At 36.2% G+C, this 121,896-nt stretch overlaps 7 protein-coding genes across 14 annotated transcripts in view; 4 read left to right on the top strand and 3 right to left on the bottom strand.

Moving 5' to 3' along the window:
* The window catches only part of LOC128226570 (5-hydroxytryptamine receptor 1D-like), a 19,275-nt gene extending 9,784 nt beyond the window's left edge, over nt 1-9,491 (top strand). For 2 of the 5 annotated variants that reach the window (XM_052936517.1, XM_052936516.1), the window contains exon 2: nt 7,959-9,491. In XM_052936517.1, coding sequence (XP_052792477.1) covers nt 7,972-9,249 — 1,278 coding nt within the window. In that variant the 5' untranslated portion in view covers nt 7,959-7,971 and the 3' untranslated portion in view covers nt 9,250-9,491. Of the gene's footprint in view, nt 1-203; nt 408-1,818; nt 1,904-7,092; nt 7,114-7,958 lie in introns of those variants that run through there. The other 3 variants (XM_052936515.1, XM_052936518.1, XR_008259696.1) reach the window with 3 other exon arrangements.
* An 11,072-nt stretch (nt 9,492-20,563) lies between these two features.
* On the bottom strand, nt 20,564-31,853 carry LOC128226179 (neuronal acetylcholine receptor subunit alpha-10-like). The gene is made up of 8 exons (XM_052936071.1): nt 31,653-31,853; nt 31,273-31,317; nt 27,019-27,128; nt 26,435-26,570; nt 25,928-26,111; nt 25,522-25,651; nt 23,776-23,861; nt 20,564-21,258 (listed from the first exon to the last, which is right to left on the bottom strand). Exons 1-8 carry the CDS (start codon nt 31,851-31,853, stop codon nt 20,564-20,566), a joined length of 1,587 nt encoding a protein of 528 aa, XP_052792031.1.
* A 6,926-nt stretch (nt 31,854-38,779) lies between these two features.
* On the bottom strand, nt 38,780-51,447 carry LOC128228727 (neuronal acetylcholine receptor subunit alpha-2-like). 2 transcript variants are annotated; one of them, XM_052940201.1, is made up of 9 exons: nt 50,853-51,447; nt 50,472-50,623; nt 50,112-50,156; nt 45,655-45,764; nt 44,761-44,896; nt 44,240-44,423; nt 43,499-43,628; nt 43,143-43,228; nt 38,780-40,711 (listed from the first exon to the last, which is right to left on the bottom strand). In XM_052940201.1, exons 2-9 carry the CDS (start codon nt 50,583-50,585, stop codon nt 40,017-40,019), a joined length of 1,500 nt encoding a protein of 499 aa, XP_052796161.1. In that variant the 5' UTR covers nt 50,586-50,623; nt 50,853-51,447; the 3' UTR covers nt 38,780-40,016. The 2 variants fall into 2 exon arrangements, with proteins under 2 accessions (XP_052796161.1, XP_052796160.1); XM_052940200.1 differs by having other exon boundaries at nt 50,472-51,447.
* A 7,757-nt stretch (nt 51,448-59,204) lies between these two features.
* LOC128226181 (uncharacterized) lies at nt 59,205-68,134 on the bottom strand. The gene is made up of 5 exons (XM_052936072.1): nt 65,647-68,134; nt 65,291-65,526; nt 64,807-65,023; nt 64,193-64,369; nt 59,205-62,755 (listed from the first exon to the last, which is right to left on the bottom strand). The coding sequence occupies exons 1-5, from the start codon at nt 65,825-65,827 to the stop codon at nt 62,445-62,447; spliced, it is 1,122 nt and encodes a 373-aa protein (XP_052792032.1). The 5' UTR covers nt 65,828-68,134; the 3' UTR covers nt 59,205-62,444.
* Nucleotides 68,135-68,794: 660 nt separating this feature from the next.
* On the top strand, nt 68,795-79,843 carry LOC128228927 (uncharacterized). Of its 3 annotated transcripts, none has more exons than XM_052940485.1 (19): nt 68,795-69,021; nt 70,832-71,227; nt 71,402-71,424; nt 71,565-71,705; nt 71,939-72,061; nt 72,358-72,483; nt 72,778-72,852; nt 73,110-73,240; nt 73,468-73,650; nt 73,863-73,982; nt 74,354-74,446; nt 75,054-75,243; nt 75,551-75,691; nt 75,988-76,073; nt 76,270-76,337; nt 76,571-76,644; nt 77,955-78,087; nt 78,410-78,477; nt 79,244-79,843. In XM_052940485.1, exons 2-19 carry the CDS (start codon nt 70,860-70,862, stop codon nt 79,303-79,305), a joined length of 2,205 nt encoding a protein of 734 aa, XP_052796445.1. In that variant the 5' UTR covers nt 68,795-69,021; nt 70,832-70,859; the 3' UTR covers nt 79,306-79,843. The 3 variants fall into 3 exon arrangements, with proteins under 3 accessions (XP_052796445.1, XP_052796446.1, XP_052796447.1); XM_052940486.1 differs by lacking the exon at nt 68,795-69,021 and adding an exon at nt 70,243-70,375; XM_052940487.1 differs by lacking the exon at nt 68,795-69,021 and adding an exon at nt 70,258-70,353.
* Nucleotides 79,844-84,757: 4,914 nt separating this feature from the next.
* Nucleotides 84,758-102,154, top strand: LOC128229227 (flap endonuclease GEN homolog 1-like). Its single transcript, XM_052940989.1, has 12 exons — nt 84,758-85,239; nt 86,900-87,071; nt 87,362-87,451; nt 90,398-90,484; nt 91,506-91,696; nt 95,574-95,674; nt 95,947-96,134; nt 97,384-97,583; nt 98,004-98,065; nt 98,370-98,513; nt 98,911-99,123; nt 99,241-102,154. Exons 1-12 carry the CDS (start codon nt 85,082-85,084, stop codon nt 99,438-99,440), a joined length of 1,806 nt encoding a protein of 601 aa, XP_052796949.1. The 5' UTR covers nt 84,758-85,081; the 3' UTR covers nt 99,441-102,154.
* Nucleotides 102,155-102,466: 312 nt separating this feature from the next.
* LOC128228740 (speckle targeted PIP5K1A-regulated poly(A) polymerase-like) lies at nt 102,467-121,472 on the top strand. The gene is made up of 22 exons (XM_052940225.1): nt 102,467-102,543; nt 104,513-104,576; nt 105,045-105,235; nt 105,587-105,700; nt 105,944-106,028; nt 106,300-106,538; nt 106,733-106,847; nt 107,033-107,145; nt 108,621-108,859; nt 109,570-109,663; nt 110,831-110,966; nt 111,231-111,323; nt 111,417-111,562; nt 111,961-112,122; nt 113,240-113,371; nt 116,735-116,860; nt 117,295-117,407; nt 117,652-117,933; nt 118,340-118,402; nt 118,634-118,874; nt 119,181-119,345; nt 119,911-121,472. The coding sequence occupies exons 2-22, from the start codon at nt 104,522-104,524 to the stop codon at nt 120,031-120,033; spliced, it is 3,027 nt and encodes a 1,008-aa protein (XP_052796185.1). The 5' UTR covers nt 102,467-102,543; nt 104,513-104,521; the 3' UTR covers nt 120,034-121,472.
* The last annotated feature ends 424 nt before the right edge of the window (nt 121,473-121,896 follow it).

A 121,896-nucleotide genomic window follows, 5' to 3' on the forward strand; every position in this document is an offset into this window, starting at 1 on the left:
CAAAATATGACCGAAACAAAAATGTGAATGCACGGCCACTTGGTTTTCCAATTTCAATAAACATGTAATTATTATGTCTGGACTTCAGATAATTAAGCCATAAGCAATAAATAGCATTTGTCGTTCATACTTTGGCAGAAGGGTTTTTTGATACAAGTTTTATACTCAAAACTAATTCTACGTATAGCTTTTTCCGTTTATAGAGAATGGGGCTGTGTAACAAGGGAAGACGGTCAAGGGTTCTCATATACTCCCATCTGGGAGCTATAAAACTAACACTTTTGACATGTAGAGCCATATACACATGTTTGGAATTAAGGCCAAAACGACCACGGATGAAGAACACAACAGGCTAAATTTCGTTACGATAGGGAGCGTGGTATATATGTATCGAATGAGAATTCAACGAATTGAAGCACACTTGCAAATCTGTACCCCCCCCCCCCCCAAGGCCATGGAGGGCGTATAAATTATCCAAACTGTAAACTCGAAAGAAACTTTTCAAAATTGGTAACTACTTGTTTAGTATCCTTTTAAATTTGATTATTGTTCTTTTTACTAGTTTTGTGAAGAAGAATTGATAATTTCCAAATCGGTCTTTCTTTCGCTTATTTAATTGTTATATATAACATAAAAATCAGAACTATATTCTTTGGCATTCTGTTTTAATTGGAACCAATTAGAGCGCTAGGGAATTATTTGCCTTCCTGTAAATGGACTAAAACGTTTAATTTATTAATAGACTTATGATAGCTATGAACCATAGAGATTATGTTATTTTACAATGTTGTTTTGTTCTTTCAATTATCTTGCTGCGTTTAAATTTGGCGTTCGTGTTTTGTTATTGCTGTTTTCATTCCAACCTTCTGTACCCAAGCTAAAAACAAGTTGGAGGCAGACAAGTCATTATTAATAAGTTTATCAGTAATCCGTTGGCATGTTGAATGAAGAGAATACTTCAAAATTCTAGATATTTTAGTTGAGTCCTCTTAATCTTAAGTTGTTTAATATAGAGTAGTAAAAATAACGGTTTATGCATTCAGCATTAACAATGTAGCCTAATTCACATTCCAATAATGCTACAAATGTTAATTTGATCCTTGAAAACAATTACTCTTATAATTATAACCACCCCCACCCCCACACACACTCCTTAGCCATTGTTGACGTTTCATTGCATCTACTACTACTACTACTACTACTACTACTACTACTACTACTACTACTACTACTACTACTACTACTACTACTACTACTACTACTACTTCTACTACTACTACTACTACTACTACTACTACTACTACTACTACTACTACTACTACTACTACTACTACTACTACTACTACTACTACTACTACTACTACTACTACTACTTCTACTACTACTACTACTACTACTTCTTCTTCTTCTACTACGACGACGACGACGACGACGACGGCGACGACCACTACCACTACTTCTACAACTACTACTACTAGTTACCCGCCTGTCACCCAAGAGGTTGTGGGTTTGAACCCCACCAGGGATACCTTCGCATGGCCTTTACGATGTAAACCAATATTGATTCTACAAGCCGTCTTATAGAATCCATTGGAAACACTGAGTTTTATTTTGCTGTCTGACAGAATCCATTGAAAACACTGAGTTTCATAGTTTTAGTAAATATACCAGCTGAAATAAAGCAATTGATACAACTATTCAATACAAAACTATATATCGTATGACACATAGTATTCAACGCTATGTAAGCGTATTCCAATATCGCCTCACCGGTGAAGGGATCTGCTTTATAACAACATAACTAACTACCTACGAGAGCTCCAGTCGGTTAGAACAGCTGAACGGTAAACACTAACATTATAGCGCGTTAGATGTGAAATGGAGTTATAGTTAACTTTCGAAGGTATTTTGTTTGGTTTTGAATTCATCAGTGCATTTCATGATACATGAGCGTTAGAAAAACATATATTGAATGATATTATTTAATATATTAATTTTTTTTTTTAGATATTATGCAATGAAACTTTTATTTCATATTGCTAATATGTTAAAACATATCCTTAGTTTTGTAGGAAAGTCGACTGGGAGTTGCTTTTTTTGGCAACGTCTCTCATACTCTTATTTGCTTTTAAAAATGTATAGACATTTGTGCTTCTTTTATTGCATTCATGTAAATGTAGTCTTTGATATTTTCATCTTCTGGACCAGGATATTGATTTTACATCACTCAAGATTATTGTTCGCTTCTCAGTGTATGTACATATTTCATTATCATTATCAAAGTAGTGAGTATTTTGATTGAAGTGACTGGTAATCTCTTACATCATCATCATAGGATTACATTTGGCATTGAGATTGAAGCAAGATTGAATATGAATTTGCTTAGGCATAAAAAAGAAACAAGCTCTGTAGCCAAAAGTTTAAACATAAACCCCATTTATAGGCAAAGGGTAATCGCCAACGACATAGAACAGAAAAACAATAAGTCACAAACAAGAAACAACAACACAAATCTCCTCAAACAGCACAGTGCATATATACTATATCATAAAACTAGGTATGTTTATCACGGATTGTTAGGTACCGCCTTGGAACGGTTAGTTGAATGTTAATTTACTAGGGGGTTTCAACCAAAAACTCACCCTTAACCCAACAATCCTGAATAAAGAAAACAAAACGTAAAAGGTAAATCTCATCTTCGATTTGATACTCATCATTTGTTACTGTTATAAAAGGTATTAAAAGTAATAAAACAATCAGTCTAGGTATACTTGCACAAACCTTGTTTAACGTTCGACAAGAATTTGTTCTACCACTTCTTGATGCATATTTACATTTCCTTAATATTAAAGATATTGCAGTTTTCTTAAAGGTGTTTTCCACTTATAAGTATTCATATGTCTTGTTAGCGTTGTTTGTACGGGTTTAAGTGTCTCGCCTAGTGTTTGGTAGGTTTTGAGCAAAGTGCCTCTTAACATTCCCATCACAACATGTTGGCTAATTCAATATATAATGAATCCCCTTTAACTGACATTAACTTCGTTTTTTAAGTTGTCCGGCATAAGGTTTCCAATGTTAACCTAGCAGCTTCCATACCAAACATAAAGATTAATGTGTACAGATTTGCTTAAAGCGGCAAAATGTCTCTGAAAATAATAGCTTTTTTGAGAAAGAAACTGATTTAATCCATTTCCATACAAGGAGTTCATCAACAACTCTTCATAGGCAAATAATGGATGCTTTAGATAGTGTTAGATATTTGTCGTTGTAAATGTTAGCTTTGTTCAAAGAGTGGCCACTGTGTACATGAAATGATTGGTGCTATAATATCCTTAACGAACTTGTAATGTGATGTTCAGATTTAAACCTGTTTACCAAAACTACAATAGTTTAGTACCCTTTGTCGGGTTTCACCATAAACTTTAAATGTTGATATAATGCAAAACAATGTAAATGTTCACTTAAATATATTAGCAAAGGCAAGGATCAAAACAATATTTATTTATACATGTTATAAAGACAAAACATTCTTTGACAGTTTACCTTCCGGACGCCTGTAACAACTGTGGAAAGAAAGAAGTAACACGTTTTTACATTTGCATTGTAAATCGCAAAAGGCAATATGCCGATTTGTCAATAAATGTTGGTTGTTATTCAAATGTCCATTTTCAATATAAATTAAAGGGTAAACATATGTTCTTAGAACCATCATATCAATATAACAACGAAATCTGGACAATACGATAAGTCAACCACTTATTGTAATGACTCATACAAACAATATTGTGCCTGACTTATGTCCGTTTAATCAACTTCTTTTTTCACAACAACCGAAACATGTTCCTTGTGTAAAGTATGGGTTTTTTTTTTTTTTAAATTAATGCATTGCACATTCCACTTGCACTTATTGGTACCTAACTTACCATTAATAACCTGAAATCGAAGACAAATATAAGTAAAATCTCAAACTTTCAGGTTATTTTTGGTTTTAATTATTAAATGAATTTAACCTTTGGTGACATTAGTGGGCAGTTTGCTAGAATGCTTTACCTATGAAGATTATATACTACAAATGCATATAATCTATATTTGTATAGATTAAATGGTTAAAATATATGCATTAATAAAAGTCATTGGCTTACACAATTGCGGTCCTATTGGTTACCATGTTAACGACCATAATAATAATATCTGTCATGTGTTCCCGTTCCGGATAGAAAAATCCGACCCGAGGGCACCTGCGTTGCAAGGTAACGAGGCTTGCCGAGTTACCGGCTACGCTGCGTGCCCGAGGGTCGGATTTTTCTATCCGGAACGGACACACATGATAGATATTTTTCTAGCATACATTAAATTACATTTTTTGTGAACAAAATACATATAAAAAAGCATTTTTGTGCATATCACCAAAACGCGCGTGCGATGTTGTTTACTGACGTCATGACGCGCAGTAATTTGTATTCGCTGCATAAGTCAATAAGTTCCTTTGACATCACGTCTTTTAAGTGTTATTTTGTTTTGTGTTTTAAATTTTATTTTTGTAAAGTTAATGTTAATGGAACTCATCTATTTAAATCTCATAATAATGATTACATAAAGTGTTTTATAAAAGAAATTGAAATTATTACGTCACAGCGCGTGACTCATCTGGCATCCCCCATGCCAGATGGAGTTTTCCAGCACGGCTGAATTCACCGGAAATGCCTATCCGGTGTGCTAGAATACCAACTATGGCACCCTGGCTCAAAGTGAACTGCAGTCAAATATACGCAAAAAACGCTATCGACAGACAAACTCCTTAAAACACCTCTAGTGATTGAACTTTAAGTGAAAATATATATGCTTAGCCTTCTTTGGCGTTGACACTGTGCCATTAAATGGGGTTTATGTTTTAAATTTCGACTACTGTACTTGTTTTTTGTAGATTTTTCATATAAATATTGTTTGTGTTTGATGCCTCATGACCCTCAGATCTTGGCAGATATTCTTTAAGTTTTCTGTTTGTTGAACCAATATGTAATATTTATTTCCGCGTACTCAATGGAGGGTCTACCTTGTACCAACCTTACACTTCAATTTTGTACCGGAAATATCGACAATCTAATGGATAACAGCTATCTGGAATGGAATACTATATTAACCGCAAAATATGACCGAAACAAAAATGTGAATGCACGGCCACTTGGTTTTCCAATTTCAATAAACATGTAATTATTATGTCTGGACTTCAGATAATTAAGCCATAAGCAATAAATAGCATTTGTCGTTCATACTTTGGCAGAAGGGTTTTTTGATACAAGTTTTATACTCAAAACTAATTCTACGTATAGCTTTTTCCGTTTATAGAGAATGGGGCTGTGTAACAAGGGAAGACGGTCAAGGGTTCTCATATACTCCCATCTGGGAGCTATAAAACTAACACTTTTGACATGTAGAGCCATATACACATGTTTGGAATTAAGGCCAAAACGACCACGGATGAAGAACACAACAGGCTAAATTTCGTTACGATAGGGAGCGTGGTATATATGTATCGAATGAGAATTCAACGAATTGAAGCACACTTGCAAATCTGTACCCCCCCCCCCCCCCCCCAAGGCCATGGAGGGCGTATAAATTATCCAAACTGTAAACTCGAAAGAAACTTTTCAAAATTGGTAACTACTTGTTTAGTATCCTTTTAAATTTGATTATTGTTCTTTTTACTAGTTTTGTGAAGAAGAATTGATAATTTCCAAATCGGTCTTTCTTTCGCTTATTTAATTGTTATATATAACATAAAAATCAGAACTATATTCTTTGGCATTCTGTTTTAATTGGAACCAATTAGAGCGCTAGGGAATTATTTGCCTTCCTGTAAATGGACTAAAACGTTTAATTTATTAATAGACTTATGATAGCTATGAACCATAGAGATTATGTTATTTTACAATGTTGTTTTGTTCTTTCAATTATCTTGCTGCGTTTAAATTTGGCGTTCGTGTTTTGTTATTGCTGTTTTCATTCCAACCTTCTGTACCCAAGCTAAAAACAAGTTGGAGGCAGACAAGTCATTATTAATAAGTTTATCAGTAATCCGTTGGCATGTTGAATGAAGAGAATACTTCAAAATTCTAGATATTTTAGTTGAGTCCTCTTAATCTTAAGTTGTTTAATATAGAGTAGTAAAAATAACGGTTTATGCATTCAGCATTAACAATGTAGCCTAATTCACATTCCAATAATGCTACAAATGTTAATTTGATCCTTGAAAACAATTACTCTTATAATTATAACCACCCCCACCCCCACACACACTCCTTAGCCATTGTTGACGTTTCATTGCATCTAAGCGAACAGAACATAATCTCAATAGGGTTCTTATCAGATGGTCTTCTTGGTAAGCATTAGTATGTTTCTATTAAACGTGTGCTCTCTTGATGGGCAGTTCCGAAGTACTAAAGGTTCGCTGAATTTGAAAGAGGTCTAATGAGTTATTGAACTTTTAACGAAATGTGTGGCGTATATATTTCACAAAAATATAGTTGCTCCTGATGCCTGGTTCATATTTATCGATGTAGTTGCATAACAATAATTTGGGGAAGATTGTTTCCGCTGAATAACCTAGGTAACGATTGACGAATAGTGATAAAAACGGTTTGTATAATGGCTGTGTAAAAGCGTACCTTAGGATTGCATTTGGGGTATGTTGGTCAAGGTCACTGTTACTGCCTCCGCTCAATATCAGTTGTTGAAATTGATTGTAGTTATGCAACATTATATGTGGCAATCTGACGTTGATATGTACCTTGCGATTGTAATTTGATGTACGTGGTCAAGTTCACTGTTATTTAAAATAGAAAAAAAGTTTACGCTTGAAAACAAATGGTTTCAACAGTATAAATCCAAATATTTCAATTACAATGTATACACGGTTTGAGCATAACTATTCATCGTGGATATGTGTATATATTAACTTTTAAATCTTTCTTATATCCGTCAATGAAACCCAGCCAATTTCCTTGATTATTCTAGCGAATGAACCTGAACGTGGGAGACCGGTAACAATTCTTGCTGCCTCGTATTGCAGTTCTCCTTTTCTCCTTACGATATGTGGGAAGTCTACCAATTCAGGTTTAAAAACGGATTGAGCGCACTGAAATATTACCAACCACTAGTTTGACTTGCTCTATGTCATTGCCTTCTGATCTACCATGGTAACTGGAAGTGATGCTACAGAAGTAAATTTATTCGAATTAGTTGCCAATTTCCTGTTATGCTATACAACTTTTAAAACATTGCCCTTTTCATCATATATTTCATGAAAGCAATTTGTTACAAAAAATGTCAATATGTTCTGTATTGATATCGCATTGTTAGTAGGAACGCCACTTAAGATATGGAGGTCAAACTGATGTAGTTTCTGCGCACTTAATGATATTCAGTACTTTCTTTGTTTTGATGAATAGTGAATTCAAGTATTTCCACTGATATTTTTTGTAAGAAATAACAACGCTCTTAGAAATGTTAAAGCTGTAAGTGGAGATTACTCAGGAAATAGGAGTTAATGTTTTTTGTTGTTTTGTTTTCGTCAAATTAATTATCTATGACTAATAGTTATGAGGACGACGTCTAAAAGTACGATTACTATTAATTTACTAAATGTGAAAAGCTTGTTATATTGATAATTTCAATTCTAAGAAAAGGAACCATTATTGAATATGATACCTCAGTAATAAAGTGTGTACCTTAAATAAAATGACAAATCATTCCGAGCCATTTACAAAGAAATGTTGCACGTACAAGTACAAGAAAATTAGAAACTCATAACATCCAAGAAATTGCTTATACTTAAAGTGTTCACCGACAAACAATACATAAATGTTTTTTTCCAAACATTAGTTTTTGTAACTTTATAATGACTTTTACATGTGTATTCGTTTATTATACCTTCTGTATTATTGTATTTTTATTTTCAGGCATTTCTCTTGAATGATGAACCTGTCGTTTAATGCCACCTATCTACCGGTAACTATGTTGGGTAACGGATCGCACAAAGTAGCTTACCTTCTAAATGAGTCTTTCAGCAACATTGCCGGTTGGAATTATTCCCAACACGAAAACAATACTGACGACTATAACTACCACACGCCAGACCACTACACGAACAATATTTACTACGATCAGAAAATGCATGAATCATTTTTGAGCAGTATACATAGACATTCTGCCACTTTTATAGGTATTCTTGCATGTTGGACATGCTTTATTAACATTGTGTTAATATGTGCGTGCTTAGCAAGCCAAAGAACAAAGTCAGACGCCTTCTACTTACAAGTTATTAACTTTTCTGTCACAAACATAGTTATTAGTGTATTCGTCCTACCACTTACAGTCTATTATATTCTTCACGTTTGGGAACTAGGTCAGCCACTATGTAGGATTTGGGTTATTGCAGACATTCTTTTGCCATTTGTTGCTTTCTTAATTGTGTTAATCATCAGTTGTGATAGACTCATCCACGCTTCCCACCCGAAACTATATTTGTGGCTGTTCCAGAAATCACTGACCAAAGGCATAATTTGTACTCCATGGGTTATCGGTCTTGTTATAGTCGTTCCTATTTGGACGTCTGGTACAGTTCCATTTAATGAAATGACAAACCAGTGCGTCGTCATAGTGACAATCGAAGCTGCAATTCTGTGCCCAGTGTTGACATACTTTGTCCCTCTCGCGATTCTAGGTTTTTTAACATTCAGAATGTTGTTATTGAGGTTTCAGTATGCGTCGATCCAGGCTAATGTATTCGAAACGGACAGGAACACAATAAACAATAACCACTTCGAATTAGAGGAAACAAACACGACACCTCTGCACATACCAGGAGACATTGAAACTCCGAATTCTAACCGAGTACAAAAGAGAATCGATCGACAGGATACTGACAGCAGTAACGAAAGAGGAGGGGCAGTTGCAAAGCGCAAGTCCTCTAAAATCGTGGCGGTGTGCTTGGTGAACCTGGTGAACACCGTGTTATGGTTTCCCTTCCAGAGCATTAGTCTGCTGCTGTCCGTATGCAGTTTTCAATCTTGTATCCCATCAATGGCGCTTAACCAAGTTTTTACGCTCATGGGCGCCGCCAGTGCTGGAGTCGTTCCACTCTTCTGGTTATTTGATACTGAGATAAGGGAGAACATCACCAAACTGTGTTCAAGAAAGCAAACTACGAATCTGCAGGAAAGTGTTTACAGCGACGAAACGTTTATTTAGTAAAGCAATTTAATTGGTTTTTCGGTTTTGTTATGTGATTTGTTTTCTTTCAGATGTTAGAACCACTGTTTTATATCAATTGTCTTTTTTAAAAATCTATCTCCATCATTCGATAAAAATTATCATTGTATTGTATCAATATAAAAATTCTTACAACTGTCAAGACAATATGTAACTAAAAATACGTTGTATCATGACTAAGTGTTATATTATTGTGTGGACAATAAAAGATAAATATGCTATCAACAATTTATACAACAAAACCAACGGAGTGAGAAAATAATTAACTGTCCAAATTATGCCATCCGATTAATATTTATGCAAAATAATGTTTAGTTACCATTTAAAAACTAACGTTCTTACTTAATGTCCATGTCCATAGAAGCTTGTTAGGCGTCAAATATTAGCCAAGTGTATAACCCCACCCTCCTGTTACGGCAGAGAGACCGTGCCGCTTTACGTAAGTAACCATTAAAGCCACACCCTCTGTTTTGAATGTATTTATTTTTATTATTTTGCCCCTTATAAATCTACATACAATACACATTGCAAATTACGGTAGTCCTTGTTCCATTTCAGCGCAATACGGCAGTATTCCACTCTGCTGAATGCACCAATGCGTGATGTAAAAATGACGTCATAAAAACCAAACAGTGCGTCTTTTGAATGACATTTATTATTAGAACATGTGTTTTTTTAGTGTATAATCAATATAGGGTCAGTTGTACTGCGTACTATCCGGAATGCGTTTTCGACTCCCGTGGATATTTGCAGATTTTGATTCCACTCGGGGTGAATGAATGAATATTCGAATGAATGATTGAATGAGTGAGCGAGCGAGCGAGCGAGCGAGCGAGCGTGCGTGCGTGCGTGCGTGCGTGAGTGAGTGAGTGAGTGAGTGAGTGAGTGAGTGAGTGAGTGAGTGAGTGAGTGAGTGAGTGAGTGAGTGAGTGAGTGAGTGAGTGAGTGAGTGAGTGAGTGAGTGAGTGAGTGAGTGAGTGAGTGAGTGAGTGAGTGAGTGAGTGAGTGAGTGAGTGAGTGAGTGAGTGAGTGAGTGAGTGAGTGAGTGAGTGAGTGAGTGAGTGAGTGAGTGAGTGAGTGAGTGAGTGAGTGAGTGAGTGAGTGAGTGAGTGAGTGAGTGAGTGAGTGAGTGAGTGAGTGAGTGAGTGAGTGAGTGAGTGAGTGAGTGAGTGAGTGAGTGAGTGAGTGAGTGAGTGAGTGGAGTGGAGTGGAGTGGAGTGGAGTGGAGTGGAGTGGAGTGGAGTGGAGTGAGTGAAGTGAAGTGAGTGAATGGAAAGATAGATGAACGGACGGACGGACGGATGAATGAATGAATGAGTGAATGATTGAATGAATGAATAATACTTTATGGGCCAAGTGTGAGGTAATACCCATGTTAACTAGTTTAAGACCCAAGTAGACTTGAATTCCAGTGAACTGTTTTTCACATGCCGATTGTTGTGTTTAATTTTCGACTACTGGGCCTTTCCTGAATTTTCATCGTATTATTTATATGTAACATTGAACTCTTTTAGAAGATTTCTGTCTACTATGGCGAAGTTTAAAAAAAAATCTGACAGCAGACTAAGAGAGGTTCGAATCCTACATAGCTAGGTATCATGTTGTCGTTTCCTATTTCTTTCTTTGAATTAGTTCTACGCCATGTTACTTTCATTTGTTGTTGTTTTAAGCCGCTCAGATAAAAATAATATTTGGTTATCTCAAAACTGCAGCTAATGGCCTTTTCATCTTAAGTTACCATAAAATAAAGGTTAATTGTCTTTTTCAATGTTAGATCGCAATATATTTCACCGTGTGAGCATCAAAAGTTATATTTCACGATCATCATTGTCAATTTTCCCTTAAATTGAGTTGAAAGGAAGAACAGTTCTGGTGTATCAATTTCTTCTAGGAGTGATGCTTGGTAAGAATGGGGTTTCTATTATTTCCAGGAAAAAGAAGACGCGATGCTGTTCCACTAATCACCCTATTTAAATTGGAACTAGAAATTATGGCTAAATATTATAAAAAAGATCGACAGAATATTCGTCGTACGTGATTTAATGACTTCAAAGTTGAATGTTGTTCATATGTTAAAAAAAAAATGAAATGTTGTTTGTCTGACTATTAAGCGCGATGGAATTTTCTTTGAACTCTTAAATATTGAGATCGTACCATAAATCAATCACTTTACTTTTTGTTAATAGAGTCTGATAATATATTAAATACCAGGGGTATCCTGCATTTGCCTTCATCTAATCCCAAATTTACACCGAAATAGTATCTTGTGTTTTTGGTTTAAAGGCAATTATAGCGTATCTCCAGATATATTTCGACAAATCAACTTTTCAACAATTATTGACAATAAGGGTATTTTTTGGTAAAATATTATGTTGTTTGAGAGAACGCAAAACATCTTTAAACCCAAAAGCATGATTGCCTGTCGATGCCAAGGTGGTTTTATCAAGAAAAGCAACTCGAGGAATGTGCGTGCTGTGAAATTGCTTCTTTCACCTATTTACAATGCCACTTTGATCATGGTGGGTGGTTAGTATGCGATATGAATAGTTCTCTTTATTGTCCGAAAAGAGACGAGCTAAAATGCAATATTAATAAATTATTGAAAACAATATCACATTTTAATAATGCAACTTTACCCTTAAAATAGACACTCTGTTGTAAGTATTTTACATTATACACCTTTTGCTACGTAGTTATGTGTGTAAGAGAGTTGAGCAATTGTAACGAGTGAACATTCTATCAGGGTTTTGTTTAAAATCTGTTTGCATCCAAAGGCAACAGTCTTTCGACATCACGAATACAATTTTAAATTTACACTGATATTGTATAGAGGAACAACAGTTCAGACCTTACATCAAATGGCATTATAATTATTTCTTTAATAGATTATTAACTACGCAAAAATAGTCTGAACGTAATACATATCGCAAAATGCATTCGTCCATAATTCACCCAGCCTAAATGCAATACGGCTATATTCCACTCTGCAGACGTCACGTAATAACAACTATCATTGCGCCATTAAAGAAACTATTCCGTTATTAAAATGTAATTCATTGGGTAATGGCGTGTCTTTTAAGGGGATTTCAACTCGTAGGGTGTGGATTTGTTGCGAATTGCTGCTATCTAGTCTAATAATTGACTAAGAAAACCAATGCCTTTAGCTTTTAGCAACTTTTAGTGTTATTCAGATAAACTAGTCTCTCAATTTCGTTGTATATATAAGATAAGAAATACATGAGCCATCTGTATGCAATATAATGTCATATTGAGTACAATTCAGGTCTTTCACTCATTGTTATTCTTTGGGGCGCCTTTCTAGGTAGATTGAGACTTCTTAAATTTTAATCCCCATTCATAACTTTGAAGATTTGCCCCTACAAAACTAAAAGTCCATCATAAAAATAGAAAATTTGCCAGACTTAAACAATTAATCACAACGGAAGAACTAACGCATAATTTTCACAGTAAAAGTTATTGACCCTTCCATGCGTATATAGAATTGTTTTTGTTTAAATGTATTAGACATAAGTATAGACTTGTATTTTAATTTAGAAACGTAAAATAAATTTGGATGCTGCACGCTAATTAACTAGTAAACACCGATGTAGTGATATGTTAGGCTTTTTGCAGCTGGTCTCTTGGACAATGTCTCATTGGTAATGACGTTGTGCCTCTTTGAATACTTGGATTGACCTCATGGTGTCATGGTCATAATAGTTTTCAATGGTTATTTTACACACAAAAATAATTATGATGATACTAATGCTATGCGAAATCCCCAACATATTTTCTTCAAACATAAACAAGCAAATCAAGAATAACTTTTATTACATCATTTTAGAAAATAAGCCCATTATCAATGAAACAAAAAATGCATCTGTAAAATCTCATGAAAGTTTATGTTATATTCAACTTGATCTAAATTAGAGGATAATTTAAAATCGGAAATGTTTATTTACACAAAATACAGATGTAATCTCACAATGCAATAAAAGTTTATATCGCGTATTTGTAATTAAAAATAAATAAATATTGTTTGCAATAAGCATTAATCATTACTTCTCATTTACATTCTGACTGATAGCAAAACAAGTCAACAAAACGGTAACATTGTTTGCAAATCAGCTAACAGCGCTTGTTGATTAATTGTACAAAACATGCTGCAATATGCCTGCAGGAACAGTTTAGCTAAACCCAGAACATGTTGCATTATTATACAAATTTTGAGAAAGAACAACCATATATCTCATCTGCCATGTTTCATAAAAACAAAAAAGGAACTCAGAGGCTGACCCTTGGTAGCATACTGCCTTCTGAAAACAACAATAAAAAATAATAATTAATGTCTGTCATTCATGAGCACAGCAAAATTGCAAGAGTGTTTCTATTTGCCTGCACCACCAATTAATATTCTATAATTAAACTTAAGAAAAGAAATGTGTATTAGGTATTTTTGTAACAATAAAGTTAATTTGTCTCTAGTTTTATGTCGCCTTTGTGTGTGTTATCCGGCGGCGTCGGTGGTGGCGTCATCTAAACCTTGGGAATACAATTACTCAAGTATTTATCATCCAATTATGATGGAACTTGGTGCAAGTGTATGTGGGCATTCACTCGTTGAACTTAAGACACTACGTGCGTGTTTTCCTCGATATGTGTTGGTTAATTGTCTGCCCTCACGGTATGTTTTGAAATTGTAAACCTTACACGGCTTGACTCAGGGTTCAGAATCTTGGCAAATTTGTTTTGTTTAGAAGGGATAGCGGAACCTCGTTTCGAAAAATTCTCCTGCACCGTGTTAAATTAAATTAAAAACAACACTTTGAACAAATACTGTACACTTGTTTTAGAATTAGTTTTACTAATTCGTTCGTGCTAGATGCACCTGAAACAGAATATGTACCTACTTCAGTACACATTTATTGTCATTAAACGTGTCAAAATGGTCTATTTGACACATCGATGGCAATGTTTGTCAGAGATGGTTAAGTTTATTTTGGGGAAATAATTTAATAAAACCTTTTTATGTTCACCATATCTGCAACATACTGTCACCTTTGATAGAACATAGTTCACCGAAGATTCCGTAGTGAACCCTAATTGGTGGCATTTCAATTTCAAACACCTCCTGATAAATTGCGTCATAAATGCAATATTTTGCTTTGAATGAACACTTTAAACAAAGAACTTTAATATTGATTCACCATTTTAAATGATACATAGCAGTCTACGCCGCTTACAGAGCCCCACCTTCGGTCTTTAACCAGAGCTTGATTAAGATTTTAATTTGTTTTAAACACTTCGCCAAACCGTTTCACAAAACTGCCGCCTGATGGAGCACTGTCACAACAATATTTTGGAAACAGGTTTCTTTGAAAAACTAATCACCTAATCAAGTTCTTTTCTGGATTTGACAGCTTCGCGGGAGATCATCAACCTCAAACGAAAAGTGTGACGTTCAGTGATTAACTTCTTTCTTTGAACGAAAAAGGCAGGTTAAATGCTCCCTATAAGAAAGATAAAGCTGAACGTTGAAGCATTTGTACCGTCCGAACACTGCAGTACTAGTAGTGTTTTTTGTTTTTAATACTAATAAATGCAAACATACGAGGGAATATTGGTGGTCCAGGGCCGCACTGTTAGTCCTCATTGAGCTGCCGTCAAAAAGGTATCACAGAGGAGCGTAATGCGTTGTGTCATGACACTTTGATAAGCTTTATGCCATAAATTGAGCTGATTGGAGTATCATACTGAGAAAGTGGACAGCGGCAGTTTACTAACTGACAAGTTTGCGACATGTGCTGAATAAACAAACGAATAGGCGATTTGTTTTTATCGACACGGCTCATGGTTCCTTCTAAGTTGAATTAACAATATAGTTATATTTCTATCTTAAAGATGCACCCTTACTCCCACATAAGATTAACCACAAGTAATACTATTGTTTTACTATTCCAAAAAGGATGAATAAATGTAAAAAAAAACCAATGGTTCTAATAAAGGAAACCCATTTTAATTTGAAAGAAATGTGCATAAAACACAGTATATCTACCATTTGAGATAATAGTAGATAACAGTAAATCTTTTAGCATTCACAAATCATTTAATATTTTTTTGCGTTTTCAGCTATTAAATACACGGATACTAGTTTGATATCAGTAATTAATGTTTTCCATAAATGCATTATTAAGTATGTAGTTAAAGGTTTATCAGTCAAAATATATGTTTGTTATACATGTCTATGTATTGATATTATAAAAGAGTGTCACTTTAACGGTATGATACATTCAACTGTCATCGAAAATTAAAAAAAATAAAAGATCAAACTGCTTCTTTTTTCAAATACTGTTAGTTCTTAATTTCATAATTACACCAAAATTGTCCTTTTGCTCGGCACATTTTGTGGTCATTTTATATTAAGCTTTTAAGCTTGTTTAAGAAGTGACATAATGTGTTTTGGTACAAATAAAACAGCTCTTGACAAGGTGAGAAGCTAAATCGTAAGATTTGTTTACTTTCTGTTGGTTTGTTTTTATACAGAAAATATGGTTTTGTACAAGCTTAACACACATTATTCTATGCATACAATCTTTTTTCATAAATATACGAGAAAATATACTAGGGAGAAGGTTTCTTAGATTGTTTTAAACTTGTCCTTGATTTGATGTAATTTTGATTGAAATGTTTGTTTACATTTTGATTTGGAGTTTTTTTGGTTTCTCAATTTGACTTGTTTCCTAGTCTCTTGTTTAATCTTATAGTCATATGCTAATAAATTACCGAATCAAGCTTTTGAAATTTTAATAAACATTGGTGTACGTTTTCTTTGAACAAAGTTAAAGGTTTGCAGCGTCAACCTTTTTGTTGTGTATTCCTTAACAGTTATTATTATATATAGTTCATACAATTTTATGAACATTTTTTTGTTTCATATCAATCCCTAGACATTTGTACACTAATAACTACCACGAGTTCATACTTAAACCATCCTCTCTGTATAGAATTTTCTATCTTTACAAACTGTTATTGCTGTCATTAGATTCCATAAAAATGAGTACGCTCAGGTATCATACAAGAAATTGTATTTCAGAAACGTCAAGACAAAGTTCTATTGATTTACATTTTTTTTCCGTTAGTTTTTCCTTTAATGTATATCAATATAAGATTATATAATTGCATGGACCAAATATATTTCCTCAATATGTGTTGTAAAAACAATCACGACGAAGTGCTATTGATTTGCGGTTGTATTCTGTTGGTTTCTCCATTCATGTATATTAATATAACATGATATAATTTCATTGTCAAAATATACCTTCTCAATATGTGTTGTCAAAGACAATCATTAGAAATATACTTAAAGGAATGCACAATAACAAAAATAATAATGGAAAAATGTTTTTGATAAACATGAACATCCAAAATAACAGACAGCCGACGACAAGCGTCACCTCTTTCAGTTGATCTACCACTTCCGTTTCCACGTGTTTCGATTCACTTTTCACCACCGACCCTTTTAAAGTTGGATATGTGGGCTGCCTCCAATAGAGAACTCCTGCTTGACACAATAAGATCCCGGACGTCGATGTTCGCCATACTTTCGTTATATATATCGTCGAGTGCGTAAGTTTTACATCCGTCTTCTTTACATCCTGAATGGCGGAGTTTAAGTCGACAATCTCCCTTTTGTTTAGTAATTTTGTCAACTATTCCCTTATTGGTGTATGTGCATTGTATAAGAGTTTATAAAGGTCTGTCCGCGTTCAATGGCTGCTTTATGACTTGACCCGCCAAATGTCATCACCAGTGACTGTATTTAAAAGCAATTAGTGACCTTTGAGTAAGAAGTGAGGTCACATCATAGTCTGGGTTCCAAGGCAGAAAAATGTGAAAAATAAGGACTTGGAACCCGGACTATCAAAATAGAAACAGAATGAGTTACAAATGTATCCAGGTGCGTTACTCTTGTTCTTTAGATATAAAAAAACACCTTCGTCCTTTGACGTGCTCGGTGTAAAGCACCGATACACGGGAGTTTTAACTAGTAACGAGTTTTCAAAAAATCCCAGTACTAACCTGTTATGCTGAGCGCTCAGCAAGGGAGCTACCGGTTCCGTAATGTTCCGTCCTTTGGTATGACGTGGTCGGCGTTAAAACCCGGGATCTTCCGCACCTAAAGCGGTCGCTTTACCACTAGCCAATCGGTTCCCTTAGTTCCGCCTCAGCATCTATCTGGCCTTTGCGGTTCGTTTGCACGGTTCTTCGACGTATTGGTACCGTAAAATATCCTAGGAAAAATGGCATACCCAGTCTGAAATATTCTGCTGGTTCGGGGAATATTGATGGAGCTTAAAAACAACAACAGTCAGTGCCATAGAGACGCTTGCTTCTGTAATCGACACCGTCAATAGGATGCCTGACAGTGAGTTATGAGGAACATAAAATAGCACAGAAATGCTATTCGTGTCATTTATGCACGTTTGGAATTATCTTAATTCTAAAAAACAGCAGATACAAAACAAGATCCGAACCGGCGTCCGTTTGGATGAATAACAGAAAAAAGAATCTTGTTATTGTTCTAGATCCAATGATTCATTTGCGTCGTTCATTTTCTTCTTAGCATTTATATAATATTGAATGCTGAGATTATTTATATAATATTGAATGCTGAGATTATTTATATAATATTGAATGCTGAGATTATTTATATAATATTGAATGCTGAGATTATTTATATACAAAGTATTTTTATCGAATTGCTTCAGAATAAACTCAAATATTTGGCATTCAAATAAAAGATATAGCGGGCTTATCATTCCTTCTGTGCAGTTTAATTAATGCACGTCTGCAGGTTAAAGCGTACAGTGGCATTTGTAAAGACTTAAGAGCAATGTGGAAAGGGATAATGTATTTATCAGCTTTGAGGAGATTTACATACATAGAAATCAGTTTGAAACAGCAGGCAATCGCGAAATACACAGTTTATAAGAGAATTTTGCACACCTTGACGTTTGGTTGATGGTGCACTTTTACCATTTTTCCTAGATAAATGGACACATTCAGAGACCAGAGATGACAAATGCGAGTTTTAAATATCTCCCATCGCAGCAGACAAAGAGGTCGTAGCTTCCGGAAATCATGTTCGGAATGTTTCCTTTGTAAAGTTGAATGTCAATGTGGATTTTGTTATTTAATGAGTCAGCTAACCGGACATGCGATCCTTATTAATGCTCAGTGTTGTCAGCCGAACTTTCTATCTAAATATAATGTAAACGGATGTAATTAAAAGGATAATTAGGGCTTTTGATTGTCGTAGGCAGAAAACAAGCGAATAATGGTACGTGCTTCAAAACCATCCGCAAACCATTTAATTGAGCTAAGCATAATGGTCAGTGTTAAGCTATATGTATTAAACCTAATATAAAATACAACTAACATTTTCAACCATTTTTATAACTTTTGCGGGCGTTTAAAGGTTAACCTACTGCAACTCATCTGACACACACTCCCTATATCAGGTATTGCGTTGACAATGTGTCAGCCAATGAGGTTGTATTCTAGTCAGTTAATTGACCTGAAGTAAAATCTTAATGATTAAGAAGGCCTTTTGGACACGAGAAAACCATTAGACCAAACAATCTTTTCCCCATTAACACATGACCACACTCCACGTAACAACGGGCCGATGAGAGTGATTAATATAATGTCGTAATAACTTGTTTCACAATATTTGTAAAATTAATAATTTTAAATATACTGGACATTTTCTCGTCTTTGACTAAATTTAATAACTACATACTTGGTATCTGATGTTGGTGTGTGTTTTTTTCATTGAAAATAATATATACCATCATATGTATAGTCCGATTATACGCGGTGAGCCGTGAATGCACTTTACCAATAAGTCACGTGAGTCGATTTCTATTATATCCCTCTTTTAAAATCAGTTTTGATTTTTGTCGCTGAAGATCAAAATGAAATCAAATGATACTGAAAAACAAAAATTCCCTTAAAAATGTGTAAATGATTTCTATAGGGTTCTTAAAAGCGTTTGACCCAATCAATTTGTTCATTTGATCGCCGTTTTTTATATAATTTAAAACTAAGTGAGAAAATTCCGTCATTGAAAACCTTAATCTGACACAAGAGACGAATGATATTGGCCTGAGACAGACACGTTTTTAAAGGATGAATGTCTTATATGGTTTTGTTTTATATGTATTGTGATGTGTTTTGTAATAATATACTCACGATGCGGAATCAAACAAATAATGATACATTTCACAAACATTTACCCTCCATTCGAATTGGAAAAAGGTTTAAAAATATGTTGTTCATTTTATTCGCATACAATATTTATGTTGCTGTTCAAGGAACGCGCGATAATGAAAACTTTCATTCGATGCCTTTTTCAGATTAGAACTGAGATGTTTCCGAAGCACAAAAAAGGTGTCTTGGTTTTGACAAAAAAATTGTCGAGAACATTTTACGAATCAGTCATGTTTTTTTTTTAATTTAGCTGATAACTCAATGAAGTGCAAACCCAATATTAACTCAAATTCAAAATTGAAATTGATATTTAATTTCAAAAGCGCGCAATGTTTTGACGAAATAATTGTCAATACATGTTACGAACCAACCTATACTAATACTGGAATCATGAAAAATTTCATCATGGCTATTCATGTTCAATTCCAACTTGAACAACCTTTTTATGAGTCTGTTTCTCCCTTTTTGAAGATATTATATAACATACAGTTTATGTTTTATATGATATATGTATTTATATCTAACATAAGGTAAAGTTATAAATCGTTTACCCTGGTGAGCAATTTAGGGTCATAGCCTTTGTTTTGAAAATATGTTAAAGAAATATAACATTTTTACCACACAACTGACACTTGAATAGTATACGTTTAACATATTGTTATCTGAAACGGGTACATATAAAATATTATGCACACCTAACAACCGATATAAAGCATCTATTCACTGAAATACTGTCTCCTCTGAGAAAGAATGTGTATTTATCGTCCAGCTGGTGTCCTAATAGAGAAACAAGACATCAGTCGGTCGGGATTGATTAGAGAAACAAGCCATTAGACTGTTTGGAAGATATAAGAAAAATAAGCCATTAGTCTGTCGAGAATAAATTCATATATACATAGTCTCCTAACATGTTTACAGTATTCATTTTTTTCTTGAAAGCACACATACTCAATTTGATGATATATATGAATATGCAAATATTGTAACTGCGTAGACAAAACATCCCCCACCCACGTGTTTATCAAAGACCATCATTAGAAATAAATTTAAAGGAAGGCACAATAACAAGAATGATAATGGAAGAAACGATTGTGATAAACATGAACATCCAAAAGAATAGACGGTCGACGACAAGCGCCACCTGTTTCCACTCATCAACGACTTCCGTTTCAGCATCTTCGGCATCACTTTTTACCACCAAAACCTTCAAGTACCTCAGAATCTCGTCCATTGTAGCGAGGGAGCCTTCCCTTTTAAAGTTCGACGTATGGTCTTCCTCGAGTAGAGAGCTCCTGTTTGACACACTGATATCCCGGAAGTCTATTTTTACATTACTTCCATTAATATCAGTTTTCGATGAGTGTGGAAGTCTCCCAATTATTCCCTTTGTTCCATTCTCGAAAGCAAATTTCCTAGTGCTACAGGAGGACGCTCTGGAAGCACGAGTGTTCATTTCATTAAGTAATTTTGTTTGTAAATTTCTTAATTCCTCCGCAGTTTCTTTCTCACGTAACTGTTTTTTGATCTTTGCCCTTCGTTTGCATGGCACTTTGACGCATGCGCACCTGACAATCTTGGCAAGATGGCCGAGGACAAAATGGCGGACCCAGCCCGGAATCTTCTGCTGGTTCGGAGAACAGTGATGGAGCTTTAGAACAACCACAGTCAGTATAACAGACACGCTTGCAACTGCCATCGACACCGTCAAATAGATGCCTGAAAGTGAAATATTAGAAACATATTATATGTCGCTAAGAAAGTAATTTAGTTTAAATTACTTTTCGTGGTTCTAAAATTGAGCTGGAGTTTTACGCTGGCATATTATTTTGTTATTGAAGCAAAGATAACACTTTATAAGGAAGTATTTTTAAAAACAGCCATGGCCTCATTCTTTTATAGTTCATTACATTATGAGAAAATATCAGGGTATTTTTAACTTCTTGTCGAGACAAGGTCACGTATATGAATGCGTTACACAAATTAAAGAATAACGTGATCTCAATGTCATTTTTGATTATTAAGAGTATTGATGTTAGTTTATAAATGATATTGTTCCATTCTATATTTTATATGAGGTGATTTAGAATGACTGTACAATGTGTTAACGTCATATCATTGCCTAATTGGTGAAACAGTTGCACAAGCCTTGAGCAGTTCTTAAATGGTTTTGTTCGATGAACGCGAATTTTCAGTTTTAGTGATAGCTTACCGCTTCTGTGTCGCTATGAATTATATTCGAACCGTTCTATTGCTATGACAACTTAACTAGTAAAGCATTCTGTACGTAATATTAACAAAATCAGATACATTGAGTTGTCTGAAATAGTTCATGTTTTAGTTCAGGTTGTGGTAATTTATCCTGAAACATTTAAAGGTTAGAGATCATGTCCTTGCAATATTGACAGTGTGCAGCTTATGATAACTACGTTTTTGCTAATAGCTATTTAACTGTTTTAAATAAAATTAATTATTTAATAGATTAATAATTTTACAAATCTTTCCTGCAAATTTTTGTGAAATATATAATATTTTTGTAGCGTTTCATAAGTAGAATTGTAATGAAATACTACTATTAAGAAATTCGCACCTCTCTTGAATAGCATTTTGTTCGTGCAAAGTCTAGAAACCTGTTCGAAAGAAGCTTAAGTAACTAACAGGATAAGGCACCTTTCCGTGGTGTATGTTTCCACCGTGTAAAACAAATTATTCTTAATGAAGTTAAACATTGCATCCGTTGCTGGTAGAAAGTCTCAGAGGAAATTGATTTTCTCCAGTGTATTGCCCTAACTTCGGTTCTAGATCACAGAATCTTTTCCTTTAGCATTGCAAATTTGAAACTCTGATTAAATATTAACCTAGGGTTGTTAGCCGAAGATTCCTTAACATCTCAACAAATGCATTCATTCAAAAGGGTATCTCAGACCTTCGATTGTTGAAACAGGAAACAAGCGATGACCAATAATGACCACCACAAACCAAATTACGTTCTTTAGAACTAAACGTGAAGCTCTGGAATAAATATTGTCAGTGTTTTCTTTTGAAAGACTTAAAGGCAAATGTATAAATCCGATCGATATAATATTTCGTTATCATAGGCATATATATTCAACAAATAACAAGGACTGCAAACATATTCGCTAAAACATTAACGGTTAAAGAATCTAAACAACATTACTCTATAAACTAAAAATTAAGTTAAAAAGCCCGGTTTGTTGAATTCAAACGCATCTAAGCTCTCTTTGTTCAGTATGAACACACACTATGAATTGTCCATATTCTTACGTATGGCAATTCTATTCTCATGATGACGGTGAAGGAAAATACGGCAGTATTTCCTTGTGTATATGCCATAGAGAAAGCTCAAATGTCAGTATATAGGTTTTTAATATGTGCACATGTTTCCATACAGGATAAGAAGGTATCACGCAAAATATGTCCTGTGTTTTGCGTACGACTCAACATGGCATGGCGAAAATCGAAATATGTCCTGGGTTTTGCGGACGAGTGAACAACGCATGATTAATACGTGATATATAGTCAGTTTTGCGGACGAGTGAACATGGCATGATAAAAATCTGCCAAATATCGTGAGTTCAGCGGACGAGTGAACATGGCATGGTTAATATCCGTCATAAGTCGTAAATTCTGCGGACGAGCGAACATGACATGGTTAGTATGCGTTATATGTCGTGAGATTTCGGAAAAGTAAACATGGCATGGTATATATGCACAGTATGTTGTGAGTTTTACGGACAAATGAACATGGAATGGTACAAATGCGCAATATGTCGTAATTTGTTTTGGAAAAGTGATTATGGCATGGTACATACGTACATGTCGTGGGTTTTGGGACGAGTGAACATGGCATGGTTAACACGTACGTTTTAATTATTGGTAACATTATTATAAACATGATTATAAGGACAAATGCACAAAGTCTAGGTATTCTTGAAAGAGGGTTTCACATGAGTACAGTATTTATCAATAGCATTGTCATACGCATTTACTTCATTTAATAAACGAGACTTGTATTGTGGCTTGTTGCAAAAATGTGCAATTTCATCAAAGGGAACTAAATGTTGGAAGATAATTCAAGACGTATCTAACGGATTTCTTGCTGCTTTCATCGACAGATTACAGTTGATATTATGCCCTAACAGTGTGGTTCAAGCATACATCGAACCACATAGTTATTGCAATAGAAACTATAGGGACAGGCCCAGTAAGCCTCACCTATAAGTGGGACAAACTCGGACGTTGGCGGCATGGACTCGGCTACCAGAAGCATGAACACGGAATAGGACAACAGTACTGTGATGCTGGAACGGGAAAATACATGTCATGTAAACTCGTGATTCTTTGACGAAACCTTTGAAATGGTTAAGTTTGAAATGAATTGTGAAAAATGAAGTCATCATCGGTCGTTGTCGTAAAGTAAGTATGATATATTGTGTTGGCAATGAACATGTAGATAAACCAATTTACATTCTAATAAACTCTATCTTTTTATGTAGATAGATGTAATATGTAGATAACCATTTTTTTTTAATTGATAAGAAATAAGTTCTGTACATTGCGCTAACTTCATTCAGTTTGATATTCCTTTTTTTCTTTTTAATCTCCTTTTTTACATATATAAAAATGACTGAATAACAGACAATATCAATCACAGTATAAATCAAAACATATCTATGTTGTTTTATATTTTAAAATAAAACGCACGCACGCACGCACGCACGCACGCACGCACGCATACTATCAGTACATTCCATTTGAGAGTGTGGGAATCATATCTGTCGTTCTGTCGTGCAATATGTCCTTCATTTTTTGTCTAGTTTAGTTTAGTATTGTAAATAGACATTGAATGATGGGATATTGTGTCGGAATTTCTTTGAGGATATATAGATTTTCAATAATAAAATAAGAAAATTACATGTATGTTTGTTTAAATTATAGATACCGAAAAAAGCTATTTCTGTTGTTATAACGTTATTTATGGATAGTTGTTAAATAAAATCATTTAAGGCATTCCATAGAGGTTGTACTTTCTGAACGTCCCAAAAAGGGTTATCTATTGTTTCGATATTTGTGTAACATAAGTTTTTATTTTCCTTTTGTGCAAATATGTATTTCTGGTTATCAATCTAAGTGAGAACTTGTATTGAAAGCTTCGTAGCGATGTATTTTTGAGCTTCTGTAAATTGTATTAATAGAAGTTTGTTTGTCTGCTTCGATTTTTTTAATTTTATCTGTAATTTTTGGGGCCTGGTTTGATTGGAATTCTCAGATTTAATCTTCGTTTTCAGATGAATTTGGATTCAATTAACTAGTGTCTGATATTTTAAGAAATCGTTTTTATTCATGTCGTATAAGCGTTTTATTTCTTCAAAACTGTTAAACACATTTACCCTGTAGTCGAATATGGGTTGAAATAATTGTATGCATTTTTGATGCCATTCTTTAAAATGCAGTGTGTGGCCGTTTTGTTTAATCGCTTTATTATTCCGAATTCTTGTTTTACTTACGCTTGTTTTCGACTTGTCTTCAAAATATGTGGTTTTTATTTTAAACAAAATATTGAGTACATAATTTAGGAAAGTTCCTTTTGGTGCAGATAATTTTCAACTGTTTGATCAATCTCCATTTGACGGATCTTTATATCTTTTTATCCACGATGCTTTAATAAAATTTAAAAATGATTTTATATCTGTTAGCTAAAGTCCCCCGTATTCGTAGTTTTGGTAAAAGATATTTCTTTTTATATATTCCGGTTTTCCATCCCACATAAAATCAAAAAAGTATTTGTTTAAATCATCAATCATTTGTTAATTTGGATTAGCTTGTACAGTAAATGGAAATTTGATATTCCTACTGCTCAGTTATTGTTAAAAAACACAGATCAAATTCACATTCTAAATTTACTGGTATCAACGTCGTTCAAAGCATATTTGTGCATATTTAATTGATGCTAAGAAGTACCTGAGAGTGATTTTCTCCCCTGCGTCCGGGGGCAGACAGAATGTGAGGACGCTGAGGATGTTGAGCCAGAAACATGGGAACAGGATATTCAAAACGTAATAGAGGATTCGCCGCTGTATCGTCAAAATTACTGAAATGTTCAGATGAAAGCATTTGTTAACTTCGTTAGTCTGGCATGACATTGAATTTATGAAGATATATTTGTATAAAAACATTTATGGACGCATTTATAGACATTCTGCTTGATTGAGCATGTAAAATTCATGCAAACAATTTCCTTAAATAAACTTTTCTGTTGCTATGTTACTGCGGAATTTTGTTTTAAGGATTTACGCACCTGTAATAGTTTTTTAGATGGCACGAAAGAGTATACCATACATAATTAAACTTCTGTTAACTTGTTTACCGGTGACGTCTGGGTATATGGCGGGGCTGATGGGGTAGACAACCTCGTTACGGACGATGCGGTAACGAGAGAGCATCCACTCGCCGTTCGTGACATACGCAGACACCTCCACATCTCCAGTTTTGTTCACCATATCCACCTGGGCCTTGTCGTACGTCCAGCTGCCAAACTTCAACTTGCACACCTGCACGGTGAAAATAAATTTTGTAGCATCGGCATTTATGTTTGTAGTTATTTTCAAGACATGTGATAAGCAGCCAGTACACTGGCGCCACGTATGTTTATATGGATGATTAGTTCCTTGGTTTTGTTCTTTTCAAATAAATAACGTTTTATTCTGCTTTGTTTTTTGTATTTGTTTTATGATGTATCCATTTACCATTATATTGCTATTACTGTTAATATTCGCTTGCAATTTATTAGGTGTTTACAAATCTATCTGTTTTGAAGATTGCTGACCTTATACGGTATACATTCATATACCCGTCCTGATGTCAAATCACTTACCTGATGGTCAAATGGGAAGTAGGTGATATCCACCTTGCAAGAGCTCTTCAGACGGACAGGTGGCGACCAGAATACCGTGCCGTCGTGATGGACCATAGCATTGATCGGCATGAAACCAGACGTATAGTCGTCCGCACTGAGATTGATAAATGGTAGGTGATGCCTTGCTAAGTACTTTATAAGTTAACATAATATTTTGAACAATGGGAAGGCGGTTTTAAAATTTTCCAGTTCATTTATTTCAGTAAATCAGCAGAAGGCCGTGTTTGATTTTAATCAGGTAAAGCGGTAAATAATATTCAGAGGGTGGCCGAGTTAGTGTGTAGTTCAAAAAATGTAATTTAGCCCAGTACAACTTTTTCATATTGTTAGTATGTACTTAGTCAAATTAAATGGGGGTGGGGCATTTATTTTGTGTAATTAAGTGGTCAAAACCATTGATTTATCAAGTTAAATCTTAGGACAGAATAACTGCGCGCAAAAAATATACTGCCATCCCAAAAGCTATAATTACTCAATCTTTTTATAAAGTCAATTTATTGGTACAGATTCAAGCGTGTTTTTGGTCGTTTTATGCTACTAACTTGTTATACAGGACAATGTCTGGTAACCACAATAGCCGAGCGGGCAGTCGTACAACCTCCAGGCCGTTGTAGTCCTCTTTCCGCCAGGATATGCGTTCGTCATGCCATATCTGTAGAAATACCATAACTACAAGTATGTGGCCATGCCTTTGTCTCCGTTTAGCTGTGCAAATTATTTAAGCAATTTTAAGTAAACCATTTAGATTGTATATGAAAGGTTTCACATGCAGGTTTGTATTGTGTTGGATACTCAATTGTAATTCTCTGTGCTGTCTATGCATATGTCGACAAAAGCTCTTTTGTTCTCAATTTTAATTAATTTAGACGCATTTTTCTTTATTTACCCTAATATAAGTGTGCATTAAAAGCTTCGATTCATCCATTAAATGAAAGGCATTGGTTAAATGCGTCAGAAAGACATTTCTTGGAAATCAATATAACCTTGACAAAACTGGGAAAGCGATCACTTTGAGGGATGACATGTTCGTGTTTTGTGAGTAAAAGCCTTTGCCAAATCGTTGAAAACTATATTAAGTAATCTCTTGTGATTTTGGGGAAGAATTTTACAACTTTATTGACCTTCCTTAGGAAAACATAATTATTCGGCGCTACTGCTCAGGCAGCCCCTATTCCATTACTATACAATTTTCACTTAAATTTTTAAAAAGAAAGGTTTATAATATCACTTGTAATTTAAATTAATCAATTCAATTCTTTTAAGAATCTCAGCATTTAAAAAACAGAAAATTAACAAAATGTTCATGCTTCTTTCTGATTCATGGCGACCAAGCATGCAAGTTTGTTTCAGATAAAGCAGATGCCGTCACATGATGGGGCGATCTGCAGCGTAAATCGGAAGGGGCTTGGGACTTAAATTGACAGCTGACCAGTAAAGCTTATTTATCGCTTCATTTACATTTATTTTTGCATAAGATAGTCTCAAATGCTCTACTGTCCAAATAGAACATTGCTTAAAAGTTCTCATCTTATACCTACACAAGCAAAAGGTAAAGGCAGAACTACTTGCACCGCCAAATCCTTTTCTAGACTAATTAATACATAAATAATGCAGATACTTTTTTATAGAAGATCTACGAAAATTATAAAAGATAACTGGAAAGCATCTAAGGCTGAGAATGCTGTTGATTAGAGTTTGTACTCCTCCTTTGTCATTCACCATATACGTCTATGGTACAACATTTAATATCATTCATTGTGTTGCCATTATAAGATAACATTATAAGATAACATTTTGCCATAATTTCTGTTTGTTCAACGCCGGTGGAGGACTTTCAAAATATTTCATGTGCAGTTCGGCTGCATGGAAATGAAAAATGCATGATAGAAACTATTTTCACCACTAAAATATTCTTTAAAAGGGCATTATAGGACGCATATGCATTTAATCATTAAATAATAAGCCGTAATCCGGTGATTGAGGAGTCATAACATAATATATTCCGTAATGCGGTGCTTGAGCGGTCATGAAAATGGAATTTGACAGGATTGTATTAGAATTGCCAATGAAAAATCTACTAAAGATATATATTCACTTTGTATTTGTTCTTTAGTACTCGGTTTCAATGGAAATTATTGGACTTACCGAGGCAGATAAGTTTCTGATGTGACAACCGTTGAAATATGTTGCCAGCCTTTCGCCACTAAGCATTTTGAAAGTCATTTAAATACTTCATCAATGGTCGTCTATTTAAAGTTAATGTTTATAAACACTTTTTACATTCAGAAAAAGTGAAACAAGTTTATGGCTAATAACATACGTGCTTGAAAGTTCTAAGCACAATGAATTTTAAGGCAATAAATGAAAAGAAAAAAATCAAAACGTATCATAGGTAATTCTTTATTAATTTTACTCTCTTTGTGTCAAACATGCAACTGTAAATGACGTAGAGACATTCAAGCAAAGTAAAAGAGAAATGAATATCCTTCTATTGTAAGAACGACATGTATGCCATATATCATGCTCTGGGAATTAATTACTTTGATTTATACTACCCTCCAGACACTTCCTGGTTCTGCATTGGTGTGATTGACACGAACACATCACGTTGCCTAAACAGCAATCGTTCGTTGCTTTCTCAAATCTACATGCTAAGAAACACCACGCTCGTGAATGTTTATATATTTATATGGGAGTATATGTCTTATATATGTAATTCGATGGTCATTGCTGGTATGTGAAATTGTATGTGACCTGATTGTTTTACTATACATTTATTTTATCGAAAAAAAACAACTTGTTGCTCAAACTGAGGAACAGATGATCAAATCATTGCAGTTTATAGATAGTAGCATGGTGTAAAAACTTATGTCGAAAAATAAATGCATTGACATTATTTTGATTAACATAATAGTTCTATTTTCAGAGAAATCTTTATTATACTGTAATGGTGTCATGTATAAAAGAAATCCATTAACAACTCGCACGATTTCATGTGCTCAGTTGTTCCATAGTATAACTAATTTGATTCGTAAATACAATAAATACAAGCTAATAAAAAAAATAAGCACACTATTATATACTTTTGTCCGAAACTATAAGTGTATGTTCGCATATTACAGTCACAATGTATGTTTGCCTTTGTATGAATGAACACATCTGGACTCATCAGCAAATTAGATTGTCCCAAACTAAACGGGTGTTTGGGCATATAACAGTGACTATAGGTGTGCTTGCATTTGTAAACATTAACATATGTAGACACTTCATAAAAAAACGTTTGTACAAAACTATAAGGGTTTGTGGGTATATTAATGTCACAAAACGTGTTTGTCTTTTAAGTTCTTTCTCAGGAGTTTTTATTGGTTTCAGTTTTAAACTGCAAAATAACAACAACAGCAAACATGGGTAACGCTTTTATTACTATCAATTTCTCTAATCGACTAGATTGTATAGACTATAAGTCATAGATAGTTCAAAGACCCCCCTTATCATTTCAGTTACCCTTATTCAGTGTAAAAATAACTATGATGAGCGGCATCGGTAATATAACATTGGGGTCGACCCCCATATCAGCAATGGCCATTAAACCCTACATACTAGACATACAATCGGACTTATACATATTCATAACCGGGTTGTTTCCGAACAATTCAATTAGAGGGCTAAACGAATATTTATGGCTTAGGAAAACTGATGTGTTCCAGCGCATGCGATTAGTGTCAATCATTCCACTACAGATACAGTAAGTGCTTCCCGAGCGACATATATCAAGTTCATTATTTCCTTGTAAAATATGACAAATATGTCGTCTTCGCATTGCGCGGGTATTTGTTTTGTTTGCTTAAGCCAGTACAAAACAATTCTGTTTATTGAGATTGCTCACATGATTCACAGAACAATAAAACTGTTTGCTGTTTTACTGGTATTTCCAAATAAGAGAACATAATATCAGAGATGATTCTTGTGTTTTCCAAAGCAGCGTGTGCTTTTCCGTTCTTTTTCTAGCCCTATAATACACAACGTATTGGCAACCGTTGCTTTTATATGATACGTATTTTAATCACTGTCCCTGACCGTTACTGCTACTAATGTTTTGGACAGCATAAAATATGTATAATTGTTTTATTTTCGACTTTTTTTTCCTAATGACTATGCACGACCTTAACATTATTTCGTGATTTACCCATTTTTCCATAAATGATAAGGATTATTGTCTTGATTTTTCATATTTACAATGTGTTAGGTAATTGTCACAAGGTACAATCCTTCTATATTTTAACGTCTCGCTTTAACCAAACGATTGCATGCAGTAATTTGTATAGCTTTGTAAAAACAGCATTATCCGTTTTGTAAAAGTCTGTTCACAAACGTCTTGAGTCTAAATTTGAGACTTAAACCCAAAAAGGCAAACCTTAATTTTGTTGTTAAAATGTTATTACAGGAGCAAATATGGTAATTATTGTTGGGATTGTCAATTACCCGTTCTATAATCTGGCACACATTTGTAAACACTGTTTACATTATAGGTATTTTGAGATATTTTAGAATACCCTTGTCTCAGTTTGTGTCTGAAACTTAGACTCAAGACGTAAGTGAATACGGACCCAGAAGTTATTCAATGTCTGAACATTTTAAGAACATGATCTCTTTAACTCCCTTTTGTAGTATGAACAATTTGATACATAGGAAGTGCCGTATTTCACTGACTTTCGTCGGTTAAACATTGTTGTTATTGTGGACATCAAATAATCTTAAAAGTTTAGCACAAACTTATAAAAATGCTCGAAATTTACCATTTCCAGCCAGGCGTTTAGGATCACCAGCTGATTTTTCTCGTCCTGCAGATAGATCAATATCAATAAATAAAATAATATACAAACGTTTACATTAAATACAGACATCAATTTTCTTAAATATGAATAGAGTATTGTTATCTTTTTTTCAATATGTTTGTTTTATTTTATTTACCTTTTGATGTTAGGCCCTTACTTTTACCGAACTCAGCATACGAAAAAAATGATATTTAAATGTAACTTTAAATATTGAATCTTAGATTAAACTCTTTCCATTTATATTTTATTTTATTTAGACATAAATTCATCAACATTTGTAATAAGTAGTTTCTCTATAAATATTTTGCTGAAAATGAAGATATTAAAAACATAATGCTTACCATGTCCATTATCTGTATGAGAGTGAAGCCAAACTGAACCTCCACGTTCTTGGACGAGTTGAAGACGGGCCTCACGCTGTTGTCATATTGCTGCTCGTTAAAGAGGCGGTGCATGAGGGCCTGCTCGTCCGGAAGGCGACCACTAGACAGCACTGACCGCGCAACCAACAGACACACAAACAAATGGGTGAAACGCTTCATAAGTCAACACAATGACATTCAAGATCTTGTCGGCGCTTAGTGTTATCTCCAAAGAATTTTCACACAATACTATTAATATTTTTAATAGTTTATTTGATAAACCAGCAGGAAATGTTAAAATATAAACCGTCAATTACTTGTCCTCAAATTCTGCTTGATTTTGAACCTGTTAACAAAACACGTACCTTCCTGTATTGGTAAATGGATAAAATTTGTTGGAAAATTTGTTTCAAATCACGAGGATGTCTGTGAGGCATTTTGTGATGACAATGCTTTATTTTGTTTCAAAAAGCTAAGGAAGTCTGGCAAGTTAACGTGCTGATAGGCTACATTTGATATTACCATGCAAGTAACGTCCTAAGAAACAATGATACATATATTCCAGTAATTGCCAATTACGTCTATTTATATCCTAAAAATAATTAGAAAAACTTGGAAAATATTTTTAAAACTTCGTTGTTTACTGATAACCATTCCATGTATGTGTATTCAAAACACGCACCTTAGAAACAATAGTCTGACAAATTCATTAAAAAATCCCAAACACAAAAAAAAACTTGTTTTAATATCAAACTTTCCTCTCAACAGTCCCCAAGGACGTCAGCATTCTTTTCCGATGACAATAAACTCGATAAAATTGCCTAATTTGCATTGATGTAGATGGCTCATAAAAAACATTTCAGTTTCTCCACTTTATAATTCGAAGATATAAGAACTTCAATGTTGGCTTCAACACATCAATGATTGAATTTGGAATGTTTGATCGGGTATACAATGATGAATCTGTTTTCATAAGCCGTCACAGAGTTGTTAAATGCAAGGTTTGATCAAATAGAATTAAAAATGTCTTTCAAAGGTAATTTGCATTCTGTTTTCATCTTTCATCCAATAGGACTTTTCTCAAGACACTCCCTATCCATTATGAATTGCTGCACCGTAATTATCCGCCTTAGCTTTGACAGTGTATGCAAAATATGCGTTACACAAACTCAGCTTAGACGTGTATAAGCTAGTTACATCTACATTTGTATGCGAATTAAGATCATTTTTAAATTAATGAATTTAATGAATGAAGAACTGCAATGAGTAAATGAAGTAATCACCCAAATTTAATTCTTATGAGAACAGCTTTTGCAAATCTATTTTATATAAATTTATATGTTAATATGTATTGCTTTTTTTCACAAAAACTGTTATAATTGGTGACATTTATTTCTCGAAATATAATTCTGCAAATGACATTTCCAGTCCATTTGAAATAGAATTCGTCCGTAATACTGGCTAAATTATTCATAGTGTCAATTATTTGGTGATCCATCTGTATATCAGTTATCAGTTATTCAAAATATTTCTGAAAGTGGTTCGTTTGACAAATACCAATCTCGCTATAGGAACAGAGTAACATTTCAAAACACATGTTCTTCCTAAAGGTTTAATCTTATCATTTAAATCTGAGAAGGTCAACGACAGAATGCAATATTTCCACTAATTACTTACATTGCATGAATCACATCTTCTTAAGATTATTTCAGTTTTCTCCAGAGCGGATACAAACAACAGCCATCGAGCAGAAAACATCCTGATAACAAAGGCCTTTGACATCCCAAACACCGAACCATTATCCCCAGTAACGATTGCTAAGTCATGTTCCAATATTTCTAGCTGTCAGACCGCCGTGCCAGATAAGTATTCAATTTAAATGTTGATCAGTTTCGCATACGATCAATCAAGTGGAAGCCGGAGAGTTTGGATGATGACAAAAATATAGAGAGGAAAACCTCCAAAATGAAACGGTCACACTTACTAGACAAGCAAACGACTGTATGCTTAATGCAAGTCGCAAGTCTTGGATATTGTGTCAGATAAATGTCTGTCTAGACGCTGATCTACAGAAGATTGATTAATCTGTACAAAATAGTCGCCCCATCTTACTACTTTGTGGGTAAAATACATCCTGTATTAGGATCCCAAGATTTTTTATCTCTGAAGACAATAAATGAGTCTATGTGACAGTTGCAACCAATTTGGCAGTTTTAATGACAAATGTTTTGTTTTGGTAGATACTTTCCACCGCTTGAGACAATACAACTACTAAGTATATTAGCATATACCCTGTAAGCTGGTTCTTTGAGCATAATCCATTGCAGTTTATTTTTTCCTAACTAAATGGAATTAACTATGAATTTTCTGCATGAAAGGTCGAGCAAATTCTCACATAATACACATATCCTATGCCGAACACATATCACGAAACTTAGACCAAACATTATATCGATACGCGCGACAGAAGATGTCAACACGTGAAGAGCCATAATTCTGGCGTATAACATCAAGTGCCAAATATGAAAGCGAACAATTTGCTTCAGTTACTGTATAATATAAATGAAATGTTTTAATGACTTCGTCAAGTGTGTGATTTTAACAGGAGGGCTTAACTTGTTATCGCATGAAGACGGGTGTGTGCTTTTTGACTTTATTCAAACTGACATGTAAAGGATTGTGTCGCACGTATAGGAAAAGGTATTTTACCTAGCGTCATGAAACTTTAAATAATTGTTTATCGTCGGTCGTTGTGCACTTGTCAGTTTACTTGACCTGCCATCAAGTGATTGAAACGTAGTGGCCATGGCTTAAACATACACTGCAAAAGCTTGTGTCTTCTGTTTATCCATACGTTTTCGTCGAGAACCTAAATTCTATTACTTTTTTATACTTTTTTTCTTAATTTGCATTTTCTTAATAAATTGGAATCGACAATCGCTAGAACCTCGGAAAGTCAATACATCTAGTCGGAAAACATGTATTCAAAACTTAATTTTATAAAAAAAAAACTTTTCCTTTCCAGAGCATTTAATTATCTTTAAATAATACTCTACTATATGCATTTGTTTTGGGGTTTTTTAATGAAAAATCATTCAAAATAAGATTCAAACTAAAATTTGACGGCCGGCATGATCCAAATACAATGTCAAAATAGCGCCGTGTGCACACATTTGCGAATATACCTAATGATGGCACATTGCCGTTTGACGTATATTAATATCTCTGGAAATTTAAACAAACTGTCAATACTTTTAAATAGCAATCATGCAATATGGATGTTTGAAGAGATTTAATTATGCTTGCTACTCTCTCGTTGAAATTTTGGAATACTGTTTGGAGAAGACAGAATCACTCAAAAAGGGATCGGGTACCATTCGGTATTTAGGTACAGTCCGAATTTAGGTACTCGACCAGTAAAGGAAATATGTACACCGTTAGAAAATGATCCTTATATATAGTAATTGTCAAAATATGTCAGGAATTATAGTAAAGCACATAGCGAAGAAATAAAGCTGGAATGTTAGTGGGTCTCCTAAAGCACTTTTATTAATCTAGATAATGAACCTAAGGGTTTGCTTATTTATGCTTTAGGACAAAGGTTACTCATGCGTCTTGACTTGCTAAAACATGACTTTCAAATTATGGTCTGGTATAACTTACTTAAACATGTGCGTTCTTCTGACAAAAATGTGGTAGCACCCAATGCCATTTGAAAACATTTCCCTTGTTTAATACATTTCATTCTGTATTAAATTTATATTGATTTGGTTAAAGAAAATTAGGATTTCACTAAACAGTAAATTCTCAAGAAAATATAACCGATGATCGGTGATTGATTAAGAAACAGTTACTAGGTTCTGTTTCTCAAATCAGCCTTTGTGATTTTGCCAGATTATTCCATTTTCTCAAATACATTAGTTTGGGTCTAGCTCCGCTCTGTCAAGGAAGAAGTTGGCATTAAACAACAAAAGTGTCTCTGTATGCATAGTTATCTTCCATTAAATAGTGTCTAGCTCCTCTCTGTCAACGAAGTAATTACATAAGAAATTGGCATTAAATAACAAAATTGTCTTTGTACGCAAAGTTATTTTCCGCTAAATCGTGTTTTATAAAGATACTTTTAACTGTTTTTAAAGTCTAAGACACTGAATCTCCTTTGGACTGTTCATAAAACCATGTGTCATCCTTTTCAGAATATCTGTGCCAGAGCACTTTATTCTAGCAAACATATTTGGAAGCACCACTTTAAACTGTCCTGTTTGAATTCAAAAACATTTTTGATTATTCGTTTTGACTGTAACTCAGTTATATATAATTATGCTTTCATAACAATTTAAGGCTTCATATCCTAGCTTGCCTACCTGTATACACCGAAGTGAGAAACCAGTATCCGCCGACGACAATCCTAAAAGCCCGGCTACACTCTGCGTGTGCCATATCCGACAATAGCGTCTGTTCAAACCCAAGAGAACGTCTAAACACTCTATATCGATAAACCCCACCAAACTGTCTTACACACTCACAGCATTATCTCTTCTTTCTGCTCGTATTGTATCCCCCATGATTCATTTCTTTCAAATAAGCTCAATGGAGGTTTCTGCCATCCCTGAATGTTTACTAAGCTACAGGTCTCTGATAAATGTGAGGAATACAACATGGTTCTTATTTTAATAATATTTAAATTCTAATATAACATTAAAGCAATGCATTACAGTTATATTTCCGAGTGGGGTGTATATAATAGCAGCAGTTTATGACAGGAATGGTAGTAAATATCAGGTAGAAAGTAAAAAATAAGTTTATTTAAGGCACAACTTGCGTCAATATATGATATGCAAAAACAATACAACTAGATAATTTAAAAAAATATTTAAGAGTAAGTCTAAAGGTGTACCTGTGACAATATATTTAATAAATGTTTAAGGACTTTTCCATAATTCAATGCCAAATAAAGATGTCCAAGCCGATAAAGAAAGCAACAACTACTGACCCAATGATTGCCCTACTATTTAAATTTTACACAAGACTATAACAGACCAGGACTGTAAGGAAATTCGGCAGCAATAAATCCGGGTTTCTCAATAATATCCGTGTATGAGTACTTTATGAAAAGATACTTGTTATAATGAATCCAACTATTTTGTTATTGACTATCGTGGTATGCAACAATAACAAATATCGATAATTTGTATACTTATTGATACCAGCGGATTTTAACGGTCAATGTCAACAAAACAACACATTTAACTAAGGTATTTAGAAAGAGTTGACGTGTAATCGGAAATAATGATTTTCTAACACTTTCGATATTGTATTTTTTAGTAGCGGATCTTCCATGCAGGTGGCTGATACACCATAAGGCAATGCACTTCGCTTTATGAACTCAATTAAACTCACTTTATTATCAATTATGTAAGTACACATATTTACAATTATATGTTAATAATATAACACGATACATGTGGATAACTTTCTGTTCTTTTGATATGTAATTGGTACAGTTATATGCCTTGATGCGATGTAAAATCAGCGAAATTACTTAGAGTATTGTTAATGACCCTATATCCACTGTCATTATGGTTTCAAGTCCAATGTGGATTTAGACGGCTTTTTGTTGACGGTTTAGACGGCTAAAAGTCGGCTGACGGTTTACAGTGTGTGTATACCACGTGATAAATTACGTCATATATGCTACGTCGGAAGGCAAAACTTTGCTTAAAATGAAGACTTAAATCAAAGATAACTTTTCATTTACAACACTATTTTAAATGAAACAAAGGGCAGTCTATGCCGCTTAAAGAGCCCCGCATTTGCATCATTTCCGAAATTTGATGAGGTCATAGTTTCATCAAACACTTTGACAAACCTGTTTTCAAAATAATGTTTTGACAGTGCTCCGTCAGACGGCCGTATTCTGAAAAAGTTTGTCGAAGTGTTTTAAGAAACTAAACTCGCAATAAAATTCTGGTAAAGGTGGGGCTCCGTAAGCAGCGTAGACTGCGCTATGTTTCATTTAAAATGGTGAAGAAATAGTGAAGTTATCTTTGTTTAAAGTCTTTTTTCAAATCAAAATATTGCCTTCCGACGTAGCATTTATGACGCAATTTATCACCAGGTATACACACACTGGTTTAGTGTGTCGGTTAAGACGGGCCACATTCAGCTGTCGGTTAAAACGACTGTCTGCTTAAGGTTGACGACCCGGTGAAGAAAATAACCCGTTTCTTTAAAGTTTTAAATAAATAACATATACAAAAAGGTAAAAATAAAATACATTAAACTGTGTGTACATCTGTTTATATTAAACTTAATTCATTTCACACAAAGTGAATATAAGAACCAACGATTTATCAAGTAAAACAAAAATATCCTATTCATGTTTATAGCAATGGAAAATAAAGAAAAAAGGGCTAGTGGCATAAATTTTAACCAAACTAATTGGTTGGAGTTTGTCACGGTCGATTGAAACTAACACGGATAGCCATCTGAAATTCCTAAACAGGTTTAAAACTCAGCAGTTATCCATCAACTATATTCTTATACATCTTCTCTGACAACGCTAAGTCAATCTTGATGAAACGTATCAGTAATCATGTTTGGGTGGGCCTGCTTAAGCTACAACAAAGTTATTCAGTGCATAACACAGGTTGTTGTAGCAACGGACAGGATTGTTTTCACGCTTCTCCGATAGCCAAAATGTTTGCAGAAATGACCATTGAGTATCTCTTAATGAAAGCTGCTAAAACATAATAATTATATGCAATGGAAACTACAAGGACAGACCCGACGGCAGCAATTTAACAAAGACCCAGTTTAGAGGCACATTATCGAATGCTAGGACGAACAGACACTTCAGACGGGGCACACACAATCTAACATAAACACACCACAAATGCATCAACATATCTTTATTAATAAATGTTGGAGTTGTCACATTGTTACAGTCGGCGAAAAAGAAGGTCAGTGGAGTTTTAACAAGTTTATCAAGATCATAACAGTATTGTTGATTAATAATTGCAGAATTAATACCATGCATAAACTAAAATGATTAATATACACGCATCAACTCCCATCTCGACTAAACGACATGATACACCGGCAAAACAAATGAATTCAGCCAGATCAACAGTGCCAAACAGACCTGATCTGCCGAGAAGCTATAAGCCCAAATGCGTTGCCTTTCCCCTATCTGACTATACAGACAACTTCCTCTGAAACCAATTGTCAGAATTGTAATACGCATTATTGTAGCTTCATTGAAATGCATGAAAATTTATATCATGTATTGCAGGGTGTGTACAATTTCGCAAATAAAATTTTAAGTAATTCTAGACTATAGAATATATTGATCTTTATTTTTTTTTCGAAGTTTCATCAATCAACAGCCATATGAACAATTTCGCAAACACATTGACCTATTGACCTACTTTCTTAATTTGGAAACTACAACAATGAAATATGTATTTCTGTACACAGTTTTTCAAACGTATTTCGATTGTGGCCTTTATACTCACTTTCTTATTTATATTATTATATTATTTAAATTGCATAGTACTTTTGCAAACAAATTCATAATTGTCTCTTGGTTAATGTTAGCCACATCTTTTTGGATATCCTCTTATTGTGAAGATGCTTGATTGAGCACCCCGTCAATTAAGCGGACGTAACCTGATAAACCAAAAACATCCTCAAAGCAGACACGGCTTCGTGTACAAGATGTATATAACAAAATTCAGATTTTTTTCCAAAAGGTATTAACCATTTTCACTGGTGATCGATTGAGGACCATGGTAACCCTCTTTGTTAATTCTCCCTTTTGTAAACGGTTTCTTCAGAAAAGAAGTGAAGGTATCATAAAATGTTCATCACCCAAGTGGCACCTATTGTTAGTGTTCCTAATGTAAGTGTTGTTGGTTTTTATTCCAGTGGGGGTATCCCAAGTAATAATACTTATGTGAAAACTACAGAAACAAGCCAAGTCATAAATATATTTTAAACATGTTTTCAATCTGAAACGGATACAGGTTTGCACAACTATTAATATATATATATATATATAGTATTTATTCTCTGTAGAAGAAGGAGTATTTATCGACCAGGAAGACAAGTCATCAGTCTGTCAGGAAAGAAAATATATTTATGAAAAAATTCAACATGCATACTTGATCTATACGACATGTGTATGACATGTGTATGTATGTAAAAGGTCTCCGAATCGGGGACTATTGCATTTTACATTATGCATTTTCTATGTTAACGCTCACATACTTTATTTATTGATAAGTGTGAGTATGTAAATATTGTTATTGCGTAGACAAACATTCATCACACATATGTTAATCAAAGACCATCATCGGAAATAAATTTAAAGGAAGGCACAATAACAAGAATGATAATGGAAGAAACGATTGTGATAAACATGAACATCCAAAAGAATAGTCGGTCGACGACAAGCGCCACCTGTTTCCACTCATCAACGACTTCCGTTTCAGCATCTTCGGCGTCGCTTTTCACCACCAAAACCTTCAAGCATCTCAGAATCTCTTCCATTGTAGCGAGGGAGCCTTCCCTTTTCAAGTTCGAAGTGAGGTCTTCCTCAAGAAGAGAGCTCCTGTTTGACACACTGATATCCCGGGAGTTCATGTTCACTTTACTTCCGTTGAGATCAGTTTTCGATGAGTGTGGAAGTCTCCCAATTCTTGTCTTTGTTCCATTCTCGATGGCAAATTTACTACTGCTACATGAGGAACCTCTCGAAGCCTGGGTATCCATTTGGTTAAGTAGTTTTGTTTGTAATTCCCTTAATTCCTCCTCATTTTCTTTTTCACGAATCTGTTTTTTTATAGTTGCCCTTCGTTTGCATGGCACTTTGACGCATGCGCACCTGACGATCTTGGCAAGATGGCCGAGGACAAAATGGCGAACCCAGCCCGGAATCTTCTGCTGGTTCGGAGAACAGTGATGGAGCTTTAGAACAACCACAGTCAGTATAACAGAGACGCTTGCTACTGCCATCGACACCGTCAAGTAGATACCTGAAAGTGAAATATTAGAAATATATTATGTGTCGCTAAGAAAGTAATTCCGTTTAAATTACTGTTCGTGTTTCTAAAATTAAGCTGGTGGTCTACGCTGGTATTTGATTTGGTTTCAGAAGCAAAAGTGATATTTTTAAAAACATTATTATTCAATTAAGAAAAGCCATTAACATACATCTCTTTATTTAATGAGAACACAGTATTTTACTCCTGGGTGAGACTTCAGTGCCAAGACGTTGAAGCATTATGACTGAACAATGTGTTAGGTGTCCTGGTCTAGGTTGTAACATTTACAAAAAGCCAGTTCCAAAAAGCCTTGAGCAGTTTTAAAAAGCTTTTCTGTTGAACGTTGATCAACACGCGATTTTTCAGGTTGTCTGCTTTCTGACTTCATTTTTTGCTTAGAACTAAACGCGAAACCCTGGAACGTATAGTGTCAGGGCTTCCTTTTGGCAGACTTAATAAATGACAAAACAATTCATCCGATCGATAAAATATTTATTTAGCAGAGGCACATAAAATCAACAAATAACTCACGGACTGCAAAACATATTCGACATAAAATTCACAGTGTATGACTCTAAATAGCATTAAGCTATAACCTTTTATTTACGTAAGTTTGGTCTGTTGTATTTAAACGCTACTATGTTTTGTTAAGTATAAACACACTCTATGAATTGTCTTTATTCTGACGTCTGACAATTATATTCCAACGTTGACAGTGATGGAAAATACGGCACTATTTCCTTGTGTATATGCCACAGATAACGCCCATGTGTCATAATATTAGTCATTAATGTGTGCAAAAAGGAGAAAATGGAATTATGCGCATTATGTCGTGGACGAGTGAAAATGTCATGGTGTATATGCGCAATATATCGTGAGGTTTGCGGACGAGTGAACATTGCATGGTTAATATGTGCAGTATGTCGTGAGTTTCACGAACGAGTAAACACGACATGGTTAAAATGCGAAATATGTCGTAAGTTTTGCAGACGAGTGAACATGACTTGGTCAATATGCGCAATATGGTCTGAGTTTGGGGGAAGAGTGAACATGGCATGGTCAATATGCGCAATATGGTCTGAGTTTGGGGGACGAGTGAACATGGCATGGTCAATATGTGCAGTATGTCGTGAGTTTTGCGGACGAGTGAACATTGCATGGTTGATATGTTCAATATGGTCTGAGTTTGGGGGGGCGAGTGAACATGGCATGGTTAATATGTGCAATATGGTCTGAGTTCGGGGGAAGAGTGAACATGGCATGGTCAATATGCGCAATATGGTCTGAGTTTGGGGGACGAGTGAACATGGCATGGTCAATATGCGCAATATGGTCTGAGTTTGGGGGACGACTGAACATGGCATGGTCAATATGCGCAATATGGTCTGAGTTTGGGGGACGACTGAACATGGCATGGTTAATATGCGCAATATGGTTTGAGATTGGGGGACGAGTGAGCATGACATGGTCAATATGCGCAATATGGTCTGAGTTTGGGGGGAGAGTGAACATGGCATGGTCAATATGCGCAATCTGGTATGAGTTTGGGGACGAGTGAAGATGGCATGGTTAATATGTGCAGTATGTCGTGAGTTTCGCGGACGAGTAAACATGACATGGTTAATATGCGCAATATGGTCTGAGTTTGGGGGACGAGTGAATATGACATGGTTAATATGCGCAATATGGTTTGAGATTGGGGGACGAGTGAGCATGACATGGTCAATATGCGCAATATGGTATGAGTTTGGGGGAAGAGTGAGCATGGCATGGTCAATATGCGCAATATGGTCTGAGTTTGGGGGACGAGTGAATATGGCATGGTTAATATGTGCAGTATGTCGTTAGTTTCGCGGACGAGTAAACACGACATGGTCAATATGCGCAATATGGTCTGAGTTTTGGGGACGAGTGAACATGACATGCTGAATATTCGCAATGTAACGTCAGTTTATTGGACGAATGAACATGACATTGTTAATATGCGCAATGTGTCGTCAGTTTATTGGACGAATAAACATGACGTCTTGAGTTTTGCGGTCGAGTGACCATGACATGGTTAACACGTATGTCAAAACTATTAGTCACATAATCAAGAACCTAATTATAAGGCCAAATCACCTTCATTTAGATATTCCGTAGGAAGCGTTTCAAAGTTGAACAAAACAGTCTCTGTCAATCGCATTGACATACGCATTTTACTTGTTCTATTAAACAACGATTGTGTTGTGGCTTGGTGCAAAGATATGCAACTTCATTGAAGGGAACTAAATGTTGGAATATAATTCAAGACGTACAAATTCTTGCTGCTTGCATCGACAGATAACGATTTATATTATACCCTAACAGTGTGGTTCAAGCATACATCGTATCACATAGTTGTAGCAATAGAAATTACAGGGACAGGCCCAGTAAGCCTCACCTATGAGTGGGACAAACTCGGACGTTGGCGGCATGGACTCGGCTACCAGCAGCATGAACACGGAGTAGGACAACAGAACCGTGATGCTGGAACGGGAAAACATGTCATGTAAAGTCGTTATTCTTTGACGAAACATTTGAAATTATTAAGTATAAAATGAACTGCGAATTAGGAAGTCATCATCGGTCGTTATCGTAAAGTTAGTAATCTGTATTGTGGTGGGAAATTACATGTCGATAAACCAATTTTACATTTAATAAACAAATCTTGATCATCATCTTCATGTAGATAGATGTTACATGTAGGTAACTACTTTTTGACAAGATATGTGCACACATTTAATTGATTATAAGTACCTGAGGGTGATTTTCTCCCCTGCGTCCGGAGGCAGACAGAATGTGAGGACACTGAGGATATTTAGCCAGAAACATGGGAACAGGATATTCAAAACGTAATAGAGGATTCGCCGCTGTATCGTCAAAATTACTGAAATGTTCAGGTAAAGGTATTTATTACATTCATTAAACTGGCTGGACACAATTAGGGACCATCTGCTTTTTTAAAGTATTATAATATATATGCGAACAATTTTCCCTTAATAATTTCCCTCGATTGCACCGAGTGAAAAACCAGTAAATGCAAAAACAGTACTTTTCAGGAGAAACAAAAAAACTAAATAGTGAAAATTCCGATTCCGCACTTTTTTGCACTAAGTTGGCGGTTAGTGCAAAACTGGTGTAATTCAAACAGTTTAAGAATGAATTGAAACTGTTCTATACTTAGTTCGAAAATAGAAGGATTTAATTCATCCAATGCATTTACCGTCGTTTATCACATGGTGAAGTTTTTACTTTCTGATAGGCCATCAAATAGTTGTTTTCTTTAAAGAAGGGCGAAAATAAGTATATTCAAAGAAGTTAAAAAATATTTTTGTGATAAAAATGCATAATATTTTTGTTTTCATTTGTTGCTTTCGCTATGCTATTTCTGTGTTACTCCAGAATTATGTTTTATGGATTTACGCACCAGTTATAGTTGCTTAGACAGTACCACAAATAGTATACCCTATATAATAAAACTTCTGATATATTGTTTACCGGTGACGTCTGGGTAGATGGCGGGGCTGATGGGGTAGACAACCTCGTTACGGACGATGCGGTAACGGGAAAGCATCCACTCGCCGTTCGTGACATACGCAGACACTTCCACATCTCCAGTTTTGTTCACCATATCCACCTGAGCCTTGTCGTAGGTCCAGCTGCCAAACTTCAACTTACACACCTGCATGATGAAAATAAATGTTGTTTTGTAGGTATTTGTATATCGGTAGCTAGTTAAATACATGTGATAAGCAGTATTAAAAACTGTCGTAACATATATTGTAAAGAGCCTTTAATTGTTCCTTTGATTGGTTGTTTTCAAATAAATCATGTTTTAGCCCTGCTTGGTTTGTATTTATGTCCGAGGATGATTTATGTTATTGTTTATCCATTCACCATCATGAACAGTTAAGCTAAGAGTGCAATTGATTAATTGTTTATAACACGTTTTGCTAGGAAGATTGCTGACATTGAAACCGAATACACTCAAATCTTTATCTTTATGCCAAATAACTTACCTGATGGTCAAATGGGAAGTAGGTGATATCCACCTTGCAGGAGCTTTTCAGCCGGACAGGTGGCGCCCAGGAGACCGTACCGTCGTAATGGACCATGGCATTGATCGGCATGAAACCAGACGTGTAGTCGTCCGCACTTAGAATGATAGATATAAGGAAATTTATTGGTAAATACCGTTGTTGTAATCATTATATTTTGTCCGATTACAATGCAGTATTTCTCGGGGGTTTCAATTCATTTATTAAAAAAAAACTCAACAGTCAGCCCGTAAAGGGTTTAATCAGGTGAAGCGGTAGATGTGACTAAAGAGTGGCTGGCCCAGTTTGTGGGTTGTTTACAAACATATGTAGAACACTAAAAAAAATAAAAATACATTGTACAAACTATAATGTTGACACAATATTTACATAAATGGTTTTGTAATGAAAAACAGAATTATATTATTTTATGTATTTGGGTTTTATTGATATTGATAGAATATAACTGGTGTAGACGTTTTGGATATACTGTTAAAATAAATCGAATAAAACAATATTCAACACGTTTTTTTCAACGATATGTATAGTCAACAATTAATAAATACGTTGTTTGACCTTACAGAATTAAGCGGAATGGTCATTAAGCATTACTTTCGTAGTTTGCAGGACGTACTCGTACGTAACGATCTATGCCAGTACCTGTCAGTTTAACCAAGTCACTCATCAAGACACGCCTTGTTCATGCGCATTGCGATTAAAACATGTTCCTGTATAACAGTTAATGTTTATAAAGGCAAACTAATTATGTTGTACTGAACTAACTGTACAAAAATAAATCCACTGCTATATCATACATTTCTATAATGTCATACTATTGGTACAAATCCCAGCATTTTAGCCGTGTTTGCTACCCACTTGTTATACAGGACAATGTCTGGTAACCATAATAGTCGAGCGGGCAGACGTACAACCTCCAGGCCGTTGTAGTCCTCTTTCCGCCAGGATATGCGTTCGTCATGCCATATCTGTAATTATAACACAACTCTCAGTATTTAGCCGTGTCTTTGTTTATGTCTAGTTATATATTGCTTTGTCTGTATCTAGTGTATATGTAGGTGACTTAAGCTGTTCTATGTACCTTACATAAATGTGTCCCTTCTTCGTATATAAATTTAGTCGATCATGTTTAAACTAACTGCTTGGTTTAAAGGGTTACATTTTTAGGCAAACAATATTGCATTTCAATATTTTTTACAAAGTATCCTTATTAAATGCATTTATCTCCTCCGTTGTATCAAAATATGCATTTCCTGGTGACCTCATTTTTCTTGTTGGCCGCGAGTACACTGCCATTAAATTGTTTAAAGTGAAAGCATGTGGACCGAATCAATGTATGGAGATTTGTGTTGTATTCTTCAGGAAACATGAACATTTATTTTTCAAACTAGACGAACGTTCAGGTGAGAAATCTGGTTGTTATTGTGTTATTGGAGTGTTGTCTGCCTGTAGTGCTAATATGTTTTTGTTTTTACTTGGACCAATAATACATTTATCCTTCTTACAGGTTTGGGTAATTTTCTTGGATTTTTTTGATTTTTCGTCAACGGCGGAGTTGTTTAACTTTTATGGTATTCAGACCTTTCGAGATTTCCTGACATTGTTTATCTGCAGATATTTATAGATAGTTGATGCTAGATCATTGTTAGTGTCCACTTTGATATATTTGAAGATAGAATAAATCATCTTGAAGTAAAATGTCACTTATTTTTTACAGGTTATATGACTCCTAAACAGGGTTTTCCCTTCAAATGACTGATTCCTTAATAAAAACAAGCACATGCATTCAGTCTTGCTTCTAGTGTATTGAAAAGCTCAAACGCAACTTTTGTTAAACATAGTGCAAATACTTTTCTTAAAGTTGAAAGCTCTGATATCAATATTTGTAAAATATGTAAACAATGTTTTAATTGTTTAATGCCATGAGCAATAATTTTCATGTTTAACTTATTTTTCAAATGTTTTAAGTTTTATTACATGTACTTGAGTTGATATTTTTTTCAAATAAGTTTCTCAAACCGCTTAAGAAGTGGTTTTATACATTACATACGCATGTATTAGCTGTAAATATATCACGAATGAATAAACGTGAGACTTCAATAAATAGTATGTATGTCTGTCTGTCGGTCTGCCGTAATTCGCTGTGAATTCTATGCATTTATCGTCACATAATCTTTTGTCCTCATTTTTAATGAATTTTGAACCAATTCCCTTCACTTGTCTAAATTTATGTGTGCCTTCCATTCGATTCATCTACTGAATGTAAAGCATTGTTGAAATGCTTCGGGAAGACAGTTCTTGGAAATTCACTAAAAGCTTGACAAAATTGTGAAGTCAAATATTTGAAAGGCTCGTGTTTGTTTCGTCAAGCCTTCGCCAAATCGATGAAAACTTTAAGTAATCTCCTGTGGTTTGGGTGAACAGTTTTACAGCTAAAGTGAACTTCCTGTGGAAAAGATAATCATTCTGAGCTACTTAAGGAAGCCCCCATTCCCTATATACGATATTCACTTTACTTTTAAATATCTTAAAATCCATTTAAAATATCAGCTGACTTTAAATTGCTCAATAATTTTAGAAACCACAGCAATACCACATAGTTACATCGTGGTTCTTTCTGATTTATGGGGACCAAGCATGCAAGTTTGTTTCAGATTCACGCAGATGCCGTCACGTGATGGGACGATCTGCAACGTTAATCGGAAGGGGCTTGGGACTTAAATTGACAGCTAAACAGTAAATCTTATTTATTGCTTCATCTATTTCTTTACATCAGATATTCTCTAGTGTTCTTCTGTCCAAAAAAACATTGCTTAAAAGCATCCATCTTATACGTAAATAGGCCAAAAACAAAGGCAGAACTACTGGAACAAGCGTATCCTTTTCTAGACTAATTGGTACCTAAGTTATGCAAACGCAAAATGCACTCCTACTCCCCAATAAGATATACAACAATTAATACAATTGTTTAAAATACCAAAAAGGATGAATAAATGTCAAAACAATGGTTCTTATAAAAATTACGAGTTTTATTTGAAAGGAAGGTGCAGAAAACACGTTTTTTTCTGCCTTACGAGAAGATAGTAGATCACAGTAAATATATAAGCACTCACTAATCGTTTAATATTTTTGCGTTTTCAGTTAATAAATTTACGGTTCCAATCTTGTTATTAGTAATTCATATTTCCATAAATGCGTTATTTAGTAAGTAGTTAAAGGTTTATCACTCAAAATATATATTTGTTATACATGTGTTTGTATTGATTTTGAATAATACTGTCACTTTAAAGGACATTCAACCATACCAAAATACGTCAATGTAAACTTTGCACTTCTAACATTTGATGCGTTACCGTTAGAAACATACATCGGTCAAAAAAGCTGCTCATGTTCGGCCAATTATGTCGTTTGTAGGAGGAATACTTAGCGAAAGTTATTTTTATTCATCGTCGTGTTCGCCTTTCAGTCGGAGAACAACAGCGCCTTGGCTTTATACAAGATATTGTGAGAATCTTAAACATGTACGGTCCGCGTAATGTTTTAGATCAATTTCTAGCTATTGAGACATTTCCTTCGAAGTTGACCTGGAAATGTATATAAGAGAAACGTGCTAATATCTGTGAAAACATCATTGTTAAACACTCTGGTGACTGATAATGAATTGCTTTATCCAAATATCATTGTGGATGGCCTCTGTTCAAAACTCTGGACAGTTGCGAGGAACGAAAATAAAAGAAAGATAATGTGCACTTCATTTCTTAAAGCTGCTTGACAGTTAATTTCAAAACACTTTGTTATGCGCTTTAGGCGATGCGGTTTGCTTACGGGGGATGCTAAAAAGAGGCTAGAAGAAAGCTAGTTTGGGGTGCGTTATGTGATCAGGGAGGTCTTTGTTTTGATTAAGCCCAACCTTCTTCACCATTTGTTTCATCGTGGAATTCAGTTTGTTGACACCTACATGATTTCTCTTTGTGAAACATTGTTTCTAATGTCTGTTTACATTTTTGACAGCGCGTATGAATACATTTTTCTGTGATGTGGTTACCTAATTTGCACAGTTATTACACTAGTTATATATGAAAAATATTGCATGGGGTTATATTACTCCTGGGCAGTAAGTTATGTTATAAATCACCATATACGTTTGTCCCAAACTTTAAAATATCCGTGTGTCTGTTACAGACACAATAGGGTTGTCAATCTTTGCCAGTTTTTTCTTAGGTGATTCCATTAGTTTCATTTTAAAACTACAACCACAACTAATTCATGCCTTTTTTATCGTGAACAAAAAACTTTGATGAGCAGCATCGATAATAAAACATTGATGTCCCCGGCATATCAGCAATGCTCATTAAACTACACAAACAAGACATACAATCATAACCACGATGCTTCCGAACAATTCTATGAGAGAGGGAAACGCATTATTTCGGTTAAGGCAAACTGATGTGTTCCAGTGAATGTGATTAGTGTCAATCATTCCTCTACTGAAACATTTAGTGTTACCAGAGCGACATATATCAAGTTCATTATTTCCTTGTAATATGGCAAACATGTTGTCTTTGGATTGCGCGGATATATTGGGCTGTTTTTTCCTCGAGCTCAGTAAAAGAGAACGTTTTTCGTTGAGGTTTTTTTATGTCATTCGCAGCACATTAAAATGTTTGATGTTTTATTGACATTTCCATATACGAGAACAATACAATATCAGGAAAAACTTCGGACGAATTGAATTGGAGCGTATGTTAGACCGTCCCTTTCATAGTCATATAACGCACAAGGTATCGGTTGTGTTAATATGAAATGGGTTTATCTATAATCGAAATCCTTGACCACTACTGTTACCTATGTTTCTGACAGCATAAAACATAACATTTACCGTACGATTGTTTCAGTATCGTCTTACTGTTGATCTTAATAACTATGCACGACCAAAGCATTCTGCAACGATTGACAAAAAGTAAATCCAATATCCATACATGATAAGCCAGAAATTACAAAACCAACTATATTTTACCGCCTGGCAATAACCCCACGAGTACATACAGTCCATTTGGATAGCTTTGTTAAATGTAAAATAGCATTACCTTTTTTGTTTATTACAGTGTTCTGAAGTAATGAAGCAACTTGATGTTTAAGACATTTTTAAAATTTGATGTCTTAAACACCTATTATAGGATGAACAGTTTGATGCCTAGAATGTGCGGTATTTAAGTATTTTCCCTATTTTAAATCGTTTATGTTGTGTTTTCTATGTTTAGGACACCTTATATTCTTAATAAGTGTACGAACTAAAGAAAATGCTCACAACCTACCATTTCCAACCAGGCGTTTAGGATAACCAGCTGATTTTTCTCGTCCTGAAAAAAAGTATCAATACATCAAATAATATACTTAGTTTTACATTTGATACATAAATCATTGTTTCTAGATATAAATACATTATTGTTATTTTTATGTTATTTCAATATGTTTTAGGTTAGGATAATTGGCCTACACTTTTACCAACTCATGATACATTTTTTTTAAATTTTACCTTATACTTTAAATCTTAAAATTAAATAGTTCGTTTTTTAGTTCTATTTTATATGAATAGAACAAACAAAAAAGCGATATTTATAATAAACAGTTATCGGAATGTGGTGAAAAAAAACATAGAAATACAACATTCTCACCATGTCCATGACTTGTATGAGCGTGAAGCCAAACTGAACTTCCACGTTCTCGGAGGAGTTGAAGACGGGCCTCACGCTATTGTCATATTGCTGATCGTTGAAGAGGCGGTGCATGAGGGCCTGCTCGTCCGGAAGGCGACCACTGGACAGCACTGACCGCGCCACCAACAGACACACAAGCAAATGGGTGAAACGCTTCATAAGTCAACACAATGGCATTAAAGATCTTGTCGGAGCTTAGTTTTATCTCCCAAGAATTTTCACACAAAACTAATATTATTGATATTTTTTTTGATACACCAGCAAGGAATTTAGAAATATCAACCGTCAATTACTTGTCCTCAAACATTTTGTTTTGGACGCTGTTAACAAAACACGTACCTTCCTGTATTGGTGAATGGATTAGAATTGTTGGAAAGTTAGTTTTAAATCACAAAGATGTCTTTGAGGCATTTCGTGATGACAATGCTTTGTTTTGTGTCAGAAAGCTAAGGCAGTCTGGTTAGCTTACGTGCTGATAAGCTACGTTTGGAATTACCATGCAAGTAGCGTCGGTACGATTAAGAACAATGATGCATGTGTTCCACTATTTGCCAATTACTTCTACTTACATCCTAAGAAATACTAAACAATTGATATGATATCCCAGCTTTTAATAACTTGGCATATATTCTTTATCATTTTGCTGTTGTATTAACTGATATCAATTCCATAATTGTGTATACAAAACACGCACTTTAGAACAATAGTCCGACTTATTCATTAAAAAAAAATCCCAAACACTTGTACAAAAAGCACAAAAGAAACTTGCTTTAATATCAAATTATTCATCTCAACAGTCCAATGATGTCTATATTCTGTTCCGGGGACCATAAACTGGACGAAATTGCCATGATTTGCATTGATGTAGATAGACTCATAAATACATTTCATTTTCTGTACTTTATGAGTCGACGAAAGAAGTGATTCAATGTTAGCTTAAGCGCATTAATGATTGAATTTGAAATGTTTGATCGGCTATTCAACGATGAATCTGATTTAATGACCCATCACAGAGCCGATAAATGCAAAGTTTGTGTCAAATAGAATTAAAACTATCTTTCATAGGTTATTTGCATTCTATACTCATCTTTCGCCTAATGTTATTTTTACCAAGACATTCCCGTTCATAATGAATTGCTGCACCGTACGTATCCACCTGAAAGACCGCTTTGAAAGTTTATGAAAACTGTGCGATAGACAAACTCAGCCCAGACGTTTATAAGCTTATAACATCTATGGTAATTGGCCCGTATGAATAAGTTCATTATAATGAAACATGCGGAATGAGGGATGAGTGAATGGATGTCTGCTGTGAGTAAATGAAGTCATCACCCAAAATTAATCTGAACGAAAACCGCTTTTGCAAATCAATTTATATGTTAATATGTATTGGAAGGTTTTCCCATCGCAGACATATATTTCTAGAAATATTAATCTGCATGACATTTCCCGTCCGTTTAAAATGAAATTCATTTGTAATACTGGCTAAATTATTCAAATGTGTCAATTATTTTGAGATCCATCTGTTTATCAGTGATCAGTGACACAAAATATATCTGTAATTGGTTCGTTTGACAAATAACAACCTCAGCTGAAACACTTGTAATATTTACATGTAACATAGTTCGTCGGGGCGCCTGTTTGACTGCTGACTAAAACGGGATAAATTATTACAATCACGATCAAAACGAGCCGCAATGATGGTATGCCGTGCACAACTTCTACTTACTTAAAACACATGTAAATTACATAACCTCTTATCGACGCATTTGAAACTTGTACAATAATGTTGGTTTGAAGTAGGCACGAGTGACAAATATAAACATCACGTGATCAACTATCCTAATAAACTAAATTTTACACAGCACCTTGTTATTGGACCGATCTGTATGCGAATGGCATGATGAATATTTGAATGTAGTGCTGTGTGTATTCATTCTGCTATGAGAACACTGTAACAATTCAACACACGATGATCTTGCTAAGGGATTAACCTTATCATTCAATTCTGAGAGAGCAATAGTTCCATCTATTACTTACATTGAATGAATCACATCTCCTCAAGATTAGTTCAGAGTTTTCTCCAGAGCGATACAAACACCAGCCCTCGAGCAGAAAACATTCTGATAACAAAGGCCTTTGACATCACAAACACCGAACCATTATCCCCAGTAACGATTGCTAAGTCATGTTCCAATATTTCTAGCTGTCAGAACGCGATGCCAGATATGTACAAGTATTCAATTTAAATGTTGATCAGTTTCGCATACGATCAATCAAGTGGAAGCCAGAGGGTTTGGATGATGACAAAAATATAGAGAGGAAAACCTCCAAAATGAAACGGTCACACTTACTAGACAAGCGAACGACTGTATGCTTAATGCAAGTCGCAAGTCTTGGTTATTGTCAGATAAATGTCTGTCTAGACGCTGATCTACAGAAGATTGATTAGTCTGTACAAAATAGTCGCTCCATCCTACTCCCTTGTGGGTAAAATACGTCTTGTATTAGCATCCCACAAATTACTATCTCTGAAGAACAATAAATGAGTCTATGCGACAGTTGCTACCAATTTGGCAGTTTTTATGACAAAAATAGCACATGTTTCGTTTCAATAGATGTTTTCAAAGCGTTATACTGCTTGAGACAATACGACTACAAAGTATTTAACATATACTCGGCAACCTGGTTCTTAGGGCACACACCATTGCAGTTTATTCACTGGTAATAACTATGTTTTCTTCTGCATTAAATGGACCGGTCAGTATTTAGGTACCCGGTCGGATTTAGGTACCCGACCTGCAGTAAAAGGAACAATGTACACTATAAGAAGATTATAATAATATTTTTCGTAAAATGTCAGAGGTTATAATCCAGTTAATACATAGTGAAAAAATAAAGGCTGGAATGTAAATGGGCCTCCTAAAGTAGATACGAGCTTTACAATGGTCGGCAATGTGTCTAAGGTTTTGCTTTTACAGACTGTTAGACAACAGTTACTCATAAATATTGAATAATGATTTTGCAGTTATAGTCTCGTATAATTCATAGCATTTAACTCGAAAATGAGCGTTCCTATGACACAAAAGAACGCAAAACACAAGTTTATTTACCACCATATGTGGTGGCATCTCATGTCCTTTAGACACATTACCAGTTTTGTTTCCTTTATTTAATATTTTTAACTTTATCTAATTTAGATTGATTGACCAAAGAAAACTACAATTTCACTAAACAGTTAATGCGTTTAGTTCTTAAAACTGAGACACCATTGATGGGTGATTGATTTAAAAACCGTTACCAGATTCTGGTTTGCATAAATCAGCCTTTGCGATATTGCCAGAGTAAGCCATTTCCCAAAATGCATGGGTCGGGGTTTAGTTGAAAGAAAACATTCGCTTGTGTCAACGAAATAGTTACGTCAGCATTAAGCATTAAACAGAAGTGTCTCTCTACGCATAGAATCTTTCGTTAAATCGTGTTTTATAAGGGAACTTTTAATTGCTTCATTTCTATTGGGCTATCGAGAGAACTATGTGTTATCGTTTTAAAAATATGAGTTCCTGCGTACTTAATTCAAGCCTGTATATTTTGAAACACCATTTTAAACTCTCTTATTTAAATTCGATAACAGTTCCTTTTGACTGAAACTCAAAACGTGTGCATAAGAAGATCAAAATATTATTGGAAATTTATAGCTAAGAGTAATGTATCATTAAGCGTACTTAACACTTTATTAAGCTTCCTAGCTTGCCTACCTGTATACACCGAAGTGAGAAACCAGTATCCACCGACGACAATCCTGAAAGCCCGGCTACACTCAACCTGTGCCATAACTGACAATATCCGACAGTATCGTCTCCTTGAGCCAAAGAGGACGTCCAAACTCTCTGTATCGATAAACGCCACCGAACTCTCCCTCTCTTACACACACCATTATCTCTTATTTCTGCTTGTATCGTTTCCCCCATTATTCGTTTTAAACCAAATTAGCTCAGTGGAAGTTTCTGTCATCCTCGAATGTTTGTTAAGGTTTGGATTTCTGGTATTGTGCAAAATACAACATGGTTGATATTGTACTTCGATTTTTTATTCCTGAATTACATCAAATACACCACACAGTCATCTATCTTTTGGGACGGGGTGGTGGGGTGGGGGGCAATTAATTACAGTGTAAGATATCGGGAAATAAAATTAATACGGCAAGCGATAAAAAAATTGGAATGATATGCGAAAGTTTATGCCCTAGAGAATGGCATTTCAGAGTAAGTCAGGGGTTGTTCCGGGGTCAATTTATCAAATAGAGAGTTTATGGGCTATTTCCATATTTTAATGTCAATAGATATTCAAGCCAGTGTCAAAAAAGCGCGCCATATATGGATGATTTCGCTGTTAATCAGAGGCAAGAATCATTCAAAAAATGTTAACTTATTGTTGCATATGGAGTTTGACAGCCAACATGAAAAAAGGAGTTTAGAAAAAGAGAAATGTTAAGGAAGAAATGGTAAGCGGAACTTGTGCTCAAGTCGTCGGTATTGTATTTTCGAGTGGCGGATATTGATGCTTTATTTTGTTTCAGGAAGCTAGCTTAGGCAGTCAGTTAGTTAACGTGCTGATAAGCTACGTTTGGAATTACCATGCAAGTAACGTCGGTACGGTTAAGAATGATACATGTGTTCCACTAATTGCCAATTACTTCTACTTACGTCCTAAGAAATACTAAACAACTGATATGATATCCTAGCTTATAAAAACTTGGAAAATATTTTTATCATTTCGTTGTTGTATTTACTGATATACATTCCCTGATCGGTTATACAAAACGCTCAAGGTGTCGGTATTGTATTTTTGAGTGGCGGATCTCTCATGTAGGCGGGTGATAAACTAATAAGGCCTAAAAAACTATGTCTGTTTCGGGTAACCCGACCCTACCCATGAAATGCGCCGACCATAACTATTTTTTTCCGTTTCTGAGCAAAAAAAAATATTCGTTAGCGAATAGAGAGTTACGAAGGGCGAATAAATGCAGATTTTAATCAGAATTATTGTTTATGTGATAAAACAGAGTCAGGCAATGCCAGTAATGTAGGAAAGACTGTCATTTGCAAGAAAACACTCTGAACTTACGACAGATTTTAAAAACAAAATCCCTACCTACCCTACCTATAAATTTTGGGAAGGTTACCCTAAACAAACAATTATTATTTTTTTTTGCCTAAACAAGGTTTTGTGCCCTATGGACTCCCCGAAATGCCTAATTAAACTTTTCTGTAAGTGCCCTCCACCACCCTACAAATCCTGCATATTACAAACGGCTGTGTAATGGTCCTTACCTTTACTGGCCTCTGGTGTCTGTAACCAGATGTCAAAGTTTCGAATATTATTTATCAAAACTCATGTCACAAATACATGACAAAAACATTAGGAAATATATCACGTACATAGATATTGAGGTATGTGAAGATTGTATAATTTAAATGGAGAAAGAAGAATATGTCGGCTTTGTAAATGGTAATTTGTAACTGTTGTAAAAGTTCATTTATTTTACACACTCTATCGATGTCCTATTTGTCCTTGACACTTTTAGACTTTCAAACAGCAATTTTGGTATACCAGGGGTTAGATATTAATAGGTAGGTTGAAATTGTGTATTTCCAATAGTCTATGTTTAGAGTATTATAGTACAATTTTGTATTGTTAAAACAAAACAAAAAAGTAACCTTTTCTGGGAAGTATGCACAGCCAGTATATCATTGTTTTGCAGTTTTAGTCATATTTCACAGTTGTATTCAAAAGCATTTACCCAAAATGTAGATATTGCTCAATAAGACATCATTTTTTCTATTGTTTCTATTTTTTGATTTCAGTTCTGATGTTAGGGTTTACTTTTTTCATTTTTTTGGCTTCTTGCTAGATAGAATGTACACTTTTGAAACCACACAATAGTTTTTGCTGCAAATGGTAAAAAATCAACTGAATTTCTAAAATAACCACATTTTGTTTTAACTTTTCCGTTTACGTGAAGTCAAATTGCTGTTAAACTTTACTTTACAGCCTGATTAATAGGTAATGTTTATCGAATGAAACTGATTGTGCAAAAAGTATGCTCATTTTATATAACTGTATCATGCTTAGCTGTTCTCTCTTAAACTTTTCTATTTTACAAAGCCTTCAAACTGCTTTAAATAACAACATAGATTATGAGCAATAGTCATATCTTCTCAATTATTTACCTAAACATCTGCTTCACACAGTCCATATGTCCAATTTAAATGTGTTTAATAACTCCTGTCTGTGCTTTATAACACAATGTAGATGAATGATATATTTATTGCATGAAATCTATATTACTGTTATGACTATTAGCATGTGCTGTTGTAATGTGAACAGACAAGTAGCTAGAGAAAAATAGCAAGGATACCCTCAAACGTTTAAAATCTCAAAAATAGACAAAATGCCTGTAACAGAAAATACATATTTCAAGTACTGACACTTCTTTAATGGAATTATTTAATATACGTAAAGGGGCCAGACAATGCTGTCCTCTTTTCTCTTATTCCTTTTCTTTTGTTGCATCGAGTAATTGTCTATTGAAGTAAATAAAAATGAGAAAAATGAGAATATTAAAGGTATTAAGGTAAACAATGTTGACCTAGAACAAACACTATTTGCGGACGACGCTAGTTTTATCTAAGATGTATCAAAATCATCACTCGGCGCACTTATTAAAACTTTAGGCATTATTGTAATATATAAGGTTAACACGATTGAATACGAATGGAACTTAAACTAAACACAGGCACCATGAATTATATCCAGTAACAATACATAAGCCATTATGCTAATTTATTTAAAAGATAAAATGCTGGAATTTGAAGCCCATTTAGAAAGTGGGAAAATGGATTTTTGCCTTTTTTAAGGAAAAATAATTGTTCTGAAAACGTTTGCAATTTCAAATCAATAGTAACCATAAACAGTATAAAATCACATACAGATTTATTTTTAAATGATATTAAACAGAAAATGTTCAAATTTTATGGGGTAATAAACCTGAAAAGTTTCGCGAATTATCATAATGGAAGGCTTAAACAGAACAAGATGCACGTAATTTTAACTGGAAAGAGATGTATACCCAAGCATTCAAACTTTGCTTGATTCCAAATTAAGAGCATTTCAGTGCAAATGCCTTTTAAAAACAATGCCTAATAACAGTATACTATATCGATACAATATTAGTTCTTGTAGTCTTTGTGATTTTTGCTTAATAAGTATAGATTAGAACAAACATTATGTTATGTTTTGGCGCTGTCATAGGACTGAAATAGTTTTTATCAAAATATCACGCTTAATTACACATCTATTTGAGGAATCATATATAGCAAAGTCACACTTTGTATCTTGGAGTCTTCAAACGAGAGACTAATCATGAAACAAGAGATGCAACCACTATGCCCCCACCCCACCCAGAGCGCTATGTTGTCAGGAATATTTGGACAAATGAACGCAATATTCATCGACTGAAATGACAGCTGATTTGTCATTGACATTGGATGCCATTGAGGCAGTCTTAAGATTATTGCCAGTCAAAGTGTGAGGATAGAAGGTACAATCTTTAATCATGCTCAGATGATAATTGATATTTGCAGATAAACAAATATCCTCTAAGCAGCGGGGAATAAGTATGTGTATATGGCTGTATATTTTAATGACCTATAAGAGTTGTGACCTTGACCTTTAACTCTATGAACTCAAAATCCATAGGGGTCATCTGCTAGTCACCCCCAACCTAAATGTCAAGTTTGAGGACCATGGGTGCAGGCATTGTTGAGGTATCACACAGACTAGATTCTTGTATTAAAGGTCACTGTGACCTTGACCTTTGACCCGTTGACCCATTAAATCAGTAGGGGTCATCTTCTGTTCAGGCCCAACCTCCAAATCAGGTCTGATGACCATGGGTGCAAGCATTGACGAGTTATCATTGTGACAACCTTTTTCGCGGTCAAGGACACTGTGACCTTGATCTTTCATCCAATAACCCATAAAATGAATAGTTTTCATTAACTGGTCAGGCCCAACTTCCATGTCAAGTTTGATCACCATAGGTCCAGGCATTGTTCAGTTATCTCTCGAACAAGCTTTGACAACCTTTTCCTGTTAAAGGTCAATGTGACCTTGACCTTTGACCTGATGACTCCTAAAATCTTTAAGGTTCATCTACTGGTCAGGCTCAACCTTCTGTCAACCTTGATGACCATATGTCCAGGAACTGTTGAGTTATCACTCGGATAAGCTTTGGTCTACCGATGGACCGACGACCGAGCTACCGACGCATGCAAAGCAATATACCCCTCTTCTTCGAATGTGGGAATAATAAACTTTGAAATACTTCTTTCAAACTCATTACCTTAAAATCAAAATGTTGAGAAAACACTTTATTTGTTAACGTTTGTGTTCTTTACTTTTCAAAGTGACTACAATCAAAAGAAACCAAAGGAGTGGCCAAAAATACATTGCATACACTTCATGGTAGACGGACACTAGCACTTAACAGGCTAAGCTCCTGATTACTGTATAGAAGTTCTATTGTTGTTGTTTTTAAATTATTTGGTACTACGCAAATACCAATTTTAGAACTTACATTCCCCACTCTTTCCTTTACTAAGACCAAATAAAGAGACAAAACTGATATATGTTCTCAAGATTTATTTCGCTACACAGCTTTTGTATACATAATCAGTATAAGTATCTACGTACATATTTGATAAAACACTACATTTTCCATACTTAACATAGATATAAGTAAGTATATATTGCATATATTCAAATTTACAAACATTAGTATGTTTTACATTTTGATTATTACATACGACACCTTACTGAAACACTATATATACAGTCAAAGGAACAAGTACTCATCGAGAACATAACGTTACTTTTTTCAAAGTTAGTAACGATTTTTTTTCTTAAACTAATATTAGCAATATGACTAATGTTTACACAATCTTTAAGCAAAATAAGCAATTTCATATAAGTAAATTTGAAATCATTTAATGAAGTAATGTGTACATTTAAAGCTGCACTCTCACAGATTTACCGTTTTTCCATTTTTTTTATTTTTTTTTTGTCTTGGAATTAGCATCAAATCACAGATTTTCATATTTCCATGCCAAATTTAATTTGTTATGGCTTAAACAGTTACTAACGGTTTAAAAAAAGTGCATAAAACATCAAAATATGAGAGGAAATATGAAAATCTGCTATCTGATCTTTTGTCATCAGTCTTTGATCACTGGTTTTCAGATATTTACGCAAAAAAAAAACTGCTCGTTCCAAGACAAAAATTAAAAAAGTTGTCTAAACGTTCAATCTCTTAGAGTGCAGCTTTAAGAGGGGGCAATATTCGATGAACGTTGTTTGAATAAAGTACATTTAGTTTTTCAAAAAGAACATCATCAACAATAGCAACATGGCAACTTAGGAACTTTAATCAGGTAAAGTATTTGTTTTGAATACCGGTCCAGGAAAATAACAACATCGAATCATCGTTCGTTTGATTATTGTATATAATTATATAATTCCAATTGTATTGTAATTCCGAGTTAATTAAATTTATAAACTTGCCATGTGTCAATTACAAAAAACAAACTGAATATGATTTATCAGTTTCAGTTTCAGTGTATTGGAAATATCAGCAAATACATGAATTTGGCCGAAATTGATAAAAAAAATTCACAAAGGTTGTCACAAAAAGAGGAAGTAAAACATCAACATTCAAACATATTTACAAACATATCACAAGTGTTTGATAACTATAACTTTAACACACATATATCAATACTAACTAAATGCCACTATATGTAGCATTTTAAACAAATCAAGTGACAACGGCAGCAAGGAAATCGTTTCGTTTGGACATGGCAATAAAAGCAAAATTCGCTAGGTTCCTGATAGTCCTAATATTATTAATAGATAAGATAGATACAAATTTGTTAAAGGTGTTAAATTTGGTAGCATAAAACTGCCGTAAGATAACCTGATAGTGTTCGCGAATTGTTTTTTGTTAATCACTTAACGTTTGTGATAATTATCTAGCTATCAAGTCAATATTCGCGAAACCTTTTTTTGTAAGATACATATCATTAGACTTAAAACAGGCTTGAAAGTGCCCAGAACTGCCACCTTTTACGCTTTTTAGCTATGCAACACTAACAGGCCAACTAGTTGTGGTTTGCGAATTCCACTTAATAAGTAACATGATAACGGATAACTAGATTAGATTCGTGTTACCACTTATCTATAAATGCACTTTTGGCTTCTAGCAGTTACTGGTAATTTAGTTGTGGTTTGCGAATTACACTTAATAAGCAACATAGTAATTGGTTGACCGGATAAGATTTATCTACTTAGTGGAATTCGCAAATCATACCTAGATAACCAGTTACTGCTAAAGGCCAAAACTATTTTTTATCATAAAAAATATAATATAATAGTAAATATAAAAAAATATCCACAGATCATCGTGAATGACACGAGTCAAATGCTTTTTCGTTGTCAATAAAGGCACAAATAGTTTCATTTTGTTTGATAATACATTTTGTATACTGGAACAGAATGTAGAGTAAAAATACAATCAACTGTACTACACTTGTCTCCAAGTCCAAATTGAGCATCATCAATTTATACTCACTTTCGCATCACTAATTGATACGAGTTTGTAACGTTAAATATAATTTTTAGCAATAATATTTACAAGTGTTACGTCGCGATAGTTAGTGGGATTAGTTGTATCACCTTTTTTATAAATTGAAACAATAACAGTTCAGTCCATGAATCAGGGTAGACCCCTCAATCAACAATATAGTTAAAAATATGAGCAATATATGGTGATATAAAATATTTGGAATCTGCAACAATTCCTGTTTTTGTGCATAGACATACAAGTAGATGATTGTTTTTAACTAGTTAGCCAACAGTAACCGTATAATAAAAACAATCAATATCTACATCATAAGCGTTAGTTTTCATTAGTAATATGGTCTCTAAAGCTAGAATCATTGGGCGAAAAAACCCCATTTTTAACAGCTTTTAAAATGGTCTACAAATCCGTTTACCAAGGAATGTTTTCACTGCTAATTGGCAGGTGAAATTGTTTTTGTATGATTAAGTCGTTGAAGCCACATAATATCCAAAAAAAATACGATCTTAATTGGCAATAACAAAACTAATGAAAAATAATAAAATGTTATTTACGTTTGCGTCTCAATACAGAAAGTCGTGTTCTTTAAGTATTTTAACTCTAATTATACGTATCATTTACTATTATTTCGTTAGTAAATGTTTAACAAAATTGACAAACTCTCCTTGAAAAAGTTATTAACAGAATCAAAAGCAGCTTTCATGTATATGCATGCAAAAACAAGTTTTTTTAGAAGAAAAAAAGAAAATCAATATGCATCTGCTCATTAAATAAAACGAATATTTTAAATATGCATTTACAAATTCGTACTGACCGTACGCTTTGCTTTTTTCCGATTAAAGGGTATTGATAAGTCGTTTTTCTTAGAACACAGCCCTAAATACGCTGCCCTTAATGGCAATTGGCCAACAGCAAATACAGAGGAAAGTTGGCACCCTGTTGTGGAACTAGGCCAATAAACAGAGGATGCATAGCAGGGGATATCAAGCCAGACAACTCTTTAACCAGGCTTAATCAGGTGTAACCAGGTTTTCGTTAATATGATGATTTTGTCTATATTTAAGTATAACTCAAAATTAGGGGTTATACTAAGTACCTATATGATATGGTATAATGATTTGTTTATATTTTTAAAATCAAACAAATCATCTTTTTGTTTCTGTTTAAACAACGCACACTTAGTCAATAAACTTGGACATTCAAAGACAACATTATGAAATAAGGCAAGTACTCTATAGAACGATTTGGTGCTTACGAAAAAAGCCAGCTTTCGTCTTTGTTTTTTGTATAAATCGAGACATCATACCATGCTCGAAAGGTTGGAAGCGGACGTCAGCGGTTAACCTGTGAACAATGGTGTCGGCCATCTGCAATTCTTTCACACTTCCCCAGTTGTAGTCCCTGGCGGCGAGGTCGGCCGTCACCTTGGTAAGGTACTGCAGGAGACTCAAGTTTTCATTTTCATTCAGAAGCATCTCCTTGTTCTTGTACAGGAAGTACAGCATCCACGACCCATTTGTGAGTGACCGGAAGGCATATTTGTCTAAAACAACAGAGGCAACGCGAGAATGTAACACCGACAGTTCGTGTAAAAATATAATAGAGAAAAGCGCCGAGAAACGAACGGCAACACTCATTTATAGTCGAGTTGTTTTAAGTCGAAACATGGGTATAACTCAATAATTAATAAAGTGACACTCGTATTTAGAATCAAAACATACACATGTATAACAAACATAAGTTTTGATTGATAAAACTTCAACTCTTGCTAAATAATGCTTTTATGGAAAATATTAGTAACTGATAACAAGACTGTAAACGTGTGTTTAATAGCTGAAAACGCACACATATTAAATGACTGGTAAGTGCTAATTTTTTTACAGTGATCAACTATCAACTCATAAGGTAGAAATACAGTGTTTTCTGCACTTTTCTTTCAAATTTAACACGAGATCCTTCATAAGTATTTCGATATTAATTCATCCTTTTCAGGAAACGAAAACCATTGTTTTAATTGTGGTACATCTTAATTGGGAGCAAGAGTGCATTTTTAAATCCAGAGCAATGAGACTTGCTGAACATGTGCATATTGCCTCTGGCAATACATGCACTCTGGCAATATATGCACTCTGGCAATATATGCACTCTGGCAATACATGCACTCTGGCAATATATGCACTCTGGCAATATATGCACTCTGGCAATATATGCACTCTGGCAATACATGCACTCTGGCAATACATGCACTCTGGCAATGCATGCACTCTGGCAATATATGCACTCTGGCAATATATGCACTCTGGCAATATATGCACTCTGGCAATATATGCACTCTGGCAATACATGCACTCTGGCAATACATGCACTCTGGCAATATATGCACTCTGGCAATACATGCACTCTGGCAATACATGCACTCTGGCAATACATGCACTCTGGCAATATATGCACTCTGGCAATATATGCACTCTGGCAATATATGCACTCTGGCAATATATGCACTCTGGCAATATATGCACTCTGGCAATATATGCACTCTGGCAATATATGCACTCTGGCAATATATGCACTCTGGCAATATATGCACTCTGGCAATATATGCACTCTGGCAATATATAAACTAAGTTTATTTTGAATATTTTAAAGCTCGATTTTTTTTCTTTAAAAAACAGACGATTTAAAGAAAACCGTAAACGTTTTGTATCTGGCATAGAAAACGTCATAAATGCAATACAGTCGTTCGATTATTACAACCGAAATCAGCAGAAAGTCAGGTTTGTCTGGTGTGAAACATATAAATATTTTCAGTAGTTTTATCTTAAAAAGAGTCCCACATTTACTACACTGTGACTAATAATAGGTAGTAATAAGGTAGGACATCCATAACAACATAAATATAAATTTTCTATAAAAAGATTATTAATGTAAATATATTTTTTCATACTTCTTTTAATATCTTAAAAACCTCGATGATACATACGCGGCTGCACAGGGTACATAACGAGGCAGTCCCGGGGGCAGTAGTTTGGGACAACATTCCTCGGGGGTGGGAGGGGCGGGTGTCCCGAGTCCTGCAGAGGCTGGGTGTCAACCTCCTCGTCGTCCTCGCTTTCGTCATCAGTGTCCGGCAGTGACAAAGGGTCTATCACTTCAATGACTGTATAAATACATATATCTTTCTGTAACATGTATTATATATTCAAGTCACTAAACTGTTTTTGTCGTACATGTGTTTAATTATGCATGAACATAATTCATGCACATTTGCCAGCGACATTATCAGTAAAAAACAACACCAAAACTTAAAATATAAGATAAATAAATGCAATCAATAAATACAAAAAAAAACATAAACTATTTACAACTGTTTTGTTTTTCAAAGCATGGATTCTTGTCCCATTGTGTTCATAGATTATATAGACAACAAATCGAGAGCTTAGCGCAAAACGGTTATAACTTCATATAACAATACAATCAGTTATACCAGTCCTGCGCTACGCCCTCGAACTATCAGTGACAATAAGCAATCCAAACTACCAACACTGAACAACTTGTAAACTTCCATTATTTCCCTTTATCAATCAACCAACCAACCAGTGCATTCATTTTCCGCCGTGTCTTCTTCTTTTGGTTTCTCAAGATCTTGTAAAAGTGAATCCACTATATCCTCGACGTCCATGCCCTCGGAGTTGTCCTTGCCTCCATCACTACCCCCTGATCCTCCACCAACTGTGCTGACGGCTTTCACATTTACACCCGAGTCTACTCCATCTTTCATAATTGATAGACGGTGGGTGGACACTCGGCAAGCCTGACATACAAATATTAGCCTAAATTTGTTTCAAGTGCTCTTGATGGGTGTGAGCTCAAGACGATAATCATATTTGAAATGCCAGAACGGAATCACAATTCCACCAAAAGTAACACGTAGTTTGAAGGACTTCATAAGTAAAGATGCATCGAACGCCATCAAAACAAATCATTATCTTATATATAATAATAATAATATAGGTAAATAGGTATACAAGTTATCAAGTTATATTAAGACATTGACCCTTCAAATGATCAAGTGACCGACATCACACAGGAAACTCTTACCTGAAAAAAAACAGAGTTTCTGCGTTCCTTTCAGTGTTGGGTTTTCCATTTCCTCGAGTATATGCTCCACGAGTACAACGCCATCGTCCGTCCCGAGTACCACGTGTTCGTGCACCACGTCGCCTGAGCCAGTTTTAGCGTTGACATCTTCTCTGCCATGTGAACTGATCACCAGGACGAAACACTCGCTGTCTTTGTTACTTTTGTGCTCACAAGCTTGAAACATGTGTTCAATTCATCATTAAGAGGGAATAAGAAATATATATTCATATAAATAAGCACAAAATTTGACTCATTTTTGAAATTTATCAAGTACAATTGCATGACTACAGATACCTTTAGTGATAACTTTCCTCATTTCCTCCCCTTTAAGATTCCAGTACGGTTTCACACGGAAGTCCAGTAACGTGAACAGTTTAAACATCTTTTTAATATCCTTTGTTGCTCCTTTTCTAGGACTTTTGTGATTTGGGAAGTTTTTGTTGACGATAATAACGGCCTGTCCCCTTTGAGCCATTTTGCCGACCTTTTAGACTGAAGTGTTAAAATACTTAAACAAAATATCAACAAAAATATAAACATGTTTAGCGGCGTGAAGTTGGCGGCCTAGTTTTTGGAAAAAAAAACTGTTGATAATCGCTTCAATGTGTTAATTTGTGCATAAAAACAGTTAAAATGTCATTGTTTTAGAAGAAAATGCATGTATACATGCTTTGAAATAGGATTCAATTTAGGCCGCTAGGCCGCTAATTTCACGCCGCTATGCCGCTAGGTCGCTGAAGTGCTTGATCGACTTTTTTGCAAAAAAAGTTGAAAAACGCTTCAGAGTGATAATTTGTGCATAAAACAGTTAATTTAAAATTGTTTTAGAATAAAAGGTCAAGAAAAATATTCTGAATATTTAACAATTTAAGGCCGCTATGTAACTATATGAATAAAAAAACCTTGATTTATCATTGTTTTAAAAAAACGCATTAACAATTGCTTGGAAATAGAAAAAATAATTAGGCCGCCAGGCCGCTAGGCCGCTAGGCCGCCAACGTCACGCCGCTAGGCCGCTAGGCCGCCAGGCCGCCAGGCTGCTAACTTCACGCCGCTAGGCCGCTAGGCCGCTAACTTCACGCCGCTAGGCCGCTAACTTCACGCCGCTAGGCCGCTAGGCCGCTAGGCCGCTAACTTCACGTACATGGAATGCTCTTAAAAACAAAAATTCGACGTTCCGAGAAAGGAAAGTTTTTTCTCGATATCCAATCGCTATGTGCACTATATCAAAGTGTGAGTATTACTATACACCCCCCTTGGCCCGTCTTTCCATCCTGTACCACAGTACTAGATGAAATGATCAGTTTTCTGAGACTCAGTTTTAGTTCATCATATATTTTGTGGGTCTTTGTACACGTGCGCTTTTGGTTGCTTTCCCCAATATTGTAAATACTCTTATCTTGCGACTTTTTTTCTGACATTAACAGTTGAAAAAGATTTGCTTTCCATACAAAAATGCTTACGTTTTTTTGGTAAAACGGGCATGGCCTCCCAATGATTTCCGGCGATATACTTAACTTTATCTTGAAGGGATACATATGCAGATTTTAGAAATATTCAGATCTACTTGTTAAACCTTTGTGTCCAGAGAGGGGAAGGGATTTACTTCTTCATGTTTGCAAATAAGTCTGTGTCTTTTTGCACACGTATAAACAGTTTAACCGGAACTGGAAATCCCAATGTCAACGAAACTTCCGCCTGTGCAATTGTATATAGAACAAGACATATTTGTCAAGCATAATTCTTTCTGAGCGCCGTTTATTCTGCAACATGTGGAAGATGCGTCAATCGAGGTTAAAGATTTCAGAAAAATGTGAATTGATATTTGACATAACATCAATAAGCCTTACCATGGCAACTAATTTTTTGTTTGCCTTTAATCTTCCTATTTATAATACTATTAATTGTAAAAATGCAACAGTCAAGCAGTGAATGGAAGAATGTAAATGTTCTTTGTCTTTTACCTTTTTCAAGCTCATTCTTCAAAATATAAAGCAATTTTAAAATTTCTTAAAAATGGACGTTTTTTCATCATTTTTTTAAAGTAAAATAATTTGCTTAAAACTTTGTTTAGGTTCTGATATTTAGGAATGTGTATTAAATTTATAGAAAATAAACAAAATGTGTTGTTTGACATTATTTATTTCATTTGAATTCCAAAGTTTTGAATTTGACCTATTTTGGCAGAAAAAAATGATAAAAATGTAAAATTAAAAGGGCCATAATTCTGTCAAAAAAATGATGGATTTTGAAAAAATGTGCATATTTGAGTTTGTAATGACGTAACCTTTAAAATGATATATCACTTTAATATACCGCATTAAATTAATTTTTTACGTTGTTATTGCTAAATAAGGGTCATCTGGTCCCAATTTCTAAAAAAATCTTAAGTGTTTCATTCAGTAAAACTACTTACTAAATATGATTTCAAAAAATAAAAAGTAGTTTTACTTATTTATCTCACATATAATTATTCCTTTGAACGCCTCCAAATTCTTTACCATGAAAACATTACGAAATTCATACCAATCAAAAACAATGTGCTGGGCTTGATCCTGATATCAAGCACTTACTGTAAGATTGTTTGAGAAAAGGGGGCCTGCTGGTCAACGGCAACCTACCACCCATGTTCCATGTTCGTATCTAAATTAAACGGACGAGGTTTCCATACATGTTACTTTGTATGGCTATTGGCTGTGACCTTGACCTATTGTGCTGGCATTGTTAACTGTGAGTTTGGACATACTGACCTCAAAATCAATGGAGTCATCTACTAGTCATGTCCAACCTACCAGTGAAGTTTGATGGTCCGGTGTCAAGTTGCCATAATAATGAGCGTTCTTCGGACTACTTGAATCATTTTGACATTTATTGTACACATCGAATCTCGAGTCAGGCTGCCAAGTACAAAAAATGTCAAAATACTTTTTCTATGACGTCCAGTTAGATCATAGATGGACTCATGTCAAACCGTTCTCGAAGTTACTATACGGACAAAACTAAGTACCGGACGGACACACGGACGAACGCACAGTCCGAATACTACAGCATTATATGCCACCCACAGGGAACAGACCAATGCCCGTAATAGTATGTGTTTAATATAATAGCCATGTGTGTACATCTGTTCGAAAATAAAGGATGTTTACGTACGTTTGTTTCAATAAGTCTACTTTCGATTTTACACGCTAGTAAAATATGCAAATCCTTTCATCCGAACTTAAATCGCAGTAGTAATTTCAATTAAGAGTTGAAAATTATTGCTTTGGAGTGTTTTATTGAATGGACAGTTAAGATTCCCCAGAGCAAAGTCATAAAGTTTAAATTCTAAATTGAAATTACTACACAATCTACATGCAGCGTTGTTTTATGTAAACAGCCGATGTGTTCCGAATGAACTCTGATAGCTAACGTGACCGAGGTGTTCCGGTTGATGTTCTAGCGGATGTACCTACTTTCGTTTTTCAATCGAGCACTTTCGGTTTCGATGACAAAACGAATTCAGTGTCAGCTCGGATAGCCAACAACAAGCTTGCATAATCAATACATGACTGTATTATCATGATATAATTGGATTTATTTATTATCAAAGACTGCTCGATTCCGACTAAACTGCTAAACAACTGACCACTCAGTCTAGAATATAGTTCTACCCTGGACTAGGGCCGGGTATGTATATTACTTTTTATAAGTGAGTGTGTTTCTTCTGACTTGTTAAACTTAAAAAATATTAAAATGTTTCGTTTGTAGTTTGCTGATATTTTACCAATCTTAGTTCATAGATGGTGTTTCATTACGTAATTGGCAATGCTTTCAATGCCCATGAACTTTAAGGGACTCGCTCATGTTTTTGTGGTATGCACTTTTTGTAATACGAAAAGGTTTTGCAAATCATTAGGATTGTTAAAACTAAAAGTTACTGACGGCTGAAACCTTTCAACATATTTTGATATATATATATATATACATAAATATTGTCTTTAAAGTGCGCGATTTTAAATAGCGTTAGTAACGCGATTCAACTAAAGGCTTAAAGGTTAACATGTATATCCGTTTCATTGGAGGTTTTCCACATTCAAGGTGGGAAAATTATGATAATGAAAATTCCAATTGGAATATTTGGTAAATGGAAAATTCCAATTGGAGAAAATAGTTCAGTTTTAAAATGGGAATTTCATTGAGGGCGTTAGGTTTTATTGTCAGTTTTTTACTTAACTGTATCGGCGTGGGTTCGCACCCCACTAAAGGCAGAATATTTTTATACAATTAAAATGCTTTTTTTTCGCGATTTCCGGGTATCAACGTGTAAAATTGTTATAATATTAATAATAATAGGGGTTTTCAGATGCATGGCCAGAAAAAGAGATGAAAAATCATGAGCGTGTCCCTTTAAGCCTGCATATTAACTTATAAATTATCATAAATCATTTTGCGGAGTAACTCTATACGTATATAAAACATTCCTGAGAGTAACTATAATGTTTAAGTCTGGACCATTTGACGGAATAGGTTAATTAAAAGAAAACAGTTTTTTGATTTGTTGTTCTCTTATTGAAATGCGTTCAAATTATAACTCATGTGTCAGGGTATATAAAAATACTATTGTAAGTGTTTTCCAAGAGTTCCATTAGGCCATAACCCCTCAGATTAATGTAGTAGGGACACAATCAGTGGTCTTTTTAGGCTAGTTTAAAAAAACTCCAATCAGTTACATTAGATTGTTCAGGGAAAAACTGTTTATATCATTTGTATATTTTATGAAATATATCCCTGGTGGGTTTCATTAATAGTTACGTATTATATCGCGAAACTGTGACAAGGAAGTACATTGGATATTTTTCCTCTTTGGGTTCCTCATTTTTTCTATTTTTAGTTAATTGGGAAAATGCAGTTGTTTAAGTACTTTCGATATAATATTACATAGTCAAACACGAAAATTTGACAGTATTTTTTGTGACACCTGTGTTTCCCAATTGATCATCAACGACGTTTAAGTTTAAAGTACGGATATAGTTGACAGGAGGCAGGTCCACTATTGACGATTTTAAGTTGATGCCTTTCTTTACTTCAGAAAAAAACACCCTTTAACCTGAAACTTTTTATATGCTGTGTTAATATATTAGACAAACTGTAACATTGTTGGACATAATTCCGTTTATGTTTTATTCTTTTCGGTTTCAATATCTATATGTCACATGTATAACGTGAATGAAACACAATTTCTAAGTCTCAATTGTGTCCAGGTACTAGGACAATGGTTTAGTATATATTTCCGGGTTTCCAAATTCAAAGCATGCATTCATTCTGTTTGTAGAATATTCCAGAAACAAAGTTTGTAGGGGTTTTACGCTTCGTTGTTTACCAAGTCAAATTTTATTACTCAGTTCCAATAATAATAATAATAATAATTATTATTATTATTATTATTATTATTATTATTATTATTATTATTATTATTATTATTATCAATTATATGTAGTTGCCTATAAAGACGCCTAGTTACCTCCATGACATCAAGAGGAAGCAGCAGGATGTCAGTGACGTCCGCCGGAAATGACTATCAGCAGACGATGGTCCAATGTCTGGTGAAAATTAGCCAAGAGCAGGCTTCCCAGCGCGAGACTTTGAAACAGTTAACTCTAGAGCTTTGCCAATTTCAAGAAACTGCTCTACATCGCCTCGAGTCTCTTCAGGGCGCTTTGAATTCTCTTTCGTCTGGTTCCCGTGAGCCTGTAGGCGCTCGCAGCAAAGACTATCTGTCACAGACGGTACTTCCGGTGACGTCTAAACCGCGCAAGCCGAAGGCCAGCCGCCAGTCGCCTCCCATCCTGAACGCAGACCCACCGCGTAATGTCTCCAAACCGAAACCGAAAGGGTATATATAACATATCCGGTTTATATTCAAACAATATGTTGTTATTCGTCTAGTAATTCTGTTTCATGGTTAGTATAATAAAGACAGTAAGAATATTCTTTCTAATCAATATATAAAAAATATACCTGGATTAATGATTATCCAGACAGTAATTTTCATCTTTATGCATTTCAGAATAAGGAACAAACAGCTGTGTGGTATGTTAAAAGCCTTGATCTATTTTATATAATTAAAAAAAAACAGACCATATTTAATCATTAAATTATTTTGTATTTTGGCTTTTATTATATCAGTGCATGATCATTTAACTGTTTAACTGTTTTACATTTACGGACAGACGTTTTTGTCGAGGCGTTGCCGGAAATGCGTCTATTCAAAAAACAGCTCCCACAGGAGAAAGATTTCGTCAATCTTATGAAGGCGCTTACCATGGACGTGAATAAGTCCACGATAGCAGCGGTGTCCTCCGCCGCCAGGAGTGAGTATACAAGTAGTTCCATCAGTCAGAAACAGTCCTTATTAGAGCAAATACATACGATGCCTGCCTGATTGTTTCTTAGACGTTCCGTATATTAGGCATGTTAATGTTTATTACTGTTAGAGAAGATAACTATTTCAGTATCAGCGTAAATATCTATAATCAACTGTCAAAAGGACACATCCGCATTTAAATACACAAATATCGGTACTATATCACATTTCCCCCTTCAGTGGAAGGTCGGGTTTCTGCGAGTCCACCCGCCCTGGATACGGTCCTCGTGCTGGACGTCTCTGCCAGCATGGTCGGCCAGCCGTTAGCCGCCCTCAAACTCTTCGTCGCCGCCTTCATTGACGGTATGAGTCAGGTTCAAATTTCTTATTTTGCTATTTGTCGTATAGAATTGTTGTTTTAAGCTCTAATTATTGACATTCCATTGGACTGCATACAATAACCGTTAATGAGCCGGATGGGGTCATCAGAAAACCCTATTTAAGGTTTATTAAAGACCTTCAGTTTTAAATTGTATACAATACAAACCAGCTGTTGGTAAGGCGGGCTCTTTACGACACAAACCACATTTAACGTATAAGTACCAACTGCATAATCCATGCGGTCCACTATGACTACTTGTTCGTCCGTGCTTGTGCAGGTCTTGAGCGGACGGAGCGCGACCTGAGACTACAGGAGCGGCTGGCGGTCATCATATGTGGCGGCACCACCGGAATCATGCAGCAGTTCACCGCCGGAAGTCAGGCACAACTCGGGCAACTCATGGGTAATGGTTACCTTTTCACGAGCATGAATGGATATAAAATAAATGGTGCTGTTGAAATCCTGTGCACAAAACGCATAAATACACTAAATCATATTTGCAAGTTTGTGCAGTTATCGGAGGCGTTCAAAAAGTTCTACACGTAAGTAAACTAAGCCTTCGTCTTTAAATATTGTAATGAGTATTCCCTAGGCATGTGAGTCAGCATACACGATCAGTATTCTTAAGTATTTACTACTTTCTAAATGATTTACAAAAGCAAACGAGTTATTGTTAATATGTTCACTCTATTTCCAGAACAACTTCAGGCCGAGGGAAAAACCCCTCTGATGACAGCATTGACACTGGCGCTGAGCTACGTTGAACTAAATGGTGGGGGATTGATCTAAAACAATCTACTAAATTTCACGTTTAAGATGCCTTTTGAATTATATGATCACTGCATAGCCTCGCTGCAAACATAAAAATGCGTTTCAGTGATGAAATCATATTTGATAATACTACAAAATGAATTAATCCTTTTATAAACGTTATATGATGTTGATGAAATAACGACATTTTAAAACGTTTTACCTTTACAATTAAATATACACTCACAATTCTACATTCACTATGTTTTGTGGTTGCAGGCCGGAGCGTCCGACTGGGCGCGGAGGTTGTCCTTCATCCTCGCGTCGTCGTCATCTCCGACTTCAACGCCACCGACGACCGGGCGCCATTCGAAGACCACGACTTTGCCGATAGCAACGCACGCATTAAGGTCGGAGCAGATTAACTTGTCAAACAGATATATACATGCATGATAATTAATGTGTCTAAGGACAAAAATAGACAGTGTTGCTTCTATCCCATCATCGACTGTACTTTTGATGTCGTAATTTATGGGTCATTGTGAAAAACAGTGGCATATTTCAGATTGTAGTTACATATATATAATTTAGTCTTGATTCTAAAGGTTAAAAAGAACTCAGTTATTTTACATCCCAGATACAGAAACAGTTGATACAGCTGTCCCAGGTCTACAAGCGCCAGGGCCTTGGACTGTACTGTGTGCCCGTCGGTCCGGACGGGAACGTATCTGTCGCCCAGGAGATGGCCACAAGCTCGGCGGGCGGGGAACTTATTTCAGAAAGGGATGCATACACCGCCGGCAACTTCTTGAGATACAATGTAAGATATTACAATTACCCATTAAGTATTACAGGCCGAAGTAACACTCAATGTAAATATACTAGTATTAGTAGTGCATATGTTGAGACAAATATTTCGCATTTCAAAAGAAAATAATCATTATCATTCAGAAATGTTCATTGTTAAATTACTGAAATTTTGGCTACGTTATAAATACCGGTATGTTGTCTACCAAATGTTGTCCATGCCAGGCGGTTATATCTCTGACGTTTGAGGAGTACGCGGCCTCTGTGAGCAGCGACCAAGAACGCTCGTACGAGGAGATCCTGGAGGACGTGATGCCGCTTGCCGGCTGTAAGGACAGGGACAAGGTATAGGGCCAGGAGCCTTAGTTGTGTTTAAAAAGAATTATGATATATACCGGCGATTATAGGCGTTATCGAAATATACCACGACATAGGGAAGTTTCAATTAAATGGTTGTTTTTGTGAGCAATTTCATAAATTATTCTAGGCCTAGGAAATAATTCAACTGAACAATTCTATTAGCTGATGAAAATATCATAGGATCCTGAATGAAAGGCACTGAAGTATGTATCTCCAGCCCCCTTTTTCTGTTTAAAGTTTGTATAAATCGTCATAGAGTAAATGTTTTCTTTAACACGTAACTGCCGATGACTGGCAACAGATAACCTTACATACCCAACTCCTTTCAAGCAGAACTTGTGAATGTTCGGTTTCAGGTGGCAGTGAACCACGCGTTGGAGGCGTGCCTCGGAACCGGGGGAGATATGGTGGTCATTGACGAGGAACTGGAGGCGCCTCCTGCTCCACCGGTAACATAGTTTATAAGTCGCTGGCTAGAAGGCGGCGACTTGTATTTTCATTCCTTTTTCATTTTGCTCATGATATGAGATGTTTACATTAAACTACTTTTAATTTCCTCTAGAACAAAATAACAATCACTTACTTGACCCTTGATATAAAACGCATAAGACATATATAGATACAGTAGCGCAGATTAGATTTGCCAAGAATGGTTTTAGGAACCGCAGGTAACATACAGAAATAAGGTTAGTATTGAAAAACTCAAATAGCATAATATTCTGTTTCGCAGTCTTAAATCAATAAATGTACATGTACTTTCAATATTAATTTAAGACCTCTTCATATAAACACAAGATCAGGTGTTGTTTCTCCAGCGACATTGATGTCATGGAACAACTTGCTCTTGTCATCTATCAAATAAAATAAAAAGGATTAATTACAAGCGCATGATCGGTGTTAATGTCTTCGTGTTCATGCTTGTGGTTATAGATTAGAATCAGACTGTCAAAATTCCGCCGAACCAATATTGAATGTATTTGTAAACGTTTCTAGTATCTGTTTCTGTTCTTCTAACTTAACTTGGTGTACACTAACGTATTCATACTTTCCCAACAGCCACGATTGTGTCCCCCGGGGGAGGAGGACATGCCGCCCTGGAAGCCCACCCGCAGCCTCGAGCAGTTCGGCTTTGAGGAGGATGCTTCACTTCCGCCACTTGGCACACGCGTCAGCCGGGGCCAAGACTGGAACTTCGACAATACGGATGGCGGGCAGCCGGGAACGATAATCGCACACGTCAGAGAAAGTAAGTTAATGTGTGCTTATCACCGGGGAGGGGGGTGCTTGATAACTATTCTGTTCTTTATTAATATCAATGTATTCGGTATCTTCTTCCTGAAAGAGTATCGCATTGTTTTTTTTTAAAAAGTAAAAGAATCAACACGTCCTTACTGTAAATATCATTCCGTTTTTGTTGGTAAAGCAGTTGTATTTTTAATTACTTAAAGCATAAATGGTGCAAATCTTGTTTACTATGAATTGTTTTGATATGAACTGAAATAATCATTGACATTTCTTAATCCCTGGGTTTCGTTTGTTTCCTTTGTATGTAGAAGTTGCGCTTGTGATGTTCGACAACGAATACATTGGGATGTACCGTATGGGGCTCGAGGATAAATGGGACGTGGTGACAGGCGCTGCACCCCGGTCCGTACCCCAGGGACATTTAGAGGTCGGCTGCCCCGTCAAGAGAGGTAAGAGTTGTAGATAAATAACCTTCAACCTGTTTATTTTGCCCAGGACATATCCCGCGTAGTTTTGCGCGTGGGTTTGCGTATTTCAGCTCCCTCGGCTGTGTCGTCGTCTTTGTAAAAAAGCTTGAATTACATCGAAAGTATTTTAACTTTCGATGGCGTTCAAAGATTTCAAACTCTCTAATTTGAGTAATGTCATTTCAATACATGTTTAATTCACAAGTATAAGCGTGAAATTCCCTTTCAATAGTATAATGAAATAAATGTTTATACATTTCATTTTTTTGTTGTTTTAGGTCCTGATTGGAAGCGGAAGAACGAGGACGGAGGGGCAGGGAAGGTGGGCGTGGTCATCAGAAAACAGCGCGCCAGATACGTCATGGTAACACGTTTACTATGATTACTATAGGTTACATGCGGATAAATGATAGTAGTCAGATAAATCGGTTTATTGCATTTCTGTCTAGTGTTCCTGCTTCTTCAGGGTCCTTCACCTTGAACATGACTAGAACATGGACTTATCTCTAGTTTTAAGTTGAGCATGTTTAAAATGTATGCATGACTGTTGTTTCTTCTAGGTGCGCTGGCCGGCCAGGGTTATAGATTCCTACCGGTTCGGGACCGAGGGCAAGTTTGATGTTGTTGTGTAAGTATTTAAGCATAACCAAGTATGTCACTGCAATATTCCGTTTCTGCAGGAGATTCGTGCAATTTGTATTCACTTAAACTGAAAAACCCACCACACAATATAACTCGTTTACTGAAGTATAAGAAGTAAAAAATACTGTATAAATTCAACACATTATGTCGAACTCAAAACACGCAAGTCCGTACTGACGCTGCCATGCACTGCCGCTAATACGTCCGTGTTGTTTCTAGAACGGACGAGCCGCCCCAGTTTGAAGTGGACGACCAGGCGGTGAACCAGGCGGCGGCGCAACAGGATGACGTCCGTAAGTCGCATACTGTACCTCGAAAATTTGCAGATGCAAATAAATTCACCCATGTTGTCTGATAAAATAGTAGTTCATATATACTGGTATGTTTACCGAAGGCATATCGGGTAGAAGGGTGAACTATCCGGAGAGAACTGAAATAACCCTGATAAATCGGTAAATGTCAAATTAAAATTGAGTTTGGTTCTGTGCTTTGTACAAACGATGGCTATAAAAGGGATGTTCAATATCCTTGATGTCTGTCAACCGTGATTACATTAATATATCTGTTGAACTCAAATCCATTTGCCTGTTCTTTTTATATGAACGTAAGCTTTTTTACATTGCACTGTTTCCGTTTCTTTATTGTTTTCTTCATCATATAGTGAGTATAAATGCATCTTCATGCATTAAAACATGTTAAAATTATTTCAACTCAAATGGCTGAATAAAATGAAAACTAGAATACAACATTACCAAAAGTACAGAGTTTTCAAAATTTTATGTATGTACTGGACGACATGTAATATGTGTATATTAGAAGTCCAGATATTTTACAAGTCCAGATATTTTACAAGTCCAGATAGAATTTATCGACATTCCCCTTAAGCTCATAGGGGTAAGACATGAAAGATCATAAATGATCTCTCTCTTAAATCCAATTTAAAGTAAACGTTACTAGAACTAATGACGCAATTAGGTGAATTGAATGATTTGACAACACAACACATTGTTAAGAATGAGGGGCACCATGCTATGTTTTCATGGCGCCGTTGACATGACGACGTTTAAAATTTTGAACAATTAGTGCTCAATTGAGTACCTTCGCTACTGCTTGCATTACACCTAAGGAAACACTGCATAAACCATACTTACGTCACGCCAATGAATGACGTCGTATTTCATATTTGGCGCTTCGGTTTAAATATTTACGTTATCAAATCTATGTCAAAATAAAATGTAATCTCCAAATAACATCAAAACCCTGGTAAAATCTTGATCGTTTGACCCATATCAAATGTGTGTTTAATATTCTAAGATAATAACGAATTGTATTTCACATACTCGTATTAGATAGGTAATAGTCTACCTCTTCCAGAAAAAGTATAAAACTTGTGACTAATAAATTCTTGTTTTGAAACGGCGATAGCTCTATTTAAACGCGTGTTCGCATGACTTTCTTGCCGAGTTTATATTATTAAGGAATTTAGATTCAGACAAAATTATATATAATTTATAAAAAAAAAAGTATAGAATCTCTTGGTATACTTGAATGTGAGAAAATAATTGAATTTTGTGTTTATTCTTCCTTTTTTCCTCGAGCGTAGCCAAGCAGCCCTGGTGGAAGTGGCGTGACCGGCAGTCGATGTGGCGGCCTCTGACCCGGGAGGCGGTTGAGGAGCTGGAGGCGAAACTGCAAACTAGCCAAGAGAAGGCGCTCATCCAGTACAAAGGAAAGAGGTAACAACTTCCGCCCGCCACCGTGCGCTACAGCTTTTTTATAGACTGGTTCTCTCCTTGTCTTCTCTGATGTTATAGGCATGTTTACTTCTTTTTCACTTCAACATGGTCCGTGATATTAACTACAACTATCAAATATTTGTAAATGCAATTAAATATTCAATTGTATTATCATATTGTGTATTATCATATTGTGGATCTCGCTTTCAAATAGGTTTTTTATTTCGGAAAACTCCTTTTACTTTACTACAATGGCATACTTGATTGTAAGAATCAGTGGGCTTATATTTAATTTTACCGACTAACTACTTTTATATTTTAGCATGAAGATATTCCTGAAGGAGAATAAATGTGAAATTGATAACGAGAAGTACGATATTGAGAGAGAAAGTAAGTATACAACACCGTATTTGTGAGCTTGGTAAAAAAACAACGTTTTTCTCTTTGTTCAAATATTTGATTTAAAAGGTTAATATTAAATACCACAAGTAATACTTTAATCAGTAAAACTTTAGTCGGATAGTCTTTTACCATGTATCCCATCTTTTGCGGCATTTTTTGAAATGTGAATCTGCTCCCAGGCAGATACAAAATACCGCAAATGCGGTGACAAGATTTCAGCCTTTAGGCGCGGGCATACGTTTAGGCACTAGGCATAATGCAGCCTATAGGCGTGTGGAGAAGTTTAGGCACGCGGGTGTGTGACAAGGTAAAGGCATAATGCAGCCTATAGGTGCTGGCAGACGTCTAGGACGGCGGTTGCGTGATAGGGGAAAGGCATTATGCAGCCTCCAGGCTCGGGAAGACGTTAAGGCACGCGGGGAGTGACAGTGGAAAAGCATAATGCAGCCTATAGGTGCGGCCGTTTAGTCAAGCGGGGTGTAACAGGGAAAGGCATATCGCAGGTTAGAGCCGCAGTTAGAGGTTTATTCCCACAGAGGTGACAGGGGATATAGCTAATGATGCCTTTAGGCGCGTGTAGACATTTAGTCACACGGGGGAGGGGGTCAGGGGCAAGCCATTGTGCATCCTTCAGGCTAGGACAGACGTTTATAAACTCAAATACTAGCTGACCAAGCAAAGAAGTGTGTATATCGTTGTGACAAGATACATTTAATGTTGCATTTTATTAATGTGGCTTACTCTTTAATTTCAGTGATTACTGAGGAGGAAGTCATGTCTCTAATGGAAATGGACAAGTTCCTTCCGCCCATCTAAAAACGGGCTGGGGACATCCAACCATACACTTGGGTCCGATAACATATCGATGCGACGTCTGACCTCTGTGAATGTCTTTACACATATGGGCTGAAATATCAACTTACTGAATAGTTGCGTGTTCAATGTGTGGACTATGACATCAGTCTATGTAACTATGTGTACATTCGTATGACCGTGAAATTAGTCTATGTAACTATGTGTACAATCTCATGACCGTGATATAAGCCTTTGTAACTATTTATACAATTTAATTTATATCAGCCTATGTCACTATTTTGACAATGTAATGACCGTGATTTCAGCCTTTGTAAAAATGTGTATAAAATGGGTGGATCTCTTTGTTTATCAGCATAATTCATGTACCATGATGTCTGACTTCTTGTGTTGCCTGTACAAAGAACAAACAAAAATCAAGCGTCCGTAATCAGTTTTAGAATAAGTGTATTATATGTGCAGATACCTAATATTTTATTGTCTGTTGTTTTTTCTGATATATGTACTTTTAAAAATATTTGTAGTAAAAGTAAAAAAGTGACTGTTTTGTGTTACATATTTAAAGAGGTTAATTTCTTTTATATATTGTTACAACATAGATACATTACATAGTTATACATGTATGTTTAAACAATGTTGACTGCTCTAATTTGACTACGGTAGTAGTAGAATTGTTGAAGCCATGAAAAGTTATGTGTATCCTGGTTTTAAAAACATATTATCGAGAATACATTCCAGCTTCAATCAATTCATAAAAGCAATCGTCTAAGTACGCTACACCTGCAAACACATATGTAGCAAATAATGAATGTACTTAAGGTAAACAATATTCTTGATTCATCCGGCTTGACCTCAGTATTATTTTCGTCAGTTTACAAGAATGCATTGAATGTATGTTATTCAGTAGTGTTGTATGTAGTATGCATGTTACTGAGGCATGGAACGGGTGTTTTATTGTACATATACTCATTCATATATAGGTATTTTGTCTTAATTCCAGTTGTTATGCCCACTCCTCCACTTGATCCGCCCGTCCGAAAATATTATCGCATGTACCTTCAAAAGCATGGCCCCGATACTCATGAAACTTTGTAGGAATGTTGGTCAGCATGGTGAGGTTGTGCGAGTTTTGTACGGCATTTATCTAGGTCTAACAATAGTAACTGCCCTTGGCTTACTAAAAAAAGGTTCTGAAAAATCTGGTGTTTAGTGCAAATCCAAAAGTATTACACCAGTCCTTAACTCATGAAACTTTATGTGAATATTGGGCAGCTTTGAAAGGTGTGCACATGCGGTTTTGTTTTATATTCAAGATTTTTAGACAATAGTTATGGCCCTTGACATAATTAAAACTGGTCCGAAAGTTAGTGTGTCACATTGATCTGAAAAAAGTAATAAACTTACACTCAGTCATGAAAGGTAATAGTACAATGTATAAATAACGTCGGAATTGCTCTTAAATCTGGAATAAAGACATAACGGGGATCCGCTTGCCAAGGCTGACAAACTGTCATTCATAAACATTCAGCGACGTTAGCCAACCGGGGGGATTTGGCATGTAGGGGACTATAGACGGGATTTTGACAAGCTTTGTGAAATCGCAACCTGGGAAATAAACGTGTTCTGTTGTTTTTCTCAAAGGATTGCCTATTACTAAATAATCCCCTACCGCAAGGGGATTTTGACACATTTGCTCTAGAATCTGAACTTAGATAACACAAATTGTAGTTTGTCGACTAGTAGGGATCCTTAATTGTGTATGTTCTTTGTCCTTTTTAATACAATTATTATTCACAATTTGTAAGGTCTCTTCTAAAAGCCACTAAGAGCTAATGAGAACTATTAAGAGCTTCTGTGAACTACTTAGAACTACTATGGGATACTTAAAAAGTACTATGAAATGTAGTATTGTAATGAAATAATTGAAACTAACAATATTGAACAATCAGAAAGGAAGTTTATCCTCAAGTTGTTCCTTGTTTTTGCGAATTTATAAAACAAGAGGGCCCTGAACCCTGTATCGCTCACCTGATCCAATTCAAGTGTGAAATAAGTGTTTTCAGGGCGAGGGCAATTGTGACAGCGGGAGGGAATAAGTGTTTTCCAAGGCGATGGAAAGTGCAACGAGAGGGGACTTTATTAAAACAAATTTAGGACTAGTTTTCAATGCTACATGGGCTTCACATCTCATTCACATCCAAATATAATCATGAGGTATGGAATGAAAACTTTTATACCTGCTGGAATTAAAAAAATATATTACTTAGATCCTTCCTAGTGACCAAGTTTTTTTAATATCACGGTTATTTTTTTTAATATTACGGATGACCCAGTACATTCTGACCGAGTTTCATATAGATAAGGTAGAAAATATGGCCTCAACAGTGTTTTAACAATGTTTTCTATGATTTGACTTCGTAACCTAGTTTTTGAACTCAGGTTACCCAGTTTCAAACTTGACATAGACTTCATAAACACAAACATTCTGACATACAATGTAGTTTAATGGTAATCAAAGAGAGAATGTAACCTCTACAGTGTTTACAAAGTTTTTCTATGATTTGACCTAGTGGCCTGGTTTTTGACCTCTGATTACCCAGTTTCAAACTCTACCTAAAGATCATCAAGAATAACATTCTGATCAAGTTCCATGAACATATGGTCATAAATGTGGCCTCTAGAGTGTTAACATGCTTTTCCTATTATTTGACCTGGTGACCTAGATTCGGACTTGGCCTAGAGCTAATCAATATATACATTCTGACTAAGTTTCATGAACATACAGTCATAAATGTGACTTCTAGAGTGCTTACAAGCTTTTCGTATGATTTGACCTGGTGACCTAGTTTTTGACCGCACATGACGCAGATTCAAACATAACTTAAAGATTATAAATATAAACATTCTGACCAACGTTCATGACGATACAGTCATAAATGTGACCTCTAGATTGTTAACAAGCTTTTTCTTCAATTTGACCTGGTGACCTAGTTTTTGACCGCACATGACACAGATTCAAACTTGACCTAGAGATTATTAATATTAACATTCTGACCAAGTTTCCTGAAGATACAGTCCAAAATGTGACCTCTATAGTGTTAACAAGCTTTTCCTTTAATTTGACCTGGTGACCTAGTTTTAACCCCAGATGACCCAATATCGAACTCGTCCAAGATTTTATTGAGGGTAACATTCTTACCAAGTTTTGTTCAAAATGTGTTCCCAAATTGTGACTTCTAGAGTGTTAACAGTCAAATTGTTGACGACGGACGACGACGGGCGACTACGACGGACGACGGACACAGGGTGATCACAATAGCTAATCGACAGCGGCTGCCTCTGATTCATTGCCTTCAACAACAACCGTCATACTCCTGTTAGAAATGAAATCGCTCAGCCAGTGGTTTATGTAGCCTGTGACACCGTATTATTCTAATTTATGTTATAGTTTGCGGTGAGGGACGGTGTCGAAAGTCTTGCTGAATTCTAGTATTGCCATGTCTACATGTAGGTGAGTGCCTGGATCAGTCTTGGTACAACCCATGTCACATCTAGCCGCGTTGCCACTGCGATTGCAAGGCTGAGTTTAATTTCCTAGAGCGCCGTGAGATCGAAGGAAAAAAATGATTTTTTTTTCATGAAGATGGCGATGTCACGGCGTTCTCACGGCGATCTTGGCGTTCTATCGCGTTCCTATGGACCTCTAGTTGGCGATTGTCTGCGCTCACATGGCGCTTCATTGCGCTTCCACTGTGTGCATCTAGTTGTCACGGCGCACGCACTGCATGTGCACTGCGCTTTCACGGCGCTCACAATGCGCTGACGGCGTGTTGTTTTGCGCTACCTTCAAAAACAAAACAAAAATCTCCATCAGTTCTCCATTTTTGTATTCGCTCTCTAACAGTTGAGACCATGTTGCAACCGTCTGCGTTCGTCCAACCATAGTCGAACACAAAGCCTCCTACGCCTTGGGACCCTCTTCCGTCGTCGTCTAAGAATGAGATCCAAAGCGTCTCCATCATCCTGGATCTCCTGGACCTGCATATAGGCAATCACTAGCCCGCCTTGCTGTTGCACATCAGTTAAGGTGAAATGAATGTTTATTAAGTTTGCATATATACTTTATTTATGTTAGTTTGTTGGGTTGATTCATTTTCATTCAAACGCCGATTGACACGTTAGAACCGCATTTGGAGCGCAATGATCGCCGTGGCGGCTCCGTACAATCGTTGTAAGAGGGCAGTAAGAAAAATAAAATTCCGTGTAAGCGCCGTAGACGCGCCATATAAGGACGATAGAGACGCAGTGTCATCTCAGAGAACACCGTACGATCGCCGGGCAAACGCCACCGATTACCATTACGTCCTCTGGGCGCGCCCGCGGCGATCATGTGGCGTTGTAGGAGACCCAACTACGCTGCTACGGCAACCTCACGGCGATCCCACTGTGCTCGTATCAGAACGCCACGGCGTTTGTTTTGTTTATAGTGCGCGCCGTAGCTCGGCGTTCTATGCGATCACACCGCGTTCACTGGCAATGCCACTGCGATGCCACGGTGATGCTTGCGATTCCACTGCGCGCAGATCGGCGTTCTTGATTTTCGTGGACGCCGTGAGAACGCGTCTCTAGTGTGATAGGGGTTTGAGAAGATCGTGGACTGTTGTCATAAGCTGGATTTCGCAGGAGTAGCCAGCCCTGAAACCGTGGTTTAAAGAAGTAAGGATGTTATTGCGTTCCAGGTGGGATATAATATGTTTAAAGATGATGTACTAGTATTCTAGTATTCCAAGTAACGCAAGTCAGGGATAGAGGTTTGTAGTTTTCGGCTATGTGTACGTCGCCTTTTCAGTTAACTGGTGAGACAAACGCATTTCTCCAGTCCGTAGATAGCCTTCCAGTGTCGATGGATGTTCTTTATAATCTCTGGGACCAATAATCTTACTCCCACATAATCTTTATTGAACATCATGAGTCACCTTCTTAGACCCTTATGCAGCTCGGTATATTCATAACACTAACAACACAGTGGTCTATAGAAAACGTATAGAGCCATTAACGCAGAAAGTACTGGGTCAAATTCCAGTATTTGATAGTTCTTGACACAACTTGCATTTAGACCTAATCGACTACATTGGCACCTTTCCAGCTATTTTGCCACCATGCTTACCTTTACCACAAAGACCATTTGCAATAAAATAGACCTGTTACTTTACCTAATTTAACGATCTATATCCATAATTATTTACAGATTTCATCATTTGTCATCAGAAAAACGATCTAGTGGGAGTCGAACATCATTATATAATTATTCAGAAAAAAAGTTCCCATCCAGTAGGGGAGATAACTGCGTTATAAGTCCTGCACTAGGTCGAAAATTATGGTAGAGTGTAAAACTATACGATGATAAATTACTGAGTGATGCCCCTTTGTTAGTCTGTGCCATTTGTTGTTTACAATACAATTACGATGTTTTCAGAAAATCTTCTTTTATTTATTTCTGAAAACTGGGAGAAGTCTCAGATGAAAATGAAATCATGGAAATTCTATGACGTTTTCGTCGATGTGTAAATAGGCAAATACCGTGAAGTAATTTTAATGGGATCTGATCAAAATTTATATTCTTCTTTAATGAATTGATTCTTCTTAAATTGTGTGGTGTTGATTTTTGATGAAGAATACCAGTACTCGAAAATCGAAAGAGTATTTTAATTATTAAAGCGAGAACATTTAAAAAACTACTCTGATCTTCCTCATTTAGGTAAAAGTAATTTTATTAGTTATGGGTGTGCATGGCTTGTGGGATGTTCTGGAGCCAGCGGGAGAGAAGGATGTCTTGGTAACTATTCTCAAGGGCAAGATTGTGGCAGTCGACCTTGGTGTCTGGATAATGGAAGCCAGTGGAGGGCGGGTCAACAAGACTTACGACTTGCCTACAAGGTACATAAATTGACGTTTTTTTATACAAAGCTACTTAGCTAGTACCATAACAATTTTTTTTCAATCAAAGCAGTAAAATGTGAAACGACAAACCTATTATAGGTCCGTTGATACGAATTGTGTGTGGTTACAAATTGTTCCTTTTTGATATAAAAGAAGTAATTACAGGCCTTTTTCTATACTAGTTCCCACAGGTCTAGTCCAAATAATTTTACGTTGACGGATTTTTTCTAGATTTTTGATATGGCAAATCCTTCACGTACAAATTGTTTAGTATCAAAAGTGGGAAGTTGTTCCGATCAGGATTTCGGGTTAAAGCATTTAGCGTCTATAAAATATCATAAAAACAAGAAATATTACCAGATAATGTTATTTTATATTAGTTCCGTACACAAAAAATAAATATCCAACTTATAATTATGAGTTTGACGGCTTTTCTTCATTTCATTCTGTCAAAACATAACGATATATACATGAAGGGCACCTGCAAGGCTTCAGGGCACAGTTTTAAATCGCTCGGAACAGTTCGGCCATGGCTGAGTTGTTGCGATTGTATAACGAGGTCTATCTCGAAGCTTTGTCGGAGGAGGCCGAGTTATTACGATTGTATGAGTTATTACGATTGTATCGAGTTGTTCCCCTTCACATAATTGTTGTCTGTGTCAGTCAACTTTCGTTTCATTGGAAAGGTAAACAAAATTGTTTTAATGCATTAAATGCTTGTTTAGTGCAAAATAACATTTCACTTACATGTACATGGTAAAATATGAATATAGCTCTTTATGATCAATTTCAACCATAAAATACTTCACTTAAAACAATTTCAATATTTTTAAAACACCCCCGTTTTTTGCACATTCCCGTTTAGACGTTAGGGATTGGAAGAATCCCGTATAACACGTCTATTATTTTAGACTACCACGGGTCCAACTATGTATGATATTTTTCACAATCTGAAGAAAAAAATCCCAGTCAAAAGTAAAAGAAAATATGAAAGTCTTTTAACTTGTATTTGTTTATTCAGCATCCTAATGAATTGTGTGGTGGAAAGTTTTGGGGAATTATTGAATTCAGAAATTGTTGAGTTTCATCACATTAAAAAATCTGAGTATGCAATATTACATGTACAGTACATGTAACTGTCATGGTTTATTGTAATAGATATTTACACTCACTCAGGTTGATATTTTAGCCCTTTCAAGTCTATTGAAGTGGAAAAGAAATTAATATTTTAATAATTTCCGTATTGGCTGGAGACAGAAAAGCATGTCCTTTTAACTGTAAAATTTCCCAATTTAAAGTAATTCAATGTTACAAAAAGGATGATATTTTCTTAAAATGGCATTTTATTGCGATGAAAATTTTCCCAAAATGGACAGAAACAGGTCTGAAATATTTATAAAATACCCATTGTGAACATGCAGTTAAAACAGTTACTGTTTATATATATTTGTTTGTTAAGATGTGCTTATGATGCTCTAAGTGTGAGGGCCTTTTTGAGAAATAAAGTTGGAAGTTGATTGCATCGATACAGCTTATTATCTTAGGAAGTTTATTTTACACACCCATTTCACACCTTCATATTACATTGAATTAAACAACATTGAACAGTGCCCTTTAATTAATCATTAAATTCATTTAATATTACTTATAATTACAGAACAATATTTTATCGCACTCTGTTCTTGCTGAGCCATGGTGTAAGATTGGTGTTTGTGTTTGATGGACAGGCACCGGATGTTAAACAACAGACACTCCGCAAACGCCAGCAGGCAGCTGGGTCCTCTTCAGTTAACTGTGAAAGACAGATTTTCTCCAAGCTAATGACACGGGTAACTTAACATGAAGACATGTATATATATATTATACATGTATCAATATATATATACATGTGTATGAACTATCATTGCAGCTATGTAAAATTGTAATATATTGTGGCAAATAGATGGCAGTTGATTTCAAATGTATTAGATAACTTGCATTACTTCTTTTTGGGGTACAATTACATATACATACGCGGTAGTACTTAATGTACTTGATAAAGAAATATTTATATATCTATATATTCCTTTTCATGGTTAAAATGGTGGTTGCTTAAAAATTGGTTATATTGCAATTGCAGTGTGAGAAACTAGGGAAGAGTCTGGGGATTCCATGTATTCAGAGCCCTGGAGAGGGGGAGGCCATGTGTGCATTCCTTGACAAGACTGGGGTAAGTCAGTACTCATAGTCGGCACATATTGAGGCCTCACGGCAACACAGACAAAATCCCTTTTATTCTTATATGAAGTTAATGCTGTATTGCGCTGTGCACATACTACATGTATATTTACTAGTATCATCCTCAGACATAGCAGTTTTCAGGTTTAATAACTTTTCAGGATATTAGAAATCTGACTAGAATTGCAGTTTTGGAATTATTTGTACAGAAGGAATAAAAAGTGTTTTGGCCTGAAAGTCATTCTTCTGTTTTTTACCTTTCACTCCATCCATGAAACAGACTTCTTAAAACAAAGATGCACACATTGAATCGGGCTGTGAAGAACTTAAAAATGATTACTAGTAATTTGATTAAAATGTAAGAAATGTGTTTAGGCCTTAAAAAAAAAATATGTCCGTTTCGGGTAACCCGACCCTACCTATAAAAATACACCGACCATAACTTTTTTTTTTCGTTTCTGATAAAAAAAAATATTCTTTAGCGAATAGAGAGTTACGAAGGGCGGATAAATGCAGATTTTAATCAGAATTATTGTTTATAAGATAAAACAAAGTCAGGCAATGACAGTAATGTAGGAAAGACTGCCATGTGAAAGAAAACACTCTGAACTTACGACAGATTTTGAAAAAAAATAATATATTTTTTTTTTAAATCATACCTACCCTACCTAGACATTTTGGGAAGGTTACCCTAAACAAATTTATTTTTTTTGTTTGGCCTTACTTGAAGTAGTTGAATGTTTCAACACCCTGTTATATAGTGTGTATGTATTTATAATCATATAATAAGCTTTTGAACAAAATGAATAAATTATTTGATTATCTAAAGCATTCAATTCTAAGAAGGCAGAAGGGTGCACCAAGGTTTCCATGAGGACAGATAGGTCCTACCATTAAGGGCAGGGTACAGAATCCTCCTACAACTCTTAAACTGAAACCCTATAGAAGTTATTTCAAACTAGAAACCAATAAGTTTACTTAACATAGATTATAAAAGAAAATCTATTGCTTGTAAAGTGAAAAAACAATTGAATAATATTATAAGACCTTTCCAAACAGGTTTTGTTCATGTGAGAGACTTTGGAGAAAATATCAGACTTATTGACGAATGTATTGGTTATTTCACCAACACAAATAAGCCTGGGTTGATATTTATTGACTTATTTTGAAAAGGCTTATGACACCATAAACCACCCATTCATACTTCACTTTTTGGGATAAATTTATAAACTTGATGAAGCTCTTCTAAAACAATATTGAAAGTGTTGTAATAACAATGGCTTTCTCTTAGAATTTAAAATAAAGCGAGGCGAGACAAGAATGTCTGCTATCTTCTTCCTTATTTATTATTAACTTTGAATTTTTTCCAACTCTATACAGTAAAATAATCTTATTTAAAGCTGCACTCTCACAGATTTGCCATTTTTACAACTTTTTTATTTTTTTGTCTTGAAAAGTGCAATTTTTTGCGTAAATATCTGCAAACCAATGATAAAAGTCTGCTGACAAAAGATCAGATCGCAGGTGTTCATATTTCCGTTCGAAAATTAATGTATTGTGGCTTAAACTAATGGTTTAAGAAAAATGCATAAAACATCAATTTTCGAAGTTAAATATAAAAATATGTGATCTATTTTTTTGTCAGCTGTCTTATATAACTGGTTTCCATGGATTTTTGCAAAAAAATGCTCGTTCCAAGACAAAAAATAAAAAAGTTGTCAAAATGCTCGATCTGTGAGAGTGCAGCTTTAAGGACTAAATTTACAAAACACAGCCATAAAATCTCTTTTTGCAGGCAATGCAACATACATTAATGATGGCATTTTTAAAACTTATTGAACAATGCTTTTGGAACAATATCTGGCTTAAAATTAAATGCTTATAAACCTGCATGAGAAGGGTGTTATTTCTTACATACGAGGATATCAGTTTGAAAACAATACCAGTGAAGCCCATCATCAGCAACCACAGTACTTTCTTCCGTTACACTTCATACATACCGTGGGACAAATGACTGACAAAATCTCATTTTAATGAATATGCAAGAGGCAGGAGAGACAACTCTTCTTCCAATGAATTCACATGTTACACTCAAATATTGTTCAATAACTTAACAGTGCCAGTAGTCTCTGTGGCCATGTGGTCTTGACTACTGTCAAATATTATTGTACTGAGAAGGCGGACCCGGTTCAACTCCGGCAATTGCCAGAATATTTTTCAACTGTAAAGCATCCTGTACTTTGCGGAACCAATGAAACTGCCTCATTAAATATTCATGATTACGAGATTTTCTTAGCCAAATTGCCTATGGAACACAACGAAGCATAGCGTAGTTTGCATCGGGAGGTATCCGGCGATGAGTGAAGCCAAGATGCTTGGAGCCAAGTGTTTGAAAGCAATTTTCTTCCAAAGCCCCATAATTTCAAGAATTGTCTTAACAGCTTGTAACACAGAAAACTGACTCTTCTCGTACTTATAGCCTTTGCTGTTCCCAAAATTATCTATCCAATGGCAGTTGTATCTTCAACACCTAAATGGGACCTAGATGGCATTAACTTCATCTGGAACAATAAATCCTACAAAATTACTGGATGAAAGAAATATACATCAATAAAAAAAACCTTTTCAATGACTCCTTTGTAAATTTGAGGCAGGTTGATTTTTCGAAAGTAATCTTGACAAACAATTACTAAACAAAATATGATCTTAATAGATATACTTTTATCCTGGTCAGAAATTAGCAAATACATACATAATAATAGTTCAAGTAAAATAATAGGCATAACTATTGAATAACTCTCACATCAAAGTACCAAATATTTTGGGGGTGCTCCAGGTGCCAAGGAATTTAATATATATCCACTATTTCGAGACAACCCTCGACCCTTTCAGTGAACACATGGAATATCAGTAATGTATAGATGTTATATGTTTTCAGTTGGTAGATGGGACCTTCACCCATGACAGCGATTACTTCTGCTATGGTGGAAAAACAATGTACAGGCTTCATAGCAAGGAAAACAAGGTCAGGCCCCTCTTATTATTGCTATGTTTGTCCAGGTAAAAGAGCTACATGTTTCTATTAAATATAATCCTTTATCTGCAGTCAAATCATGTTGAGTCAAACTTGTCAGGACCAACCAGAAAATTTTCAGACATGAGAAGCCAAGCCAAGCAAAATCATATATTTCCACGATGTACATGTACCATGATACAATCAATAATCCTGTCAAAAATCAAATCTTCTCACATTTCATCTCCAGGAGAGAACAGTATTTAGTTTACTATTTACATAAAATATTATACTGGTAGTGATATCATACTAATAAAAATGTGGGCCTATGGCAGTCAACAATTTTTCAAACTTAATTTGAGCAGTTCCAGTTATCTGTAACAAGTCAAAATGAACTGTATTGTATGTTTCACATGCTGTTAAACCAAGCGTTTTGGCAATATCAAAAGGTTTTGCTTCATGTTTTATAAAAGTTGGTTCAGAAGTATTTGCTGAAAAATCATCCTTTTTATTGGAATATTCCAATTAGAAATATCAGGTCTCCATTGAACCCCTAAAAACTATATTCTTATAAAGATAAGTCTTAACACTTCCAGGATCTCTTTCTAAGATCATTTTACAGGAAGGTAATCTTGTTTTTTTATTGGAAAGTATCATGACTTTCAAACTTTGACTTTGGGTGGAAAAGGCTCTATTAAAACCAACTTTTCCTTAAGAAATCCAAATTTCAAAACTAGAATTTATATACAACTTTGAATATTGATGGTTAGAAGAACCAAAAATTATACTATCTCATTCATAGGAAAATTGAAAAATGAAGGAGAAAGTAAGAAAGCCCTTGGTTCTACAGCAGAGGAAACACACAATAACACGTAGTAGTAACCTAACAAAAAAAATATTGGAACAGAAAGAAGGCAATATCAAGATCAAAATGGAATCAAGTTGTTTTATTGTTTGAATGCTGTTTTTTGAAAATAAATATAATAATAAAAGTTAAAAACAATATGATATCAAATTATGATTTCTGTTTCAGTCGTACAAGATGGATGTGTATACATCAAGTGGTATAGAGGCTGCCCTGGGCCTGTGTCGGGATGACATGGTTGGGCTGGCCCTCCTGTTGGGGTGTGACTATGACCTGCAGGGGGTACCAGGAGTAGGTGGAAAAAAGGCACTGGCCCTTTGTAAAGCACTTAAGGATCGGGGAATTGACTTTCTGAACAGGTATGAGGTGTTACTAGAACCACAGGTAGTAACAGGCATGGGTTGGGGGAAGTCACTAACCCTTTGTATGTCACTTACAGACCCAGGAATTGACTTTCTGAACAGGTATGAGGTGTAACTAGAACCACAGGTAGTAACAGGCATGGGTTGGGGGAAGTCACTAACCCTTTGTATGTCACTTACAGACCCAGGAATTGACTTTCTGAACAGGTATGAGGTGTTACTAGAACCACAGGTAGTAACAGGCATGGGTTGGGGGAAGTCACTAACCCTTTGTAAGGCACTTACAGACCCGGGAATTGACTTTCTGAACAGGTATGAGGTGTTACTAGAACCACAGGTAGTAACAGGCATGGGTTTGGGGAAGTCACTAACCCTTTGTATGTCACTTACAGACCCGGGAATTGACTTTCTGAACAGGTATGAGGTGTTACTAGAACCACATGTAGTAACAGGCATGGGTTGGGGGAAGTCACTAACCCTTTGTATGTCACTTACAGACCCGGGAATTGACTTTCTGAACAGGTATGAGGTGTTACTAGAACCACAGGTAGTAACAGGCATGGGTTGGGGGAAGTCACTTACCCTTTGTATGTCACTTACAGACCCAGGAATTGACTTTCTGAACAGGTATGAGGTGTTACTAGAACCACAGTTAGTAGCAGGCATGGGTTGGGGGAAGTCACTTACCCTTTGTATGTCACTTACAGACCCGGGAATTGACTTTCTGAACAGGTATGAGGTGTTACTAGAACCACATGTAGTAACAGGCATGGGTTGGGGGAAGTCACTAACCCTTTGTATGTCACTTACAGACCCAGGAATTGACTTTCTGAACAGGTATGAGGTGTTACTAGAACCACATGTAGTAACAGGCATGGGTTGGGGGAAGTCACTTACCCTTTGTATGTCACTTACAGACCCAGGAATTGACTTTCTGAACAGGTATGAGGTGTTACTAGAACCACAGGTAGTAACAGGCATGGGTTGGGGGAAGTCACTAACCCTTTGTATGTCACTTACAGACCCGGGAATTGACTTTCTGAACAGGTATGAGGTGTTACTAGAACCACAGGTAGTAACAGGCATGGGTTGGGGGAAGTCACTAACCCTTTGTATGTCACTTACAGACCCAGGAATTGACTTTTTGAACAGGTATGAGGTGTTACTAGAACCACAGGTAGTAACAGGCATGGGTTGGGGGAAGTCACTAACCCTTTGTATGTCACTTACAGACCCGGGAATTGACTTTCTGAACAGGTATGAGGTGTTACTAGAACCACAGGTAGTAACAGGCATGGGTTGGGGGAAGTCACTTACCCTTTGTATGTCACTTACAGACCCAGGAATTGACTTTCTGAACAGGTATGAGGTGTTACTAGAACCACAGGTAGTAACAGGCATGGGTTGGGGGAAGTCACTAACCCTTTGTATGTCACTTACAGACCCAGGAATTGACTTTCTGAACAGGTATGAGGTGTTACTAGAACCACATGTAGTAACAGGCATGGGTTTGGGGAAGTCACTTACCCTTTGTATGTCACTTACAGACCCGGGAATTGACTTTCTGAACAGGTATGAGGTGTTACTAGAACCACAGGTAGTAACAGGCATGGGTTGGGGGAAGTCACTTACCCTTTGTATGTCACTTACAGACCCAGGAATTGACTTTCTGAACAGGTATGAGGTGTAACTATGACCAGCTGGGGGAAACAAGGCGTGGGTTTGGGGAAAGGCACTAGCTCTTTGTAAGGCACTTACAGACCCAGGAATTGACTTTCTGAACAGGTATGAGGTGTTACTAGAACCACAGGTAGTAACAGGCATGGGTTGGGGGAAGTCACTAACCCTTTGTATGTCACTTACAGACCCAGGAATTGACTTTCTGAACAGGTATGAGGTGTTACTAGAACCACAGGTAGTAACAGGCATGGGTTTGGGGAAGTCACTAACCCTTTGTATGTCACTTACAGACCCAGGAATTGACTTTCTGAACAGGTATGAGGTGTTACTAGAACCACAGGTAGTAACAGGCATGGGTTGGGGGAAGTCACTAACCCTTTGTATGTCACTTACAGACCCGGGAATTGACTTTCTGAACAGGTATGAGGTGTTACTAGAACCACAGGTAGTAACAGGCATGGGTTTGGGGAAGTCACTTACCCTTTGTATGTCACTTACAGACCCGGGAATTGACTTTCTGAACAGGTATGAGGTGTTACTAGAACCACAGGTAGTAACAGGCATGGGTTGGGGGAAGTCACTAACCCTTTGTATGTCACTTACAGACCCAGGAATTGACTTTCTGAACAGGTATGAGGTGTTACTAGAACCACATGTAGTAACAGGCATGGGTTGGGGGAAGTCACTAACCCTTTGTATGTCACTTACAGACCCGGGAATTGACCTTCTGAACAGGTATGAGGTGTTACTAGAACCACAGGTAGTAACAGGCATGGGTTTGGGGAAGTCACTTACCCTTTGTATGTCACTTACAGACCCGGAAATTGACTTTCTGAACAGGTATGAGGTGTTACTAGAACCACAGGTAGTAACAGGCATGGGTTGGGGGAAGTCACTAACCCTTTGTATGTCACTTACAGACCCAGGAATTGACTTTCTGAACAGGTATGAGGTGTTACTAGAACCACAGGTAGTAACAGGCATGGGTTGGGGGAAGTCACTAACCCTTTGTATGTCACTTACAGACCCGGGAATTGACTTTCTGAACAGGTATGAGGTGTAACTATGACCAGCTGAGGGAAACAAGGCGTGGGTTTGGGGAAAGGCACTAGCTCTTTGTAAGGCACTTAATGACTGTAAAATTGGCTTCCTGGACAGGTATTAGGTGTGACTATGACCCAATGGTAGCACTAGGAGTGGTATGGGGATTGGCACTTACCCTTTGTAAGTGACTTAAGGACTAGGGAATTGACTTTCTGGACAGGTGTGAAGTGTGACTAGACCATCAGGGGTACCGTGCGTGGTAGGGAGAAGGCACGAGATCTGTGTAATGAACTTTATAACTGGGGTATTTACTTCCTGGACAGGTATGGAATGTGACTATGACCCCCATTGGGTACTAGGCAGGGGAGGAACACACTAACCCTTTGTAAGGCACTAGGCCTACAAGGGGTACCAGCTATGAAGTGTGACTACAACCTGTAGTGAGTACCGGGCATTGATGAGGAAAAGTCAATAGCCGTTAATGCGGCACTTTAGGACAGGGAAATCGACCTCCTGGACAGGTATGGGTTGGGACTATGATATGAACAGAGTACCCGACCATTTGTAAGGCACTTAAGGACGGAGTAATTGACTTCCTGGACAGATATGAGGTGAGACTGACCTGCAGTGGGTACTGGGTGTGGGTTGGGGGAAGGCACTAGCCCTTTATAAGGCACTTAAGGACGGAGTAATTGACTTCCTGGACAGATATGAGGTGTGACTGACCTGCAGTGGGTACTGGGTGTGGGCTGGGGGAAGGCACTAGCCCTTTGAAAGGCACTTAAGGACCAGGCAATTGACTTCCTAGACAGGTATGAGCTGTGACTGACCTGCAGTGGGTACTGGGTGTGGGTTGGGGGAAGGCACTAGCCCTTTGTAAGGCACTTATTATAAGAAAAATGGTTGCTGTAATGTACAAGTTTTCACTTTGCAACAAGTATTTATCTGATTTGTATGTTCTTATTTTAATTAGCATTGTATAATAAAATGTTGTTTTTTTTCAATTTCTGAATCATTTTTAATGTACATGCATGACATTGTGCATGTTAACTTTCCAATGTTGAAGACTTGTTTCAGGGTACAAACTAGCACATTTCAAACTTTATTATGTCTTGTTAGGTAGATAGTTGATTAAACTAGTATTTTGTAGACTGAGGAGCTGGACAACAAACAGTGAGCTAGATGACATAGAAAGGAAACTCGATCAAGCACCTGAACGTAATCCCCACTGTAAAAGATGTGAACATTTGGGTAAGACTTTGTATACTGATTTTAACAAGTTTGGGTTGATAAAAATAATGCTATGAATATACAATTATTAAAAAACAACACAGTCACATCCATGTCATTTTGTGATATTGGTGACCACTGACAGTATTGATATTTTATGACAAACAGTCTAAACAAATTTCGATGTTATTTATTCTATACCAGATATTTCACTTATGGCAAATATATGTTATTTAAATTGCGATATCCTTCTTTCCAACTGTCACATCAGTTATTCAGTATCAAACTTTCAGGTAAGAGAAGCACACATGAGAAAAGTGGGTGTTCTATATGTCGCACCGAGTCTAGCTGTCTGGAGTCATGTGACAGGAAGTGTCCATGTGACTGGCACAACCACCACAGCTTCCAACAGGAACACAAGCTGGAGATCTCAATCAGGTCAAAGGCCTGCAACTCTGGCAGTAAATTTCCTAAGGAGGAGGTAAAAGATTACCAAATTAATCAAGTTAAATCTATATCCTGTTTTTAGCAGGCTCAACTGGCAATATGCCAGAATTATACAGTAGTTTAATATCCATGGGAGGAATGTTGGTTCCGAATATTGCCTATTACTAGTATGACAAAATTACTGCAATTTTGCTATAAAGTCTGAAACTGACTAAAATAGTTCATCCAACTAATCTGCTTACATAATGTTCTCAGCTAACCCAAACACAAAATATTCCAAGTAAACAATAGGTATGTTGCCTATTACCGATAAAAACATGCTCTGGAAAGAAAATGACCAAAAGAGCCATGCCTGTAGAGCATAGGCTCTCGTGGGCCTCATGTTTAGAGAAATTAATCAAAAATGTGTGGAGAGCTCTTTTTTTATAATTAGCTTTTCTGTTTTTAGATAAAAGTTAATCATAGCATTGGTGTCACAGTAAGGGTTTGTATTATTTTAAGCTTGACTATTCCAAGAATAGGTGGGCTATACTACTCGCCCCAGCGTCGGCGTCATCGTCCGGTTAAAGTTTAAGGGCAAGTTGGGATTTTCACTTATAAGTCCAATACCTTTCATTCAATTGAGTTAATACTTCACACAGTTGTTCAGGGCCATCACATGATGAGGTTAGATAACTCCATATTATTCTTTACACAGATTATGATTGACTATGAAACTTAGGTTAAAGTTTTGGTCAGGTTGGGATATTTATAAATAACTTCTATACCCTTTGTTCAATTGACTTAATACGTCACACAATTGTTCAGGACCATCACACAATGAGGTTGCGTAACTCCATATTATCCTTAATACAAGTTATGGCCCCTGATTGACTTAGGTTAAAGTTTTAGGGCAGGTTAAAGTTTTAGGGCAAGTTAGGATTTTCACTTAAAACTCCAATACCATTCATTCAATTGACTTAATACTTCACAGTTGTTCAGAGCCATCACATAATGAGGTTAGATAACTCCATATTATCTTTTATACAAATAATGGTCCCTGGTTGACTATGGAACTTAGGTTAAAGTTTTAGGGCAGGTTGGGATATTTATAAATAACTTCTATACCCTTCATTCAATTGACTTAATAATTCACACAGTTGTTCAGGACCATCACACAATGAGGTTACATAACTCCATATTATCCTTAATACAAGTTATGGCCCCTATGTTGTTGTGTATTAAGTGTTGTTATGCCATCCTTTATGACAGAATGTTTCAATAGTTTTAAATGTTTTGACAAGGTTATCACCGAGTTCAAGAGTGCAGACAGTCTTGATGTCGACCAAACCCAGCTGGCCCCATGGGGTATGGATATTGCGGCCCTGTCAGTGTGCATGGGATGGAATCAGGAGAATGTTCTAAAGAACATTGTGCCTGTTGTGATACTGTATCAGCTGCATGGAATATGTGAGGACTGGGACACCATGTTTACCCCTGTCAGGTACATGAAGGGTCACACACAGTAGTGATTTACGTGTTAAAACTGTAGGTTTACTAGTATCGTTTTAATATTTTCAGCCAGAAAGTCATTCATGATGATACATACAATTCTTGCTCAGTTCCCATTGAATTGTAACCCAGAGTGATATGACATTTTGTTTGAAAATCATTTTTTTTTCAACAATTATCTATGTTGCATCACATTATTTTTGGCCCTATGACCCAGTATATTCAAAGAAATGTTATTAATTACATCATGGACCTACAAACCAAATTTTAGGTCTGTGTTTACGTGCAACAGTAATTCTTTTTCTTAATCGAAGTTTCCCTTTTAATGCCACAAATCCTTTATTGCAACTTATATATTGATATATATTCACAATATCTATTATATAGCCTTAATGTTCGTTTTCCATTGCAGAATACAGAGGGCCTGTAAAGACAACCATGTTGAATGTTATGAAGTGGAGTGGGATAAAACTGGTATGCATGCAAAGAATTGACATACTTATTCTATGACTGATAGTTTCATGGTGCAGACTTTTTGGGATATGAAAATGCTATCAAAACAAACACAAGGCTATTTTCAAACTGCAATGATTCTTTCTGCAGACTGCAGGTTTAATTATATTTGAATTAACAAATGACATCTTGGTTATTTTAATTATGCTATATGACTATTCCTTTTTTACGATTTTCTGTAATTCAGTAATACATGCATGTTTATTGACACATTAACTTATTGCACCACCATGCAATATCATGCCAGTTCCGTAATATATTTTAGACAAGAATACGTGGGCTGGTGAGCTATATGCCACTGATGTGAAGGTGAAGATCAGCAAACAGCTGTTTTCAGACAAGTTTCCAGCTATGGTGAAACATTATGAACAGGCAATTGCTGACAGCAAGAAGAAAAAATCTACATCTGGTATGTGCCTCAACTTCAATTATATGTCAAAATTTAATGTATTGATTTTATATAATAGCATGTCTTTAGATCAGAAACGTCTTTTGTGGCGATTGGTGTTGTGTAAAATGTTGGCAATCACTTAGAAATCATTAAAGATACCACGGTATGCAGGGTCACATATTTATAATGACAATGCACTTACTTGTAGCAAGTGGCATCACTCTGGGTGATATATACATCATGAGTTATGCTGCTCAGTCAACTGGGCAATATGATTGAGCATTATTGGAATCTGCTTGCAGTACGCATGGTTTTAATTGTACAGTGAATAATATCTGTTATAAATGGTTGAAAAGTAAAATGAGCACAGTTACTGATGTGATTTTATCAGGCATGAGTAATTATCTTCCACCAGGAAAAAGGAAGAGGAAGATGGCTGAGGATCCTGCTCAGTCCAGATCCCTTGCCATTAAAGATGTTAGGAGAAAGTTGGAGCCAGAATTTGGCCAGGTTGTGGCCACGGATAAAGGGGGCAGCTCAGGTCTAGTTCGGGCGGGGTCCAGCCTGGAAGGCATTTTTAGAGCTCAACAGAGGAGCCCAGCAAATCAAAGCATGACCAGCAAGTCAAGTAAGTTTTGATGAATGTATTGACAATTAAGGTTTTAAAGTCCACACTCAACTTTTCATTGAAATTAAATGTTGCTGTTGCAGTTATTGTATCATAAATTATTATGTTTTTATGCAGGGAGAAAACAGAAAAGAAAGGACCCTTGTGTAGGCACGAATACTTTGCATAAATTCTTTAAATCCTCCAGTACACAACAGGAGAGGGAAACTGCATCCAGTAGGAAACATGCCAGAGTAGAGAATAACACGATGACAAAGATTAAAGACAGTCGGGGGAAAAAGTCCCCAACCAAAGAAGTTTTCAAAATGTCTAATTGATGTAGCATCCGTTAAAGAAATGGGATTTCTTTATGACTTGTTATTACATTTTACTTATATTTATCATGATTTTTTTCATTTACTAATAGGTTCATTTGTTGTGGATTTTTTGCTGTTAATTGATACATTTTTTTTTGGTTATTCTTACAAATAGATTGCGAAAATATTCTAAAAGAATAATCATGCTTTTGAAACATGTCAAATGTACATGAAATTATAAAAATAAGATCATTTTAATTTTGTTGACAATTAATGAACAGTAACATAAGCTGTACAAAGATAACATATTAATGAGAAATATATACCAGGGAATATATTTTTTGTTAGACCTCAATTATTTTTGTAATGTCTGAAAAAAGTGACAACCCATAAACCCCTTTTTCCAACATTAAAGTACTGCTCGAATATCATGTAAATACATGTCATTTCTCAATCTCAACTTATTTCTCCACATGTTTTACATATTTTTAAAATTCTCATATGTGTATCATACAATATTATGTTGATAAACATCATTGCTTAACATTCTGAAGGAAAAAAAATATGCTTTACATTTGACTCAATAATAGCAAAATTGAACTCAATTGATTTACCATATTATACAGTGTAATTGACGCTAGAATAGATACAACGCAGGCAACAAAAATGGTGTAAAAACGGGTAAAGCCCTTAATACCAAAGATAGGACACAGTGGAAAAATGTCAAAATCGGAGCTGAAACATCACCAGCCACTATATTTGTTTTGACAACTTATTTTGGTACCGTGAAAATGGCAAAGGTCAATCTAAGCCTTGCGATATTAAAAAGCAAAATCATATTTTTCAGCTCTGATTTTGACATTTTTCCACTGTAAATTGTTTGCCTGCGTCCTATCTAGTCTGGTTTCTTAATCACAGTATAATACAGTATGCATAGTTTATGGCCTAATTGAAATATCATACAATAATTTTTGCCATAAAGTATTTAACTATAAATATACTATTTATTTAAGACCATTAAGGAAACAGAACAATGCATTTCATTTTACATTATATTTAAGGTTCAAAAAGTGATCTCATTTGAGAAAAGGCTTTGGTATTTATAGTGGTGTTGGCTTGTCGTGAAGATTAAAAAAATACTTTTTTTTTTAATTTTAATATTGTTCTTTTACATATTTGTGACATTTTAGATCTTTACATATTTATGGTGCTACCAATTTTAAAAATCCATTTATACAAACCTGTTAGTAACATCACTATTGAATTGTATTTTCTTAAACTATTTAGTTTTATTGATTTCAAAAATAACATGTAAGGAAAATGTTTCACAAATATGGCAGCTGTTTTTTAAACGAATCACATTTTAACTTCCTATCACATGGAACAAATTTTGACAGCTTTATAGCTGAATTCTAGCACTGTGCCTGTATGTGTGTTTGTACGGAAGTATTGATTCAGTAGGAATTTATATTGCATGGTCAAATTATTGGTTTGCAAGTGTCTTAGGTCAGAAAATACTTTATTTTGTGGCTTATTTACCAACTCTTCAATTGTACAGCTTTTAATTGATTTCCTTAACAATTACAAGAAATGAACAACAAAACAGCGACTTCAGCCTCTAAGACTTTTTTTATAATACATCTTCATTCTTGGAGATGCTGTTCTTGGCGTAATGTTGAGTAAAAATATTTCTTTATTTACAATCATTTGGTTGTTCGATATATAGGTAAAGCAAGTCGAATTTAAAATTACTCCTGACACCCAAAACATTTGTCTTCTTTCGTCATTTATTAAAATTAAAGCATATTATGTACAACACTTTTATTGTATTCTGTGTGATGGCATACCCAATATTTAAATCCACTTTTTGGGTACTTGTTAAGCGCTTTGTTGTATAAACATATATTTACCACTTACACGAAAAATGCTACATTTGTATACTTTAATGGGACACACATATAGCTTTACATGCATACTGTTGTATAAGCTCCATAAATTGTTGCCTTTCTACTTTCATACAGGGAGTATATTCATGTCAACCTTTTTGAAAAAAAAGCTTATTTTGAAAACTGATGAAAATTTTGGTTTGACTTTAAAGTGAAATAATTGTCTGTTTTCCCATAATAGCTCCAGCAGCACCCTTGCCAGTTTTTGTTGTCACCTGGTGTGACACAAAAATTCCAAAATAACTGAAGCCTTTTACTACTTTAATGTTTTATTGTTAACAAAACCATTTATGATCTTCTGTTCGGAAATTAACGTCCTCCAATTTATCTTTTTTCAGCAATAATCAAACAGATTATTGTTTTAAAATGTTATGTTTGTTTTTTGTCTGTTAATTGTGGCTATTCTGATTTTAATGCTTTCTTTAATAGCTTTTATATACATGTGTGCCAACTGCCAAGTCAAGCTAAGTTTAAAAACATTGTTTATGTTACCTTGCAAGTTGGGGGATAGATTTCGGACATTAAGTAAGGTTTTATACAATTGGCCACAGGAAGTTAAAAGAATGTCCAATATCTGCTCTCCAACTGTTCTGTTTCTAAAGAACTCTTGTTAGTGATTGATATTATTTATTAAAATCTCAACTTTGCATGACCATGTACATTGACTGTATTTCTCACAAAATTTATGTAATTTAGATATTTATCATTTAGTTGTGCATGTTTTATATAATTTATATGTTTGTAATTGTTATATAGTCGTAAAAATAATTAAAAAATAAATGAAATGAAGTCCTTCTTTGAACATATTAGTTGGCGTTATGATTATTTGTGGTGGTAGTGCTGCTGCTGCTGCTGATGCTGGTGGTGGTGGTGCTGCTGATGATGATGAAAAACATGATTTTGCGGCGTTGTTTGTGATGATGGTGGCGATGATGATGATGATGATGATGATATGTTGATGATGACGCCGAGGATAACGATGATGAATATGATGATTATTGTGACGGCGGGTGTGGTGGTGATGTTGGATGGTGTTGCAGTCGATGATGACGATGATGATGAAACGGTAGTACGTACGATGACGACGATTTAATTCGTTGACTCATAAATAAAATGGCCGCTGCCGTACAAAGATAAATATTTAACCAAACATTTGCAGCTGAAACTCTTGCATTACGGTATGGCAGTATTGACAAAATACACTACTATTTCCATATTAGATGATGTTTACGTTATTTTTGAAAAACGGTGTAGAAAATGTTATAGTTTCATTTGAGAGCGTATTTGCTGATCGCAGACTGTTTTCTTTTCCCCGACATCCGCCCCACGCCAGGATTAGTCGTACTAATTTACTTTAGGTTGTATTATTGTATGGTAGCTTACGAAGACCTAAATTTCACAGAGACTTGAATGTATAGTGCAGATCCCAACAGCTGCCCCTGGCTTACTTTATGCACCAGTCAATTGTAACCACAGCCCCAGGGGAATAGTGGGGACTTTGACTTTCGGTCCAGCCAATCCCTAGTAAAATCTTCGTCCTGCGGGGACGAACTGATGGTTAAATCCCCGCCAAATGCCCCTGCACCCAAGGTAAGGCCCATTCCCCGCTATATTTTGCGCAAAGACAAAACCACTGCATTCACCCAGCACTGCAGGGCAACCTGAACTTAGGTAAAAACATGGCCCATTTCCCGGCTATCCCCCCTATTCCCCCGGACCTGGGAGGGCCGTGGTTACAATTGACTGGTGCATTAAATAGTTGGCTGTGGCCTCAGTTGGGTAAAATCAGTCTTGATCCTGAAAATGAAAAAAATACAACATTTTATGGGCTGCTTATCACGTCATGGGACACAATACAACTATTAATTATGATTTGGCGACGATATTTCAACATTCTATAAAATCTAAAAATCCACTAGAGTTATAATTGACAAGAGAAGAAACAGCGTTCTGCGCAAAGAATAATCATTTTTACATCGAAATGACACAACAATCTTACCGGTTATTCCAATTTGTAGCAGGAATCGGATTAAAGTTATACACACTCTCGCCAAAATTTCGCCATACACAGGTCTTTTCAACTAATTCTACTGCTGTTATGAGAGCCTGGAATGATTCCGATGGTATCATTGGGATCATTTCAGGCAGTGAAAGCCATTAACTTGCCAGCCACCATGATAACTTCTATTTAACTTTTTGGTATTGATCAAGTTTAAAGTTTTTATTTGCATCTTTGGCATATAATATGCTAGTTCACCTAAATGGCCGTCAACGTTTGACAATTTTGTTTTACTATATGGCAGACTCGTGACGTCCACCATTCCAGCAAAAAGTCCTTGCGCAGAGAATCCTCGCGGCCACAATTTTGAAATTATCTCTGTTATAAAATCAAATTTCTACGAGAATATTATTGCCTACTATTAAAACATATATTTATTTATGTCATTATGCCAAAAAAATATGTTCAGATATAATAAAACAATTACATGTGTCCATTGTTTATCAAGTATCCCGATATATGTAAATCTTGGACAAATCTGACAGGTTGTGTACATGTATAACGGTATTCGCGACCAAGAATATATTTATGTGAAAATAACTCTAATGACAAATTAAATCCAGTTTAGATCACTGTCTGGTAAAATTAACAACTTTGTCGTTATTATTCAACATCGATGCAGAATATTTCTATATATTCTTTCGCCCAGTGTTAAATGGTAGAGAGTTATAGTGTTAAGGGGTACATAAGAAATGTCAAAATAATAAAACAAGTATCCCTGATCGTTATTGTAGCTAATAATATGCATGAGATGATGACATATAAACAAGTTTGAAACAGTTTGAACAAAACAGTGAAACAAATATCAGTAACTACATTATGTATTAAAAACACAGTGAACAGAACAAACATGACAGTGTTGTGTTATTTTTGTGTAAAAATTGTGAAAGACTCATTCTAGAATAATATTTACCTTGATTGAGAAATGTATACACTTGTCTTAATTTTATAATGTGTTATATAGCAGAGTGTCCTGAACTGAATTCTTTTAAGGTATTTTTTTTTGCCAAATTGGGCTCCTATTGTGACTGTCTCTTAAAACTGCACATGGTACAATCATAAAATTTATTCAATGGCCTACTTTTCAGAAAAGAACAATGAATCAGCAAGGTGTCCTGCACTGTGAAGTTTGTGATGCAGAGCTTCCAAACTGTAAGTCATCATATATTCCGAAATCCTCATCTTTATTTCATGAAAAAAGTACAGGTTTTGAGTCAGTTGACATAACTGTTGTGTTGTCATCATTTGTGGCATCATCATACACACTCACACATCAGTTAAGATATCTGAACATTGGTACACATGTTTACAATCAGAGAAGACAAATGTGTTGAGAGTCAATAACTGGCTAAAATAGTAAGTTACGCCCATTGACAAATTGAAAATAAGAATAATCATTGGGACTTCTTTTACATACTTTTTTCACTAGAGCCTGTTTATTGATTATTACAAATTTAACACGTAGATGTATTAAGTTTTTTCACATACATTGTAGAAGCAAATAATGTATGACAGTTATTCTAAAGCTTTTCTTTTTTTTGATATTTGGTATTTTGTTTTACAGTATCAATGCTCAAATTAAGATACTTAATCAATGAAAGTGAGGGATTTATTTTTCAGTCAACTCGATGCGATGGCATATTCAGGGCAAGCGTCATCAGAAGGCCCTTCAGCACTGGAGTAATAAAAGGGAAGGTGCCAAACTTAGCGTCTTTGTGCGCAATTTCCCCCGGGGTACCACCGAGACCGAGCTCTGGCAATACTTTGCACAGTTTGGAAGAGTCACCAAGGTTACCATTGTTAAGCCCCAGGTATTACACTGTACTTAGGTGGATAAAACATTAAGTAATATGTTTTTATACGAAATAACACGTTAAAGTAGCTTTGCATAGTTTTGTATTGTTTTGACAAATATATCAACTGTTTTTATAACCACATAGTTAAAGCATGTGAACATTTGGAATGTAAATTTTAAGTACCGATACTACCTGTATTTATAACTTGGAGCATATATCACATAGAATGGAGCGGTCAATTTCATATATATATATATATATATATATTTTTTCTAATGCATGGGTCTAGATGTAAGTTCTGATAAAATGTGTGTCTTGCTATTAAATATAACATATTTAAATAGGTTTATCATTCTGTCATTTCAGAATATGTTTTGCATAATAGAGTTCTCTAATGCTGATACTGTGGATTATGTTTTAAACACAACAAATCACAGACTGAACAGCCAGAACCTGATAGTTAAACCCAGAGAAATACAGGTATACTAATTACACAACTTTTTGTTCCCATGTATTTCAAATGGGCAAATTCTGCTAAAAAAATATTTGGAGGTGTTAGTATGATTACAAGAATCAAACTGTATTATTTTTGTATAATTTAAAAAAAAGTTAAATCACATGAAAATAAGATGTTGACATTTAAACCTTAACATGTCATGCTTAAACATTAGATTGCTCCCCATCTGTACTGAATTCTGTATTCCAAATACCTCTTTTCTCCAGGTCCCAGGTGGTCCACCCGTAAACCAGCATCAATATGGCTACCAGCAGTTTCAGAGGGGTGGAGAACTCGGTAGTGGACATAGAGGTTAGTGCTTTACACATATTTGCAAGTTTATTTTAGAAAATTTGTGCATGGACTTCCTTCGGATGCAATTCCTGTGAATTACATGTCAGCTTAGTGCCACTGAATATTTTGACATTTTGCTTACGAGTCATTTCATTGCTGTATTACTTTTATCGGTATGTAATATCTCAAAGATGATGCTCAAATATATGTACATCATTTGTACATCATTTGACTAAGAAATCTTCATAATGATGTATGAGGCTATAACATGTGTTTAACATCCTATTAGGTGGTCGTGATGGTGGTGGTGGTAGAGGTGGTGGTGGTGGGATGCTGGCAGCAGGCGGATATATAAGCCAAGGGGGGATGGGGCGGGGGATGGGGCCAGGCCCGTCAGGACCCTCCAGCCAGATGGACCCTTACTGGGCCAGCCAATCAGAGCATGCCAAGAAAAAAGTGAATGTTGAAGATCAGATCGATCAGTACTACCACGAAGAACTCATTGAGAAGCTGGTGCAGGTCAAAGGGGTACGCTCACATTGTTTCATTTGCCTGGGTCATGATTCCATTGTTTTGTTTTATAAGTTTGATATATGTAACATAAAAACGATCTACCAAGTATTGCATTTAGTTATGCTTTATTCTATTTTTCTTTACCAAATCAAACATTTAATGATGATTAATTGCTACCCTTCCTCCAATGTATTTGTTGTTTGTCCCAGGTTCAGAACCAGCTGGAGTGGCTGTGTCAGAATCTCCAGGTGACTGCAGAGGAGGCCCAGACCAAGTTCTCCCTCTGTGAGAAACTCCAGACAGAGCTTGCCAAGTTCTTCCCAGGTAAGGATCAACAGTGAAGGACAACACCCCTATGGATATAACTCCCCTCCACTACCATTGGCATGGGACATAATCCCCACAGAGTTTCTCACTCGTTTGAAATGAAAATGATACGTTTTTTGTCTGAAATCAATCATATCACTAACACATTTCATATTAATTATATATATAAAACTGTTGAGCAGGCTGTACAGTGAACCAGTTTGGGTCGTCAGTGAATGGTTTTGGACTGAGTGGGTGCGATATGGACATCTTCCTGGATCTGTCCACCATGCACAGTCGTACATGGGAAACGCAGGTACACACATTCATAAGTAGCTGATCTTGCTGTATGGAAGATTTTTTTGAGGGCTCAGCGCAATATGGATATATCTCTTGTTATTGTTTATGCCCCCCTTCGAAGAAGAGGGGTATATTGCTTTGCACATGTCGGTCGGTAGGTCGATCGGTCCGTCGGTAGATCAAAGCTTGTTCGTGTGATAACTCAACAATTCCTGGATTTATAGTCATCAAACTTCAGATGAAGGTTGGGCCTGCTGACCAGTAGATGACCCATATTGATTTTAGGGCTCATCGGGTCAAAGGTCGAGGTGGAAGTGACCTTTAATGATAAAATAATTTTAAAGCTTGGCAGAGTGATAACTCAACAATGCCTAGACCTATGGTCATCAAATTTGATATGAAAGTTGGGCCTGACTATTGTTTTGGGGGTCATCGGGCCAAAGGTCAAGGTCACAGTGACCTTGATTGGTTAATGTCCGAGTGATAACTCGACAATGCCTGCACCCATGGCCCTCAAACTTGACTTGGAGGTTGGGCCTGACCAGTTGATTACCCCTATTGTTTTAGGGGGTCATCGGACCAAATGTCAAGGTCACAGTGACCTTGAATGATAAAAGGTTGTCCTACTGATAACTCAACAATGTCTGCATCCATAGCCCTCAAACTTGACTTGGAGGTTGGACCAGACCAATAGATGACCCCTATTGATTTTAGGGGTCAAAGGTCAATGTCACAGTGACCGTGAATGTGAAAATTTGTTTGAGTTATAATTTGACAATGCCTGCACCCATGGCCCTCAAACTTGACTTGGAGTTTGCGTCTGACCTCTGATGACCCCTTATGATTTTACGGGTCAAAGGTCAAGGTCAGAGTGAGGTCAAGGTCAGTGTGACCTTGAACGAAATAAAGCTTGTCTGTGTGATAACTTGACAATACCTGCACCTATGGCCCTCAAACTTGACATTCAGGTTTTTGGTGACCAGCTGAAGACTCCTATGGATTTTGAGGTCATTGAGTCAAAGGTCGTGGTCATAACACACTCTATCCTTTGAATGGTCATAATCTTAAAACTGCCTCAACGGCATCCAATGTCAGTGACAAATCAGCTGTCATTTCCATCCATGCATTTTTCATTCAATTGTCCATATAATCCTGACAACATGGCGCTCAGGGGGGGGCATAATGTTTGACAAACATCTCTTCTTTAAAGTTTTGTCAGACAGTCTTATTTTGAAATATTCATCCTGTCTATATTTAAATCCGTTCATATAAATGATTTGTTTGAAATAAATCAACTTCATACTTGTGTCTAGCTGAGGAGTAAAACCACTATATATTGACTCACTCCAGAGCAAATTTATATTTGGCAACTTTATTGAAGGTATAATGCTGGATCAAAGGTTAGAGCACAGAATATCAAGTTGATTTTACGTGTTTTTCATTGTTTTTGTTTTTTGTTGCTAATTTGAAATGTTATGTTACTTGATCCAGCCAATAAAGCTGCCATTTGTGAGAGACTTCAAGTTCCTAAAGGATAAGGAATGGGGCCCACTGATCCCTGCGGACCTTTCCCGTATGGGGCTACAGGACCAGTGTAAGCTTATGTGTCGCATCCTCACGGAGCATCTACCTGGCATCCAGGACCCCCAGGTTATACCCAGTAACAGGTGTCCCATTGTACGCTTCAAGTATGGAGATAACATCAAGTGTGATCTCTCACTTAACAACAAGTAAGGCTTGAAATTTTGTATTGAGGTATTTCACAAACATTCATTAGAACTCAAAACTGTATAATAGTATTTTACCAAAAAAAATTGTATGCAAATTGTATTAACTGATTTAACTGAGTTGTTGCGACTATGAAACTGTATATAGTTTTTAATTTAAGGTGTGTATTGAATGTTTTATATTCAAATTATATAAACTGATTTAATGTTATCGCTATCTAGATCAATGACAGTAAATGAGTCTTTGATCTAAACAATATTACATCACTGATGCACCATATCTGAATGAAAACTTTATCAACTAACTTTAAATGGACTGCTGTTCTGTGGTGCAGAGGTGTGGGGATCTGAAATATCAGAACCCCTTGAACATACACATTTCACTGGCAATGGGCACGACAAACTATGTTTGCTAGCTCTGGGCTATTTAAAAAAATATCCAGGTAAAAAGTATGAAGATTTCTCAAATCTCTTCTATTATTAGCTAATGTATCTGTTATGAAATATTAAGGAAAACCCTCCTTGTGCAACTGAACAGTTTACTTGCAGTTGTTAATAAGAGCATTTGACACAAAGTTTATGAAGTGCACATACATTTCAAAGTATGTATATTAAAAATCTCACACCTGCAAAAAGCATATTTGCCAGTTGATGTGTGTATGGTTTATTCCTTGTTTTATCTAACCCATGTGATCATGTCTATTTCCCGACAGACTTGCGCTGCAGAACACCAAGTTACTCTACCTGTATAGTGTACTGAACAGTAGAGTCCGACTACTGGTGTATGCTATACGCTATTGGGGAAAGGTGAGTATTATCTGCTCTGTGGACTGCACCTAAAATTTGCCATTTGCTCCGGTAAAGGTTGCGGGTAAATGACCTGTATACTTGAGGTGCAGTTTTGCAGAAAAGATTATTCAAAAGATTTTTTTTTTTCAAGAATGTCATGAATAATTTAATACATATAAACATGTGTAGTGATGATGAAATAGTGAGCGAATGTGTTCATAAAAATATTTTATAGACTTATTGTTTACTTACTTATGAAAAATCCTGAAGCAATGTGTAACATTCCTGTATCTGACGTTCCTGTAACAATATCTGACATTCCTGTAACAATATCGGATGCTCCTGTAATAATATATGACGTTCCTGTACCAATATCTGACATTCTGTTACCAATATCTGAAGTTCTGGTATCAATATCTGATGTTCCTGTAACACTGTCTGACGTTCTGGTACCAATATCTGACACTCTGTTACCAAAGACATTCTGGAACCAATGTCTGATATTTCAGTACAGTAGCTAGCATTCATGTTATAATATCTGATTCTTAACAATGTCCTACATTTCAGTACAAAATTTGACATTCCTGTAAACATTATCTGACATTCAAGCACACTATCTGACATTTCTGTAACACATTTCTGTGCCAATATCTGAATTTTCTTAACAGTATCTGACATTCAAGTTTAATATCTGACTTTTCTGTAACAAAAATTTGACATTTCTTTCCCAATATGTGACATTCCTGTAAGAATACCTGACATTCCACCCAAATATATGACGTCCTTGTACCAATATCTTATGTTCTTGTACCAATATCTGGTGTTTCTGTACTAATACCTGACATTCATGTAACACTAGCTGACATTCCTGTACCAATATCTGACATTCTTGTACCAATATCAGATGTTCCTGTGCCTATTTCTGACATTTCAATACCAATATCTGACATTCTTGTACCAATATCTGATGTTCCTGTACCTATATCTGACATTTCAATACCAATATATGACATTCTTGTACCAATATCTTATGTTCTTGTACGAAAATCTGACATTTCCGTACCAAAGTCTGACATTCTTGTACCAAAGTCTGACTTCCTTGTACCAATATCGGATGTTCCCCTACCAATATCTGACTTTCAATATCTGATGTTCCTGTACTGATATGGATATTTCTGTATGTAGGTGAAGCTTGTTTCTGGGAACAACAAGGCGAGCACAAAGCTGTCCAACTACGCCCTCACTCTGATGGTGCTCAACTACCTACAGAACACTGACCCGCCAGTACTTCCAACCATTGAGAAACTCTCACAGCTACATGGTAGGAAGGGTGGGAGAGTGAAATTAGGAACAATCTGTTGTTTTTTTTACATGTAGTGTATGACAAGAATTAACACTGTGTCAAAGTGATGTTGTTAATACTGGTTTAATTAATGTCTTTTTATTCTTTCTAAGAAATAAGAAACGAGGTTTTCCTGAGGGACGGTAGTAACTCCTTTTAATCAAGTAGTTACTATGGTCATGAAGGGACCTCTTGTATAGGGTTGAAAAGCTCTCTGATTTATTCTGTCTTTCTTGAATTCAGGTCCGACTGGTCGCACCAAGATAGAGGGCTGGGACTGTACATTTGCCATGGACTGGCAGATCATTCCACAGTCTACCAACAACCAGTCAGCAGGTAGGTACAACCAGTCACAAGCTTTGTTCCCATCATAGATCATTATGCCCCTAGATTTTCTCTCAATTGACGTCAATTCTGCTTCGTTTATAGCGGAGCTTCTGTCTGGGTTTTTCTCATACTGGAGTGCGTTCAACTTTGTGGAGAACATCCTCCAAACTCGGACAGCGACAGAGATGTCCTTCATCTCGTTCTTTGACAAGGACAACATGGAGGATGGCAGGCTACGATCTTTTAAGGTTTGGACTCATACTTGATTAATGTTGGTTTTTTAGTGAACACTAGGTGGCGTGGACTGTATACACCACACATTTTTGTCAATGAACGATCCTAATTAAACTAAGACTGCTGTTTTGATACTCTGGATTTTGTTTGTCCTTCTATTAGAAATCTCCTCACAAATATTTATATTTTCATGTAATGTTTGATTTTCCATTTGTTTTTCTTTAATGTTGACAAATGTTAAATCCTAATGCCTTTGTCCATAAACATTCATACTTAAAAGAATAAAGGATGAAGGTGACTGTTTGGTTTACATGGTCCTTTCTTGAAGCATTTGTCTTGCACTGTTAGCAATAGGGTTTTACCTTGCTCATATTTTTAAAAGTGTTACTATAATGAATATGTATTTTTGTAGGCTTCAGCTATCAATGTCCAGGATCCATTTGTGTTGAACCACAATATCACCCAGAATGTAAATGAGAAAAGCAGGGATCAGATTGTGCGGGAGTTTCGTATTGCCGCCATCAAAACCTCTGTCTGGGGAAATGAAGGCTTTTCCATGACTGAACCATCAGGGGTTAGTGTTGTCGATTCCTTATCCTACTCCCAAATAGATATATTTGGGGGCTGTTTAGGAGTGGGTTTTGGCACTTCTTCAAGCAACATGTCCGGAAAATCTAGTGTCACAAGTAGAACCAAAAGTACAGCACCTGCTCACATGAAACTTCATAGGTATCATATGTTAATCAACATGAACTGTAAGTGATACTTGTATTTTAAATTAATTCATAACTGAGTGATTAACTTTTAACTACTTACTAAATAATGCATTTATGGAAATTGTTAATTACTGATAACAATTTTGTTAACGTGTATTAGATAGCTGAAAACGCACGAATATTAAATGACTAAAATATTTACTGTGATCAACTATCATATCATTAGTTAGAAATACCATGTTTTCAGCACCTTTCATATAAAACATGGTATCCTTCATAACAACCATTGTTTTTCGATATTTGTTCATCCTTTTCGGTAAATTCAAACAATTGTATTAATTGTGGTACTGCTAGTGCTTATGTCGGAGTAAGATTGCATCTTTAAGCATCTGCCATTGTTTGTCACATTTCACTTGAGCTTACAACAGTAATGGTGCTTAACAATGGTCTGAAAAATCTTGAGTTGCATGTAGCAACAACATTATTGCACCTGCTCACTTGATTGTTGGGCAGCATGGGCTGTTGTGCACTTGCAAATAGCGTGAAATTCTCTTGGATTTACAGTATTTATGGCCCTTGATTAGGAACAAAAGGTTGTAAAAGATTGCATGTCACAAACCAAAAGTATTGCATATACACATTTAAATTTCATACAAATATTTGTTAGTATGGGTTGTTGTGTTCTTCACATTTCTTACACATTTCACTTGTTAAAACTTCAAATCCTGTGTCCAGGTGGCATCCAGGAGGTAATGGGGGTAAATAATGTTATCTCTTATAGTTTTGTGCAACAGTAAGCTCTGTAACCTATCCGGTCTAATTTCTGCCATTCAGTAATATTTGTTTATTGTCAACTGACATGCATCAAGTACATGACATTACAGAATATCTACATGTTTTGAATTGAAACAACCAGCTTTCGCCTTTATTATGTGTGAATGTACATACTATTCCATACAACAATAAACCCTTCAGGGTGGAGACCTGATTCACCTGCTCAACAGTGAAGTGCCAGAGATCATCCAACAGGAAGACCAGGAGAAGCAGGAAGCGATCATGCAGAAAGGTCGCATGCCATCAAGAGACAAGGGAGACTATGAGTTTGAGGTGAGTAGAGGAAGGCTGTGGCATTTGGGAAGGGGTATTGTACACAAGGGCCCCATGCCATCTAGAGAACAAGGGGACTATGAGTTTGAGGTAAGTAGGAGAAGGGTGTGTTAGTTTGAAAGGGGAAATATTAAAGAAGGGCCCCATGCCATCTCTAGAGACAAGGGTAACTATGAGTTTGAGTTAGGTAGGAGAAGGGTGTGGCATTTGGGAAGGGGGATTACTACAGAAGGGCCCCATGCCATCTAGAGACCAGGGCAACTATGAGTTTGAGATCAGTAGGAGAGGGATGTGGAAGTTGGGAAGGGGGAATCCTAAAGAAGGCCCCATGCCATCTTGAGACAAGGGGGACTATGAGTTTGAGGTGAGTAGGAGAAGGGTGTGGAAGTTTGGAAGGGGGAATCCTAAAGAAGGCCCCATGCCATCTTGAGACAAGGGCGACTATGAGTTTGATGTGAGTTGGAGAAGGATGTGGAAGTTGGGAAGGGGGAATCCTAAAGAAGGGGCCCATGCCATCTTGAGACAAGGGGGACTATGAGTTTGAGGTGAGTAGGAGAAGGGTGTGGAAGTTTGGAAGGGGGAATCCTAAAGAAGGCCCCATGCCATCTTGAGACAAGGGTAACTATGAGTTTGAGGTGAGTAGGAGAAGGATGTGGAAGTTGGGAAGGGGGAATCCTAAAGAAGGGACCCATGCCATCTAGAGACCAGGGCAACTATGAGTTTGAGATCAGTAGGAGAAGGATGTGGAAGTTGGGAAGGGGGAATCCTAAAGAAGGGCCCCATGCCATCTTGAGACAAGGGGTACGATGAGTTTTAGGTGAGTAGGAGAAGTGTGTGACAGTTTGGAAGTGTGAATCCTAAAGAAGGGGCCCATGCCATCTAGAGACAAGGGTGGATATGAGATTGAGATGAGTAGGAGAAGGATGTGGAAGTTGGGGAGGCAGAATACTTAAGAAGGGCCGCATGCCATCTAGAGACAAGGGGGACTATGAGTTTGAGGTGAGTAGGAGAAGGATGTGGAAGTTGGGAAGGGGGAATCCTAAAGAAGGGCCCCATGCCATCTTGAGACAAGGGGTACGATGAGTTTTAGGTGAGTAGGAGAAGTGTGTGACAGTTTGGAAGTGTGAATCCTAAAGAAGGGGCCCATGCCATCTAGAGACAAGGGGGACTATGAGTTTGAGGTGAGTAGGAGAAGGATGTGGAAGTTGGGAAGGGGGAATCCTAAAGAAGGGCCCCATGCCATCTCTAGAGACAAGGGTAACTATGAGTTTGAGTTAGGTAGGAGAAGGGTGTGGCATTTGGGAAGGGGGATTACTACAGAAGGGCCCCATGCCATCTAGAGACCAGGGCAACTATGAGTTTGAGATCAGTAGGAGAGGGATGTGGAAGTTGGGAAGGGGAATCCTAAAGAAGGGCCCCATGCCATCTTGAGACAAGGGGTACGATGAGTTTTAGGTGAGTAGGAGAAGTGTGTGACAGTTTGGAAGTGTGAATCCTAAAGAAGGGGCCCATGCCATCTAGAGACAAGGATGGATATGAGATTGAGATGAGTAGGAGAAGGATGTGGAAGTTGGGGAGGCAGAATACTTAAGAAGGGCCCCATGCCATCTTGAGACAAGGGGTACGATGAGTTTTAGGTGAGTAGGAGAAGTGTGTGACAGTTTGGAAGTGTGAATCCTAAAGAAGGGGCCCATGCCATCTAGAGACAAGGGGGACTATGAGTTTGAGGTGAGTGGGTGAAGTGTGTGGAAGTTGGGAAGGGGGAATCCTAAAGAAGGGCCCCATGCCATCTTGAGACAAGGGGTACGATGAGTTTTAGGTGAGTAGGAGAAGGGTGTGGAAGTTTGGAAGGGGGAATCCTAAAGAAGGCCCCATGCCATCTTGAGACAAGGGGGACTATGAGTTTGAGGTGAGTTGGAGAAGGGTGTGGAAGTTGGGAAGGGGGAATCCTAAAGAAGGCCCCATGCCATCTTGAGACCAGTGTGACTATGAGTTTGAGGTGAGTAGGAGAAGGGTGTGAAAGTTTGGAAGGGGGAATCCTAAAGAAGGCCCCATGCCATCTTGAGACAAGGGGGACTATGAGTTTGAGGTGAGTAGGAGAAGGATGTGGAAGTTGGGAAGGGGGAATCCTAAAGAAGGGGCCCATGCCATCTAGAGACAAGGGGGACTATGAGTTTGAGGTGAGTAGGAGAAGGATGTGGAAGTTGGGAAGGGGGAATCCTAAAGAAGGGGCCCATGCCATCTTGAGACAAGGGGGACTATGAGTTTGAGGTGAGTAGGAGAAGGATGTGGAAGTTTGGAAGGGGGAATCCTAAAGAAGGGCCCCATGCCATCTTGAGACAAGGGGGACTATGAGTTTGAGGTGAGTAGGAGAAGGGTGTGGAAGTTGGGAAGGGGGAATCCTAAAGAAGGGGCCCATGCCATCTAGAGACAAGGGGGACTATGAGTTTGAGGTGAGTTGGAGAAGAATGTGGAAGTTGGGAAGGGGAATCCTACAGAAGGGCTGCATGCCATCTAGAGACAAGGGAGACTATGAGTTTGAGGTGAGTTGGAGAAGGATATGGAAGTTGGGAAGGGGAATCCTACAGAAGGGATGCCATGCCATCTAGAGACAAGGGAGACTATGAGTTTGAGGTGAGTTGGAGAAGGATGTGGAAGTTGGGAAGGGGAATCCTACAGAAGGGCTGCATGCCATCTAGAGACAAGGGAGACTATGAGTTTGAGGTGAGTTGGAGAAGGATATGGAAGTTGGGAAGGGGAATCCTACAGAAGGGCTCCATGCCATCTAGAGACAAGGGAGACTATGAGTTTGAGGTGAGTTGGAGAAGGATGTGGAAGTTGGGAAGGGGAATCCTACAGAAGGGCTGCATGCCATCTAGAGACAAGGGTAACTATGAGTTTGAGGTGAGTAGGAGAAGGATGTGGAAGTTGGGAAGGGGGAATCCTAAAGAAGAGCCCCATGCCATCTAGAGACAAGGGAGACTATGAATTTGAGGTGAGTAGGTGAAGGATGTGGAAGTTGGAAGGCATCCTGCAGGGTCAAACATAATTCAGAGACAAGGGAGACTGTGTGTTTGGGCTTAAGGTCCTTTTTATGACAGGTTTAACTGCTTAAATAGCTTTTACATACCAGGTACTTTAAATATTGTCACTCTGTTTGATTTAAAGTGGACACTTGGCTTTGAGATGGGTCATCATCTTTAGATTTATTTACGACAAGTGACCTTTCATATGAGTTAACTGTGAGGTAAATTTATCACATAGATACGTAAACTGTAACAAAAATAAAAGCTGAATTGAACATGAGTACAGTACAAATTATTTATGTGACAATTAAGCTGGTCCCTGTTATTGATGTTGTAGATTGAGATGAAGCCGACCATGATAACGCCCAAGTTTCTGAAGATGTTGCAGAAGGGTGACTCTGGCAATGTGAGGGTGGAGTGGTGTAAGCGGGTGTGTGCCTTTGTGCTCCGGGTCCTCAAGGAGGTAGGCTCAAGAGACTTCCTACTTTAAGTGTTATGGCCAGTGGCTTTGTTCAATTAAGGGTATATAACAATAGTTAATGTTTAAAGTCAATGGGTGTATTTTTTATTACAATAATGATTGGCCTCATATGTTGATCATTCTATAATAACTCAAATTATTATTTGTACAATGCACATATAAGATTAATTCATTGTCAATTGTGACTCTTATTTTAGTGCTGTTGTTTTTTTTATTATTTCTCTTCCTTATCTGTTGATAGGGTTTTTACTAAGTTGAGACTGGTAGCACCTACTTCTTCACATGTGAAATGTCCAGTTCCACTCTCTTCTGTTGTAAGTAAGTTAGTCCATGTTGCTGTGATTGGTGAACTGCTGGCTGTCTGTCCTGATTATCACTAAGCAGTTTACCACCATGTGTTATGCTGGTGATTGTAGACCCTGATGCTGATAGTTGAGGAGCTGCCGGAGGCTACAGAGGAGATGAGGGAGAAACTGCGAGAGGAGGACGTCAAGATGAGAGTTGCTGAGCAGCACAACAAACAAGTCAGGTTCGTGCCAGCTGCTTGTTATTTCATTAACTTAAATACTAAAGAGGGATTGACCTCTCTGTGGACATTTGTTCATATTGTGTTTTTTTTTGGAAAAACAGTAATTTGAAGCATTTCATTATTTGATTCAATTTTTGCAAGAATTTTAAGCAAGGTAGTGTCAAGCACCTATAAGCAGTGCTCTTGTGTTGTGGAATGTGGTTTAGGTTATTAATTGTAAATTATTACATTTTTTATCTCTCAGAGAGAGACGCAAGGCAAGACGTGAAGAAAAACGTAAAGAAATAAAGGAGAAACTTGAAGCAGAGAGGAAAGCCATCGAGGAAGAGCAAGCTAGAGCCCTTGAAGAGAAACAGGAGCAAGCAGCTGAAGGGGAGGTAGGGCAGGGGCATGAGATAGACACCCAGGGGGAGGAGGGAGCCCAGAGTCAGGATTGGGTAGATACAGGAGCCCAGGGAGAGGAGGTTGAAGAGGAAACAGGATGGGGACAAGAGATGGAGCAGCCAGGACCCAGTCAGGGCATAGTGTAAGTAACTCAAAGGAGCACTGTCCCTGTGCCCACTTTTCCTTATATCCAGCCTCAATTGTAACACAAACAGTTTTATTCCTTTTTATCAAACTTCACAAAATTGTACAGCAGCATGGACATATGTGTCAAGCATTGCATGTGTGCACTTACCTAAAAGGTCAAGTTCACTGGAAGTTCTAATCTGGGCCATTTCTTCAAGTTTCTATGACAGTTCATATTTGATCTGTAAATGTTTCAGCTTGTATTTACGGTACTTTCATTAAATGTGTCATAATTCTAGATTTCGCTTTTATTTCTCATTATATGTATGCATTCTGTCACTGGTAAGTGTACAGTCTTCTTTACTTATGAATATCTGACTCATAAAAGGAGCAATTTTAGAAACTGATTTTTTTTTTTATAGGCCAAACAGGTTGATGAGTCTGGCAATGGGTGGTGAACAAGGAAACCAGCTTGGACAAAAGAGGTGCCTTCACTTTGTTACATATTCATGCTATATGTCATGTTTTGAATGGTTTTCATTCAAAACTTGGATATTGAAACTTTTTGTGATGATATATGTTTGCATCAAAAGTGATGGATAACATCTTTCTCTTTAAATTGTTGGTCTGTTGGTAATTATTAATGTAAAATTAACAAAAGTAGTAACATGAAAATTACAATGTAACTGTAATAATTTATATCCTTTTGCTAAAAGGTCCGCTTCAACCAGCATCTTTGACCTAAATGTACCGGTGCCAGAGCGCTTTAAGTCCAAGCGCTTCAAGAACCTTGAGATGGAGGTAAACAGGCTTCTGGATGACTCAGATGACGGCGAAGAGCTTATTGAATATAAGAAGGATGAGCCAGAACTGCGCTACAAACGGCCATGTGACTCTGAGGTGGATAAACAGTTCTTCATGAGGGCCTGGTGCATGACCTGGGCACGAAGGAAGAAGGTGGGGGCGACAATATGGTAGCTTTAAGTCCCTTTGTCTTATAGCGTTATGCTAAAGCCATTTGATTTCATTAATTAAAGTCGTAAATATGCAGAGATTCAATTACTTGAAAGCCCTGCTCAATTTAAATGATTGTCTGGCTTGATTCAAATTGTTCATTTAGTAGTTGTGTATGGTTCAGGCTTGTCTGATTTAGCATGAAGATAAAGCATTTTACAACAAGGAATAATAAGTACCAGTACACAGTACAGGTTGAATGGTCAGTATAATCCCCTGTTACAGTACATGTGTGTGTGTGTTTTGCAGGTGAAGAACTACCTTGTGAACCAGGAGGGCCGGACAGAGGAGGGCATGCTGATTGAGAAGCTTATCTCAGAGGCCATCTACCAGAATGATGGGGCCCCACTCAGGAAACCTGTGGTGGGATTCTACTGCTACATGTGGTCCGTCATGGAGGGAAATGACACCAAGGTAATGCCACTAGGCACTGGTAGTCCCTTTTAACTACCGTATTAAAGGAAAGCATTGCGTACAAGCAAGTTAATATGTCAGCAAATATCAAAAGGTTTACATGTATACATATATGTGTCTCTTTAACAACAAAACAAACTGAAATACATTGAATGCTGGTGCATAAGTGAATAAGGATTAAGACAAACTTATATATTGATACTCCGAAAAAGGAGGATGCAGACATGTGTTCCTGCAGAATGGGACATGAAATTAAGGAATCTGACCCACAAATAAGCTCATTCACTGATAGCATAGACCTTAATCATTTGCAAAGTATTAGCTCGCTGATAACTGATTTGTAAACAAATGATGAAAAGGACACAATACATTAAGTACTTACAGTTTGTAAATCTACTCTTTATGTTAACTGATACCAGGCGTTTAATGACCTAGTTTGCAATCTTTAAAGTCCAATTAATTATCGTTATATTTTCATGCATCCAAAATCCATTTATTTCTGCATTAGAATTCTTAATGTACATTCAATTTTAATAATAGATGCCCCTGTATGTTTGTGTGTCAGGTTTGTGTGCAGATGGACTGTAAGGAGGGCATACGGGACTTCAACACATTCTTCCAGTTCTCCAAGATGTACATTCTCAAACTGCTGGACAAACACCTCCCAGAGTTCCACGGCAAGATCTAATTGGGCCATGTACACTCCTTTGAACCTAGCTGTGGAAAAGCATACACAGTCATTGGGATACAAGTCATTGTGACAAAAACCCGTTAGCTTCGATAGAAATATGAGCTTAATTTTTTTAAACCTGAAAAGGTGTTCTATAAACTAGTTTGATGATTGCTATTGTATAAACATTTGTTTTGTATGTTAGAGATTAATTTCAACAACAAAAATTCTGGCAGACCTGGCCATTGAACATCAGTAACTTACAGTAATCTGTGGCAGGGCTTTTTCTATAGTACCCACGGGTCCGACTATCGGACCCATTCCCAAAGCAAAATATAAGATATTTTTCCCAATTTTCATAAAAAAATCCCAATCAAATTTTTTATTTTTTTTAGAAAGTCTTTTTACATGTACTGGATCATTTTCAACATCATATCAATTATGTGATGTTAAGTTTTTTTGATAATTGAATTCGGAAATCATTGATTTTCATCACATTTAGATATCTGTATGAAATATTATCTGTCATGATCGATTTATTGCAATAGATATTTACACCCAAGGATTGATATTTCAGCAAATTTGGGTCTTTTAAAGGGAAATAAACTAATATAAAACCATTTCCTAATTCGCTGGAGACTAGACAGCTTTTTCTTTTAACTGTAAAATTTCCCAATTTCGGCATTTTCACGACGCAAAATTTCCCAAAATGTCTAGGGTCTTTTTCCCAAATTGGGCAAAAAAGCCCTGTGTGGTAAAATATGGCTTTGAATAACTCTGACATGTTGAATGTTTGTTGTTTTGCAATTTGTACCTTGCTGTTTTTCAGGATATGATCATGGTATTGTCACTTTTGCTTAAAACAGCTGTAACATGTTTTGTTTATCACAATTTTGTAACTTTTGCTTTGTGTTTTTAAAGTAAAAAGAAGAAAAAGTTGAGGACTTTCCAAACTATGGCTTGAAACAGTAGTAATATGTTGTTTTGTTAATTTTGTAATTATTGTCTGGTCTGCTTTTCAGACAAAAAAACAAGGTATGCCATGGCCTTGGTGGTGTCATGGCTTGGTGTTGTCAGCATGCAAAAACTTTTAACCTTTGCCATATTTTCCAGAAAATGTTAGGTAAAAACAAAAAAGATATTCAAATAAAACTTGGAACACATGTTGCAAAAACAATACTAAATGTTATACCCCTTGTATGACAGAAGAAAAATATATGAGCATGGGGTTTGCTTCCCAGTGCTCTTGTTTCTTTCTCTAATAAGCTGAATACTATTTTGGCTTCTGTTTTGATCTATTTTCTAGAATGAATCACTGTTAAAACATGTTGTGTATTGAATCAAAAGTTCAATGAAGCTGTTGACCAATAACCAGTTCACAATCATTCTGTTTGTTAAGAAAGTACAGTATTAGTGTTGTTCATTGCTTCTGCTACATAAAATACAAGCAAAACCAACATGTTGTCCATTTTAATCTCTTCATTACCCACTAAGTCTACAAATAACCCAAGGACTTGCAATGGTTTTTTATGCTCGCATTTTTTCAAAGAAAGATTGAGGTATTGTCAAGGCCTTGATGTCGTTGGCAGGCAAAAACTTAAACATTGGTCATAAATCAAAAACCTTTGAAGACAGTAAAATAAAACCTGGTACACATGTTAACAGAGACAATATGCACATGTACAGCAAGGCCAATAACTCTGGCTTAAATATTTGTAGAGTAATGCCCCCTTTTGTGAGTGAAAAACTTAAAAACAAATGTTTGCATTCCCTCTGGCTCTCCACCATGTGAGGACAACCTGACCAAGCAGAGCTTCCTGAGGAAAGGAACCCCCGATTACTTGATTGTCACTCGATGAATGATTAAGTTCATCATTACAC

The sequence above is a fragment of the Mya arenaria genome, chromosome 3 (genome assembly GCF_026914265.1).
Source record: "Mya arenaria isolate MELC-2E11 chromosome 3, ASM2691426v1".
Taxonomy (NCBI): domain Eukaryota; kingdom Metazoa; phylum Mollusca; class Bivalvia; order Myida; family Myidae; genus Mya; species Mya arenaria.

Coding starts and splice junctions, on each gene's coding strand:
- LOC128226179 (XM_052936071.1), bottom strand. CDS start 31,853: ATGAAGCGTTTCACCCATTTGTTTGTGTGTCTGTTGGTTGCGCGGTCA. Junction 31,318..31,652: donor TCATACAGATAATGGACATG/GTAAGCATTATG, acceptor ATCTATCTGCAG/GACGAGAAAAATCAGCTGGT. Junction 26,571..27,018: donor GACATTGTCCTGTATAACAA/GTTAGTAGCATA, acceptor TATCAATCTCAG/TGCGGACGACTATACGTCTG.
- LOC128229227 (XM_052940989.1), top strand. CDS start 85,082: ATGGGTGTGCATGGCTTGTGGGATGTTCTGGAGCCAGCGGGAGAGAAG. Junction 95,675..95,946: donor TAAAAGATGTGAACATTTGG/GTAAGACTTTGT, acceptor TCAAACTTTCAG/GTAAGAGAAGCACACATGAG. Junction 97,584..98,003: donor ACCATGTTTACCCCTGTCAG/GTACATGAAGGG, acceptor TTTCCATTGCAG/AATACAGAGGGCCTGTAAAG.
- LOC128226181 (XM_052936072.1), bottom strand. CDS start 65,827: ATGGCTCAAAGGGGACAGGCCGTTATTATCGTCAACAAAAACTTCCCA. Junction 65,024..65,290: donor GTAAGAGTTTCCTGTGTGAT/GTCGGTCACTTG, acceptor TTTGTATGTCAG/GCTTGCCGAGTGTCCACCCA. Junction 64,370..64,806: donor GGCGGAAAATGAATGCACTG/GTTGGTTGGTTG, acceptor GTATTTATACAG/TCATTGAAGTGATAGACCCT.
- LOC128228727 (XM_052940200.1), bottom strand. CDS start 50,672: ATGAAGCGTTTCACCCATTTGCTTGTGTGTCTGTTGGTGGCGCGGTCA. Junction 44,897..45,654: donor GACATTGTCCTGTATAACAA/GTGGGTAGCAAA, acceptor TATCATTCTAAG/TGCGGACGACTACACGTCTG. Junction 43,229..43,498: donor GGGGAGAAAATCACCCTCAG/GTACTTATAATC, acceptor TTCCCGTTCCAG/CATCACGGTTCTGTTGTCCT.
- LOC128228927 (XM_052940485.1), top strand. CDS start 70,860: ATGACATCAAGAGGAAGCAGCAGGATGTCAGTGACGTCCGCCGGAAAT. Junction 71,228..71,401: donor TCCAAACCGAAACCGAAAGG/GTATATATAACA, acceptor TATGCATTTCAG/AATAAGGAACAAACAGCTGT. Junction 73,241..73,467: donor ATAGCAACGCACGCATTAAG/GTCGGAGCAGAT, acceptor TTTACATCCCAG/ATACAGAAACAGTTGATACA.
- LOC128228740 (XM_052940225.1), top strand. CDS start 104,522: ATGAATCAGCAAGGTGTCCTGCACTGTGAAGTTTGTGATGCAGAGCTT. Junction 106,029..106,299: donor ACTCGGTAGTGGACATAGAG/GTTAGTGCTTTA, acceptor ACATCCTATTAG/GTGGTCGTGATGGTGGTGGT. Junction 106,848..107,032: donor GCTTGCCAAGTTCTTCCCAG/GTAAGGATCAAC, acceptor ACTGTTGAGCAG/GCTGTACAGTGAACCAGTTT.